The 122,400-nt window shown below is 50.8% G+C and overlaps 5 protein-coding genes across 19 annotated transcripts; 3 read left to right on the top strand and 2 right to left on the bottom strand.

Annotated features, from left to right (window-relative positions):
• Positions 1-10,073: 10,073 nt before the first annotated feature.
• On the top strand, positions 10,074-15,077 carry TMEM125 (transmembrane protein 125). Its single transcript, XM_020975476.2, has 2 exons — positions 10,074-10,168; positions 10,339-15,077. Exon 2 carries the CDS (start codon positions 10,541-10,543, stop codon positions 11,252-11,254), a length of 714 nt encoding a protein of 237 aa, XP_020831135.1. The 5' UTR covers positions 10,074-10,168; positions 10,339-10,540; the 3' UTR covers positions 11,255-15,077.
• Positions 15,078-27,636: 12,559 nt separating this feature from the next.
• On the bottom strand, positions 27,637-34,239 carry CUNH1orf210 (chromosome unknown C1orf210 homolog). Of its 3 annotated transcripts, none has more exons than XM_078156584.1 (3): positions 34,177-34,239; positions 28,425-28,593; positions 27,637-28,045 (listed from the first exon to the last, which is right to left on the bottom strand). In XM_078156584.1, the coding sequence occupies exons 2-3, from the start codon at positions 28,441-28,443 to the stop codon at positions 27,723-27,725; spliced, it is 342 nt and encodes a 113-aa protein (XP_078012710.1). In that variant the 5' UTR covers positions 28,444-28,593; positions 34,177-34,239; the 3' UTR covers positions 27,637-27,722. The 3 variants fall into 3 exon arrangements, with proteins under 3 accessions (XP_078012710.1, XP_020831116.1, XP_020831115.1); XM_020975457.2 differs by lacking the exon at positions 34,177-34,239 and adding an exon at positions 34,077-34,153; XM_020975456.2 differs by lacking the exon at positions 34,177-34,239 and adding an exon at positions 33,995-34,083.
• Positions 34,240-34,789: 550 nt separating this feature from the next.
• TIE1 (tyrosine kinase with immunoglobulin like and EGF like domains 1) lies at positions 34,790-65,577 on the top strand. The gene is made up of 23 exons (XM_020975462.2): positions 34,790-35,380; positions 35,585-35,902; positions 35,997-36,107; positions 42,065-42,220; positions 42,518-42,649; positions 42,972-43,112; positions 43,863-43,991; positions 44,252-44,397; positions 45,331-45,475; positions 53,197-53,355; positions 53,510-53,647; positions 53,794-54,084; positions 54,220-54,513; positions 54,617-54,807; positions 58,516-58,726; positions 59,002-59,112; positions 59,199-59,389; positions 62,275-62,388; positions 62,521-62,591; positions 63,374-63,414; positions 63,698-63,794; positions 64,375-64,474; positions 65,112-65,577. The coding sequence occupies exons 1-23, from the start codon at positions 35,329-35,331 to the stop codon at positions 65,181-65,183; spliced, it is 3,411 nt and encodes a 1,136-aa protein (XP_020831121.1). The 5' UTR covers positions 34,790-35,328; the 3' UTR covers positions 65,184-65,577.
• A 3,506-nt stretch (positions 65,578-69,083) lies between these two features.
• Positions 69,084-105,127, top strand: LOC110200195 (cell division cycle protein 20 homolog). Of its 12 annotated transcripts, none has more exons than XM_020975394.2 (17): positions 69,084-69,180; positions 71,982-72,168; positions 72,496-72,734; positions 77,184-77,590; positions 78,132-78,288; positions 78,471-78,600; positions 82,076-82,251; positions 82,411-82,553; positions 83,065-83,224; positions 83,418-83,511; positions 102,880-103,070; positions 103,174-103,319; positions 103,424-103,652; positions 103,735-103,931; positions 104,027-104,121; positions 104,300-104,528; positions 104,637-105,127. In XM_020975394.2, the coding sequence occupies exons 1-17, from the start codon at positions 69,099-69,101 to the stop codon at positions 105,057-105,059; spliced, it is 3,285 nt and encodes a 1,094-aa protein (XP_020831053.1). In that variant the 5' UTR covers positions 69,084-69,098; the 3' UTR covers positions 105,060-105,127. The 12 variants fall into 12 exon arrangements, with proteins under 12 accessions (XP_020831053.1, XP_020831054.1, XP_020831055.1 ...); XM_020975395.2 differs by having other exon boundaries at positions 72,557-72,738; XM_020975400.2 differs by lacking the exons at positions 69,084-69,180; positions 71,982-72,168; positions 72,496-72,734; ... (5 more) ...; positions 83,065-83,224; positions 83,418-83,511 and adding exons at positions 99,588-99,696; positions 100,221-100,505; positions 101,256-101,398.
• A 198-nt stretch (positions 105,128-105,325) lies between these two features.
• ELOVL1 (ELOVL fatty acid elongase 1) lies at positions 105,326-110,913 on the bottom strand. Of its 2 annotated transcripts, XM_020975409.2 has the most exons (9): positions 110,550-110,912; positions 108,402-108,486; positions 107,422-107,484; positions 107,153-107,343; positions 106,848-106,928; positions 106,687-106,743; positions 106,489-106,594; positions 106,249-106,385; positions 105,326-106,065 (listed from the first exon to the last, which is right to left on the bottom strand). In XM_020975409.2, the coding sequence occupies exons 3-9, from the start codon at positions 107,465-107,467 to the stop codon at positions 105,853-105,855; spliced, it is 831 nt and encodes a 276-aa protein (XP_020831068.1). In that variant the 5' UTR covers positions 107,468-107,484; positions 108,402-108,486; positions 110,550-110,912; the 3' UTR covers positions 105,326-105,852. The 2 variants fall into 2 exon arrangements, with proteins under 2 accessions (XP_020831068.1, XP_078012714.1); XM_078156588.1 differs by lacking the exon at positions 108,402-108,486 and having other exon boundaries at positions 110,550-110,913.
• Between the last annotated feature and the right edge of the window lie 11,487 nt (positions 110,914-122,400).

Raw genomic sequence — 122,400 nt, forward strand, 5'->3', positions numbered from 1 at the left:
ATGGAAGCAGTGTCCCCAAATTTTCTCTCTCATTCATTGAAATTGAAGAATGCCAGTCCCCACCCCCACCCACCCACCCATGAGGCTCCAGCCTGGATTCAGCCCCCACCTATGCTTTTCCATGGAGCTTTGAATAGGTTCTGAGCCCCAGCTCTCCCTTTCATCCCTCTTGGGTTCCCCTCAACTACCACCACCCCCCATGAGACCTTCCATCTAAGATGCCCAGCCTATGCTGGATCTGAGGTCTGGAGTCCTTTCAGCCCCAACTCACTCTATCCAACATCGCCTACCTTCATGCTCCAGTGGAGAGGTAGGACTGAGCTCTGAAGTCCTCTCTCATACTCCCTCTTCCTTAAATGAGGCTCTCCATCCTGGATTCCTTAACAGTGTTCTTGAATGGATCTGGGCCTGGGTGCCCTTCCTCTCAACTATCACAAGGCTCTCCACCCCAAATCATTTACATATATCCTTGACTGGAGCCGTCTCCCTCCCCACCGTGAGTCAGTCCACCCCAGATCCTCCACCTGGGATGCTTTCCTACAAGACTCAGCCCTAGTGCCACCTTTAAGAGGCCTTTCCTCTTAAGGTCCTTGGCACCTTGCCCCTGAAATTGCCTCCATCTGTATCTTGTATGTACCTAGTTGTTTGCATATTGCCTTCCCCCCTTAGACTGGAGCTCCCTGAGAGCAGGGACTTTTTTTTTCTTTTTTGTTTTGTTTGTTTTGCCTTTCTTTGTATCCCTGGTACTCAGCACAGTGCCTGCTGCACGGTGAATGCTTATTGATTGGTGATTACCACCCTAGGCACCAGTTCCTGACTGCGCCAGCCTCTCCTAACCTCCCACACTGCCCACCGTCACTGCAGCTTCGTCAGACCTAGCCAGTGGAGTAGGTGAAGCTTTTTATGGGCATTGTCTCCTTGAGCCTCAGTGACTGTTGAGTTAGGCACAGCTCCACATGAGGAAAGGCTTCCTAATCGTTAAAGATGCCATGGGAGGGAATGTGGAATGTAGTGACCTCCCTGTCACTGGAGGTCTTTAAGAAGAAGCTAGATGGCTGTTTGCTCCACAATCCATTTCCGACAGTCTCTGATTGTAGGCTCAGAGAGGTGGTGATTGTGACAAGTCACTCCTCTAGTGATGGATGGGATGGGGCCAAGACTGAAATCCAGGCATCCTGGTTCCTGCTGCCTCTATTCATGAGGCAGGGACATACCAGTCCAGGCAGAGCCAGAATCCTTAGAATCTTGGCTGTAAAAGGGCCCTCAAAGACATGCAAACACAAAACCCCTCTTTATCACCTAGTAGAAATTGCTCTGGATTTGGGGTCAGAGGGCTTGGGTTTGAATCCCAGCTCTGCCAGTGACTGCCCATGTGGTCTTGGGCAATGCACTTGGATCTATCTTGGATTCAATTGTGAAAGAGGGGCAAGGAGAGGGGGAGGTGGGCTCACTGGCCTCCCATGATCATCCAGCCTCTGCTGGAAAACCTCCAGTGAAGGGAAAACCATCATCTCCCTAGGCAGCCCATTCTTCTTAAGGATGGCTTTCACTGGCAGAAAAATGCATGTACTATCCAGTCAAAATATGCCTCTTTACAACTTTGCAAAATGATTCAGCATTTACCAGGTACCAACTATGTGTGCAGCTAGGTTCTGGGGTACAAAGACAAGAAACAAAAGAATCCCTTCCCTCAAGGAGCTTCCATTCTCCTGGGGGAAGGGGGATGCAACTTGTACACCAATAAGTACAGAACAAGGAAAAACCGGGGAGAGAGACAGCCACTGCTGGAGGCATGAGGCAGGCTTCTAAGAGGGAAAGAAGGGCAAGAAAGGTGTCGCTGTCCAGCAGGTAAGGTGCTAGGGTTGACACAATGTTAGTGAAGTGCACTTAAGAGAGTATCCTCGCCCCAAGCATTGAGAAAGACAGACTAAGGCTCTCCCCATGCTCCTGCAGCCACTTCTCACAGGAAAAGACCCTGCATCCCTGGCCAACCCTCTCTAGCACTGAATGTTTCTGTCATGCCCCAGTCCAGGGAGGGGTGGCAGATTCCGTTCTTTCAGTCACTCGCAGACAGTCTCTTTGCCCTTATCAACTATAACAGCGACAATAAAGATAGCATTTGTATAGAGCTTTTAAGGTTTGCAAAGCAGTTTGTCATTTGGTCCTCAAAGCAACCCTGAGAGGCAGATGCTGTTATTTTTTTCTAACAAGTAACTGAAGTCAACAAAGGTTAGCCTTGCCCAAGGTCACAAGGCTAGGAAGTACCTGAGATTGGATTCAAACTCACCTCTTCCTAACTTCAAGTCCAGATCTAGCCACTGTGGACTGGGCTGACTCCAGAATGCTCTCCACCCCACCCCCACACCCTAACCTAGCTTTCAGTCTCTTCCTCCGACTCCTGTGAGTTTCTCATATTTCCTTATTTCCTTGGTTTGGAGTTTTTAGGTCTTCTTCCTCACTCTGTACCTCTATCCGTCCCTTCCTTCACCTATGTCTGCCTATTGAACTCTACCCTATCAGCTCCCCTTGAATCCCTCAGCTCCTGACCCTCTTGCCAAGCCCCAGCCCTTAGTTACTCCCATTTTCCCCCTTCTCCACTTCCAGCCACATACCGCTGTGACCTTGATAATTGGGTAACTGAATCTCAGCTGGTCCTTCACTACTACCCAGAAGCCTTTTTTTCTCCCATGACTGACTTTTTAATTGTCCTCTGCACCATGGCTGCTCCAGACTTTCTCCTCTAGCCTCCCATCCCTGTCATCAGAGAACTTCACCTCCTCCTTCAACTGAGAAAATTAAGACCATTCATCACAAGGTCCTTTTCACTAAGCCCCTCCAACTGGGCTGCCCTAGATCCCATTCCCTTCTGTCTCCTCCTCTACCATTCTCTCTCATCTTCAAACTCTCTTCCTTTCCTGGCTTCTCCCCTGATGCCTATGAACCTCATGCCCAGATCTACCCTATTCTTCAAAAACAAAAACAATGTACACCTTCACTTGATCCTACTTTCTCTCTCAAGCTGTATCTTATATCTTGTCTCCTATATCTTATCATAAGACGAATAAATGAATGAATGGGGGAAAGCATTTATTAAGCACCATGTGCCAAGAGCTATAACATTCAAAGAGAGAAGGCCAGACAGTCTCTGCTCTTAGGGAGCCCACAGTCTACCAGGAGAAGACAATACATAGAAGAGAGTTTGGGTGCAGGGCAGATGGAAGGATTGAGGAGGGTCTTAGAACACAGTGATAGACAAGATGATAAAGCTTGATGGACCATCTAGTTTGGCTGGAGTGTGAAGGGGAGATAACATCTTCAAATAAGGTAAGTTATGTAAAGGGCTTTGCGAACTCTGAAGTGGCATATAAATGTTAGCTATTTCACATCAGTATAAAAGCCAGTATGTGGTGCAGAAGATAGTGCTGGACCTGGAGTCAGAAAGACCCGAGTTCAAATCCTACCTCAGACATTAGCTGTATGACTCTAGAAAAGTCTTCACCTTATGTCTGCCTCAGTTTCCTCCTCTGTAAAATAGGGATAATAATAACACCTACCTCCCAAGGTTGTTGCAGTGCTTTGCAAACCCTAAAGCACCATATAGTTGCTAGTTAGCTTAATTACTCTTATCTTCTTCAGTGTCATTTCAATTCATAAAACCATATTGATTTCTGAGGTTGAAACATGTTGACAGTGCCAAGGACTTTCATAAATAGAACTTTCTTTTCTGGCTCTCTGGTATCTGTGGCAGCTGAGAAGGTGAAGACTACAGAGGCAGGGGCAAAATCCAAGTCTCCACCAGGGTTGCTCCAGTGAGCAATGGCAGGTTTTCACATGAGCAGATACTTAAAAGTTAGAAGGGAACATGGAGGCCATATCATCCAACCTCCTTCATTTTTACCAAGAAGGAAACTGAGGTCAAAGAAGTTATGACTTGCCCAAGGTCATTCTGGTAGTCAGTGGCAAAGCAGGGGTTTGGGTTTTCTTCTCCCTTTCACAGCCAAACTCCTAGGAAGTTTGTCTAATATACCCTGGCCTCCATTTCCTTACCTCCTACTCATTTCTCACATTCGTCCAACTGGACTTCCAACTCTACCAGTGAACAGAAGTGCTCACTTCAGGGTCACCCAACAGTGATCTCAACGGCTCCAATCAATGACATTTCTCAGTCTTTGTTCAGTTTGACCTCACCAGCTTTTTATATTTTTTGTCTACCCTCCTCTCATCCATGTCTCCCGTGGCTTCCATGATACTGCTCTCTCCTGGTTCTCCTTCTACCTGTCAGGTCAGTCTGACTGGCTCTCTGCCTAGATGATCCCTCTTCTCTCTCTATACTCTCTCACTTGGTGATGTTTCCAGCACCCATAGGTCCAGTGATCTCTATGCCAATGACTCCCAGATCTGTGTATTCAACCCTCTCTCTCTTGAGCTCTAGGTTCACACTTTCTACTAGACATCTGCATTATGATTAGACTGGAAGCTCCTTGAGGGCAGGGAGTGTGGTTTTACCTTTCTTTGCATCCCTAGTATTTAGCATGGTGCCTGCCATATCATAGGTGCCTAAGAAGTGCTTATTGACTATTTCCCATGGGAATTTCAAACCCACAATGGCCAAATTGGAACTCATTATGTTCCCTGCCCTCAAGCCCCTTCATCTGCCCAATGTTCCCATTTCTGTCCAATCACCGTCATCCTTCTAATCACCCAGGCTCATAACCTCCTACTCATTTTTGGCTCCCCATTCTCCCTTTCACGTCACATTTCTGAATGGCTGCTATGTCTTCTCAACTCTCCCTCCACATTTCTCCAGCTGCCCCCTTCTCTTCACTCACATAGCCACAACCCTCAGTCCCTGCCATCTTCACAACTTGACTTCAACCCACCTCTCCAGCCTGATCCTTTTAAATCTTCTTCACACACTGGTCAGTTCAGCTTATTTGGCCTTGCTGATTCCTTGTACATAAGGCTTCATCTGCCTCCTCAAGTCAGCTTCTTGGAATGCCTGGCTTCCTTGAATCCCTGCCTTGTCTCAAGTGCTCCCATCTAAATCATCAGATAAGGACTTGTCTGTATACAAGTGACATCGCTGAGTTGAATGTAAACTTCATGAGGGTAAGCACTGTTTGGGGATTAATAAATGTTCAGTGGATGGAAGTGAATGGGACTGAAACCAGGCAGGAATAGGCTCATCAGGGATTGACAGAATTCAGAACCTCCTTTTCTATCAGGGTCTGTCAGGCCAGAGCAGGACCCAAACTATCCCATTGGACTGGGCTCCCCATGAGACCTAGATACCCCCCAACCATCAGCTTTAAACAACCTGAAGGAATGAGGCCCAGAAAAGAGTGGTGGCCCCACTGGGAGCAATAGGGGATCTGGGGCTCAGAGATCATGCTGGAACTCAAGGGGTCCAGATCCCAGGCACTAGGGTCTGGGAGGAATGACAGGGTAGACAGAAGGCCTGAAGTTTTGGAGGAAGAGGTTGAGGGCAAGTTAGAGCACCTGGGGTTATATTAGGAGGGCTCTGCTGGGTCAGAGATGGATTACCCTGGAGCAGTGGGGTTTGGGGGGCAGTTTGAGAGCCAAGAGTATACCAGGAGGTCTCTACAGGGTCAGTGAATGTGGGGATTGGGTAGAGGGTGTGTGATGGGGGCAGTTAGGGAGCTATATCCAGAGGGCTCAGTGATCCTAAGGGCCTCAGAAATTTGTAGGGGAACCAGAGGAACAGGTAAGACAGGCAGCATTCCTCCTCCTCCTTTTCCTCCTCCCCTTCTAGCCTGCACCTCCTCTTATTCCACCTTTTCCTCTTCCTCCTCCCAGGGCAGGTTGGCCCTGAATTGGAGGGATCCCATTTCCAGTAAGGCCCCAGCCCTGCCCCGCTGGGGAATGTCCCCGCCTAGGTCCTGCTGGGAGAGAAAGGGGAGGGCAGGCAGATCAGCTGCAGCCAATCAAGGGGAAGACTCAGGAACAGGAAGGGCCACCTGCTGCTCACCCTGCCTCCTCCCCCAGCTCACCTGAGGCTGCTGAAGACAGGTAATCCTCCGTCTAGATTTTCCTCTGGGTTTTGGCTTCCTTCCGGCCTCCCTGCCACCTCACCTTCTTTGCTACTGACCTTGGACCCTGTGGACCTGCACCTCTGCCTGCAGGTCAGTCCTCAGTCTGTGCCTCCTTGAGATGTCAAACCTGGTGGGTGGAAGGCAAGCAGGAGCCCAGCTTACGCTGCCCCACCCCCACCTCTACCCTGAACTCCAGGACAAGTCACTGACCCTCCTTGGGCCCGTCAAATAAAGATGACAAAAGCTGACCTGCCCTGGCCATCTGCCAGTGAGAGGAGATGAGGAGTGATGTGTGGAGGGGCTGTGGACAGAAAAGGACAAAGTCGGGCAGCTAAAGGTACACACCTCCCCACCCCACCCCTCTCCCACCCCCAGGACTTAAGGGCTCTATCCAGGGAGCTATGGCCAGGCGTCCTCCGAAAAACCCCAAGACAAAAACTGGCTCTTCTCTGGTGGGAGCCCTCCTGGGACTTGGGACTCAGAGCTTACCACTGATCCCTTCTGCTCTGGGACAGCTGTCAGTGTGGAGAAAGTTTCTTCTGACATTCAACCTCATCTGGCCTCTTTGCAACATCTCACCCCTTCCTGATTCTGTCCCCATCCCCCCTCCACTTGGGAGCCCTTCAGACCCCTAAAGACAGCTCTCATGTATCCCCTGAACCTTCTCCAGGCAAAATACTCCCAGTTCTTTCAACCTAGCCTCCTGTCATGTGCACCAAGCCCTTCCCTATCCTGGCTGTCAGTCAACCATCTCCATTCCTCTGACATGGTTACTCCAGTGGTAGGTGAAGGGAATACTATGGAGTTTATTTAGCTATTACAAAGGCTTCTGATGATATGTCTCGTGCTATTCTTGTGGAGGAGATGGAGAAATATGGACCAGATGATAATGCAATCAGATGGATATGGAACTAAGAATAGGTAATTGTTAATGGTTCCATGTTACCATGGCAAGAGGTCTCCAGTGGACTACCTTCATCAGAAGAATTGGGGAAGGAAAGATAATGAGCTCTGCTTTTGGACTTGTTGGGTTTGATACATCTATGGGACATTCAGTTCAAGATGTTTAAAATGGTATTAATGACAAGGAGCTGAAGCTCAGGAGAGCCTGGGCCTGGATGTGTAGATCTGGGAGTCACTGGCCTAGACATGATAATTGACCCCATGATAATGAAGTAAACGTGTAGAGAGAGAATCGAGGGCCCAGGACGGAGCTTTGGGGGACATCCACAGTGAAGGAGTGTGATGTAAATGAAGATCCAGCTAAGGAGACTTGGGAGGCGGTGGTCAGTCTGGTCAGAAGCCGAGAATCTAGAGAGGAGTGAGGAAAAAGTGTCAATGTGTCCAAGGCTGCAGAAAGCGTAAGAAGGTTGAAGATTAAGAAAAGGCCATTCAATTTACCAATTAAGAAAGATCACTGGTAACTTTGGAGAGAGAGGTTTGGGTTGAATGTCGAAGCTGGAAGCCAGGTTGGAAAGGGTTGAGAGAAGAGAAAGCAACAACAAATGTAGACAGCTTTTTCCTAGGACTTGGTGAAAGAAAGAAGAGAGATAGCTTGAGGGGATGGTAGGATCAAATAAAATTTGGGGGTTTCTTTTCCAGGTTAGGGGAGAGATGAGTGTATAGGTAGCAAAGAAATAGCCAGGAGACAGGGAGAGACTGAAGATGAGAGAGGAGGGCATGATGGGGGTGGTGGGGAAGTCTGCTGAAGAAGATGGGATAGAACAGGAGCACATGCTTATAGAGTGATCTATCTTGACAAAGAGAAGGGCTACTTTTTTAAAAAAATTTTCCCTCTCCTACTTGTTGAGAAGACAAGGAATATGATACCCATTATACATATGAAGTTATACAGAACATTTCCACATGTCATGTGGCAAAAAAAAAGTAATAAAAATAAAAATTTTAAATGTTTTAATCTGCATTCAGAGTTCATCAGTTCTCTCTCTGGAGGTTGATAGCATTTTTCATCATAAGTGCTTTGGCATTGCATTGATCAGAGTAGCTAAGTCTTTCAAAGCAGATTACAATATTGCTGTTACTGTGTAACAATGTTCTCTTGGTTCTGCTCGCTTCACTCTGCATTAGCTCACATAGATCTTCCCAGATTTTTCTGAAACCATTTCTTTCATCATTTCTTACAGTACAATAGTATTCCATCACAATCATACACCACAGCTTGGTTAGCCATTCCCAATTGATAGACATCCCCTCAGTTTCCAATTCTTTGCCATCACAGAAAGAGCTGCTATAAATATTTTTGTACATATGGGTCCTTTTCCTTCTCCTTTGATATCTTTGAGATACAGTCTCAGTATCAGTATTGATAGGTCAAAGGGTATGCATAGTTTTATAGCTGAGTAGAGCACTTCTTTAGAGACCTGAGTGAAGGAAGAGACAGTGAGCAGAATGTCAGAGAGGTGTAAGATGAGGAGGGGAAAGAAGAGGTAGCTTAAGGTGAATGGCCTCCATTTTCTCAGTAAAGCTATGAGGTAAGGTTCTCAGCTGAAAAATAGAAGGCTGGAAGAGAGAAGAGAAAGTTGGAAACAGCCATTGTGGAGAGAGGACTGGGAAAGAACACAGCAAGAATCAAAGGATTGCCTTGCTGCAGTAAGGACCTAGCTAACATTAGCCAACAGGCTTTTGGTGGACCCAGTTAGTGTAAGTAGGTGACTTCCTGATCTCTCATAGGAACTGATAGAGCAAGGGATGTGAGGATAGAGGACAGCATGGAGGTGAACTGGTCAGCTCCAAGATCAAGATTGGAAGAGAGGAAAGAGAAGGGACAGCCAGAGAGAAGCCCTAGCGACTAAGGGAGGCAGGGAGGAAGGTCATGGTGAGCAGAATAGCTGTGAGAGGAGTGAGGCACACAGAGAGATGGAATGATGGCAGGTTAGGATCGTGTAGAGAGTTTCCAGATTTTGTGAACACGTGTAGGTAACAGTAAGATCAAGGGTGTGATCATTCCCCAGTGTGGCTAGGGCAGAGGCGTGGAGGAGGAAGTCATGGTGGTTGAAGAGACTGAGGGATTGGGAGGTCAGGGCATTTGAGGGAATATCAGTGTATATGTTGAAGTCTCCTAGTGTGGTGGTAGAGGGCAGGGTGCTGAGGAAGACTGAGTCAGGAACCGACTTCCTCGTGAAAGAGGGGAGAACGACTTTGGAGCTGGTGGGCAATGGCTTCTGCTGTATAGACTGGATGACAAATTTGCTAGCATGAACCTCAGAGGAGGAGGGGGGCTGAGCCATGGGGGCAGAAGGAGGGTCTGGAAGTGGCAGTGGGGAACAAAGACAATTCTGACTTTCCCCACCTCAGGCGGGAGCCAGTGCTGGAGAGGAGAGCCAGGGAGCAAGACCTCTGTGAATGCCAGGAAGGGGAAAGATCGCTGGAGGAGCAGTTCTTAAATCTGCTCTGGGGGCCCCTGGAAATCCCCAGTCCTTTTCAAGGGGTCTATGAAATCAAAATCATTTGCATAATAATAGCAAGACGTTCATTTTTGATATAACCAAAATATCAAAGAGGTATAATCCGCATAAGTAAAAGCTCTCAGTAAGGAAGGGAGGGGGAGATACCAATTTTTAAGAGTGTAAAGAGACCCAAAAGTTTGCAGACCCCTGGGTTGGAGAAAGAAGGCAGCCATGAAGGTGTGTGTTCATACATCAGGGCTTCCAGAGGAGCCTTTGCCAGGGAGGGGCCTCTTACTGATTTGGGCACCTGGCTTCACCCACTGTCTTCCCCTGATTGATCAGGAGCTCTCATGCATTTTGTTTTCAGGTCCTGGGTGGGCATTAGGGGCCCAAACCTGAGTATGACACTTAGCAGGTGCCTGTAATTAGCCAGGATCATGACCCCTAGAGATGGGCCCCTTCCCTTTGGGAAAGGGAGTACCAGGAAGGGGGTGGGGTTCCAGCTGTCTGGGTGCTGAAGAGTTACGCTGCAGCCCCATGGAGCTGGTGGTGACAAGAAGCAGCTGAGGTCATGGGAGTGGCCTGAGGTTCAATGGGCCTTTATTCCAGGCCCTGCTGGGACGGTGCTGAGAGCCCAGCTCTGGAGCTGTCCAGATAGGAGCCCCACCAGCTTAACATGAAGGAGCCAGAACACTGGAATCTTAGAAGGTGAGGGAGAGGGGCTACTGGGAGGATGGAAGGGGAGGGAAGGCAGGGGCATTGCTGGGGAAGGGGATCTCTTAAAGGGCCTCGGGGAGGGGGATGGTACTGGAGAGGAGAGAGCAGAGATCTTCCCAGGGCACCTTTTAGGAGCTGCCTCTGTGTCTCTGTCTTCCTAGGTGACAATGGACTTGCTGTGGACTGTGCAGAGGGACTCGACCCACAGGGCCTAGGCCAGCTGTGGGGGGGGAGGGCAACCATGAAGCTAAGGCTTTGAGCCCCCCACCGTGATTCTCCCTAAGTCTCCCTGAGCTCTCCGGGCCCCCTACATTCCCTGGTCCTCTCTAGCTCCAGCTTGGCCCTCAAGCGCAGCTGCAACAGATGGCCCAGCTAGAAGCATCCCCTGGCCTGCAGCAGCATGGGGTGCCCATGTCTGTGAGCGGGGCAGGAGCCCTAGATGCACTGGAGGAACATGTGGAACTGTGGTGGTCTCAGGAGCCCCGGCGTGCAGCCCTCTGCTTCTCTGTGGCTGTGGGGCTAGTGGCTGGCTGTGGAGCTGGTGGGGTAGCCCTGCTCTACTCCACCAGCAGCCGCTCAGGTGAGTGGCGTCTGGCGATGGGCACTGTCCTCTGCCTGTTGGCCCTGCTGGTGCTGGTGAAGCAGCTGCTGGGCTCAGCTGTGCAGGATATGAACTGTATCCGGCAACCCCAGCACGTGGCCCTGTTGCGCAGTGGGGGTGGAGCAGACAGTCTCGTGGTCCTGGTCAGTGGCCTGGTGCTGCTGGTCAGTGGCCTAGTGCTAGTCGGCCTGGCTGCTTCCCCCACGTCTGGCCCTGGCCCCAGCCCCAGCCCAGCCAGGCCCCTGGCCACTATGCTAACTGCAGGCATCATCCTGGGTGTCGTGGGGGCCCTCCTCCTGTTGGGACTGCTGCTCTACCAAGTAGGCATGGGAGGCCGCTGCCTCCTGCCCACCACAGCTACGGGCTCAGGTCGAGGCCAGAGACGAGCAGGCAGCAGCATCTTCAGTATCTCTGGACGGCTGCGAACCACTCCCAGCATCGCCAACCTCCTTGGACTGGGCCACAGCAGCAGCTGAAATCCCTTTGACTTTCACTGGTGACCTCTAGGTCCAGCTACCAGCCTCTGCCCTCTGGCCTCCCGCCTCACAGGCAACCCGCCCCACCAAGAGTCACCTTCCAGCTCCACTCCCTTGTCTCTGCCTTCTTCCATCCTTCTCTGACCTCCAATACTGACCTCCAGGACCCTTCTCTGTTCTCCCACCTTCCATCATCACTAACAGGTCTGGCTTACATGTGGTGGTGGTCAACGTAGTCCTGGTTGGGCATGTGTGTTATCTGTAATCAGAAATCCCATATCTGTCCTAGTATTCCTTTCCCACACATGAAAATTCCATCCTTCTTGGGGATCACCAGACCTTCCACCTTCCAACAGCCTCCTAAAAGTAGCAAAGCAGAAAATCCTCCATCCAAAGTCAGAGACTCCTTCTGAACCCCTTTAAATGAGATAATATTTATAAAGCATGTAGCACAGTGCCTAGCATCTAATAAGCGCTGATTGCTTATTAACCCTCCCACCAGCTCAGAGACCCCCTTTAACCTCCCCATCCCAGCTCAGAGATTCCCTTCTGACCCTTAATCCAGACCAAGGACCCCCTGAGCCTCCCCATCCCAACTCAGAGATTCCCCTCTCTCTCCCCAGCTTAGAGGAGACCCTCCCACTCTGACCTTGTTAACCCCTCTCGTCTCAGATCAGGCTCCCAAATAAAGGTGCTGGACAACACCTTGCGATGCAGTCCACATTTATGAAGCCCTCCCGTGTACTGAGTTCTTAGATCAGACCCAGTTCTGGCCCTGGGGAGACCCAACAGCCGCAGCTCAGAGTGAGCTGGGTTGTTTCGGGGAGCTCACCAAGAGGTGCAAAGCTTGGTGGAGTCTGCAGCATCACAGGTGTGGAATGGAGGCATCCCCTTTTACAGATGAGGACACTGAGGCTGCCCAAAGCCAAAGAGCCTGCCCAAGACCACACAGGAAGCGAATGTCAGAGGTTGGACCTGATCTGATCCTGGAACCAGCCCTCCTTCCCCCACCATACTGCTAACATTAAATAGCAATAGATGGGGTTTTTTTTTAACTTTTAGCTGTATCCTCTGGAGCCAAACAACATATTAATAACATGCTTGAAGACAGCAATCATGCACCTCTCAGCTTTCTCATCTGCAGCCTGGTGGAGACTCCACCTTTGATACAAACCATTGACCTCAGGCAAGTCCTTCAACCTGCATGAGCCTCCTGGTACTTATCTCTCAGATATCTGTCCCACTCGTCCCACGGGGCTATGAAATTGTGAAGATCAAAGAAGGCAATGGGTAGGTATTCAGCGTAGTCTATAGATGTCAGGACTCTGTGCACAGTGGGCTAAGCATCCCCTGGACCTCCAGCAAAGCCTGGGCAGAGATGGTCCCGACTGGCTCCCCTAGGCACTCTGGGGCTTAGCAAAGCCCTTCCTAACCTAGCACCCAGAGCTAACTACAAAGGTCAGTCATGAGTCTAACCAAGACAGCACAGTTAGGTCTTTTCTCTGAAGTCTCTGGTATCTCCAGCTTCTCCAAGGCCTCCAGAATCTTAGGGATCTGATATATTGAGACCTGTGCAGTATGTAGTATCTCTGGCATTTCTGGGGTCTCTGAGATCCTGAGGCTTCTCATGCTATTTCTTCTTGCAGACAAGAGGGAGAGAAGCAAGCTAGACTACAGTTCAGGTAGATATATACGTTCAAGCATAAATGTAGCTAGACATGGAAACTGGAGGTCCTGAGTTCCAATCCAACCTCAGACACTTCTAGCTGTGTGACCCTAGGAAAGTTGCTCAGTTTCTTCATCTATAATATGAGAATAATAGTAATAGCACCTTCTGGGCAGGACTGTTGTAAGGATCAAACGAGATAAGACTTTGCAAACCCTAAAACATTGTTTAAATGTTAGATATTGTTATTATCAAATGACTTGACCCAGTGAGTTGTTCTTAAATGGGTTAATATCAACATGGATGGAGATGTCTAGAAGAGTGTCCCAGAAATCTGTGCTAGTTCACATTTTCATCAGTGACTTAGATAAAGGCATAAATGGCATGCCTATTATATTTTCAGATGCCACAAAGCTGGAAGGAATAGTTAACACCCTGAATGGGAGAGTCAGGATCTAAATATATATCAGTTGGCCATGACATCAAACTGAATCTACTAAGTTGAAATTTGATAGGACTATACATAAAGTCTTGCGCTTGTGTTTTAAAAAATAATTTGCACAATTATAGTATCAAGGAAACGTGACTAGACAATAGTTCCTGTGGGGGAGAAAAGATCTGGGGGAACGGATAAGTGTTTGATAAATATGAACCAACAGTTCTCAAAAGAATTACAAACTATTGACAACCACATAAGCAACCACTCCAACTCAGTAACAAGAGAAATGCGAGTAAAAACAACTCTAAGGCTTCATCTCATACCCAGAAAATTGGCAGATTGACCCAATATGGAAGCGGTCAATGTTGGAAGGGCTGTGGAAAGACAGGCACATTAATGCCCTGATGGTGGAGCTCTGGATTGGTCCAACCATTCTGGAAAGACATTTGGAGTCATGCAAAGAAAGTGACTAAAATGTCCAAAGGCGCTGCTGACCCAGAGATCACACTACTAGGCACATACCCCAAGGAGGTCAAAGATGAAAAGAAAGATTCTACAGACATCAAAATATTCATAGTATTTTTTTTGAAGTAGCAAAGAATTGTAAACAAATTAAGGTACATGAATGTAATGGAAATTTTGCTGGGCTGTAAGAAATTTTGAGCATAAAGAATTCCAAGAAGCATGGGAAAACTTATAGGGACTTCTCCCTCTCAATTATTTCTCTTGGGGATCTCATCAGTTTCCATGGTCTCAGTTATCATCTCTTTGTAGATGTCTCTCACATCTATTTGTGTAACCCTAACTTCCCTTCTGACCTCCAGTCTCACATCTTCAACTGTCTTTTAGATGTCTCATATGGGGGGTCTTGTAGACCTCTTAAACTTGACCTGTCCAAAACTGAGCTCATCATCTTTTCCCGCAAACCCTCTGCTCTTCCTAACTTTCCTCGTACTGTCCATAGTACCACCATCTTCCCAGTCACCCAGGCTCAAAATCTGGGTGTCATCCTTGACTCCTCACTCTTTTCCCCCATATCCAATCTCTAGCCTTGTCCTGTGACTTCTGTCTTCATAACACCTCTCCTCTATCACCGCTCTGCTGCAAGCCCTTGTCACCTCACCCCTAGGCTATTGTAATAGCTGCTGGTTGGTCTCCCTGCCTCAAGTATCTCCCCATGCCAATGCTTCCTCTACTCAGCTGTCAAAATGATCTTCCTGAAGCATACACTGCCCTCAACTGTGGTGGCTCCCTGTTACCTTCAAGATCAAATATAAAATCCCCTTTTTGACTTTCAAAGCCCTTCATAACCAATCTTCTTATGTCTTATATTCCTCCACATACCCTTTATTCCAGGTACACTGGCCTCCTCAATATGGCTTAACTGCAACACTCTCTCTACTCCCATGGTTTTTGCTCACTGTCTCTTATGTCTGGAATGCTCTCCCTCTTCATCTCTGCTTCCTGGCTTCCTTAAAGTCCCAGACAAAATCCTGTCTTCTACAAGAAGAGTTTCCCAATCTCCCTTAATGCTAGAACCTTTCCTCTGTTGATGACCACCAGTTTATCCTGTCTACATCTCCTTTGTACACAGTTGTTTGCATTTTGTCTCTTCCTTTAGACTGTGAGCTCCTAGAGGGCAGGGACATCTTTGTTGTTGTCTTATATCCCCGGTACTTAGCATATAACAGGTGTTTAATAAATGCTAGTTTAACTGACTGATGTAAAAGTTAAGTAACCAGAACCAGAAAACAATATATACAATGGCTACAACAATGAACATGAAAAGAACAACCACTACAAAAAATGGGAATGTTACTAGTTGGTCCTGGAGAAGAGATTAGAGAACCCACCACCCAACCATCTATGCAGAGGCAGAGGGTTATGGGTATGGAACACTGTCTCAGTTAATATGGTGGTCAGTTTTACTGAACTATTTTTAAAAATTTATTCTTTGTTACATGGAATTGTTCTCTGGGGAGAGGAGGAGGAAGGGCTATATTTGTAAATGAAGGTGGAAAAGAGATCAATAAAATTAAATAATTAACTCGGAAGGAAATAGGATAATAAATGTAGTCAGGTGGGGTGTTGGCTAAGTTGCTATTCAAGGTGGTGATTACCTGGATAAACACACCACCTCTCCTTGCTAGGGCTCATTTCGTTGTTAAGTCTCTCCAGAGGTCAGCACCAGTCGGGGACTTGGGGATCTGTGGCATCATTAATTGCAGTAATTAACTCTCTAGTTGGCTCTGCCCCCTTCTCAGCCTGAGCTAAGTAAAATCTGTCCCTTGTGGGTTAGCTTCCCTGTCTCAGTTTCCAACCATGTATTTATTGGTTGAGATCAAAATTCTTGTAAATGGCTAAACATTTTTATAGCAGTCTTGATGTGGTTTGGGGTTTCTGGGAACCCTAAAATGTCAGGGTATAGGGCAGTGTCGGCTTGGAATTAATTCACACACTCAAACCTTCCAGTCAAGAGACAAGGTTTATTATAATGCCTATGGGAGCTAGCGAGATTCTTAGGGAATCTGCAACTTAATGGAGATGAGACTGATGCTTCTATACAAAAGGGACTGTGAAAGGATCTGGATGGGATTAAAGAGCGGTAAGTAGTCTGGGGTGGGCCAGGTGCAACAGTGAAAGGACTATCAAGCAGGCTAATTAGGATTAAGGAGTTGTCAGCATATGCAAGTAGTCTAGGGCTTGGCAGAGAGCCTAATGGGTGAAAGGAATGTCCAATAAGCTAATTCGGTGATCTAAGAGGGCTGGGATCTGGGCTGCTGAAATGTATAGGAAAATCCAGCGACTGGGTTGCTTTAGAAGACATGGTCTTTTCCTTTTAGGGTCCAGGTCCCATCACTCCATCAATATACCCCATTAGGAGTATAAAGGAGCAGTTAAAGGAACAGTTCCACTTTCAGGTCACTGTGGTTATGGGGTGTGGACCCCCCCTTCCATCAGTTGGAGGGGAAATGGTGTTTTTCCAGGACAACATTCAGGGAAACAGGGTGGGCCGGTAATGGGGGCTGGACTGGTATAGTCACCCAGCTCTGGTCTGCTTCCCTCTCCTGTCCCCTGCCCCTGCTTACCCAAGGGCATCTCTCCCCACCTCCATGCAGGATCCCCCACTGCAAGAATAGGGGGTCAGTTCTGCCCTGGCTGCCCAATTGCTGGTTCCCCATGGATTCTCCCATCTGGGCCACAGGGCTTCCTGGTGGAAGCTTTCAAAGGTAAAATGATCTTAGAAACACGGGGAGCTCTGGGTAATGGCTGTCTCCATGGCAATGCTCCTGGGGAAGGGAGGGCAGCTTGAGAAGGTCTAGGGTCTGGTGGACTGGGTCCTTGATGCTCAATCAGCTGGAGGAGGAGACAGCTAAACAGAAACAGGTGCAATCAAGAGAGGCAGAGCTTTCAGGACTAAGCAGGTGACTGGCCCTCTGCCCCAGCCCAACCACATCAGGAGAACCCTGTTCAGTTCTGGGCGGCTCTCATTAGGAAGAGCACTGAGCAGCCTCAGCATCCTGAGGAGACTAACCAGAATGGTGACAGACTTTCAGTTCCAGTGCGAGGATTGGTCCAAGGAACTGAGGCCATGGAGATTCACGTTGTCTTCCGGTACCTGAAGGGCTTTGCTGAGGAGATCAGTCTCCCAGAGGCAAACCTTGTGCAGTTAGGAGAAGTTGTGGGAGGGCAGTTAAGTCTGATGTCAGGAAAAATGTGCTAACAACTGGAGTTATCCAAAAGTAGGAGGGGCATCCTTCTAATTGAAGGCAGTATAATAACAACAATAGCTTGCATTTATGTAGCAATTTAAGATTCACAAAGCACTTTACAAATATGATCTCATTTTATCCTCACAAAAACTCTAAGGAGTAAGGTGCTATTATTATCCCCATTTTATAGATGAGGAAACTGAGGCTGAGAAAGAGATGTAGTGACTTGTGCAAGGTCACACAGCTACTAAATGTCTGAGGCTGGATTTGAACTCAGGTTTTCCTGACTCCAAGGCAGCCTGGAGGTGGTTTAACTGCTATACCACTTAGCTATGTGACAAAGAATTAGATTTGAAGCCAGGAAATCCGATTTCAAATCCTGCCCCTGGCACTTAGCAGTCATGTGGTCACAGGCAATTCACTAGACCTTCCTCTGCCTCAGTTTCCTCATTGGTAAAGAAAGGATAACAATCCTTGCTTGCCAGCCTCAAAGTGTGGTATGTGTAGAGGCCCTCAATTATTATTAGCTGGAGGCCTTTGAGTGAAAGCTGGATACAATCCAAAGCAATAAGCATTTATTAATGTGACCCCTGCAGCAAAGCCCATTGGTACGGGATTCTCGTTATTGGTGTAGGTGAATGCCCTACCCTGTGGGAGGGGCAGGCAGGAGTTGTCCAGAGGCAAGAGCTTCAGGTCTCAGAGAGTCCCCCTTTGGGATTCTATAAACAAGAGTGTTCTCTTCTTAGCTTAGTTGACTCCCAGCTTCAAGGGAGAAGCCGAAAGAGACCACCCTGAGTTCAGGTTTCTGAAGGTAAAGACTCTGGGAAGACCACAGAGGAGCTCATAATCCTCCATCATGTCCCTATTCCCAGCTCATTCCACCAAGGCTTCAGGGAACTTTCCCTGGTTGAGATCTAGGCCCCTTTCCGTCTGCTGAGATCCCTTTCCGTCCGTCTGCTGAGCTGAATTATCTTAGTGAGCGCCTTCAGTCTGTATTATCTGGTATGTATTCCTTCTCTGATTTCCGTTTGCTATGATTTGGACAAAGGCGTTTTCTGGGCTAATTGTTGCATGCATTCATCATGGAACTGATATTTGGTTGGAAAGGGGTCAAGCCTGGGGTCCCCCTTCCCTGCCAAATGACAAATCAAAAGTCAGTTAGAAGCTGATCATGTAGCCTGGTCTAATAGTCCTTAAGGGAGCAGATAGATATGTTTCTAGCCTGGTATCCCCCTCTCTCTGAGGGGTAGCCTCCAACCCCAACATCCCGCTGCCCCTCCTAGCAAGAAGGAAAGTCTCTCTTGGAGAAGGGTCGGGGGAGAAGAGGCTAGTGATATCTATTCTGCCTCCCTTCAGCCCCCTCACACCTCTTGTGTGCCAAGCATTGTGCTGAAAGCCGGGGATACCAATGCAAGGCAGTCTCTCCTTCAAGGAGCATGCATTCCAAGGTGAGGAGAGGGGTGTTATAAAGATGGCCCCAGACTCAGTTCTGAAGACTGGTGTCTCAAAGTCTTTTTATTAAAGAGCATGAAGTGCTCCGTTTTGATTCTTGTGAGAAGCAGTGCACTTCCTCTGGAGGAGAGAAAATGCACACGGTAAAAGAAGCCAGGGCAAAAATGCCTAACTCCCCCGTTCTGGATCATTATTGGTCCTAATCCTTCTGGGTTACAATTTTCCTTATATGCCCCACCCCTAACATACATTATGTGCCTAGAATTGTGTTTTCACTCCCCATGGAGAAGTTAGCCTGTCTGTACTGATTTCTTATCTACTTATGTGGAAACTTAACTCATTTCTCACAAGGGGAAAACATCATGTCCATATATATGGGTAGTTTTTTGGGGGGAAGGGGTGCTGGGAAAGGCCTCTTAGAGGAGGTGAGATGTGAGCTGAGTCTTGACAGAAGCCGAGGATTCTTAGAGGCAGGTATGAGTAAAGAGAGCATTCTGTAGTATGAGTGTCTTGTTCCAGGAACAGCAAGGAGACTGGTGTTTCTGGACCCTGCAGTGCACAGACAGAAGTAAAGTATAATGAATCTGGAAAGCTAAGAAGAGTCCAGCTTGCAAAAGATTTTAAATGCCAGTGCTGTTTATATTTTTTCCTGGAGGTAATAGGGAGCCACTGAAAATGACTATTGTATAGGGAGATAACAGGGTCAAAACTGTTCATCAATCACTTTAGAGATGGACTAGAGTAGGGAGAAACTTAAGGCAGGGAGACCCCCCAGAGGCTATTGCAATGTCCAGGGGGCAAGGTGATAAGGTCCTGCACCAGGGGGTGTATTTGAGGGACATTACAAAGGTAGAAATGACCAGATTTGGCCATTGGGAAGAATTTGAAGAGAGAAGGTCATCAATTAGAGAGGGGATAGAAAGGTTAGGGAAAGGTTCCTGTAGGAGGAGTAGCATCTGAGTAAGCCTTAGAAGAAGCTAAGGTTCTAGGAAGGAGACAGGTGAACAGGAAATGCACTCCAGGCATGAGGCCAGTGAATTCAAAGACGTGGAGGTAAGAGATGGAATCAGCCAATTTAGCCGGAACAGTTTGTACAGGGAAGTCATGTGTGGAAAGGTGGGCTCAAGCCAGGCTGAGCCCAGTTCTTGGTATTCCAAGAATACCAAGCTTTCCAAGCTCAAGTGTTGGTTGTCTGAGGCCCTTTCAGGGTCCTCCCCTCCCCAAAACTGTGACTTGGGGAGCTTTTTAAGTTCCCTTGGCTTGTGGGACTCTGGGATTTGGGGGATCTGAAGGCCTTGGGGTCCCTGAGCTCCAGCTCAAGAACAAGTCGTCTCCTGGGCCCTCCCTTCCCCCCACAGAAGTCTCTATCCTCCAGGAAAGTCAGAAAGCCAGAGCTGCAGAAGGTGCCGCCCATCATCACGGGGTCAATGTCCACAACCTTCTCTTTTCCCCCCGCAGTTTCCGGGGCCTTTCTGCCAGCCTGCTCTGGCCTGGCCTGGCCCCGCCCCCAGGTACCTGTGCTCACCGCCCTCCAAGAGCACCAAGCCCTTCCAGGCCAAGGCCCAGGAGTGGACACTCTCCTGGCTTCCTGGAGAACCGGTAGAATTTTCTTCCCAAAAGCAATTTTACTAGAGAACTCCAGGAGTAAATGACATAATTATAGGAAGCAGTAGCTTACAAACCAAAGGTCTCTGATGCTGACGTGTGTGTCCGGCCAAGGGGCCAGCCCTGACAGAAGCTTCCCTGCCTCTCCCACGGGCCCCAGGGGTGAGAGGGCACGGGGCTTGGGAGTCAGGAAGACCTGAGCGCGAATTCTGCCCCACCTGCTTCCATCTCACTTGCCGATCTTTAAAATGGGGACAGTGACATCTGCAATGCTTACTCTGCCGGTGGTTGTGAGGGTAGAACACAATACTGACTAGGCTGTATTCTTTCAGTGCCAGGCATTTCTGAGCATGATTGCCCGGCTTCCTTCCAGGCCCCCTCCCAGAAGCTGCTCCCTTCCTTGCCTTCAGGCCTTCCCACCCTCCCCCCAAAGCTTCCATCCCCCCCTACACATGCACACCCCACCACAGAATCACACGACCTCAAGGGAGGAAGGGATTTTTAGAAGTCTTCCACTCCAGTCCCTGTCTCCTGGCTACAAACGCACCCAGGGCTCCCCTACCCTAAAAAGAGCCCTCCCATGATCCCTCCGTCCTTGATAGCCAGCATCCCACAGCTCTCCACCCTATGGCGGCTAAACACTTTGAGGAGGCTGCCTATGATAGGTACGTTCACTTCCTTTCCTGTTACTTCCTTCCTAACTTTTTTTTTTGGCAATGGGGGTTAAATGACTTGCCCAGGGTCTCACAGCTAGTAAGTGTTATGTGTCTGAGGCTGGATTTGAACTCAGGTCCTTCTGACTCCAGGGCCAGTGCTCTATCCACTGTGCCACCTACTGCCCCACCTTCCTAACTCTTTACAGATCCAAGGTATCAGTCATCTCTTCATTGCCCAATCTAACGGCTATTTTAAAACCCTCGTCCTTCTCGACCTCTCAGCAGCCTTTGACGTTGCTGATCCCCCTCTTCTCTTGGACACTTTCTTCTCTCTAAGTTTTTGTAACATTGTTCTCTCCTGACTCATCCGACCCATCCCTCTCAGTCTCAGTCTCCTTGGCTAGATCTTCATGCACAGGCTAATGATGGCAGTCCCTTAAGGCTCTGTCCTGGGCCCTCCCCTCCTTCTATCCCTCCTTGTGGATTTTATCAGCTCCCATGGATTCAATGATCATCTTTATGATTCTCAGACCTATTTACCCAGCCTTAACCTCTCTCCTAATCAACATTCTCAACTCTTCAACTGCCTACTGGACATCTGTCATTGAACGTCCCCCAGACGTCTTAAATTCATCATGATAAAAATTGATCTAGGATAACTAGATGATATGGTGGATAGAATTCTGGACCTGGAGTCAGGAAGTCTCATCTTCCTAAGTTCAAACCTGGCCCCAGACATTTTCTAGCTGCTTGACCCTGGGCAAGTCACTTAACCCTGTTTGCCTCAGTTTCCTCATCTGTAAAATGAGCTGGAGAAGGAAATAACAAACCAATCCAGTATCTCTGCCAAGAAAACCCTAAATGGGGTCACTAAGGGTCAGAAAGACTAAAACAACTGAACAACAACAAAAACTGAACTTATTACCCATCCCCAAGCCTAACAGTCTCCCTAACTTCCCTATTACTATTGAGGGTACTACCCAGTCATCTAAACTCAAAACTAAGTGACATCACTGACTCCTTACTCTCAGCCCTTTCCTCCCCATCCAATCTGTTGCCAAGGCCTTTTGATTTCTCCTCTACAGCATCTCTCGAATTTGCGTCCTCTCCTTTGATGCTGCCAACCTCCTGGTGCAGGCTGTCCCTTGTCACCTCATGCCTGGACCACCATGGAGCCGGTGGGGGGTCCTGCCTGCCTAGAGTCTCTCCTTACTCCAGTCCAGCCTCCATTCAGCTGTCAAAGTGATCTTCCCAAAATGCAGGCCTGACTACGTCATCCAGGACCTCCCAATGAGGCCAAGTGGCTCCCTATCACCTCTAGGATCATATACAGAATCCTCCGGCTTTTACAGCCCTTCATGACCTGGCCTCTTCCTACCTGTCCAGCATTCTTTTTTTTTTAATTAATTTATTTTAATTTATCAACCATCACTTCCATGAAATTTTGAGTTTTAAATTTTTCTCCCCCTCTCTCCCCACCTCCCTCCCCAAGACAGTGCACAATCTGATATAGGCTATATGTATACATTCCTATTAAACATATTTTCACATTAGTGATGTTGTAAGTAAGAATTAGAAACAATAGGAAAAACCACCAGAAAGAGGAAACAAAACACAACAGAAGGGAAAAAATAGCAAATAGTATGCTTCGATCTGCATTCAAACTCCATAGTTCTTTCTTGGATATGGATAGCATTTTCCATCACGAGACCTTTGGAGATGTCTTAGATCCTTGTATTGCTGAGAAGGGTTAAGTCTATCACTATTAGTCATTGCACAACATGGCTGTTACTGTGTACAACGTTCTCCTGGTTCTGCTCACTTCACTCAGCATCAGACCATACAAGTCTTTCTAGGTTTTTCAGCTTGCTCATCATTTCTTATAGCACAATAGTATTCCATTACATTCATATACCACAACTTGTTCAGCCATTCCCCAATTGATGGGCATCTCCTCACCTTCCAATTCTTTGCCACCACAAAAAGAGCTGCTGTAAATATTTTTGTGCATGTAGGTCCTTTCCCCGTTTTTATGTTCTCTTTAGGACACAGCCCTAGAAGTGCTATTGCTGGGTCAAAGGGTATGCACATTTTTATTGCCCTTTGGCTATAGCTCCAAATTGTTCTCCAAAATGGTTGGATCATTTCATAACTCCATCAACAATGCATTAGTGTTCCAGTTTTCCCACATCTTCTCCAGCATTTATCATTTTCCTGTTTTGTCATGTTGGCCAATCTGATAGGTGTGAGGTGGTACCTCAGAGTTGTTTTGATTTGCATTTCTCTAATCAATAGTTATTTACGGCATTTTGTTCATTTGACTAGAGATGGCTTTCATTTCTTCCTCTGAGAACTTCCCGTTCAGATCCTTTGACCATTTATCATTTGGGGAATGACTCGTATTCTGATACACTTCCCAGCATTCTTACACCATATTCCCCTTGACAGATGCTGCAGTCCAGTGACCTAGGTTTCTTTGTTGTTCCTGGCACAGAACGCTCCATCCTCACTTCTGGGAATTTTCACCAGCTTTCCTCCAGGCCTGGAATGCCCCGCCTTCTCGTCTCCACCTCCTCCTAGCTTTCCTGGTTTCCTTCATGTCCCAGATAAAATCCCACCTTCCAAGGACCCATTTCCTGCCACCTTAATGCTGGAGCCTTCCCTCTGGGATTATCCCCATTTACCCCACCTAAATCCTGTTTTTGCAGAGTTGTTTGCATGTCTCTCCCACTGGACTCTGAGCTCCTTGAGACAAGAGACATTTTTTCCCCTTTCTTTGTCTCCCTAGCACTTGGCCCAGCAGGTACATAGCACAGAGTCATCAGTTCTTTGACTTGACTCAGCCCCAGCTCAGCCTTGCCCAAGGTTGGTTGCTTGAAGCCGTCAGAGTTCCGAGCCAGCCCCTTTCACTCATGGCCAGCTCTTGCTGCTGGAAAGTTTGTCCTCACCCTGGCACCACCAACCTCCCACTGCTCATTTGGACTTTCTGGGGCCAAGCAGAACAGCTGGTCCCTCTTCCAGAGGACAGCCCTTTCAGATACTTGAAGACAGATCTCATGGCCTACTTAGGGATGTTCAGCCTGGAGAGAAAAAAGACTCAGGTGTGCTGAACCCAAGGATCAAAGTCAAAGGGCTGCACTTGAGGACCTAGAGGACCACATTTGATCTTGAGGCTGCAGGTTCCCCTCCCCTGCCTTAGGGCATGGTCAGGTGACAGTCCAGGCCATGGAAGCTTGGAGTGAGTCTGCCTTCCTTCAGGGTGCCTGAGAGAGAGGGAGGCCCTTTGGGGGAAGAAAGCCTTCCAATGAAACCTCCCCTGCGTAGGCATTTCATGGAGTGAGGACAGTAAATGGGCAGTAGAATCTGGCACTTCCTGAGGGCCGGGACTGACTTGCGGAATCCCAGACCTCCAAGCTGCAGAATGGTATGTCTGAGGCCACTGAGTCCAAGCCAAAGCTGAACAAGAATCCTCTCTCTCTCTATACCAACGACCATCCAGCCTCTGCTAACAGATCTCTAGAGATGGGGAGATCACCACCTCCCAGGCTGGGACCATTAGCCTCTCCTTAGAAAATGCCTCCCTGGGGCAACTAGGCAGCGCAGTGGATAGAGCACCGGCCCTGAAGCCAGGAGGACCTGAGTTCAAATCTGGCCTCAGACCAAACACTTCACACTTACTAGCTGTGTGACCTCGGGCAAGTCATTTAACCCCAATTGCCTAAAAAATAAATAAATAAATGAAAATTTAAAAAAAGAGAAAATGCCTCCCAACATGGAGCCGACATTTGCTTCTGCAGTGTCCCTCCAGCTTTCCCAGTCCTGTTTGTTGGAGATCAAACAGGAACAGTTTCATGATTGTCTTTGGATCCTTAGTGCCCCGGCATGTTTGCTAAAAGAGGACAATGAGAAATCTTAACCCAAGGGTGGTCAAGGTGGCTTCACGGGTGTCTTGGAGGCTTAGAGGAATTCCCTTCAGGACCAGAACAGGGCTCTGGAACAGTACAGTTTATCCAAAGGAAATAGGGAAGGGAAATCCTGGGCCTCGAGTCAGGAAGACTCAAGCTCAAATCCAGCTTTGGACACATCGCCTGCGTGGCTTTGAGCAAGTCACTTACCTTCTGCCTCACTCTCCTCAGCTGTAAAATGGCTATCCTAGCCATTTTATTATAGCCATAACACCACCTACCTCACAGGGTTGTCTGGTGATGAAATGAGATAATATTTTTTACAAAGCATTTAGCACAGTGCCCAGCACACAGTACTCTTCCCTTTCTCTTACTTCCCCTAGAAAGATATTTTCGATCAATCACAGCTTCAAAGGATGTAAGAGGTAAAACGGACCTCAGCCATCATCTAACCCAACCCCTAAAGGAACAAAAGGAACTTCTGTTACTTCACCAAAACCCTAACCCTAAGCAGCAAGCATGGACTGAGTACTCACCATGTGCCTAACACTGTGCTAGGGGCTGCCCCTGCTCCAGGAGGGGTGCAGGAGCCCTGGAGGCACAAGACATGCTCTGGTTTTCTCTCTCTCTCTCTCTCTCTCTCTCTCTCTCTCTCTCTCTCTCTCTCTCTCTCTCTCTCTCTCTTTTTTAGGCAATTAGGGTTAAGGGACTTGCCCAAGGTCACACAGCTAGTAAGTGTCAAGTGTTTGGTCTGAGGTCGGATTTGAACTCAGGTCCTCCTGACTCCAAGGCCAGTGCTCTATCCATTGCACCACCTAGCTGCCCCTTCTGGTTTTCTTTCTGTCACAAGCAAAGCAGCTGGCAAATTCTAGACTTGCCTTCATGACCATTTCATTCTTCAAAAAGTAGAAGACCAGGACCCTGCTATTCTGGTCCTAGTGCTGATTCCTTGTGGTGGATGCTGAAGGAGAAGGGATGAGGACCCTGGCAGGAAGGGAGCCCTGTGTCCCTGAGATTGAGATAGAAGTGTGAGGAGAAAGCCCAGCCATCTGATGCACACCCTGGGCTTAGGAAGGGTAAATTTAATGACAGAGGAAGGCTCCACAGACTCAGGTTCTACAGGGACAGTTTGCTGAGGGGAAGTTATCAAGCAGGACATTCTGAGAGGCCAGGCACAAATGATTCTGATAAGGAAGGTAGAGGAGCTCTCTGCAAAGCCCCATGACGATGCACAGGCTGCTCCTAAAAGCACAGGTGCAGAAGCTGGGAACCCACACAGGCACTCCAACAGCCCAAAGCCGATCCCCACGTTCCCCAGACCCGGCTCGATGCTTCTCAGATGACGTATGCCTGGAAGACTTCCTGGAGCTCACCTTCTGCCAGGGTAGCCTTCAAGAACACAGGCCACCTCCAGAAATCCTGCAGGGTGGCCCACTCCTGTAAGAGGCATGTCAGGCTGAGGCTTGCCATGAAGGAATGGGCAGCACCATGCCCTGCTCCCTCGAAATCTTGCAAGTGGGGCTCCTTCCACAGAAGCCTGAGCCAGCCCTGGAACCAATCCCACCTCCTCCATCCAGGAGACAGGATTCTGCCGGCACTCCTTAAGCCTGGAGGCCAGGACCTCCTGTGCCCATCCATAGCCCATTCGGGGCCAGGTCCTAGCACTCAGAGTCCAAGAACATGATGTCCAGAAACTCTCCTTATGGGTGGACAGTGAGATGCCAGCTGCCTCTGCCCTGGGGCAGCCATTAGACAGTGTATTGCTGCTTTTTTTTTTCCCCACTTCTGTGGTGGGATGGGATGATGCGAAGAAATGAAAGGGAAAATTTAGAACTTCCCAGTCCTACTTTTACTTCTGTTTTCTCTGCCAATGAGTTTGATTTGGGGCCTGAAAAGTACCAAACAAAGTAACTCAGTGCTTGGCCCTGAATCCTATCTTTGGGGGTTGAAAGCCACTGTCAGGTACCTTTGAAAGGTCTCCAAGAATGGGGAAGGCATTGGGGGACTAGTTCCTACTCTTTTAAACAGGAAGAAAGAGGTTGGAGTCTCCCAGCTCCAGGCCAGGGAGCTGCCCTTTGAGTACTGGGGCAATTCTAGGACATGTCATAAAAGAGATGATTCATGATAGCTTAGAAAGGGGCCAACAAAATCCAGCAGGGCTTCATCCAGAATAGGGAGGGGCAGATAAGCCACACTACCCTTTATCCGAGACTCCTGAATCTCAGAGTTCGAAAAGACCTCAGCGGCCACCCAAGCCATGCTAAAAAAGAATTCCTAATCCATAGCAATGGCCACAATGCAGGGTATCTACCTGGAGAGATCAGAGATGGACTCATGGCCAGTCTTAGCAGAGCCAGAGTTCAGCGAGGTCTTGACAAGGATTTCACCTCCAGAGACAGCATCAAGAAGGCCTAGATTCCAATCCTGCCTCGATACTTATAGCCACGTGACTCTACTTCAGTTTCCTCATCTATGATATGAAAGGGATGGGCTTGACTCCAAGGTCCCTTTCAGCTCTAAATCTATGATGTGATCCCTACGTTGTGAGACTTGTCATCCCAATGGACCTTAGACATCACTCTCTGGTGGTAGAGATCCCTCCCCATCCTTTTGGACGCTGGACCCAAAGAGCAGTGAAGCACAAGTTCCCCCATTCTCTGTGTCTCTGAAGAGAAGTGTTATCTTTCTGGCCAGGGCTAGGATAGGGGAAAAGGAGGACTGAAGGGGCGCTGGCAGACTTTAGGGAGGCCACTGCTAGCAGTGTTGTGATAAAGCTGGGCCCCACCCAAAGGGGGCACTACCCCCGCAATGTTCACCCTCCCTGTGTCTGCTGTGCCACCAACACTCCTGCCCACACTGTACTGTACCAGTGTCCAGGATGCCCACCGTGTCCACACATCCCTCAGTGCACCCCACCCCCTCAACCACAGACAGGGCAGAGCTGTCTACACAGTCTTCAGGTCTGGATTTATTGGGCATTCCTGAGAACAGTAAAGGGAAAGGAAGAACTGGTGGTGAGAGAGGGGCGTGGCTCAGAGGGAGAACTGGGCCTCACTGACCCCTGGCCTGGACCCCTCAGCCTCTGGCTGGATGTAGTTGTCCTCAATGAAGCCATCATCATCCTTCTCATCATCACGGGGCAGCCCAAAAGGAACGATTTTCCCTGACCCAGAGAGTGGGCGGTGCCCATAGCTGGCACGGTGCTGGCGGCAGACATGGCACTTGGCAGCCAATGCAATGAGGAGGGACAGCAGCACAGCCGCGAGAATCACACCTACCAGCGCCGGCCAGGCTGTGCTCCCGGCCCCTGCCCCTGCCTCTGGTTCAGCCGAGGTCATTGAGGTCTTTGGGCTTACTGCAGAGACAAAAACACAGGCTGAGAAGCATCCCCTAGAGGCATGGCCAGACCGAGGCCTTGGGGAATGCGGGGAACTGCCAAAAGGAAAAATGACTGAGGGCAGAGAGAAGAAAGGCTGAGGGAGAAGGACAGGACAGGACGAAGGCCCTGGGGAGGGATCTGCTTACTCTGCTGCCCCTCTCAGATCTCATGCACACAGCAGAATGTGTGTGGTAACCCCAGGAAGCAGAAACCATGCTTGGCAGGGGGTGCCCACAGCTCCCTGCCACCCCCGTCTCATGCCCACTGCAGAATAGGGGTGATGACCCCAGGAAGCAGAAACCAAGCCTGGCAGGGGGTGCCCACAGCTCCCTGCCATCCCCGTCACCTCACTCACTGGTGTTTGCTTCTGTCATGGTCCTGAGGCTGCCTCCTTCCTTCACTACCAACCTCAGGGACCAGTCTTGGATCCTAGGAGGCCACAGACCTCAGGCCACCCTTTGACCCAAAGCTATGAAAGAGTCACGGAATCAGGGAGGGAAACTGAATCTTGAGGCCTGAAGAATCTAGGAAGGGAGGGAAGGAAGAGGTCTGGATCAGGCCCTGCCTGGGAAAACAGGAGCCTCCACCTAAACTGTCTCTGTCCTTAACCCCCAGGTTTCCCACCTCATCCTCAGCTGCTCACTCTTCCTCAGTACTGCCCCCCCATACACACACAGACACACACACACTCACTCACACACACATACGCACACACAAGCATCTAACCAGTCAACAAGTCTAGCTGCTTCTATCTCCACAGCTTTTCTCTCACCTGCCCCTCCTCTCTACTCCAATAACAGACTCCCAGCCCCGATCCTACCCTCCTCATCCCAGTGATTCCAAACCCCCAGCTGTCATCATTCAAACACCACTCTCTGTCCTCCTCTGCCTAATCCCTTATTTCCCATCCTGACAATGCCCATCCCTTCCACTGTGCCCTGTGGAATTCCTGCTCCATAAGTAACAAATTGGCTTTCATCTTAAACTTTTCCCTTTCCCACTCCTTTCATCTTCTAGTTCTCATTGAGACGCATTTCCCTCTTGATAACACAGCCTCCCTGGATTTCCTTTCCAGCACAGCTTGTACTTTCACTCATCCCACCAATTCACAGATGAGGTGGAGAAGTCAGAATAATCTTCCTCCTTATTACCACTTCCACTTCCTCCCTCTCCCACCATCACTCAGTATCCTTGTTTGAGGTTTACTCAATCTGTACCTATCTATCACTCAGTCAAAATCCTAGTAGTGGTGGCCTGCCAACTTACAGGACACACCCCTTTCTTCTTCAAAGAGTTCAGTATCTGGCTCACAATCTTTCTTTCCTCCCTAATTCCTGCCTTCATACTAGGAGGTTCCAAATACATATTAATACTCTCTCAAACCCTTTATCTCCCAGTTCCTTAACTTACTGATTTCTCATGACCTTTTCCTCTACCCCACCTCAACCACACACAAAGATCCTAGCCTTGATCTCGCCATCACCTGTAGATGCACCACCGCCATCTCCATGAACTCTGAAATTCTCTTATCCAATCACGATCTGTTGTCATTTCACCTCTCTCACAATCTGTTGTCATTCTACCTCTATGTCTATCTTGCAACCCTAAACTTTGCTCTTTGTTGTCTGTATCCTCCAATCCAATCTGTTCCAGATCATCACCCCCACACTAGCTACTACATTCTCCTCTCTTCCCCATCTTGACCCTGCCGGAGAACCAGGTCAACCCTACACTCTCCTGCTTTCGAGAGTCTCTTGCCCTGCCACACTTCAGTCTCTAATTAGTTCCACCATCTACTGCTAACCACCCCTACTCCCATTCAGCTGAACCAAGCTGAAGAACATCACAAAATTATACTGACCACTATAAATTTATGTCACACCGCCTCAACTGAACCCTCACTATGACAAGGACTCCTTGTACCCCTCCCTAATCAACTCTCTGTCCTCCCCTCCACAGCAGCTCTTCCCAACCTTGTCATCCCTCTTCAAACCTCCCATGGCTCCTCTAGCCCCCATCCTCCTAACTCAGATCCTGGCTTCATTTCACTGAAAAAAAATGAGACCATTCAATAAGAACTTCCTCTTCTCCCTTCTTCATCTCACATCACCACAGAGGCAGGCAGGTGGCTCAGTGGATAGAGTGCTGGGCCTAGAGTTGGGAAGACCCTAGTTCGAATCCAGCCTCAGATACTTCCTAGCTGTGTATTCCTGGGCACCTAGTAGGTGCATAATAAATGCTTGTTTCCTTCTTCTCCTTCCTTTCCAGGTGCCTTCTACCACTATTCCCTGCTTCATCCATCTCACATCAAGAGGTAGCCCTTCTTGCCACTACAAAATCTTCTATACACACAAATGGTCCAATTCCTTCCCATCTTCTCTAACAGATTGCCTTCCCTATCATCCCTATTCTTTCTCTTATCTTCAATCTCTCCCTGTCTACTGGTTGTTTCCATACTGCAGCCAAAAATTCCTATGACTTCCCCATCCTCAAAACACTCTCATTTGATCCATCCATCCTTGCTAGTTATCATCCTATACATCTCCCTTTTGTGGCTACATTACTTGAGAAGACTGTCTATAATCAATGCCCCGCTTCCTTTCCTTCATTCTCTTCTTAATACTCTACAGTATGGTTCTGGACCTCATCACTCAATGTAACTGCTCCCTCCAAAGTTACCAATGATCTCTTACTAACCAAATTGAATGGCCCTTTCTCAATCCTCATCCTTCTTGACCTTTCTTGTAGCCTTTGGTACCAATGGTTGCCATCTTCTCCTTGATACCCTCTTCTCTCTTTTATGATACTGCTCTCTCCTGGTTTTCCCCCTACCTGGCTGACTCTTCCTTTTCTGTCTCTTTTGCTGGGTCTTCATCCAGGTCAAGCCCATTAACTTTGTGTCCCCCAAGCTTCTGCCCTGGAATAGATTCTGTCTCCTTCTAATAAACTCCATCATCTCTACGTAAATGATTCTTCGATTTTATTTGTCCAGCCCTAACCTCTCTCCTGACCTCCAGTCTCACATCTCCAACTGCCTATTGGACATTTCAAACTCCATTATCTCATAGACTTCTACCTCTCCCTCTTTGGATTTTTGGTGAGGCAATCAGGGTTAAGTGACTTGCCCATGGTCACACAGCTAGTAAATGTCAAGTGTCGGAGACCAGATTTGAACTTAGGTCCTCCTGACTCCAAGGCCGGAGCTCTATCCACTGTACCACCTAGCTGCCCCCTTCATAGACTTCTTAAACTCAGTATGTTCAAATGTGAATTTATTATCTTCCCCCTTAGTCAAACACTCCCCTCCTTCTAACTTCCCTATTACCATTAAGGGCACCACCATCTTCCCAGTTACTCAGGATCAAAACCTAGGTGTCATCCTTGACCCTTCCCTCTCTTCTCACCCCCTATATCTAAGCAGCTGGAAAGGCCTGTCAGTTTTACCTTTGTAACATCTTTCCTTCTCTCCTCTGACACTCCCTATTCTGGTGCAAGCCCTCATCACCTCCTGTTGCAGACACCTGCATCCACAACTGTGTTTAATTGCCAGTCAAGTATGAGAGAGATAAAGAGATATGTGGGCCAGGTGGGTAACAGGTCCAGAACCAGTTCCATTGACTCTAATGCTTGTACCTAGAACTGTAATGGCATACAACTATCATAAAGGTCTTCAGATGCCAAACTGGCAAATTTGTATTTTATCCTTGGGCTTGCATCCAGGAATGCCAGCTTCTCAGGGCATCCCTGCTGGGCTACCTGCAACATCTGGCCTGGAATCTCAAGGTAGCCATAGATCAAGCTCCCTGTCCTGGATAGGATTCCGATTCAGGTTCTCATTAGAGGTCCCTGTTTGGGTGCCACCTGTTGCCCACCTAGCCCGCGTATCTCTTTATCTCTCTCATACTCGACCGGCAATTAGACACAGTTGTGGATGCAGGTGTCCACAACAGCCTCCCTGCCTCAAGTCTCTCTGCTCCACTCCATCCTCCACTGAGCTGTCAAACTCTTCTCCTAAAGTGAAAGCCTGACCGTCTCACGCCCCGCCTCAGTCGATTCAATCTATCCCAGCAGCTCTCTATTACCTCCAGGATCAAATATCAAATCCTGTTTAGCTTTTAGAGCCTTCTGGAACCCAATTCCTTCCTCCCTTCTCACTCCTCATATCCACCCCCTCCTCATCATGTTCTCTTTGGTCCAGCGACACCGGTTTGCTTGCTGTCTTTCCTCCCCACAATGGGCATTTTCTTTGCTGTCCCCCATACCTGAAACTCTTCCTCCTCAGTGGTGCCTCCTGGCTTTCCTGGTGTCCCAGGCTTTCTCCAAGTCTCAGCTAAAACCCTAGCCTCTCCAAGAGCCTCTCCTATTCCCTTAATGCTGGTGCCTTCCCTCTGCAGATTCCTTCCAAGTTGTCCCGCACACAGCTTGTTAGCACATTTTCTCCTTCATTAGACTGAGTTTCTTGAGAGCAGGCACTGGGTTTAACTTTCCTTTGTGTCCTACTTAGCACAGTGCCTGACACATAGTAGGTACTTAATAAATGCTTGTTGACGATTACAATAACCCCACAGGGTTGTTTCAAGGATCCAGTGAGTTAACAGAGGCAAAGCACTTGACAAGCATCAAAGCACTATATTAAATGCTAGCTATTATTATAACTGCAATCACTCTCCCTGCTTCCACAACTCTCCCTCCAGTTCAGCTGACAGAATCATCTTCCTAAGGCACAGACAGGACTCTGCCACTCAGGAAACTTCAGTGGTTCCCCTACTGCCTCTGAGGGGGGGAAAAAAAGGTATTTAAAGCCCTTTACAGTCTGGCTGTAGCCTGCTTTCCCATGGTTATCACACATCACTTTACCTTACAACCATATTGGTTGTTTCCTTGGACTCAGTTTTCCACTTCCCATCTCTGCACCTTTATACCAGCTATCCCTCACGCCTGGTGTGCCCTCCCTCCTCACCTCTGCCTCTTAGGAAACCTTCCTTCAGCGCTTATCTCAGGTGCCACCTTCTACAGGAAGTCCTTCTTGATCACCACCCCTCTGTTAGCACTCCCTCCCTCCTCCCACCATCTGCTATTTCCCTATTTGTACCCCAGGTGGAATACAAGCTCATCAGGACAGGGACTACTTGTTCTTGTCATTGTAAACCCCACACCTAGTCCATGATAGAAGCCTAATAAAGGATTTTTTAGCATCAGAACAGAGGTGCCAGGGAAGAATTGAGGAGTAGATGAAGGGAGGGATGGCAGTCCTAGTCATCCCATCAAGAACACGGTCATCCTCACCCCACTAAGTTCTGAGTCTGAGAGCCTTTGGTGGGGGCTTAGCACACACATACACACACACACACACACACACACACACACACACACACACACCCCTCAAGAATCCCCCAAAACTCTTGGAGGAACCTGCAAGACAACCTCTGGGCCCTTCCCTGTCCCCCAACATGCTCTGCACACACACATAGAGATACGCTGAAGATACACAGAGGAACAACACAAAGGTGTGGGTCTGGAGGATGAAGGAAAAGACCCAGGAATCAGCAGGTGCCTGGAAAAGAGCTCAGGAGGAGGACATCTAGGGAGTGTCCATAGGAGCCTAAAAGCTGTCAGTGCTGAGGGAGCCCCACCCGCCAGCGCCAGACACTGGACCGGGTGACCCCCCAGTAACCACCCCCACACCCCCACCACCCACCTTAATGCACAGAATGCACCAACCACCACACACCTGCAGTAACCTACCCACAAGGGTACACACAGACGGCCCCCCAAGGCCCCACCCGGGTTATATACTCAGACACGCCCTAACCCAGTGATCCACCCCAGGGACACACACTGACAGCCCCTCCAGGCCACCATGGCAATAAACTCGTGTGCACACACACGCAAACACACACTCCTAACACCCAAGGACCCACTCACTCCCAGGTACACGCTCAGGCTCTTCACACAAGCCAGAGTCAAAGAGGACACAGATCTCCTTCCCTCCGCCACACAGCTGTACCTGCGGCTCCTGAACTAGGCTTCCGGGCCAACGGGCAGGGGCAAGGGAGTACCTGGCCCGGAGGGGCGGGGCCTACCTGGCCTAGGGGGCGGGGACGTACCTGGCTAATGGAGGGGCGGAGACACACGTGGGCGGGGCAAAGATTCCATCCATCCCCCCAAAGCTGAAACGGGTCAAATGGGAGGGGCCCTGAGGCAGTGGGCGGGGCCGTATTTGTTGGGAACGCCTGCAGACCCGGCTAGAAGGAGGCTGACGATTTCTATTCATTGGACCAATGCTTAGGGAGCACCTCCCGCTCGCGTTCGAGGCGTGTCTGTGTGTCAGTGTCCATGAGTGTGCAAGGGGAGGGGTCAGACTGTCAGTGCTGACGGAGCCCCACCCGCCAGTGACAGACACTGGACAGGGTGCCCCCCCAAATAACCACCCCCACGCCCCCACCGCCCACCGGAATACACACACAGTCTGAGCCAGTCTGCGGACGTGGGAGGGACCCCTGCGTAGGGCTGGCGGAGGGGGCGCATGATGGGGATGCCCTGAGGGCGTCCTCCTTAGGGGAAGTCAGCAGAGGAGGGGGACTCTCCTATGTTTGCCCGCCCCGTCCTGGTCCCGAACAATGGCCCTCCTCCTCCCCCTCTCCCTGCCCTAGCCCCTGCCCCTTTCCCTCCCCCTGAATAGTCGGAAGCCCAGCCTGTTTCCTCCTTTTCCTGCCTAGGGGCTGAGAGAGGGGGCAGGGTGGCCAGCCAAAGGAGGAGAGGAAGGGGGCACTATGGTACCCCCTGCCTTGGGGGAGGGTTCCCCCTCTAGTTGTCCTGACCAGCCTGGGAAATAAGCCCCTTTCCCTCATGCCGTGGGGGGCACCGAGGGACCCTGAGAAAGGAAGGGAAGTCCTGAGCTTCCTGACCCTTCCTCCCCAACTTCCCCTCCCCTTCCCCTTCACACACACACACCACCACTACCACCATCCCAGCCCCAGCTGCCTCATTTCCTTCTGGGGCGCTGTGAGGAAGACACATCAATCCAGACACCAGCATCAGTATGCATACATACTGACCCACAAACACTCATGGAGACACTCACTAACACAGACGCACACCACTCTATGCTCACACATACATTCTGACCAGTCTACACTGATGGGCAGAAAGTCACTCTGACCACAAGGGAGCCAGACAGAGGCCCAGACACTATTCCAGAAACAAATTGTGGGGCCACACACAGCCGGCAGGTCCAGACCTGACTTTATCCTCAGGCCATGGGCCAAGGAGGCCCTCTTCTTCTTCTCTTCCTTCTTACCTCCCAAGCAGGTAAGTCTTGCCCCCAGGGCCAAACTTCAAGGCTATTTTCTGTCCCCTCAGGCTCAGATAGGGCTGGGTTGTACCCCATCCTCACCAGAAGCTAAGGATGGGATGCGGATCAGTGGGGATCATGGGGTCCTGGGTCCATTGGAGTCATCCAGTGGTCAGCTGGGGCCCTGAGTCAGGGGGTCAGTCTTCCATCTTAAACCCTAGGGGCAATTATGGACCTCACACTGCTGGCAGACCTTCGCCTCACAGACCCCCAACGCTTTTTTCTGACCTGTGTGTCTGGAGAACCTGGGGCAGGGCGGGGCCTAGATGTCTGGGACCCTCCGCTGCTTTTGGAGAAGGATGACCGCATTGTTCGGACTTTCCCACCTCGCCAACCCTTACATTCCACCAGAAATGGATCTCGTCACATCACCCTTCGGGGCTTCTCCCAGCCCTCTGACCTTGTTGGTGTGTTTTCCTGCATTGGTGGAACCAGGGCCCGGCGCACACGTGTGATCTATGTTCACAATAGTCCTGGGGGTAAGCTGGGACTGGGAGTGTGGAGAGGGGCAAAATGGGGGGTTAGGGCCAATGCTGGCCCTACCTGCCCCCTGACCTCACCCTGGGCTCCCAGCCCACCTGCTCCCAGACAAGGTGACTCACACGGTGAATGTTGGAGACACAGTTCTGCTGTCGGCTCGAATCTGCACTGAAAAGCAGGAAGATGTGATCTGGAAGAGTAACGGTGAGTGTGAGCCCTCCCTGCCCCACCATGTGTATGTATACACAAACATCAAAACCCATGGCCACGCGCCAAACTCTCTGTGTTGCCTGGAACACCCCTCCCCCCCAGGCCTCTATTTCCCAGTTTGCAGAATGAGAAAACTAGACTAGGCAATGTCTAAGGGCCCTTCCACATCCTGGGATTCTACAAGAGGGGCCCCTGAGCTGGAAGGCCAAAGGCGTGGGGTCATTCGTTACTCCAGCCCAGGCCTACGCACTCCATCACCAGCACTAACAGTTTGCCACTTCCCTCCAATCTCCCTGTGTTCCAGCCTGAATGACCTCCCTCCCACTGGGAGCTGGTCAGACACTCTGTGTCCTAAATGTTTCAGTGGCTCCCTATTATCTAGAGGGACTCTGGATTCGGCCTGCCATTCAAGGCCCTCCACAGTTTGGTACCATTTGCCCTGTCCAGCTGTGTTCCCTTGGCTCCAGCCAAGCCAGAGAGAAGGTTCCAAGAGGGCAGGGGTCCCCATGCCTAGGCACTTGCTTGGGCGCATCTGGAGAACAGGCAAACAGTATTCCATCTGCTCCAGCAGACTTTTCTGACCCCTATCATTTGTCGGTTCCTGTGCTGGGCACTGAGGGGGGTAGGAAGGGGGGTGGAGTGACCATCCTCCAGAGAAGGGTGCGATGAAAGCTTAGCCAGGTGCTGAGGTGGACAGCTGCAGGATTTGTTAGGGTGGGCAAGGAGTTTTAGGAGCATTAAGCAGGCCTCTGTGGGGCTGGTTATCAGAAGACAGAGCCCCAGTTCCTATTAAATGAGCTCTCTGAAGACAGGGCCACCTTAGTAATTGATGTATCCTGTACCCGCCTCCCTGTCCCCCCTCAGTGCCCAGCACTGACCCTGCAAATGACAGGGGGCAGAGGGAATACTGTTTGCCTGTTCTCCAGAGGCACACCTCACACAACTACACACATGCCATACATATCATCACACATGCATACCTACACATACCACATGTGTGTGCATACAAATATACATGCGCATGCATCATAAATATACCATACAAATGCACACTCATACATACCACACACATCACTATACATATATGACGCATATGCCACACACATAAATACCCATAAGTGCACACATAACACAAGACGTGTAGCTGTGCAAGCACCATGCATATGCACATATCACACATATACGTATACCATCCATGCATGTACCACACATATTCATACATATACATACCCTCTACATGCACACACATACACATATACATACACATGTACTCTATACATACCCAGACAAATACACATACACACACCCTTAGGGCAGCTAGGTGATATGGTAGATAGAATGCTGGGCCTGGAGTCAGGAATACTCCTCTTCCTGAGTTCAATCTGACCTCAGACTCTTACTAGCTGTGTGACCTTGGGCAAGTCACTTAATCTTGTTTGCCTCAGTTTCCTCATCTGTAAAATGAGCTGGAGAAGGAAATGGCAAACCACTCCAGTATCTCTGCCAAGAAAACCCAAATGGGGTCACAAAAAGTTGGATATGACTGAAACAATTGAACAACATACCCTATAAATACACACACACACACACATCCCCTCATTCTGTTCTTACTTCTCTGTCTGAGCTGAAGCCCACATTTAGCCCTTTCAACCCCACCCTTTAACTCACCCTCACCCCAGAATCCCAGTTCCCCAGGCCTCACCCTCCTAATGTTCAGCCCTGAATGATCCCCCTGCCTCCACAGATCCTCTACTACTGCAGGGATATGTGTAGACACAGGCAGAGGTAGCAAACCTTGTGGTAGGTCTGGACTCTGTCACTGTGTGTCAGATCAGTCCTTTCCAGCTCCACGTCCTCTGCAAACTGGACGAGGGAGCCAAACTTCATTCGAGTCACTGATAAAATGTTAGCTAGCACAGCACGACGAGCACATCTCCAGAGAACTCCACTGGAGACCTCCTGCACCACGCTGACACAGACCCAATCATCACTACTCATTCACTCCGCCTAATGGTGCCATCTTCCAGGCTCCATCCCTCCAGCTTGTCCACAAGAAGACCATGGGAGGCTGCCAAAGGCCTTACTGAAATCCAGGTGTACCATGCCCAGCGCTGTCCCTGCCCTGCCCTGCCCTGATGGAAAGGAACAGGCCGGTGTGCTCTGTCTAGTTCTGGACGGCTCCATAGTAGCTCCTGGGGCACTCAGGGGTGGATGGCATGAAAACATGGTAGAAAGGGCCCGAGCACCTGGGAGACCCAAGCACATTTCTAGACAAATGAGGAGAAGGCCTTGAAGAGAGAGGAGCTGGAGATGCAGAAAAGCAAAAGGATGAGAGCAATAGGAAGGGAGGGGGTCGGGGCCCAAGAGGAGGCTAGAGATAACAGGGGGTGGCATGGTCAGATCCGTGTGGTAGAAGGGTCAGTGGAGGACAGATCAGAATAGGGAGAGACTGCAGGCAGGGAGCCCAACCAGAGGCTCAGAGCAATAGTCCAGAGGTGAGATGATAAGAAGTCATACCTGAGTTGTGACTTTGGTAGAGGAGAGAAGGGGGCACAGGCCAGGAATATTACAAATGCAGAAGTAACAGGGCCTGACAACTGTTTGGATATGGGAGAATGATGCCTAGGTTGGGGGCCCTGGGAGGATGAAGGTGCCCTCCACACTAAGAGGGAAATTGGGAAGAGCTTGAGGGGAAAGGTGACAAATTTACTTCTGGACGTGCCGAGTTTAAAATGTCTGCAGAATATCCTGGTCAAGATGTCCAACAGGCAGGTAGAGATGTAGGACTGGAGGTCAGGAGACAGGTTAGGGCTGGACAGTTAAATCTGGGCATCATCTGCATAGAGATTATAACTGAATCCATGAGAGCTGATGAGATCCCCAAATTAAATAGCATAGAGGGAGAACAAAAGTGTGAAGGGGAGAACACAGATGGGGGCTTGAGGAAGGAGGAGAAGCTTGGTTAACTGGATTGCCAAGTAGTGGTGAAGGCCTCACTGAAGTCGTGAATTACAGACCTCACAGAGGGAAGTCAGCTGTCTTATGACTTGGTCAAGCAAAACTCAGCGGCCCAGGAGTAGGGATGGATATTGTGGCAGCAGGAGGGGACCCTGGGCTTTTCTTATCACTCTCTCCTACATCTTCAACCTTTCCCTCCTCTGCTAATAATAATAACTAACATTTATATAGAATTTTACATATATTATCTCATTTTATCCTCACAACATCCTTGGAAGATAGGTGCTATTACTATCCCCATTTTACAGATGAGGAAACTGAAGTAGACAGTGGCAAAGTGACTTGCCTAGAGGCATACAGCTAGTAATGTATCAGGATGAGATTTGAACTCTGGTCTTTCTGCCTCGAGGTCCAATGCTCTGTCCCAGCGCACCACCTAGCTGCCCTACAAGCACTTGCCCTTTGCCCTTTGCTAGTCACCTCAGTGTACATAATCCTCAAGTCTCTGGCCCAGTCCTACTACAGTTGTCTTCTCTAGCCCCTCTTGTTTTTGTTGTTCAGTAGTTTTTCAGTTGTGACTGACTCTTCGTGACCCCCTCTGGGGTTTTCTTGGCCAAGATACCAAAGTGGTTTGCCATTTCCTTCTCCAGCTCATTTTACAGATGAGGAAACTGAGGCAAACAGGGTTAAGTGACTTGCCTAGGGTCACACAGCTAGGCAGTGTCTGAGGCCAGATTTGAACTCGAGAAGATGAGTCTTCCCAACTCCAGGACCTGGTGCTCTGTGCGCTATGACGCCACCTGGCTGCTCCATTTGTTAGCTCTGTGCAAATGTCTCCTGGGCACCCTACACGTGCTCCTTCCCCCAAACCTGCCCCTCCTCCCTTGTGCTGGAGTTATATGTGTCCACACTTCATCTCCTGTCTGAGACTGTGAACACCTCACAGGCTGGCACCATGTCTTATCATCTCAGGGTCCACCACCCACCATGAAATCGTCTCCCAGTCATGCTTTATAAAGCACTTTCCTCATGACAACCCTGTGCAGTTGGGAGTATTTGGGGCCCTCATTGGTCAGAGGAAGAGGATTAGGTGGAGGGGGGGGCAGGGAGGCAGGAGAGCCTAGTATGTTACTAAAAACAAAAAGTGTCAGAGCAGGTGACAGGAACACACAGGGTCGGGGATGGAAAAGGAAATGGGTAAGCCAAGCCAAAGGATGATTTCCTTTTTCCGGGAGTGGTGGCCATCTGGGAGTGGGCCCTATCTGGACTACGTCAGCTTCCCAGGGACCCGACAAAGCCACTGAAAGAGGCTGAGCGAGCTCACTGAAGAGCTGCGCAAATGCCCCCAAACAGCTGGGGAGGGGTCAGAGCAGGGGAAAGGGCAGCCAGCCTGTCAGATAGCCCGTCAGCATCTGCCTGCAACAGCCACCACCAGGGGAAGCAGGGCTCCAATGTATCCATATTCCTTGTATCCAGCTGTGCAGGGGACACACAGTTACTGTGTAGCCCTGGGAAGAGTCTCCCAGTATCTGCGGGCCCTGTTGTCTCAAGGATGCCCTGCCCTGGATGTAAAGCAACTAGCTGAGAGTCAGAGAGTAGGGAGGCCCCACTTCCATTCCATTGGCCAAGCCTTGGTAAGCTTCCAGTGTTAAGCCCTGGACAGGCCACGGGACAGTTTGGACAGGCCATGGCCATGGCCCTGGTGGCAGCAGTCAGGGCTCTGCTTGGGACGGGCTTCAAGCTGCCTCTGAGCCCATCCAGGAGGGGGAAGTCCTGAGGACCCCAGGGAGGGAAGCTAGGAGCCCTCCAGGGAGACAGCAAAGTTGGCAAGTCTGTCCCACCTACCTCCAGGGCATCCACTCCTGGCTTGCTTTTGCCTACAAGGGCTAAAACTCTTGCCCTTGGGGCTCCCTCCTACCCTTTTTCTGTGGCCACACCTCTTTCCTCACTGACCTGAATGAGGAGCCTGACCCAGTCCCCACCCACCAGTAACCCCAATTCCATAGGTCTGGGCTCTTGCCAGATGATCCTAGGGCCTACAAGTCAGATTGTCCCTGGGTGATTGCCCCCATGCTCTGGCATGCTGGGACCAGGTTACACAACCTCATCCCACTGCATCTGAGTCTTTCTCCAGTAGGAAGGCTGACCTTAGAGAGCCCAATGCCCATAGCTCCCACTTATCCTTCCTCATTCAGGCAGGGCCTTTGCCTCAGTCTGCCTGCCATTTTCTGCTGCTCTGTTCCACTGGGGTGGGGGAATGGAAGGCCTGTCCTCCACCACAACCCACACACTCCCTGAATATTATTCCTTTACAGAACATACCTAAGGAGCCGTGACATCCAGTCTTGTCCGCAGGTCTCCAAGAGGAAATTCACTCCCCCTCGAGGCAGCCAGAGCCTCAGTGGACCTCCCTCTAGCTTCGCCCCATTGCTCCTGCCTCTGCCCTCTGAGAGGACCAGGCAGAGCAAGGCTAATCCCTCCCCTAGAAGACTGACTTTCAAATGCTAGTCCCCAGCCACTTCAGAATAAATGCATCCATTTTCCTCAACCCAACCTCACTTGAGCAGAAGAGAAGACCTACTTGTCCAAATAGCTGAGAGCCCCCAGGATGGGAGTTTCCCCCCCCCAGGATTCTCCAGGCATGGCCAGCTCCTACAATGGGCAGGTCACATGACTCCTGGAGAGGGCTACAGTGTATCAATAGATAGTCCAGACAGGCTCTTTCCCCCCCTTTCCTCCTTTGTGGATGCTAGAGAGTCTCCCTAGTCTTTTCAGAAGCAAAATAATCAGAGCCTCTAATTAGCCCAGGCCTCCCCCAAACCCCCAAAAAGCCTTCCCCTGCTCTGAGCACTGAGATAGCCCAGGATCTCAGGCAGAAAAGGACCTTACTTACCTCACAGCCTGGGTGTGGGCCAGCCAGAGCAGAGAACAAGGATAATGGCTCTTGACCCCACCTCCATCACCACCTTCCTCTTCTTTCTCCCCCTCCCCAGGCTCCTACTTCTATACTCTGGACTGGCATGAGGCCCAGGATGGGAAATTCACGTTGGAGTTTCCAAACCTGAGGGCCTCTGATGGGGGCATCTACAGTGCCACCTATTTGCAGGGCAACCCCCTGGCCAGTGCCTTCTTCAGGGTCATTGTCCGAGGTTAGAGCTGGCATGAATGGGGCAGCTGGGAGGAGAGATGTGGGCTGGATGGTGGGATGAAAAACATGGGCTGGGCTATCCATGAAGGTGATGGGCACAGGCCTTGGTGAGGGAGGCAGGTGGGGGGAGGAGGTGAGAACCATGGGCTGGGCTATCCATGAAGCTGATGGGCACAGGCCTGGGTGAGGGAGGCAGGTGGGGGGAGGAGGTGAGAACCATGGGCTGGGCTATCCATAGAGCTGATGGGCACAGGCTGGGTGAGGGAGGCAGGTCATGCTGGTGATTTCTCTCCCCCAGGTTGCAGTGAAGGGCGATGGGGCCCAGGCTGTGCCAGGGACTGTCCCAGCTGCCTGCATGGTGGCATTTGCCATGACCAGAATGGCGAGTGTGTGTGCCCCCCTGGCTTCACAGGCACCCGCTGCGAGCAGGGTAAGGGATCTAAGGATCAAGATGGAGTAGAGTGACAGGATCCTGGAGGGCTGGTGGTGCAGTGTGTTCAGGGAGGGGGCTGCAATGGGACCAAGGCTCAGGGCTACCAGAGCTTGGGGTAAAGGGAGAAAGAAAGGATGGGCTAAGAATAGGGGCTATCATATGACCCAGGGACCCAGGGAAAGGAACAGGAGATCTGGGTCCCTGGAGATCCTGGGGAGGCTTCAGGACTCAGAGCCCCAGGAAATCCTGAGAGGATTCCTGGGGCACAGGGTCTGAGGATGGAGGCAAGCAGAACCACCCATACACTTGCCTATCCCAGCTTGCAGAGAGGGCCGATTTGGGCAGGGCTGTCAGCAGCAGTGTCCAGGTACCTCCGGCTGCCGGGGCCTCACCTTCTGCCTCCCAGACCCCTACGGCTGCTCCTGTGGGGCCGGCTGGGGTGGTGGCCAGTGCCAAGAAGGTAGGTGCCTCTGATTTCAGTGATGTTGCCTGACATTGGCCATTCAGTCTGCCCCCACAACTGCCCAAAGTCACCCCTCCCCAGACTAGAGGAATTTCTCTTTCCCCTTCCACTGTGCCCACTCTATCCTCACAGGCTACTACAAAGGGCAGGCCAGAGAAGGCAAAGACACAAAAACTCTATGTCCTCATGGAGTTTACATTCTCCTAGAGGGAGGGGGTATGCAAATAACAAGGTAAATACAATGTATTTGCAGAGAAAGGTCACCTTAGAGGGAAAGTCTCCTTGACTGGAGGAAATGCAGGAAATCCTCCAGTAGAGGTTGGCTGTGTGCCCCCTGCCCCTTCAGCCTATGCCCCCTCTGTCTGCCCCCTCAGCCTGTGCCCCTCTGCCCCCCGCCTGTGCTCCCTCTGTCCACCTCCCTGCCTGTACCCCCTCTGTCTGCCCCTCAGCCTGTGCCCCTCTGCCCCCTCAGCCTGTGTCCCCTCTGCCCCCCCGCCTGTGCTGCCTCTGTCCACCTCCCTGCCTGTACCCCCTCTGTCTGCCCCTTCAGCCTGTGCCCCTCTGCCCCCCCGCCTGTGCTGCCTCTGTCCACCTCCCTGCCTGTACCCCTTCTGTCTGCCCCTCAGCCTGTGCCCCTCTGCCCCCCCAGCCTGTGCCCTCTGTCTACTCCACAGCTGGTTCCCCCTCTTCCTCCGTACCCAGTATCCCTTCTGTATCCTTAGCTAATGTCCCTCTCTGTCCCCTTAGCCTGTGCCCCTGGCTGGTTCGGGGCCTCCTGTGTCCTGCAGTGTCAATGCCAGAATGGAGGCACCTGTGACCGCTTCAGTGGCTGTGTCTGCCCCTCAGGATGGCATGGGGAGCACTGTGAGAAATCAGGTCTGGGAGAGGGTTAGGTTGCAGGGAACAGGGAGGGCCAACCGGGGGAGGGTCCTGGGGGTGGCACATAGGCTACACAGCCTGGTCCTAGGCATGATGATGGGCTAAGGGGCCCGACCTGGTTCGGCCTCAGCCACGGTCTCAGGGCAGGCCTTCATGGCTTCCTGGCCCATTTGCCTGTCCATGTTTCCTTGAGTGGCTATATACAGGTGTGTGTATGCATGTGCACACACACACACGAGCATCTCCACCACCCCCAGACCGAATCCCAGAGATCGTGAATGTGGCCTCAGAGCTGGACTTCAACGTGGGAGCCATGCCTGTGGTCAGCTGTGCTGCCACAGGGAATCCACCCCCTGTGAGGGGCAACATGGAGCTGCGAAGACCCGATGGCACTGTCTTTATGGTCAGCATCCCTCTGGACTCCTCCAGCTATCCTCTGTGACCTTTCACCTCACTCACTGTCATTATGGTTGGTCTACCCTGACCCCATCCACTGATGTTTTGAACCCCTAGTGATAGTTAAGCCTGGGAAGGAAAGAGCCCTGATAGGGCTCTGGAGGCAGGGACATGGGTTCAAATCCACCTCTGATGTCTGCTGCCCATGTGACTGGGCAAGTCACTTCTATTTCCTGGGCCTCAGTGACCTCATCTGTAAAAGGAGAAAGTAGAAGCCAGTACCTTCCAGCTCTGTATTGATGCTTTGACCTCTTTGTTATCCTTCTGGTCAGCCCTCGGCTGGCCTCAGTGAGCACTTCACCCTCAGCCTATGCCCCCGTCCTAGCAAATGTCAGTGACACAAAGCTCCTCCCCTTCTCTCTCTCTCTCTCATACACACATATGTGCACACTTGCACACACATGTACATGCACATAAAACATACATCCACACATGTGCACATACATATACACACACCACAGGCTTCCTCCATTCTCTTCTTCCTAAAATGAGAGTTACCCTGGCTCACCTACACTTCTGTGATCTTACATAGCCCCCCACATGAAAGTATGTCCTCAAACATGTGTCCATATGTGGAGCAGTAATAACCAACACCTTTCCGGTGCTTTATATCCAGACTTTCATGAGAGTTTTGCCTCCCCCTGGTGAGGGAGGTGGTGCAGCATGCATCCCCATTTTCAGATGAGAGAAAGTACCTCAGAGGGTGTGAATGACTTACCCAAGGTCACCCACACACCTAGGAAGCGTCAGAGGTAGAACCCGGGTCTCCTAACCCTCCACTCTCCCTTGCTGCCTCCATATGGATGTGGGCTGATACACACCTGTGTCCATGTCGATCTCTGTATATACACTAACCAATCTCCCCATTGCCCATCCACAGCCGTCAAAGGCCATCATGGAAGTGGACAAGACCACTTCCGAGTTCCAGGTGCCACCTGTGTGCCTCTCAGACAGCGGCCTGTGGGAGTGTCGAGTGTCTACCTCTGGGGGCCAGGACAGCAGGCACTTCAAGGTCAACATCAAAGGTTAGGAGACCCGGGATTATCTGGGGGATGGAGAGGGAGAATGAGATCAAGAGGCCTGAGACAGCAGGATGGTGTCAGGAAGGGGCAGGGATGAGGTCAGGAAGCCCCTGGGAATGGGGTCTCGTGGGATAGGAGGACCAGAGGGCATGAAGAAGAAGGAGATGAGATCAAGGACCTAGGATCTGGCATCTGCCAGGACAAGCTCCTTCCCTGGCACTGTCACCCTCCTGCTCCTAGCCCTGGCCCCTTCCCTTGGTCCCCGTGGCTGTAGGGGGTAGCCCACCAATCGCAGAGCTGGCCCCTCTGGTGCCTGGCCTCTAGAAAACCTTCTTCTAGTCTGCTTCTCCCTCCCCCTGGCCCCAACCTTGACCTGAATAGTTTGTATATTCCCTGAGGTGTCCTCATTCTCCTGTCTTGCTCATTCAGCTGAGTCACATTCAGTGGTTGCTCCTCACACCTAGATCCCTTTCAGGGGATTCCCCTAGCTTTCAAAGCAGGGTCTAAGCCCAAGCCCCTGAGTACCTCCAACTGACTGAGCCTGGCCTTCTTCCCAGACTCCAAAGCCCTGGTCCTGACCCATAGGAAGGAGAGAAACAATCATTTATTAAATGCTTACTATGTGCCAAGTGCTTTATAAATATTATCTATTTGATCCTCACAACAACCCTAGAAGGTAAATGCTATTATTATCCCCATTTTACAGTTGAGTAAACTGAGGCAAACAGAGGTTAAAGTGCCTCATCTAGGGTCACACAGCTGGTAAATAAAAATGTGAACTTGAGTTTCCTGACTGCAGGCCCAGGGCTCTATCCACCATGCCACCTAGCTGCCTCTAGGTTGACTGACCTCACGATACCATCTAAAGTGGAACCCCTCCCCCATGCCATCTCTTGTCCTTATCCAGCTTAGGCCTGGCCCCTGGGTTTGGGACCCTCCTTCCACAGCGAATGAGCTTCCCTTCATCCCCAAGCCCTCTCTCATCATTCCATGAGATGACACTAGACTGTCCTTGAGACAAAGCAGGATGAGGCTCATTCCCCCCGCCCCAGGACAGTCCTTAACATAATTGAAGAGAGTTCTCATGTGCCCTGAAATGATCTCTTCTCTGTCTAAACAACCCCAGGCCCAAGGTCCACCAGGCTAGTTATTCTCCTCTGGCCAATCACCAGTTACCAACACCACTCTAAACTGTGGTACCCAGAACCGAACACAAAACTCCAGTGTGCCAGAGGGCAGAGGGCAGAGGTGCTGCTGCCCCCTGCTTCCTGCCTGCTCTGCCTCTCTCAAGGAAGCTCAACTTTGCATCAGCTTTTTTGGATACCACAACCCATGTTGACTCATATTGAGCTTGTGGTCAGCTAAAACCCCCAGATCTTTTTCAGAGCACCTGCATCATTATCACTCCTCCCCCAGCAAGCTCTTTTGAAGTTGATTGGGGGGGGGGCGGTAAGCAATGGGGTTAAGTGACTTGCCCAGGGTCACAGAGCTAATAAGTGTCAAGTGTCTAAGGCTGGATTTGAACTCAGGTCCTCCTGACTCCAGGGCTGGTGCTCTATCCACTGCACCATTTAGCTGCCCCGTCTCTCTCTCTCTCTCTCTCTCTCTCTCTCTCTCTCTCTCTCTCTCTCTCTCTCTCTCTCTCTCTCTCTCTCTCTCTCTCTCTCTCTCTCTCTCTCTGTTGATTTCTTGAACCCAACTATGAGACTTTGCATTATCTTACATTATCTCTCTTGGATGTCATCTGATTCAATTCAGCCCAATGCTCTAACCCATCAAGACCCTTTTAGCACCCAACTCCATCATCCGCTGTATGAACTATCACTCCCAGCTTGGGGTCATCTACAAATATGATGAGCCTGCCAAGTGATAAAAAATGCTCAGTGGCAAAGGGACCAGCACGGATCCCTGGGGCACTCTGCTGGAGACCTCTGGCTGAGCTGACATCAAACTATTAATAATCGCCCTTTAAATCCAGTCTTTCGGACCATTTTGAATCGAATTGTGTTATAATCTTGTCCTCATGGGATCTAGAGCTAGAACTTTGTAGTTGTTGTTTACTTGTTTCAGTGGCGTCCGACTCTTCCTGACCGCCTTTGGGGTTTTCTTGGCAAAGATCCTGGAGTGGTTTTCCATTTCCTTCTCCAGCTCATTTTATGGATGAGGAAACTGAGGCAAACAGGGTAAAGTGACTTGCCCAAGGTCACACAGCTAGTAAGTGTCTGAGGCTGGATTTGAACTCAGGTCTTCCTGACTCCAAGGCTGGTGCTCTATCCACTATGCCACCTAGCCATCCTCCTGTCTTTTGAATACCAAACCTCAGTGATGCCAGTAATTGCATTTTTGTATTCTTCTCGTGTTTTGGATTCTGGCCCTACTCTACTGAAAGTTCTGTCTTACATAGCGCTGGTGACCCAGATGGGCAGCTAGGTGGCTGAGTGGATGGAGGGCTGAGCTGGAGTCAGGAAGACTCATCCTGAGTTCAAATTCAGCCTCAGACACTTACTAGCTATGGGACCCTGGGCAAGTCACTTAACTCTGTTTGCCTCAGTTACCCCATCAGTAAAATGAGCTAGAGAAGGAAATAGCAAAGACTTCAGTATCTTTGCCAAGAAAACCCCAAAAGGAGTCACAGAGAATTGGACACGACTGAAAAAATAACTGAGCAAAGTGACCCGGAGAGCAGCAAGGCCAAACGCCTTCCTCAAGCTTCATCCTCTGCAGCCTCTGCTAGGATGCGTACCCCTTCCTCCTGGATTCTCTCTCTGTCTCTGTCTCTGTCTCTCTCTGTCTCTGTCTCTGTCTCTCTGTCTCTCTCTGTCTCTGTCTCTCTCTGTGTCTCTCTCTGTCTGTCTCTCTGTCTCTGTCTCTGTCTCTCTGTCTCTGTCTCTGTCTCTCTCTGTGTCTCTCTCTGTCTCTCTGTCTCTCTGTGTCTCTGTCTCTGTCTCTCTCTGTCTCTCTCTGTCTCTCTCTGTCTCTGTCTCTCTCTGTCTGTCTCTCTGTCTCTGTCTCTGTCTCTCTGTCTCTCTCTGTCTCTGTCTCTGTTTCTCTCTGTCTCTCTGTCTCTCTCTGTCTCTGTCTCTCTCTGTCTCTCTGTCTCTCTCTGTCTCTCTGTCTCTCTGTGTCTCTCTGTCTCTCTCTGTCTCTCTCTGTGTCTCTCTCTGTCTCTCTCTGTCTCTGTCTCTCTCTGTCTCTGTCTCTCTCTGTCTCTCTGTCTCTCTCTGTGTCTCTCTCTGTCTCTCTGTCTCTCTCTGTGTCTCTCTCTGTCTCTCTCTCTGTCTCTCTCTGTCTCTCTCTCTGTCTCTGTCTCTCTCTCTGTCTCTCTCTGTCTCTGTCTCTTTCTCTCTCTGTGTCTCTCTGTCTGTCTCTGTCTCTGTCTCTGTCTCTCTCTCTGTCTCTCTCTGTCTCTCTCTGTCTCTCTGTCTCTGTCTCTCTGTGTCTCTGTCTCTCTCTGTGTGTCTCTGTCTCTGTCTCTCTCTGTCTCTGTCTCTGTCTCTCTCTGTCTCTGTCTCTCTGTCTCTGTCTCTGTGTCTCTCTGTCTCTCTCTGTCTCTGTCTCTCTCTGTCTCTCTGTCTCTCTCTGTCTCTGTCTCTCTCTCTCCTATCTGCCTGACTTCTCTTTTTCTATCTCCTCTTCCTCTACCTGTTCTCCAGCACACCACCACCACAACCCCTGACCAAAACTTTCCCCTTGGCTTTTATCTCTCACTTAGCAATCTTCTCTGCCCTAGGGCTTCCATTATTATATCTCTGAAGAGGATTCCAAGGTCTGGATCTATTCCTGACCTCCTCCCTTTGAAGGATCACTCCCAAATCTCTCCCTGGATGTTCCCATATCAGGAAAAGGGAGCAAGCCTTTATTAAGCACCTATTATGTGCTTTCTAATTCTTAATTCCCTACCTCTAATCTTGCTCCTATCACCATGCTAAGAACTTTACAAATATCATTTAATTTGATCTCCTCAACATCTCTGGGAGATAGGTGTTATTATGATAGTTACATTTTAGTTGAAGAAATTGAGACAGAAAAGAGGTTAAGTGACTTGCCCAGGGTCACACAGCTATGATGCCACCTAGCTACCATACTTCAGATTCCTCCGGCCCCAAACAACTCCCCATCTGCTTCCTCCAAACTGTTCCTTCTCTCTGTCCAGGGCACCCAGACTCAAAAGCCAGAGTCGCCCCTGTCCCTTACATCTTCCCTCCATCTTATAATAGGCCAGCTCCTGTTGCTTCTCTGTCCACAGTATCTCTTATAACCTATCACATGTTCTTTTATTGTGGTTATTCGTGTGTGTGTGTGTGTGTGTGTGTGTGTGTGTGTGTGTGTGTGTGTATTTTGCTCCACCCACTACCTCTATTCGGAGTGCTGGGCTCTTTATCTGAACACCTGAGTTCAAATCGGGCCTCAGACACTTGCTAGCTGTGTGACCCTGGACAGGTCACTTACCTTCTGTCTACCTCAGTTTCCTCAACTGAAAAATAGGGATAATAACAGCACCCACCTCCCAGACTTGTTGTGAGGATCAAATGAGATAATATTGTAAAGTCCTTAGCGCAGTGTCTGGCATGCAGTAGGAGCTATATAAATGCTCGCTATGTATCATCATTATTAGCTGTGTGACCTCGGGCAAATCATTTAACCTCTGCTTGCCTCTGTTCCTTCATCTGTAAAATGGGGATAATAACAGCACCTGTCTAGCATGATTGTTGTGACAATCAAATGACATGATGTTTGTAAAGGGCTTCCTAAGCCTTAAAGTGCTATAAAAATGCTCATTATTTCACCAGGCTCAGGGTCACAGGTCAGGGGTCAGGGGCACATCCCCTCCCACCCAGACAGTTGCATTTGCCTCGTAACTGTTCTCCCGGTATCTGACCTCTCCAGGTTTTAGCTGAGGGCACTGAAGGCTTCTTTACCAAATGTGCAGAACGGGGGATGGTTAGACAGCAGTCATTCTGAAGAAGATCTGAGGGTCTTACTACCTTGCAGCTCTGTCTCTATGTGATGATAAGGGAGCCAGATAAACTAGTGTGATTTGGGGCTTCGTGGAGAGGGGCATCAGGAGGCAGGATCAGCCCGTCCTCTGCCCTGGGCTGTATGAAAGACAGCCTTCAGGTCTTTAAGCGCCTCCTTTGTGCCAGGCACTGTGCCTATAAGGACACATGAAAAGGTCCCTGCCCTCAGAAAGCTTCCATTCTCCCAGAGGGGCAGAATTTTTGTACAGATAAGCCAAAAGATCCTGAGATTTACCAAGACCTTACCCAGGTTAGAGTTCTTGGGTTGAGCTTTGAAGGAAACTAAGGATTCTGGGAGGGGGTGGCAAGGAGGGAGTATGTTCCAGACTCGGCTAACTTCCTGTTAAAGCCATAGAGATGGGAGATGAACTGTCATGGACAGGAAGTAGCTTGCAAGCCGGTTTGATGGGAACATAGGGTGGGGAAATTATGACATACCACTGGAAAACTAGATGGGAACCAGATGATAGAGGGCTCTGAATACCAAGGTGTGGCATTTGTATTTGTATTTGTATTTGTATTTTATTTAGAGGCAGCCAGGGCCAGGGTTACACAGCTAGTGTTTGAGGCCAGATTTGAACTCTAGTCCTCCTGAGTCCAGGACCACTGCTCTATCATCATCCCACCTGGCTGACCCTGTATTTTATTCTTGAAACAATAGGGAGCCACTGAAGATTTTTGATCAGACACGTGACATCGTCAGCCCTCAACCCTAGCCATAGAGAAGCATAGAGGAGGGTTCAGTTTGAGGGGAATATAATGAGTTTCATTTTGGACCTGATGAGTTCGAGATGCCAAGCAGACATGTAGGTAGAGATCACCCACAGGTACTCGATGTAGGATTAGAGATCTACAGAGAGACAGGGGCTACACAGTAGAGAACTAGGAGTCCTTTGTAAAGAGATGCTTGAGCCATGGGAAATGATGAGAAAGAGGATGTAGCGAGAGAAGGGGGCCTAGGCCAAGGCCCTGGGGAGACACGAGGAAGCAGAATGCTGAACCCATAAAGAGTCTGAATGGTCTGGCAAAGAGGAGGTAAGGGCAGTTAGAGAAGGCCAGCAGAACATGGGTGCCATGCAGAGGCAGTTCAGTGTGCAGAGGCTTGGAGCGGGACCGAGAAGGGACTGTTGAATTTGGCAGTGACCTTGGAGTGGGCAGTCTCCATCTGGTGGTAAGCTAGGAAGCCGGAAAGGCAATAGGAGGTGAGGAAATGGAGGCAGTGAGTTGGGAAGGCCCCATTCTAAGAGTTTTTCAGTGGAAGGGTAGAGAGATAGAGGACAATAGCATGAGAGGCTGTCAGGGTCCTATGAGGGGTTTTTAAGGGTGATAGAGAGCTGGGCTTATTTGTGGGCAGCAGGAAGGAGCCAGTGGGTATTGGGAGATTGTACAGCAAAGCGAGAGGGGATGATGGAGGAAGCAGTCCTCTGGAGGGGCTGGGATCAAGGGCACTGGGGGAATGGCTGGCTTTGGCCTCCTCTTCCTCAGAGATTGGAGCAGAAGAAGAGAAACTGGGGCCGGGGCTAGGAGACAATGAAGAAGGCTGTTGAGTTATAGAATGGGAGAGCAGAGGGAGCTCAGGGCAGAGGCCTGGACTGAAAGCCAGGGAGGAGAAGGGTAGCCCCCAGGCTACTACTCCTCTACTGAGGAGTGGGTACGGGGTAGTTGGATGGGAGATGCGAGGGAAAAGGAGGAAGCTTGGACTAGTGATTGAGAGTCCTTCTGACAACAATCAAAGGATTACCCTGCCCCAGCTGAAATTAGAAATCACACATTTGTAGTGAACCCAGAAGGCAGTCCACTTGGTTTCGTACCTCCCTCTCTCATCGGCTACAGAACTTTCATGGAGGGCTGACACTGGGTCAGGGTCCTGGAGCCCATGGCATGGGAAGATCCATTCAAGAATGTGGGAGTGGACATGGTGCAGTGACTGGCACGTGCCAAGTTTTGTTCTGCTTGGTCCCAGAGACAGAACTCAGAGTAATGGGTAGAGGTTACAGAGAGATAGATTTAACCCTGATATTAGGGGGAAACCTTCTTAACAATGAGCTGCCCCAAAGTGAAGGGGACTGCTTCACAATGTAGCGAGTTCCCAGTCACTGGAGGTCTTTGGCCAAGGGCTAGATGGTCATTTGGAAAGTTCATGCTTTGGGAAGACCAGATCAAGTGTTATTTAAGTCTGACTTCCAATTACAGAATCCTACGATCTGTGATTCCTTCAAGGTCATGCTGGGAGTGAGGAACAGAACCCAGCTGTCTGGCCTACATGCCAGGTTTCTTTCCACCACCTGGCACTGTGCCATTTGGGGGTCTCACAGCTCCTGCTGGTGTGATCTGATGAGTTTAACAGAGTTGGGGATCCAGAGCTGGAAGAGATTCTAATGGGCACCTGGCCCAGCCTCCTCATGGTATTGCTGAGGAGGCTGAGGCCCAGGGTGTGTGAGGAGCAACTTGCCAGTGCTGCCCAGAAGTAAAGTGTCCTAGCTAGGAACCTGAGCCCTCTGGCTCTGGGCCTGTGATCATGACCTTTTCCCACATCCCAGGGACCACTCCATGCATTCGCTAGGCAGTGGCAGCAGGAAGGCCCCTTTTCTAGCCCAGGGTTGGGTTTTCTCCTTTCCTGTTAGTCTGTAAGCCTGGGGTACACGCTGAAGAGCCCTCTGAGGACCTCAGGGGTGGATCTTCATACAACGTCCTCCCCTCTCTCAGTTCCTCCAGTGCCCATGGCCCCACCAAGGCTCCTGGCTCGCCTCAGTCGCCAACTTGTGGTCTCCCCACTAGTGCCGTTCTCGGGGGATGGGCCTATCTCATCGGTGCGCCTACGCTACCGGCCTCAGGACAGCTCTGCGGCCTGGTCCACAATTGTGGGTAAGTGAACAGAGGGAGAATGAGCAGGGTGAGGGAGAAGACAGGCTCTGGGGGGTGGCCAAAGGAAGGTCCACTGTGGTCCACACTACCCTCCATGGGCCCCCCGCATTTCCTGCCTGCTCTTCCTGACCACTGTGACCTCCCTTCTTGGCAGTGGACCCCAGTGAGAACGTGACCCTGATGAACCTCCGGCCTCAGACAGGATACAGCGTTCTGGTGCAGTTGAGCCGCCCAGGAGAAGGGGGTGAGGGTGCTTGGGGGCCACCCTCCATCATGGCCACTGACTGCCTTGGTAAGAGTCCTGCCTATCCCTGGGGGGAGGGGAGGAAATCCCTCCCAGGCAGACTCCTGACTGATAAAGGCTGTGTCCAGGCATAGTCTATGGCCCTTTCTTCCTCCCTTCACTACACTCTGCCTAACACCTACCTCTGGCTGCAGAGCCCACACTGCGACCTTGGCTGGAGGACTGGCACGTGGAGGCCCCAGACTGGCTTCGAGTGACCTGGTCCTTGCCCGCCGTGCCTGGTCCCCTGGTGGGAGATGGGTTCCTGTTACGCCTGTGGGACCCAGTACGGGGTCATGAGCTGCACAAGAATGTCACATCCCCCCAGGCACGCACCACAAAGCTGAATGGCCTCGTGCCGGGCACCTTCTACCAACTGGAAGTGCAGCTCTATCATTGCACACGCCTGGGCCCCGCTTCACCACCAAGACGCGTGCTCCTGCCCCCCCACTGGTACAGGGACACAGGGAGTAGGGGAAGGGAGGGGTCGCAATGGGAAGGCTGTTAAGGGACCTGGGAGGTAGTAGGGCTGTGGGAAGGCCTGGAGGACACCAGTCCTCTGCTGTCCTTTCCCCCGACCTCCCCAGGTCCCCCAGCTCCAAGGCTGCTCCGAGCCGAGGCTCTGTCAGACTCAGCGATCCGGCTGACCTGGCAACGTCCCGAGACCCCAGCTGGAGCCATTGCCAAGTACATTGTGGAGCTGCAGGCTGTTGGGGGGTCTGGGGAGCCACTGTGGGTAGACACGGAAGGAGCCGAGGAGAGCACTGTCATCCAGAGCCTCAACGCCAGCACGTGCTACCATTTCCGGGTTCGAGCCAGTGCTCAGGGCCCGGGAGATTGGAGCGAAGTAGTAGAGGAGACGACTCTGGGCAATGGTGAGGCAGGGGTCCCTTCTCTAGGGGAAGCCGTGGCTGGGCCCCCACAGCACTCCGTGCCCTGGCCAGCTCTGGTCATCCCCCTCCTTGTCTCCTTCCCCAGGACTGGAGAACGAGGGCCCGGCCCAGCACAGCCGAACAGCCAGCCCTGGCCTGGACCAGCAGCTGGTGCTGGCCATCGTGGGCTCCGTATCAGCCACGTGCCTCACCATTCTGGCTGCACTGCTGGCCCTAGTCTGCATCCGCAAAAGCTGCCTCCATCGAAGGCGGACCTTCACGTACCAGTCAGGCTCGGTCAGTGGCCTGGGCCCTGCACATGGGGCTCCCTACAGCAGGCCGGGGGTGGGTGCATGGATGTGTCTATGCATGTTGGAGTCCCTCCTTCCAGCTTGGCATGCTGCTGCCCCCCTCATCTCTGCCCATCACAATGGGTCTGTCTGTTCTTATGCCAATGGGCCTGTGCCCTCTAGCCATGGGGTCCTATGTGCATACATACCTTCACGTGGGGCTCTATTGGTCTGTCCATGGGTCTCAGGGGGAGGGCAAGGATGGGGACTCCCAGAGGTGGGGAGGTCAGGCTGGACCAGACCTGAGACAAGGACATGTCTTAGCCGAGAGGTCCATCTCAAGCCTGGTGAGCCCCACTGCCTCAGATTCTGAGGCTCCTTCCTCTTCACTTCGGCCTTCTGCCCAGTGCTGTGGGCCCTCCACCAAAGCCTGGGTGGTTAGGCCAGGCCAGGCCAGGCCAGGAGACATTTATTAAGCACCTACAATGCGCAAGGGCCCTGGGTGTAGAGTTAAGACCCAAAGGAGTCCTCATCCCCAAGGAGTTCACTGCCTTCCATCTCTCTTTTGTATGTTATCCTACCCCCATTAGAATGTAAGCTCACAGAGGGCAGGCACTGTCTATCTTTTTCATTTGCATCTGTACCCCCAGTGCTTAGCACAAGGCCTGGCACAGAGTAAGCCCTTCATAAATGCTTCATCTCTCTTCCTACCTTGGGGAGGTGGCAGAAGAACAGCACGAACACAGAAAGAGTTAGATGCAGTAATTAGAGGAAAAAGATGCCATTGGTAACTAAGGGGGTCAGGAAAGGACCGAGCAGCTGAGCTGGGCCTGGAAGGAAGCTCAGGATCAGGAGGGGGAGGAGAGGAAGGGGGAATGCATTCCCCAGTCTAGGGTCTGGACCACAGTCATGTGACTGGAGGCAGGAGATGGCTGGGATTGATCTGACAGCAGCTTGGGTGTGGGTATGGAGTGAATGAGAACATCCAGGAGGACACTTTGGTGCTGAGCCATGAGGTCAGGAGTCCTAAAGTAGTCAGAAGAGGTGGATCTGGGACATGCAGCTGGAGATGTCCAGGAAGCAGATGGTAATCTGGGGCTGGGGCTCATGGGAGAGACTGAGGCTGGAATTCTAGAGATCTAGACCTCATCTACCCAGGGATGATCATTCCAGCCATGGGAGCTGATGAGGTCACCCAGTGACAAAGTAGAGAGAGAAGAGAAGAGGGCCCAGGCCAGAACCTTGAGGGACTGCCATAGTTAGATGAAGAGCCAGCAGGGCCAATTTCTGGGTGCAGAGCTCTGAGCAGGACACTGGAAAAGGATCACATCTAGCTGTCTAGTAGTCAGATTAGAGGGTCAGGGGCAGCTAGGTAACTCCAGACGTAGAGTCCTGCTCTTGAAATTGGGAAGGGTTGGGTTCAAATCCTGCCTCAGACTACTAGCAATGTGACCCTAAGCAAGTCACTTTCCTGCTCCCTGTCTGTTTCCTCAACTGTAAATGGGGAGAGTAAGAATAGCATTCACATCCCAAATCCTTATGATCAGATATCTATAAAATGCTTTTCAAACCTTTGAGTTCTATGTTGTTATCGTTGTTGTTAGATTAGATATAGTCCCTGCCCTTGGGAAAGTCATCAATATGAGGGGCAGGAATAGAGGTAATTGGCCACCATCTGCCACTAATGTTGAGTTTACAGTTCACTTAAACCCCCCCGGGTAATTTTCAGCTTTGTGCCATCAGCGAGATTGATGAATGTGCCATGTAAGCCTTTATAAATCCATGGTAAAAATGTTAAATGGGACAGGATGCAACCTCCCCAGGTATCCCTTACATAATACAGAAAACGCTGCTGGCTAGGGACCAAGGCATATTACCTGCTGGGGAAGCCTGAGAGGGAGGAAGCCAAACCTCAGGCTGGGGCACGGAGATCAGGGAAGGTTTCCTGGAGGAGGTGACATTTGATCAGGGCCTTGAAGGATGGTAGGAATTCTGCTGGTCAAGCTCAGGGGTGGGTGGAGAAGTATTCTGAGCTGAGGGTGCAATGTGAGCAAAAGCACACTGATATGTGGGAAAGCACAAGACATTGTGTCAGCATGAGACATTGTGAGGAATCCAGCAAGGGGCAGAACAGGAAGTATAGGGAATAAGGCTAGGCTGTGGTAGGCCTCGAATGCCAGGTGCATGGGACCGGGTGTCTTTAAAGACAGCTTCAAGGGAAGTGCTGAAGGGTTTACCAGTGAGGAGCCCAGAGGCCAGCTGGGCTGGATGTGGAATGGGGGGAGTGGAGGAAATCATACAAGTGGAAGAGCAGGAAGGGGCCTGGTTATAAAGGCTGTAAACAAATAGAGAAGTTTGTGTTTGATGCTGGAGATGGGAGGGAGTCACTAGAATATATTAAGCCGGGGAGAGCCTGCAGTCTGCACCCCCAGGCTAATGCTTGGCTTCTGTTCTTTGCAAAATTCTAAAATGTATGATGAAAGGCATAGCCAATGAATATCTGTAAGTGAGGAGGCAGATAGGACACGGGCTGGATGACCACAAAGGACCATTCCAATTCCCTCTCTGGTCCCATGATTACCTGCAGAAAGGCAAGTGGGGATCATGAAGAAACACAACAACATTTCAGTGACTGGCCATTTTAGTCTAGCCATGTTTCCCTTCCTGGCAATAGCCTCAGGCAGATAGATGAAGGATATGGCATAGCTATGATCTTTTTTTTTTTTTGGCAAGGCCATCAGGGTTAGGTGACTTGCCCAGGGTCACACAGCTCAGTGTCACACAGTGTCAAGTGTCTGAGGCTGGATTTGAACTCAGGTCCTCCTGACTCCAGGGCCAGTGCTCTATCCACTGTACCACCTAGCTGCCCCCCATAGCTATGATCTTACCTGGGTTTTAGCAAGGCTTTTGACAAAGTATCTCATGTTATTTTGCGGCAAGATATGGGCAGTCAGGTGGATTCAAAGCCAGCCGATCAACTGAACTTAAAGAGTAAGCAGAAATAAAGCAATGTCAACTTAGAATGTCTCCAGGGTTTCCCTGACCCGGGGGGGGTCAGTGTTGCATCCTGTCCCGTTTAACATTTTTACCATGGATTTATAAAGGCTTACATGGCACATTCATTAATCTCGCTGATGGCACAAAGCTGAAAATTACCCGGGCAGGGAGGGTTAAATGAATTGTAAACTCAGTATGAGTGGCAGATGGCAGCCAGGAAAGCAAACAGAATGATAGGTCACGTTGAGAAGCATTCTGTTCAGGAAGAAGGAGGGAGTAGTTTTATCATGTCCTGCCCTGGTTAAATCTCAACTGGAGTCTTAGGGCATTGTGTTCAGTTCTGGCAACCACAGTCCTAGAGGAAGACCATTGTTGAGCTGGGGGATGTCTGGAGGAGGGTAGGCAGGGTGGTGAAGAGCCAGAGCCTATATCCTTGAGGATCAGTTGTAGGAACTGGGCCTGTCTACCCTGGAGGAAGAATATTTGGGGGGGACCATGAGAGATATCTTCAGGTCTTCGAAGGACTGTCACGTGGAAGGGGAATCAGCCTGGTTCTGCATGAGGAGCAATGGGTGAACTCTGCAGAGAGGCAGAGTCCTAATCCAGAGCTGTTCCAGCATGGAATGGGCTGCCTCAGGAGCTAAAGGGTTTACCCTCCTTGGAGGTACTATGTGTTATGTCTTCACCTGAAGTGACTGTCTATTCTGTCCCCCAAAAGGGGGAAGAGACCGTCCTACAATTCAGCTCTGGGACGTTGACCCTAACCCGCCGTCCGAAGCCACAGCCAGAGCCTTTGAGCTACCCTGTGCTGGAGTGGGAAGACATCACCTTTGAGGACCTCATTGGGGAGGGTAACTTTGGCCAAGTTCTTCGCGCCATGATCAAGAAGGATGGGCTCCAGATGAATGCTGCTGTCAAGATGCTCAAAGGTCCCAGCCCTGTCCTCGTCTCCAGTCCCCAATGCCCGCCCTATCCCTGAACTCGGCAAGCCCTGACCCCAGAGCTTCTACCCCAGTTCTAACCCTTGACCCCCGACCCCTGGCTGCCCAGCTATAATCCAACCCCTTAACCTCAGTTCTGACCCCCATCCCTCATTGCCCCTTAGTCAAACCCACCCCGAGCCCAACCCAAAGCCCGTGTTTAGTCCTGATCCCGGAACCCCAGTGGCCACCTTGACTCTGATACTGGCTCCCATGGGGTCCAGAGTTTGCCTCAGAGAATGACCACCGTGACTTTGCCGGAGAATTGGAGGTGCTGTGTAAGCTCGGACACCACCCAAATATTATCAACCTGCTGGGAGCCTGTGAGAACCGAGGTGAGGCCCTTTCCCACTCTGATCCCTAACCCCCAACCCCAGAATCACTCCCTGATCTGATGGTCCTCCAACCTCACCACCCCCAGGGTACCTGTACATCGCCATCGAGTACGCACCCTATGGGAACCTGCTGGACTTCCTTCGAAAGAGCCGCGTGCTGGAGACAGACCCTGCCTTCGCACACGAGCACGGCACTGCCTCCACTCTCACATCCCAGCAACTGCTGCGCTTTGCCAGTGACGTGTCCAAGGGCATGCAGTACCTGAGTGAGAAACAGGTACTGCCCATTGGGAGCTGGGGAAAGAGAGGGCGGGGGCCTCGGCTGATGAAAGAGGGAAGTGAAGGGACAGCAATCAAGTGGCAAGCACTTAGAAACATGCTGTGGGGCGGGGGCAGGGAGCAGCTTTCTCCCCACAAGGGGATGCCCACCCCGGGAGGAACCTCTTGCCCATGTCTTGTTCCGAGAGGCTCAGTGTCCCTTCTTCCTTTCCTCCTCCACTGGCCCCTCCTGCCCAGGGAAGGATCTCTTCTCCCTTTTCTTCCTGGCTCCCTCCAGGCGTATTTCTTTCCTCCATCTGGGAAGTCCAGGAGTAGCAGCTGCAGCAGACAGCCCAGCTTCTCTTTGCCTGCCTTTGGAAGAAGCACAAACATAGCAGTTTCCCATCTCAGGATTTCTCTGTCCTTGCCTTCCTAAGCTCAGCTTCCTGTTCCTGACTCTGTTCAGGACCCCACCACTGGTGAGCTCCCAAGCACAGCCTTTGAGCTCGCCTCTCTTGCCCAAGCACCATGAGCAGTCATGGGGTGAAAAATCCCCAAGCCTGTGGGCTGGCAAATGTTCCAAATGCCCTTAATCCAATTCAATCAGTCAACGAGCCCTTAATAAGCACCTGTTGTGTGCCAGGAACTGATAGAAAAAAAAAATTAAAAACTGCCCCTGCCCTCAAGGGACTCACATTCTAAGGGGACACATGTATAAATCAGAATATTCGAGCTAAGAACAGAATAGACTGAAGGGAACTTGGGAAGGGAACCAGGAGAGGCCTCCTGAATGGGGTGAGGTGGGAGCTGAGTCTTGAAGGAAGCCAGCAGAGCTAAGAGGTGGAGGTGAAGCATCGGAACCAGCCAGTACCGAGGTACAGAAGTCAGAGAGGGAGGATAGTGAGCAAGGAACGCCAAGTGGATCAGTATAGCTGGCAGCAGAGCAAGCAGGCTCTGTTCTGGGCACTCTGCTTTTCTCCCTCTGTACTCTTTCACTTGGAGATCTCAGCAGCTTATCTCTATGCAAAGGATTCCCAGTTCTCTATACCCAGCCCTAACCTCTCTCCTGAGCGTCGGTCCGGTGGAACCGCCTATTGGAAATCTCGAATTAGATGTCATAGGCATCACAAATTATGATGCATTAATCATCTGCAGTGCCTCAGGAGTGAGACAGGGACTGCCCAAGCCGTTTCCCAGGGCCTGGGAATGGACTCTCTCTCCTTTCAGAAAGGTCCTGGCTAGCCTGGCTGGCCTTATTACTCTCCACCCACAGTTAGTTGGAGACCTGAGGCAATGAGGCAAGGTGGTGTAACATAGAGAGCATTGAATTTAAAGGAAAAGGACCAGAGGTCAAATTTCCCCTGCACTATTGACAGTTTTTATGACCTTGGACCAGTTTCACTTTCCTGGGCCTCAGTTTCCTCATCTGTTAAGTGAAGGAATCAGACAAGATCACAGATTCACAAAATTGGGAGAGGCCTTGGGAACATCTAGTTTGATCTGTCCCCTAAAGAAATTCCTTCCCTCCCCCGACTCATGACCACCTCAGCAGGGGTCCATTCAGCCTCTGCTGAAAGGCCTCTGAGGCCTCTTGCAGTACTAGACCTCTGATCATCTGACCTCCCTGGACTGTGAATGGAGTCACTTCTGTATTCATCTTTGTCCTTCTTGAGGCAGTGCAGACCAACCCCATGTCTCCATGCCCCCCAGCCCGACTTCAGCAAGAGCCCCCTGTCTGCCCCCACTCACCTGAACCCAGAAGGTTCTGGCAAAGCAGAAGCTTTGGGGTCTGAAGGACCTGGGATAGATATCCATATCCAGACAGTCTGCATTTCCTAGGAAAGTCAAAACTGTCCCCTTCACAAAGAGGGTAGCAGTGTCTCTCGTCCGTAACCAATGCACCTCCTGTGCTGTGCCCTAAACCAACCCCTCATGACCCATCTTTCTCTGTGCCCACACCATGCCCTGAGCCATGGCATCCCTGTGACCTGCTACCTATATGCACACTATACCCTGCATTTCTGTGCCCCGCCTCATTTTATGCCCACACCAGGCCTTGTACAACCTCTTTTCATCCCTGGGGCCCCCATGCCTTGTACCCCACTCATCACACCCTTGGATCCACAATGCCCTCATGCTCTGTGCCTACTCCATGCCCTGTTCCTCCCCGTTCTCATCCCTAGACACACGGTGAACTCCCTGACCGGTGCCCCTCTGCTCTCACACCTGGGCCACAGTGTCCCCTGTGCCTCTGCCTGTAATATGCCCTGTACCCCCTCTCTTCCTACCTCTGCACTCACAGTGCTCCCTATGACTTGTGCAATCTACTTTGAACTTTGTACCCACACCATACCCTGTATTTCTCTGTTCTCACCCTAGTCTCACAGTGGCCTCCATGCCCAGTATCCACACCATGCCCTGTGCCCCTCTGCTCTCATCCCTGGGCCCACACTATGCCCTGTGCCCTCTGCTCTCATCCCTGGGCCCACACCATGCCCTGTGCCCCTCTGCTCTCATCCCTGGGCCCACACTATGCCCTGTGCCCTCTGCTCTCATCCCTGGGCCCACATATGCCCTGTGCCCCTCTGCTCTCATCCCTGGGCCCACACTATGCCCTGTGCCCTCTGCTCTCATCCCTGGGCCCACACTATGCCCTGTGCCCTCTGCTCTCATCCCTGGGCCCACACTATGCCCTGTGCCCTCTGCTCTCATCTCTGGGCCCACACTATGCCCTGTGCCCTCTGCTCTCATCCCTGGGCCCACACTATGCCCTGTGCCCCTCTGCTCTCATCCCTGGGCCCACACTATGCCTTGTGCCCCTCTGCTCTCATCCCTGGGCCCACACTATGCCCTGTGCCCTCTGCTCTTATCCCTGGACCCACAATGCCCCGATGTCCCCTGAAGTTCATCCACAGGGATCTGGCTGCCAGGAATGTGCTCGTGGGGGAGAATCTGGCCTCCAAGATTGCAGACTTTGGACTGTCCCGGGGGGAGGAGGTCTATGTGAAGAAGACAATGGTGAGTCTGGGGCCACTCATCCCAATCTTCAGGGGCCCCCCAAGTCCCCAGTTGCCCCAAATCCTATTATTCGCCCAGCATGCCTCACTTCCCCTCTCCTGACACTCTCACTTGGTGTCTCCTTGATCCCAGGGCCGGCTCCCTGTGCGCTGGATGGCCATTGAGTCCCTGAACTATAGTGTCTACACCACCAAAAGTGATGTGTGAGTGAGAAACGGGCATTGGGGAGAAGCAGACTTGTGATGTGGGGGCTGGGGAGAGAAGGGTGACAGGAGAGGGATGGAGCGGGGTGATGGGGTGGAGAGAGGAGAAAGGGTGCCAGGGTGGGTGTAAGGAGAGGAGACAGGGTGAGCAGGAGAGAGGAAGGGTGACAGGCTGGGGCAGACAGCAGAAGGGGTGATGGGGTGGGGCGAGGGACAGGAGAAGACCTGAAGGGTGAGTGTAGGGAGAGAAGGGGATAGAGTGAGCAGGAGGGAAAGAGAAGGGCACTGGTTAGGTCTGGGGGAGAGGGAGGGAGCAGGGGAACCTGGCAGGGCTTAGGGAGCCAGTGGAGGTCACTGGGGATAGATCTAGGCTGAGGGCTCAGCCCAGAGGCACCCTTGGGTCAAAGCCACGAGGACATTTGGGGGGGTTGAAGGAGTGGCAAGATACAGGGGAGCCAGTGGAGGGTCTGGTTAGGGACTCCACCTGCCTGGGGTTAGGGAACATTGCTGGCCCCCCTCAGCTACTGTGGATCCTTGCTCAGGACACTTGTCATCCCCCTTCCCCCCATCTCCCAGTGGATACCTCCTCCCCAGCCCAGAGGCCGGGAGGAGAGAAGGCCTTATTGTTACATCATCCAATGCATTGTTCTTTGGGGACACTGTGACATTGTTGTCCATCAGGCTGGGTCTGGCCCCAGTGATTCCCAGCTGGTGCCCTCGAAGGGAGGGGTGTGTGCGTGACCACCCTGACTCACCCAGGCTTAACTCTCTTCTCTCTGCAGTTGGTCCTTCGGGGTTTTGCTCTGGGAGATCGTAAGCCTTGGTAACTCCCTCGGCCCCTCTCTCTATTCATGTTCCCCACTTCCACCCCAACCGTCCCATCTCAGTCCCAAATTCTGAGGCATGAGATGGTTTACAACCACTGCCCTCCCCCTCCCCGTTCCAAGTCCCCACATTCCAGGCCCCAAAACCATGGAAACCTATCTCCAATCGCTCAGTCACATGGCCCTAGTTCATCTCACCCACCCCTACTGGAATCTCCCTGGAACAGTCCCTGCCCTGGTGGGGGGCAGGGGACGGCTCTAAGGCCAGGCCTTCTCTTGCAGGGGGCACACCGTACTGTGGAATGACGTGTGCTGAACTCTATGAGAAGCTGCCCCAGGGTTACCGGATGGAGCAACCTAGGAACTGTGACGATGAAGTGTATGTGAGGCCCAGCCCCTTTCTCGCCCACACCCTTGAGGGCCCCCAGGCCTTTGGACTGCAGTGCAGGCAGTGCCCGACTTCAGCAGAGAGTCAGGGGTGTGCCGCTTCCCAAGCCTGAAAATAGGCTGGGACTGGAGGGTCCTGGAACTTCTGTCTGCTCAGATTGAGTCAGCGTCACCCCGCCCCCACCCTGCCCCCCACCTCCCAGGCCTGAAAGGCAGAGACCTCCCACTTACTGTCCTGTCTCATGGCCGATGATGCCTCACACTCACACACACTATTCACACCAGGCCTTGAGGTTAGTGATTCTTCATCCCCAGAGCTCAGGATCCTGGACCTCTCACCTTCCAGGGCCCAAGGACCTATAACCTCCCATCTCCTGGGCCTGAAAGTCAATGACACCCCACCCCCCCCAGGACCTGAGGGTCAGTGTTCCCCCAAACTCCAGATCTGAGAGTCAAACCTCCAATCTGCAGATTGGTGATGCCTCACACTCACCCACACACATCCATACCCCAGTCCTGAGGTCCATGTCCCCACATTCCCAGGTCTGAAGGTTGGTGACCTCCCCCCATAGGTATGAGCTGATGCGCCAGTGCTGGAGGGATCGTCCGTATGAAAGGCCGCCCTTTGCGCAGATCTCCCTACAGCTCGGCCGCATGTTAGAAGCCAGGAAGGTGAGAACATCTGGCTGGCCCCAGGAGGGGAGGCCAGCTCCTGGAACCTGGCCATTTAGCTCAGTTCTGAAGCCCATCAGTATCCTCTGGGATCCTAACTTTGACACCCCGTGTGTCCGTCCTTCTGCAAACTTAATGAGCCTGTCGTCTATACTTTAGCTGAGTCATTGATAAAAGTGTTGACACAAGGTCAAGCACAGATCCCTGGGTCCCTCGCCTAGAGACTTCTCCCTGGGTTGTCACTGAGCCCATCACAGACTCACACCTCGTTACTCACCTAGTCCTAACTCCATCTGACTGTCCTCTCATCCAGTCCACACATCACCATCTTCTCCCCACAGACTTTGTGAGAAACAGTTGAATGTCTTACTTGACCCTGGCCAGGCATGTTAATAATAAGTATTCTTCATAACTCTGAATTGTCTGCAGCTCTCTCCTCCTAGCCTCTGTCCCTATCCCCAGAAGATGGGCCTTCCTTTGCAAAGTCGTAGAATCTGGGGCTGGAAGGGACCCCAAGACATTTAGAGAATGTAGCTTGTTACCTGTGCCTTACTAGGGGGAGGGAGGAAGATTATTCCTAGAGGATGGTCCTAGAGCTACCCTCTGATGCCAACACCCTCCTCTCCCTCTCTCTCAGGCCTACGTGAACATGGCACTGTTTGAAAACTTCACCTATGCAGGTATTGATGCCACTGCAGAGGAGGCCTGAAGGTCTGTGGTGGCTCTGTCCTGCCTGCTGACCCTTCAGCCCCCTGGTGGACAGATGCACACAAGTCGACCTCGTCTAGCATGAGACCACAAAGCTCCTGTGACCTCGGACCAAACCAGCCTCAGTGAATCATATTTTTAGTTTGGTGAATAGAAGGGGTACAGATGGCAGTGCCAGGACCCCTGTGCCAGCTCTGGACAGCTCCTGCTGCCTTTCCTCCAGTGCACCTACTCCTCCTCCATTGGATTATTACTTGCCCCTCCCCAATAAGCAAACCTCTCTCTCTGCATTTACTCCTCCCCCTCATGCAGATACCTTCCCCACGTAGCCCTGCCCCCTCCTATGCCCTCACTGGGGGCAAATAGGGCCAATAAAACATTGGTTATGCCCCAGAGTCTTGCTATGGTGGAATTCTCTCTGGCCTTACCCTTAGATTGGGGGTGGGGGAGGGCAGTGAGAAAGGTTAGATGAGTCAGATATGATCCCAGGGTGGCTACTAGGACTCCTGGAGCCTGAACTTGGGCCCTGCCTCACACCATCACCCTCCTGGGGAATGATTCTCCGCTACATCAGGTCAAGAAAATTTATTTAGCAGCTAGATGGAGGATGGGTCAGAGAGGAGAGGAGAATATGGGTACCACTGGGAGATGGTCAAATTGGTCCAGGCAGACATAATGAGGGCCTGAACAAGAGTGGCAGCTGTGGAGGGGGATGGATGGAGATCTGACAACTGATTGGATGGGTGGGACAGGCAGTGAGGCAGTCAAGAGTCAAAGGTGACTCCAAAATAACAAATCTGAGTAACTGGAGGGATGGGGAAGAAGGTATAGAAGGAGATTTGGAGAAGGGCTGGGTTGGGGAGGGAAAGCACGAGTGTCCTCTTAGACATGTTGGGATTGGGAAGCCAACTGGACTTCCAGGTAGAGATGTCCAGGCAGCCATTAAAGGGACAGCAAGCCATTAAAGGAACTCAGGCTGGGAGTCACCTGCCCATGGAAAGGAGTTGACTAAGTGAGGGAGTGTTTTAGGTGAAGACCCAGGAGAGAGCACTGAGTGAGACCCACAGTAAGAAGGAGGGACAGAGGGCACTTGTGACACAGATCCAGACAGTGGGAGAGTGCCTTCCATTCAGAGGTCAAGATACATTTTCCAGGCCAATTCAACCCAAGCAACGTTAAGCAGATGTCTCCTCTGTGCCGGCACTGTCCTGCCTGGTGGGCTCACAAAGACAAGAGAAACAATTGTGCCTGCCCTAAAGGAGCTGCACATACCACATTATGTGTGTGTGTGTGTGTGTATGAATGCGTATATATGTATATATTTATGTGTGTATGTGTATGTATATGTGTAAATATATATATTATATATACACTCATACAGAAAATATTTTAATTTTTATTTATATATTATATTTTGTTTTATTTATTTTTATTACACACACACACACACACACACACACACATACATATATGCCCATTAAGGGGGAAAGCAGAGAGCACTGACAGCTAAAAGAACCCAGGAAGGTTTCTGCTAGGAGAGGGCATGGGAGACAAGTGCTGAAGGATGCTGGGAATTCGGAGAGGTAGAAAGCACAATCAATCAATAAACATTAAGAGCCTACTATGTGCCAGGCATAGGAAAGACTGCCTATGGAAATGCAGGGAAATGGAAGATGGGGTACTAGGTTTGAGGATGAGCACGCTGGCTGATTGGGCTGAAACAGGAAAGTGTGATGGGAAGAAGAGGAAACAGTGTGACTAAGCCTAGGAAGCTGGGTTGGTACCAAAGCCAGAAGGTGTGTATTGGATCCTAGGGAAAGAGGGAGCCACTGACGTGTAAAGCAGGAGAGCTGGTCAGACCTATGCTTTAGGAAAATCACTTTGGCAGCTACGGGAAAGAGAGGGGAAGGAGGAGATACAGAGGCTGCAAGACCCCCCTCCCCAAGGTTATTACGATAATACAAGCAAGTGATGATAAGGGCCTGCACCAGAGTGGCAGCCATGTGAGAAAAGGACAGATGCAGGAGATGTTGTAGAGATAGAAACAACAAGGTTTGCAAGTGATTTTACAAAAATGATCTCATTTGTATCTCACAGTAACCCTGTGAGGTAGACTTCATCACTACACCCATTTCACTTGGGTCAATACTTATGAGGAAACTGAAGTTCAAAGTAATGACCCAGAGTCGCAGAGCTCCTAAACGCCAGAGATGGGATTCCAAAGCCTTACTGCAAAAGACTAAGAGAGATCCAAACAACAATAGCCCAGACAAGTCAAGACTCTGCTTGAAGACCCTCGTGACAGAGAACTCAATACCTCCTCTCATAAGAGCAGAGACTCTCAGAAGAGACCTTAGACTATGTTTTCAGTTCAGTCCTTTTTCAGTTGTGTCTGACTCTTCATGACACCATTTGGGATTTTCTTGGCAAAGATACCAGAGTGATTTGCCGTTTCCTTCTCCAGCTCATTTCACAGATGAGGAAACTGAGGCAAACAGGGTTAATTGACTTGCCCAAGGTCACACAGCTAGTAAGTGTCAGAGGCTGGATTTGAACTCAGATCTTCCTGACTCCAGGCCTAGCAGTCTATCCCCTGTGCCACCTAGTTTCCCCTCGGAGTTTGGTAGTCTTGTCATTATTGCCTCAAGCATCCTTTCTAGAATAAACCTGACAAATGGGCATTACTTAAAAACTCCCAAGGAAGAGGAGTCTGTTTCCTCCTGAGGCAATCCCTTCTACCTTCAGAGATCTCTGATCCCGAGGAAGCTTTTCCTGGAATCAAGGCAAAATCAGTCTCTTTGCAGCTTCACCACCACCAGTGCCACCTCCTCCACCACCACTTCCACCAGCACCACCACCACCGCCACCAGTGCCACCTCCTCCACCAGCACCGCCACCACCACCACCAGCACTACCACCACCAGCGCCACCACCAGTGCCACCACCACCAGCAGCAGCAGCAGCAGCAGCAGCACCACCACCACCACCACCACCAGCACCACCACCACCACCACTACTACCACCATTGTCCCTGGTTCCTCTCAAGACAGCTACCTGGGTGGAAAGGGTGCTCAGTTCCCAGAAGGTTTACCATCAGGGTACAGGGAGTGATAAAAGGGTTAGAGGTACAGGGAGGAGCCACAGAGTTCTCACAGGTGACCAGGAGAGGCTAAGTAGGTAGCCAACATCTCTAACTGGGCTAGCAGCATTAGGGAGCTCTGGGAGCAGGATTCTGGGACCCCCTCAACAAGGTGGCACAGTAGATAAAGTGCTGGGCTTGGAGTCATGAAGATCTGAGTTCAAATCTGGCCTGAGATAATTACTAGTTGTGTGACCTTAGGCAAGTCACCTAACTTCTGTCTACCTGAGGTTCCTCAGCTATAAAATGCCAATAACAACACCTCCCTCCATGGGTTATTGTGAGGCTCAAATGACATAATAGTTGTAAAATCCCTTAGCATAGTGCCTGGAACATAGGTACTACACAAATACTATTATTATTTTTTACCCCCGAAGAGACTGGGGCAAGGGAGATGCTAACCTGGACCTCCTTGGCCCACAGCCTATGGGTAGGGGGTGGCCTCTATTGTACTGCTATAGGGTTGGGGATGAAGGGGGGACAAAGAACCAGGCTATCCCAGTGCCCACCTCCTTCCTCTCCAAGTCTACCCCACCTTCCCTCACAGGTCCCCAGACTTCCTCCTCCCAGACCCCAAGCCTGGGGCCCCAGTGTGGTCAGGGATCAGTTCCTCTCCGGCCCCTGGGCTGCCCAGAGCTGGGGCTGGGGCTGGGAAAGGGAAAGGGACAGGACGTAGGGCCATATCTGACAGGAACCTGTGGGCCTGGGGTAGAGAAAGAGCTGGGGCCCAGCTTCCTGAGGGGAGGACCAGGGTCGCATAGCCCACATGCCCAAAGGATGCCAGCCTGGGTGTTCATCCTAGTCATCTGCTGCCTCTTCCTCTTGCCCAGCGGGGCTACCACCCATGTCAGCAATGAAGGTAAGGGGGCAGAGCAGAGGCCCTGTGTGTTCCCCCCACAAAACCCTCCCCCAAAGCCCTGGCATCATAAGGTAAGGGAGAAAAAGAAAGGAAGGAGGTGAGGGGGACAGAGGAGAGGTAGAAGGACACAAGGGGAAAGGGACAAGGGACAGGGGGAGGAGGGAGAAAGAGTGAGGGACAGAGAATAAGGTGAGGAGAGAATGAGAGGGAAAAGGAGGAGATACAGGGAAGAAGGGCAGAGTGAAGGGGAGATAAAGCCTGGAAAGAGGAGGAGAGAGAGAGCAGGAGAGGCCTGGAACATTGACTTTCCTGGGGGTGGTGACACTGTTGAGGGGGAGGTTAGGAATATTCAGCCAGGAACTGAGCGGCAATAAAGTACCTACTGTGCTTACCACTGTGGGAGACGCAAAGACTGCAGCCATATAATACACAATTTCCCCCGTCACTTCATCTGAAGGGGGCTAACATAGGGTATGTTGGAAAGTTGTGACTGACCAGGGCATCTACAGAGGCATCCTACAGGGGGTGACCTTTGAGTCGGTCTGGAGTTCAGCAGGAGAAAGGGAAGGGAGAAGAGCATCCCAGGCCTCAGAAACCTGATGGCACAGAGAGAGAAGAGGGCAGGACATTCAGGATAGGATGAGAGGAGACCTTAATTCTCTAAGTGCGGGGACCTCCCTCTACCAATGCAATCTGGCACCTTCTCTAAATCATACAGAGGCTGAGACATCTGCCTAGAGCCCTGAGAGGGTGAGAGTGACCCAGCCAGTAGGCATCAGATGGGAGACTCGAACCCAGGTGTTTCCAGTCCTGCTGTTAGCTCTCTATCTGTTAGGCCAAGCTGCCTCTCAAATACCCAGGGCACAGGAGTAGGGGAGCTGGGTTTAGGGACTCAAGATTTAGAATAGAAAGGGAGTATCCAGTCCTTCAAAGACCCAGACTCAGGGTCATCCAGCAAATAGCAGAGCTGTGCTCTTTCCATGCTGCCTCTCAGATTCCTCTCTCAAACCTCAGTTTCCTTAACTGTAAAATGGGACAATAATGCTTGTACTCCCTACCTTTCAGGGTGAACCTTAAGGGCCAATGAGTAAGCTATGAGAGGCAACAATGGGGCCTGGTTGGTGGCTGGAGAGCTGGCCTTGAGGCCAACAAGGCCTGAGTTTGTCTCTGACCCCTACTGACAGTATGACCTTGGACAAGTCACCTAACATCTCAGTTAGACTCTCTAAGGCTAGAAGTGGCAGAGAAAGTGCCACGCTGCATCAGTAGCGGGAATCTCTTCGTCTGGGAGTTCCCTAGACAAGGAAATCACTGCTATAATCCTATTATTATTAATGAGTTAAGGGACCAAGTTTCACAGGAATGTTTATTCAGGGGCAGGAGTGACAAGAGACAAAGCTAGGATGATGAACTGATTCCAAATATGAAGGCCTTGAATGCCAGGCAGAGGAATCTGAATCTGAGGTGGGAGGTAATAGGGAGCTGGCTTTATCCCAGCAGTTCCTTTGATGAGTTAACCTTGTTTCTTCTCCTTGGTGGTTCGAATCCTGGGACCATCCAGAAGCTGCAAGCACTTCCTGGCCCTCTAGAGGCAGCTAGATGGCTCAATGGATAGAGTACTGGGCCTGGAGTCAGGAAGACCTGAGTTCAAATGTAACCTCAGATACTTACTAGCTGTGTGACTCTGGGCAAGTCACTTACCCTGTTTGCCTTAATCCACTGGAGAAGGCAGTGTCAAACCATTCAAGCCCTAGCAACTGTATTTGATGTGCTGTGATCCACGGGTCACAAAGCGGCCCACCTGACTGAACAACAACAGTACATTGAGGGTTTCTGGTTTTGTTTGTTAACAAAGGAGTGACTTGATGCTATCTAGGGATGAGATCTGGGAAGCAAACACTGCCTCCTCCAGAAAGCTGGCTGGCACGCTCTCCCTTGGCCCTTTTCATTCTGGGCCGTGATTTAGTTGTGCTCATAGCCCAGGAACATTGGACAGAGTTCAATACAGGATCAAGTGTCTAGCTTGCTATCCTTTCCTCAGGGCCAAGGGCCCAGGGCCAGCTCTGCTCCAGACTGAATTCCATGCTCTGCACACTGGACAAACATTTATTAAGCACCTAGCATATGCAGGCGCTGTGCTAAGTTATGGGATACAAAGAAAGAGAAAGGACCGTCCTGGCTCTCAGGGAGTTCACAATCTACTGGGAGAGAATATGAAAACAAACTGTACAAACAAGCTAGAGACAGGATAAATTGTCATTGGAAAGAGCTGCTACCCTTACCAGAAGCAGCTCCCAGCTCTCCCTGACTGCCGAGGTTCTTTTGCCCCAGCTCTGGCTGCCTCTGCCGATCCAAGGGGGTCCCAATTCCTCCTTTCAAAAAGGAGTTTTTACCCAGAAGTCAGTGGCAGCCTCTGTATCTGACTCAGTGCCAGAGTTATCTGCATTGTTGCAAGAGCCCAGGAAGCTCCAGGGGCCCACTGTACACCCCAAGACTACACAAAAGCCTCCCGAAGGGCCATCTGTCACCTGTAGAGAACTCCCTGTGGGGCCTGCTCAGCTCCTTGGGCCACCATCCTCCCCCCACCCTAGCCCTCCCCGGGTCTCTCCCGGGCAGCCTAAGAGCTGGACCACCAGGCACGTGCCGGACAGGCTAGCCGCCTCTGTCCTCCTGTAGGTCCAGCTCGGGATCCAGCTGTGAGCCCTATGCCTCTGGCCAGGCCAGACTGTGGGAGAGCGAACAGGCCCTGGCCCGGCCCGGCAATCCCTAATGCGCTGGCCTTGCTTTTCGCTCCTCCCCAGATGCCTCACTCCTGGCGGAAGAGCCCGAGCCACTGCGCTGCTTCTCCAAGCAGTATGAGGACCTTACGTGCTTCTGGGATGAGGTAGAGGAGGAGGAGGAGGAGAAGGAGGAAGACTGCGTTGAAGAAAAAGAAGAGAGTGGGGAGGAAGATCCAGGGCCCTACAAACTTTTCTTCGCCTACCCCGGGTGCGTGCATTCCACACAGCAATTAGTCCCAGGCAACACCCACTGGAAGGAAATGGGGTGTGGGATGGGAGACTAGGGGAGAAAGAAGTGGCAGAACCAGAGGAGGGGAGGGAGCAGGACAACGGCACATCTCCTCCCTCAGGACCTCCACCGACCTTGCCCCCACTATACTAATCTGGGAAGCCTAGAGGGGCCCCAGCGCTATCGTCTTTGGAGTGGAGGAAGGGTGGGTAGGAAAGAGAGAGGAGAAAAAGGCTACGGGGGGGGGGGTGTGAGACAACCAGAGGAGGGGAGGGCGCAGGATGGCAGCACTCTCTCCTCTGGCAGTTCCCACGCCAGGAGAGCACAGGGGCCTCCGGGGTCCCTTAGATCCGTGCCCGGCCCGCAGGGAGGAGCCCCAAAGGTGCCCACTGAGCTGCCAGAGGCTGCCCGAAGGAGGGCTCCGCCACGTTTGTCAAGTCCAGCCTGCAGACGGCGGCGTGCGCCTCTTTGCCAAGCTGACGTTGTGGGTGTGGGACCCTGCCAAAGACCGAAACCGGACCCAACGAGTGCTCAGCTTGGAAAACGTGGGTGAGGCCCTGTCTCTGTTGAGTGCTGGTGTCTCCTCACAGCCCTGTCCCCCCCCACACAGTCCTGTCCTCTCTCCTCATAGCTCTCTCCCTCCTCACTCAGAATCATAGAACTTAAAAGCTAGAAGGGACCTCAAAGGCACCAGTCCAAACAGCACCCAAAAAAGAACCCCCACTCCAACATACCCAGGCGGTGGACATCCAGCCTCCAAGAAAGGTGAAGGTGTCATCTCCTGGGATGGCCACTTTCCATTTGGGGACTGTTCTAATTGTGAGGAAGTTTTTAGTTTTTTCTGATATTGAGTCTAAACTTATCCCTTTACAACTCCTTGCCCCCTACCCCCACCCCTGGTTATTCAAGCAGAACAAGTCTCCAATATGTGCAGTCCTTCAGATACTTGAAGGCCTTCTCTTCCCCAAACATCGGGGGTCCTTCAAGCATTTGTCAACATTCTTCTTAAAATATGTCACCCAGAACTTAACACAACCTTCCAGGTGTGGTCTGAGCAAGGCAGAGTACAGAGAAACTGTTAGTTGCCTCTCCCAGGGATGCAGCCCAGAAGCTTTTCTGGCTTCCATACTTCAGTGAAAGGTGTTCAGGGGCTCTCAGTGCCCCAGAATGTTCAGGCCTCAGCTGGACAAAGTGTGTGTGGCCATCTAACCCCACCCTTCTGCCTTTGGACTCATCTTACACTCAGGAAGCTGATTTTCTGCACCCTACTATTGCAAGACTGCATTTATGCGACTGAATTTCATCTTAGTAGCTGTGACCGAAAATAATAATATTGCTAGCATTGTATAGTGCTTTAAGGTTTGCTAAGTGCTTTTAAAATATTATCAAAAATATTATCTCATTTTATCCTTACAATGACCCAAGGAGAGGTAGGTGTTATTATTTTAAAGATGAAGAAACTGGGGCAGAAAAAAATGAAGTGGCTTACCAAGGGCACTTGAGATGAAGATGGAAGAAGAGGGGGCCTGACAGCTAGTAAGTGTCTGAGGCAGGATTTGAACTCAGGGCTTCCTGACTCCAGGTGTAGCTCTCTATCTACTGCTTCACCTAACTGCCCCTTCTAGCCTGTTCAGGTCTCTTGGGCTCTTGACTTAGTAATAGTAATAATTAACAATAATCTGACATTTAGATAACAATTTTAGATTTACAAAACAGTTTATACAATCAGCCCATGGAATGCCACAAAAACCCTATAAAGGAGGTAATGCTGAAGCTCGGAGAAGAGGAATTAAGCAACCTACTTATCAGAGTCATGCCTGTAGTACATGGTGGAGAGGGGATTTGAACCCAGTTCTTCCTAATTCCAGGTCCAGTGTGCTATCCACTGAGCCACCTGGCTTGCCCATATAGCCTGTCCAGGTTGTTTAGGTTCCTGAACATCTTCATCATCTTCATCATCATCATCATCTTCTTCCTCATCATCACTGACATTTAGATAGAACTTTCAGGTCTGCAAAATACTTTATACACATCATATCCCTTGGGACCTGCTGGATCAGGAATCAGAAAGACCTATGTTCAAATCCTGCCTCAGACACTTAATAGCTGTATCACCCTGGGCAAGTCATTTAACCTCAGCTGTCTCAGTTTCCTCATCTGTCAAAAGGGAATAATAATGGCACCAGTCTGGCAGGGTATTTGTGAGAGTCAAATGAAATAATATTTGTAAATTGCTTTGCAAACTTTAAAGCACTAGTTATTAGTATTGCTAGATATGTAGCTACAGTTATGTGCTAGTTATCACCATCAAGCGTCAGCATTATTATCATTATTACCCTGTCAGGAAGGTATTACTGAGGCGGAGAGGGATTCAGCAATTTGCTCAGCATCACACCTCTAGCAAGCGATGGAGGCTGGATTTGGACCCACGTCTTCCTGATTGCAAGTCTAAAGCTCTTTCAGCTACACATTGTTGCTCTCTATGCTACACAACAACACGTTAGCTCACCCTCACAGATTCCCATCCATAGTAAAATTGATGAACCTGCCATCTATGCCTTTAGAAGCTATTACTAAAAAGGTAAAGCAGCCCAGTGTCAAACATGTATCTTTGGGACACTCCACTGAAGACCTCTTGCCAAGGTGACATTGAACTACCAGTAACAGTTCTTGGAGTCTGGTCATCCAACTAGTTCCCAGTCCAGCTAATTTTACTATCCTCTATTTCCACATCTCCTCGATTTTCCAAAGAATAGCATGAGATACTTTATGAAATGCTCAGCTGAAATCTGGATAAATTACATATATGCCATTCCCTGGATCTGTTAGTCAAGTAACCCAGTCAAGAGAGAAAATAAGGTGAGTCTGGCAGGACCTGTTCTTTAGGAAACAAGGCTGGGTTATTTGTAATTACTCTTCCTTTTCTAGTGGTCACCTCATTAATAATTTATTATAGAAATTCTGCCAGGAATTGAAGTCAGATGCAGTGACCTCAACTTTGTAAAAATCCATCCTCTTTCCTTTTTCTTCTTCAAAATATATTTTTATTTATTTCATTAAATATTTCCCAATTACATTTAAGAAAAAACTTTTGGTATTCATTTTTTAAATTCTTGAGTTTGAAAATATCACCCTCCCTCCTCCACCCTTTGAAAGGAAAGCAACATGATGTCGATTCTTATATACATGAAGTCATGCAAAACACATTTCCATATTTAGCCATGTTGCAAAGGAAAACATACAAAACAATCTTTTTCCTTTTTCAAAAATCTGCTCTTCTCCAGCCACGCAGAATTTCTCCCATTCAGCATCTTCAAGTATCACTACCAGAGATTGGATAATCCCATCCAAAGCAATTCGATGCTGGGCATCAGAGATGCAAAGGCAGAACCCAAAGTTCCTGCCCTCAAGAGGCTTACTTTCTGCTAGGGTAGCATCTGGTCCAGGTGACTTGAACCAGCACCGTGTGCTCCCTCACTAATCTTCTCTTCCATCTCAGCTCCCTCTTGGCTACTTCAGTTCAGTCCTTTCCAGGGCAAAGAGAACAGCCTTCTATTGGTTGTCATTGTCATCAACTCTTCTATCCCTTCTCTGATTGTTTTCTCTTTCCCAACAGAGTAAAAATCAAATGAAACCAAATTAAAACAAAACCCTGATGCTTCAAATTATTCTCTTGTCTTTAGCTTTCCTTGCCAATTTCCGTTTATTTCGAGCTTTCACTCTTCTGACATGGTTCTTATAGGGCCAGCTCTGTCTGTTTTTATTGATCCTGTTACTTTCCTTTGCCTCCATCTTCTGTATGTATCATTTCAAAATTGAAGTTGGTTGATAAGTTCCCCACACATTCACATTGGTCTCTTCAGACACCTTCTACTTTTCTTCCTCGTTAGAGCTATCTCCTTTTGGGTCTTCAGAATTGCATTCTTTAGAGTTTCCAACTGTTCCTGGGCTGACTTCTTCAGCAGGATTGCAATCCATGGGACCCTGCCTATCCTTTCCCTGAACCCTTGCAAATCTGCTCTCCCCGAATCGATGGTTATGCCCAGATGTTCTCTCCTTCTCTATCACAAACTCTAAGAGACAGTGGTGACTTTTCTCCACATTTCCCCTTATTCCCCTTGTCAGTGCCTTCACCTTTAGAAAGATGAAATTATCATCAATCCGTCAAGAAGTTATTAGCTTCTCTAGCTGTGTGACCCTGGGAAAGTCACTTAACCCCAAATGCCTCCAAGAAATTATGAGCTTCTACATTTTTGGAAGAGAGAGATCTCCAGCATACATTGAAACCTCCCATTATATCATCATCATATCGATATCATGCATGGTAGGACCTCTTTTCCAAACCCCTTATCTCTTTCCTGTTTTTATGCAGGCAGTCTGTAGTCTGGAAAATTTCCCTTCAATTTCTGCCTCCACTCATCTTCCCTCATGCTTTCTTCCTCTGGTTCCTGGATTTCCTTCCATGAGCTTTTTTCCCTCTCTATTCAATCCCTTCCTGCCTCTTTCCCCACGTCTTTGGAGTAAAGTATATCCTTCCTGAGCCATATTCCTATCATGGATTTCATCCCACCAAGTTTCATGATTATTAGTCATCCCATCTGTTACCTTCCCTTTGTGCCTATTTATGTATAGACAAATAAGGCCATATGTTTTTCTACCAGCCTCCTTCTTGGATGTTTTCTCTTGTGAATATTTGGGTGTCTACACTGCTTTTCTCCTTCCTACACTGTAGCTACTCACTATAGTATCTGGCTTGTTGGAAACACTGGGGCAACTTTCTCCCTTCCCTTTCCTTTTCAGTTAAAGCTCTTTAGATTTATGAGGCTCTGGGCCACTTCTCAGTCCTGTCCTCACTCTTCAGCCTTGTACTTACAATCCTGTCCATCTTCAATCTCTTGAAGGGATCGTTTATGGTGGTTTGGGGAGTACTCAAGGTGGTGGGGGGCATTTGGAGTGGCTGGGGAAGCACTGAGGTGGTCGCTCCTCTCCCCTAGGCCTGCCTGCCCCACCAAAGAACATCACTGCAATGACTTCCGGTCAGACTGGGGAGCTGCAAGTCACGTGGGAGGTGCAGCCCTCAGAAATTAGTGACTTCATGCAGCATGAACTCCAATATGGCCCTTTGGACCCCAGCAATTCTGCTCAGCCCACAGTCACAGCGCTGCTTCAAGCACCTATGTGCTGCCCATTCATGAGGTGGCCACACACCCAGCCACACCAGGCCACTGCAACCCCTAAGCCTGACCTGACTCCAGCTCAGCTTCCAGGGACCCAGTCTATACAGCAGTACCCTACCATCGAGGGACCCTCCAGAAAAGGATACATGAGCCAGGGACCTGCCATCAGGGGACATACAGTGCCACAGCGGAATGGCCCAGGGCAGCTTGGGGCCACCAGAGAAGTACCCAGATTTCTCTGGCCTCGTCTTCTCTCATCCTAGGCCCAGAACATTTCCTTTGGTTATGGACAAAAATGACAATGCAGCTCCCTAGTACCCCATCTTGAAGGCTATCCTTCCCCTCCTCTTCCCCAAGATGACATGTTCAGAGTTTGGAGATTGAGGTCTCACGTGGCCCAGGAATTATCTCCTTTCTCAGGGACCACTTCGGGGCCAAGTTCATTATTGATGAGTCATGGATTCATCACTAATTCAGCCCCTCTGAACCACCAACTTATCAGAAGTATAAAGGAACCCAGTATAAGGGCTCTCCCCGAGTGAGGGATGATATCCCCCAGGAAGTTGGTCTTGGGATAAGAACCACCCACTACCTTTCTATAAGATAGTGAGCTCCCCATTATTATAGTATACAAGCAAAGGTTATGATAGGGATATGGTGGGCAGGGCAGACTACATGGAGTGGGGGAAGGGAAGTAGATTAGAGGAACCCTAAAGTCCCATACATCTCTGAGTCTCTGATTCAGTGTTTTCCCCCCCTCTTCAGTCCCAAGAGCTAATCGGTGGAAGCTGTATCATCTCAGGGTTTCAGCCTGGGATCTCATATTGGCTCCAGCTCCGGAGCAAGCCTGATGGAATCTCCCTCAAGGGTTTCTGGGGACCATGGTCATCTCCTGTAACAGTAACCCTGCCACAGGATGCAAGTGAGTCACCTGGGGGAAGGGAGGTTGATTGTGTAGAGGGACAGGGATGGGGAGAAAAGCAGAATTCTCCACCCACACACACACATACACACACACTATGCAGGAGAAGTTACTAGGGGATGGGGGGGGTGAGGAAGGAGGTTTGGGTGGGGCCCAGCACAGTCTCCCTCTCCCTGGCCCAGGGGAAATTGGGCTGCAGTGCTTTACTCAGGACCTGGAGCACATCACATGCCAGTGGCAAGGACCAGCCCATCCCACCGCCTCACATGGCTACTTCTACCACTGGAGACCCAGCAGCTGCCCTAAGAACAGGTGAGCAGGCAGGCATGAGCCAGCAGGGCTGGCAGTCTGGGTAAGGACTGGGGTAAGAAGAGGCCTGGGTCTAGGGTCACAGAGCTGCTCCAGTGAAAGATAATGAAGAGTCAACTCTCTCTCCTTTACCATCCCTGTGTAAGCCATCATCAAGCTGACCTGGCCACCATTCCTCTGCAAGGTCAATCAATCACCAAGCACTGATTAAGCATTTATGCTGTGCCAGGCACTGGGCTAAGCGCTGGGGATACAAAGAACATGCTCCCTGCCCTCAAGGAGCTCACAGTCTAGCCCGGAGACAAATAAGGAAACATACAGACACAATAGAAAGTAGATACACAGTAACCTCAGAGGAAAAGGCACTGGGAGGGGTGAGGGGGTTGGAGCAGGGCCAGGAAAAGTCTGGTGTAGAGAAGGCTGGGCTTGGGCTGGGTCTTGAAGGAAGAGAAGGATTCTAAGAAACAGAAGAGGGAAAAGTGCATTCTAGGCGTGAGGAGCAGCCAGTGCAAAGGCACAGAGCCCCATCTGAGGAACCCCAAAGCAGGATTATCGAGTGCATGAAGGAGAGTTATATGTTAAAAGGGTGGAAAGGTAGGAGAGCTGTAGTCAGACCCACACTTCAGAAAATCACTTTGGCAGTGAAGGACAGATGAGTGAGGATGGGTCTTAAGCCAGGGAGAACAAATAGGAGGCCGTGGCAATAGTCCATATGAAAGGGGATGAGAGCCTGACTAGGCTGATGGCTATGTGAGCAGAGAGAAGGGGAAAGTGAGATGTAGGGCTGGAAACAAAATCTGGCCACTGCTTGGATGTGTGGGATGAGAGAAAGGAAAAAGATAAAATAATAATAATAATAATGGCTCAAATGTATATGGTCCATTAAGATTTGTGGAGAGCTTTATAATGTTATCTGATCATAACAACAGTGGGGGGGGAGGTGTTATTATCCCCATTTCACAGATGAGAAAACTGAGGCAGATAGAGGTTGTGACTTGCTAAGGTCACACAGGAGAGGCAGGATTTGAATTCAGGTCATCTTGACTCCAAGTCTAGTGCTGTATCATGATTCGTGAACCTGGATAACATGGAAAACAGTGGTGCCTTTAACAGTAATAGGGAAGTATAGAAGAGGAAGAGTTTGGGGGACAAGGAATAAATTCCGTTTTGCACATATCAAGTTTGGGATATCTTTGAGGCCTCTTATTTGAAATATCCAATAGGCAGGGGGTGATATGAGACTAAAGCACAGCCTGGGGCTGGAGCTACAGCCAGTCTGGCTGGAGATGGTAATGTCTCCTCTGAGAATTAAACTAGGGAATGAAAAGTAGTTCATGAAACACTCACTCTGTGCAAAGTGCTGTAGGTACAAATAGAAAAGTGAGACAGCCCCTGTTCTTCCTGTGCTAATGGGTGAAGACAATATATATAGGAGGGCTCAGCTTCTAGTCAGCTGAGGAAAATGAGTCCTTAGGGGACAGTGGTCAGGCAAATGGTAACGCATCTTCTTTATGGTATCTTCTATCAGTAAACCCTCATTTGTTTCTGGTGCCAAGGACTTCTGGGGTAAGAACTTGTCATTTTCAGAGCTTTAGTTGCTGTGGCTTCTGGGAAGGCAGGGGCCACAACCCCCATGAGGCAGTTGTCAGGTCCCATCTCACTGTGGGGACATGGCTAGAAGCAGGACCTGGGATGGGGAGGGGTGCTGCTAGTCCCTGGTCTCGTGGCCTCAGACTCCTTGCAGAGTCTGAGGAAAGTGGTGGTCAAGGTGGTGGCCGTGGCTTAACCCACCTGGCATGTGCCAACCCCTGTCTCAACCCTCAGAACGCCTTGCTGCATTGTTCTTCAGTTAGAGTTGGTGGTAGTAGGGATGGAGGACCCCTTCTCCCACTAAGGTCGATATCATGGATAATGGCTAAGGAACTGAGCTGGAAGCAGAGACACTGCTAGTCCTGGGCCTTTGGATTTATTAAGAAAGATGATAGAGAAAGAAGCCCTCAAAGTTCCTTGCAAGAATCAGGCACTTGGGCCTGAGCAGGTCTGTTTGACTTCATGCCAAGGGAACTGATTAGTTTTCTCTGTCCTTGGGTCAAGTTAGGTCAAGTCAAGTGACACTTATTAAGTGTGCCAGGCTCTGTGCTTAGCACTGGAGGTCCAAAGAAAGGCAAAAAGCAGTCCCTGCCCTCATGGAGCTCACAGTCTACTGGGGGAGACAACAGGAAAATGACTACATGCCAACAAGATAGGCAGGCAGATAGAAAGAATACCAAGAGACAGCAGAGTCATGAAAATCTGCAGGGGGGAGGAGAGGGTGATTGATAGTGTCCAAAGTGTCAAAGAAGGATGAGATTTGGCAATCTGGAGATCACTGGTGTGGAGCCTGAATTTGCCCCCATTCCCAAAGGAGAGAAAGGGGGGCTGTAGGGCCCCCTAAGCCTGTCTTTGACGTTTAAGACTGGTATAATAACCCAGGTGGTGCAAGGGCAGTGCATCCTACCATCCAGCCCCTACCCTCAGACAGCTCACCTTCTGATGGAGGAGACGACATGCAAACAGCTATGCACATACAAAAAGAGACGCAGGGCAGATGGCAGGTCATCTGAGAGGGGAAGGCCCTAACACCTGGAGACACCAGGAAAGGCCTCCCAAGGATGAGATTTGACCTGAGTCTTAAAGGAAGCCAGGAAGTGGTGATGAGGGGGAGACCAGGGGTGGGGAATCTGTGGCCTCAAAGCATGTGGCCCTTTGACTAAATCCAAACTTCGAAGTTAAAGGGCCACACTTGAGGACCTAGAGGGCCTCATGTGACCTCGAGGCTGCAGTTTCCCCACCTTTTGGGTGGGGAACAAAGCCAGAACAAAGCATGGAGATGGGGGCTAGAGTGCTGTTCAAGGAACAGCAAGGAAGCCAGAGTCACTGGACTCCTGAGTACATGGAAGAGAATAAAGTGTAAGACGACTGGAAAGGTAAGAAGGACCAGGCTACAGAGGCCTTTAAGAGACAAACAGAGGGTATATTTGATGCTGGAGGTGGTAAGGAACCACTCAGTGTTAGAAAGTAAACGGAGTGATGCAGTCAGACTTGTGCTTCAGGAAAATCACTTTGACAGAGCAGGGAGGCCAGTTGGGAGACTATTGCAGTCATCTAGGTGTGAGATGATGAGGGCTTGTATCAGGGTGATGATTGTGTGAGTGGAGAGGAGATATAGATCAAAGTATATACACACACACATACAAAGTATATATATGTATGTGTGTGTATATGTATATGTATGTGTGTACATATATATATATATGCATATGGTGTTGTGAAAGTCATAACAACCTGAGGATAGATTGGATATATGAGCTGAATGCCAGGGAGAGGGGGAGGGTTAGGTGATAGGATATATCTGATAAGAATGGCCCTGGAGCCCAGGAGCCTTGAAAGCCTATCCTGGCTCCTGGGTCATGGTGGGGGGGTGGGGGTTTTTTCTCAGGGGCCCAGACTGGGAGAAATGTGAGAAGATGGACTCCAGGGCAGAGGAAACCCCAATCTCCCACTGCCACTTCGAGTCTCGAAATGACAGTGCCATTCACATACTGGTGGAAATAACCACTGAACTAGGCACCATCCAGCAATACCTTGCCACTCCCTTCTGGATGCATCAAATCGGTGAGAGATTCTATCCTGCCACCAGTGGCCCCTCTCCCAGACCCAGACTCTGCCACCACCTCCTCCTGCCTCCCAAACCTTTGCACCCCAACTCCCTCCTTCTTCTGGTCCCCAGCTGCTCTGAGGGATGCTCTCCATCTGCTTCTCCTGCCTCTCCAGTTCTCATTGAAGCTCCAGAGCTGCAGTGGACAGTCGGGTTCAACGGGCAGCTCAAGCTGACTTGGAGGCCCCCTTTGCCCTGGCTACCAGGGCAGACCCATTACCAGCTCCGATACTCTGGGCAGAAGCTGGGCCACTGGAAGGTAAGAGGGCCTCAAACTCTAGCCCCTTCCCTCCTGGCGCTGGTCTCACTGCCTCATCACCAGGTGTGCCAGGGCAAGCTGGGAGTTCGGGCACTGTGTGTGAACCTCAGGTTGTGCGTGTATCAGCGTGTGTGTTTAGGCTCTCAGCGGGTGTCCCGGTGTGGCAATAGGAAGGTCAAGATGTATCAGTATGGGTGATTGGGCGTTACGTGTGGGAGCGTTAGGGTGTATTCACGGGAGGGAGGTGAGTGCAAGCGCATCTGAACCGCTGGGCACGCGCGTGTCAAGGTGTGCGTGGGAGTGTGTGTGGCAGTAAGGCTGTGTCAGGGAGGGCAGGCGTGTAGAAGCGCTTATAGGGCAGAGAACGTGGAAGCGTGTGTGAGAAGTAAGACATAGGTCAGGACAAAGGTGTGTCAAACTCCCCCCCTCGTCCACGGGCGAGCCTACACGCTGACCAATCAGACACCTAAGAAGGCCTCTGTCCCCGCCCCATCCGCATTGGTCTGTGCAGGTGCTGGAACCTCCGAGGGGCGCGCTGGGAGAAACACTGGAGCTCCGGCCCGGGGCGCAGTACCGATTGCAGCTGCGCGCGCGGCCTGACGGCCCCACCTATCACGGACCTTGGAGTGCCTGGTCTGCGCCTGCGCTCGTGGAGGTTGCTCCAGAGAGCGGTGAGAGGCAGGGACGGGTAGGGCTGGGGCTGTGCAATACGCTCCTTGGGGCGCGGTAGGGCGGGTGCGGCTGCGTACTGTGGAGAGGGGACGGGTCGGGGGCTGGAGCCCGGGACTACGGTTGCACAGCGAGGGAGAGGGCGGAGCTCTGGGCCCAGCAGTTCTGACCTCCGCGACCTGGACCCCCTGCCAGGCTGGGTCTCCGTGGTGACGAGCGTGGTGCTGACGTTGGGCTTCGGCGGCCTCGTGGGCCTCGTGTTGCGGCGCCTCTTCCCGGCGCGATTCAGGTACGGGCCCTGCCTTCTGGCGCGTGCGCGTGCTTGACCACTCTGTTTTCCTCCCTTTCTCCGGCCTGGCCCGGATACAGATGGATACAAATGGATACAAAGTGGCAGCGGGAGGAGCCCTCCTATGGAGGCAGACCTTAGCTCACTGGAGTCTGAGGCCGACCGAGCCCCTGAAGATTGAAGGGGGCCAGGGGTGGGAGAGCATTCCAGGAACGTGAGGCAGACAGTGCAAAGGCAGCGATTGAAAGGAAGGCAATGCTATAGTCCACCGAGTAGAAAGGCAGGGAAAGACCAGATGGTGAAGGGCTTTGAAGGCCCCAGAGACGAGTTTATTATCCTGCAGGCAATAGGGAGCCACCGAGGTTTGTGGAGTAGGGACTGTCAGGGTCAGATAAACCTGGATAATTTGGAGTCTGTGAACTTAGTGTGTTTGGGTTTTTTTAATAGCTTGATAACTATTTTCACATGATGGGCTTCCTTTGTAACTATGTGTTTCCTTTTATGCTCTTGAGAACAATGTTGCGGGAGGGTCCGTGACACCCCCATTTAGTAACCCTCTTAAAGGTTCCAGAGCAGAACCTGTTCTGGATGGTTAGTTTTGCTCTTTGGAGTCATTGCTTCCCTTTCTAGCTGACTACAAACCATTTTAATGACCCAAGTCTACCTCCCCAGCCCTAAGCTCTCTCCTGACTCCAGTCTTCATCACCTGCTGCCTTGGTAGCCTTATGAGATCCAACTACCGGGCTTCCTTGTCGTATCTCTCACACACAGCCTTCTAATCCCTTACTGTTCCTGGACAGCTCCAACTGGAAGTCCCATAGTCATCTCAAAGTCAACACATCCTGGACACAACTCATTATCTTTCGCCCTCCAACCTTCTTCTCTTCCCGATTTCCTTATTACCGTGCAGGGCACCACCATCCTCTCGTCATTCAAGCACTCAGTCTTGGTTGGACATCTTCGACCTCTCATTCTCTCTTACCCCTCCCCTCACACCTAATGTGTTGCCAAGGGCTTTCCCCCTTTCTGATGCTGCTACCTTCCTCATCATCTCAGGCCTGGACTGTTGCCTGCTTGTTGGTCTCCCTGCCTCTCTCCCCACTCCATTCCTTCCTCTCATCAGCCTCCAAAGTGATCCTCCCAAAGGCCAGGTCTGACCATGTCATCCCCCCACCCCCACCCCAGTCAATCCCAAGGGCTCAGAGAACCAAACACCAACCCTTCTGTTGAGCATTTGAAGACTTCTCCAATCCAGCCACTTTGGTTTACTGTTTCCCACATTCAGCCCTCCAGTTCCTAACTGTACCTTTGCCCAGGTTGGCCTCCATACCTACCGCGCTTTCCCTCCTCACCTTTACTTCTTTTGTCTCTCAAGATTCAGCTCAAATCTTACCTTCAGGAGGCCTTTCCCAGCCTCCTAGCTGCTGCTTGAGCCCTCCTCTAGTATCTACTTTGTGTGTCCTGTGTACAGAGTTGGAGAGTCAGATGATAAACATTTATTAGGCACCTGCTGTGTGCCTGGCATTGTGCTAAATGCTAGGGAAACAGGTACTAAAAAGAAAGTGTCCCTGCCTTCAGGGGGCTTACAGTCTAATGGGGAGCTGGGGGTGGGGAGAGGGTACCCTCTGGGCCATGATGGAGTAGAGAGCTAGGTGAGAAATGAGGAGAAGTCTGTCCTGGATTGCTCCTTAACTGGAAGAGTAGGCCTGTGAGGTCATTGTACTGAATAGGAAACTACCAAGTAAAGAAACTCCATCCACCTTCTGCAGGTCTCACTTTCTCTGCAGCTCACAATCCTAGAGTTGTCTGGGGGGCTGAGCTGTCCACTGACTTGCCTGAGGTCATAGCCAATGGATATCCAGAGACCCAAATTGGCCTTCTTTGCTCTGTGGCCAGCTCTCCAGCCACTGGGCCACGAAGGCTTCCCTCCTCCATTAGAGCAGGATCCCTTTGAGAGCACAGACACCTTCTGCTTTTCCTTTGGATTCCCAGGGTAAGCACTATGCTTGGTATATAGTAGGTGCTTAATCAATGCTTGCTAATTTTCCCTGGAATCAATCGAACTCCCTAGGCTGTGGCTTGCAGACAGTAGTCCCCTGGGTCTCCTCCATGTCTCTGGGTCACTGCCAGGCCAGGTGCTCCAAAGTCCTATCTGCCAGTTGTCTCAGGACCTGAGCAGTGATTTTCTCCCTCTCCAGCCTAGGTCCTGGAAGGAATCTAGGGCAGTCATAGTTGCCAGATTGTTCTATCCTCTGTGCAAAAGTCATTCAGTGCCACAAATGTATCAATTCCCTGCTGTTAGGCCCCATGCAGACAAAAGCCAACCTGTACCTTCAGCCCCCAGGGGCTGCCATTGTATACCCAAGTAAGGAAATACTGAGCAAAGATCTAGGGAGGCCACTTTGCTGACACTGGGGTGTTGTGTAGGAGGAAGAGGGAGCAGTCTCATTTCACCAGATAGGGACAGTGGACAGGGAATAATGTGAAATAAAGACAGAAAGGTAGACAGGAGCCAGCTTGGTGGTGAAGCTCTCTTTCTCTCCAAGGTGGCCCCCTCTTTGAGGCCTTCATCTCCCAGTGGTCACCACTCAGCCTTACTTCTTGCCTGGGCTATTGTAGTAACCTCCTCATTGGACCCCCTGGATTCCAAGATCTCTCTCTCCAGCGCTTTCTTCATCAAAATTACCTTGCTAAATTAGCTCAGCTCTGACTGTGACAGTTCTGTCTGAGAAGCTTTGGGGACTTGGCACTGCCTTGAGGATTCACTTTTCAGTCTGGCTGCAGATGATCCTTCCAGCCATGTCCCATTACTCCCCCTCAGCCTATCTGGCCTGCTGGCTCTGCCGTGATCACTACCCTTAGCTTCTCCCGCTTTTGGCCTGCACCTCTGCTCTCTCCTGTTCCTGGAATGATCTTTCTTCTCCCCTTCACCTCTTAGAATCCCTGGGTTCTGGCAAGAACCCTTTCCCCTCTGGCCCTCCACATCCTTAAAGTATCCCATACATGTTATATCTCTTCACTCCATTCCCTGCCCCCAGACTCTAAGCCCCTGGAGGGCAGGAACTGCAAATGCCTGGCCCCAGGGGATGCTTCATAAACCAGGTTGTACTGTATTGTTTGGGACAGACTTTCTCTGCAAACACCTGTGTCCTTGGAACTCACCTTTATTTTCTTTGAACACGTAGATATTTGCTCTCTTTTGTCCAGCCCAACCCCCTCCTCCCCTCTGTGAACTCTCAGATGAAGGGCCAGCCTTTGGTTAGAGCCAGGCCAAGTAGCTCCCTCCTCACATCTGCCACCTCTCGGAGAATGAGCCATCATTCAGGCAGCGTACAAGTTTATCACTTGCCTTGCTTTTAGCAGAGAGAAATCACAGGCCCTATTAAGCTTTCAGCAAGCAATTATTAAATGCCTGCTGTGTGCTCAGCAGTGTGCAAAGCAGAAAATACCATATAGGCACAAGGTCATTTTGGAGGAAGACACTGTTGCGGTCTGAGAGGTTGAAACCCCTCAAAGACTGGAGTACAAGATGGGTTGTCTGGAATGAATTCACAGACTCAAACATTCTTTAAGTAAAGGTGGCAAAGATTTATTGTTATGCTTTTCAGTGGGCAAGGATTCTTAAAGAACCTGCGAGAGACAGATGGAGCTAGGGTTTATATGGAAAAGGGCATGGGAATGCCAGGGATAGGTGCAGGTGTCTTTGGGAGCTATGGATGGGAAAGTACAGGGAGTATACCAGACAGGGAGGAAGATGACAGAGGTATGGATCTTGGGAGTCTGGCAGGAGGAAGAGCCCTTGGACCAGCCAAGGACAAAATTCCTTGGGCTGGGCAAGGCACCCCTCTCTCTCTGTCTTGATGAGAGAATGCTCTGCAACAAGGGAAAGCTTTCTCACAAGACAGGAACTTACTAAGGAATTGGGAGGCTTCCAGAGACATGATCTGAGGGCTGGGGCCTGAGCAGCCCAGCACTCTCTCACCCAGCTTTGTGTAGCCTCCCCAGGGAGAGATATAAGCGTCTTGCTGGGGCCCGTGCATGAGTGATTGCTAGGCACAGTGTCCTTGGGCTGGGGAGTGATTGTCAGAGACAGTCTGAGACTAGGGAGAAATTGGGGTCCAAGTACAAGCACAGGCACCCAAACACGAGCACCCAAGCACCCCATCAAAACAAACAAAACCCTGCACTGGTAGCTGGAAGCTCAGATCTGGAAAGGATAAAGTGCTTGAGCTGAGCTTTGAAGGAAAGTAGAGATTCTAAGAGATGGAGATGAGGAGGGAGGGCATACCGGGCATGGGGCACAGCCTGGGCAAAGGCCTAGAGACAGCAAATGGAGTGTCATGTGTGAGGAAGGTCAGGGTAGGTAGCCTAGAGTGTGTGGAGGGGAATAATGGGAAGGGTAGGTTGTGAAAGGTTTTCAAAGCCAAACAGATGTAGGAGTTCTGCTCTTTATCCTAGAGGCAAAAGAGGCCACTAGAGTTTTAGTAAGGAGTGAAGGGGGTAAGAGCTGAGCTTTGGCATGTCAAGTTAGCAGCTGGGTGGTGGTAGGGCTAGAGGGGTGAAATGTGAGGCAGGCAGGCCGAGAGGAAGAGCTTGCCCTAGGTGAGGTGAAGAGGGTAGCGGCTAGGCCCTTGGAGCAGAGGGCTTGGATCCAGAAGATGCGCCATGGCTGTCTGAGGGAGGGAGCGTGGGGTGAGGAATCGTTGAGGATGACCCCAAGGGTGCGAGCCTGGAGGACTGAAAGGATGGTGGTGCCCTGGACAGAAGAGGGCAGGGTTTGGGGAAAAGTTGAGGACATGCGGAGTTTGAAGTGTCTGCAGGAAACCCAGCTGGCCAAGGCCAGTAGCCACTCCCCTATCCTGCCTCAGTGCTATCAGGCCAGTCTGTTTCCTCCTTCTGGCCCTCCGTGCATGCCCCCCACAGCCACGGCACTCTCTTCCTCCTGCTGGGGGCTTCCTTCACCCATGCTTCTTCCTTGAGCGTCCTGGTTTTCCTCACCTGAGCGGATTTTAAGACGCGGTGCCTCTCTAAGTCCTTCCAGGGTTTATCCCAAGTCATAGGGGACCCTTCTAGGAGATTGGCCTCATTAATATTAAGCCTCTAGTTTTTCCTGCTTATTTCCACATTGATGTGTTTGTATATAGATTTCTACGACATCTCTGGCCATGGCTTTTATTGATTATAGTCTCTTTTCTTGGACACCTGTGAACCACAGCCAGGTCCCAATTAGTGTGAGTAATTAATCCCATGATTTGAATTCTCACTATTTGAAATTATCATTATATGGAAAATAGTTTTTATTGTTTAGTTGTTTCTTCATTCATATCTGGCTCTTTGTGACCCCATTTGGGCTTTTCTTGGCAAAGATACTGGAGTGGTTTGCTATTTCCTTCTTCAACTCATTTTTAGATGACAAAACTGAGGCAAACAGGGTGAAGTAACCTGCTCAGAGTCCCACAAATAGTAAGTAGGTGAGGTCACATTTGAACTCAGATCTTTCTGACATTGGGCCTGGCACTCTATCCACTGCACCACATGGCTGCCCCCAAAATATGGTAGCCCAATGGAAAACACAATGAAAAATTTTTAAAAATAAATTTATTAATATAATAGCAAAGAATAAGGAAAAGTCTATTTCTGATTCAGGTTTATTACAAAGTAAAAGAGTGGTTATGATGAGGAATGCATGACCCTCGCCTTTCTTAAAATACAGTCAAATTTCCTCACACCTAACATACTTAAACCATCTGAAGCTGGCACAAGGGTACCCAGAGCAACAATACAGGGACAGGAGGTGCTTGGATGTCCCACACTGAGCCTTCATATCTTATATGCCTTCCATATTTTCAATCAAGCCTTTATTTATCTTTCTAAGTCTTTCAAACCCCATTACTCAGACTACCCAACTTTCCTTTACATTTCAACCAATTGAATTTGGGAAGAAGGGCAAGGGTCATGAATTCCTCATAAGTTATAGAAAGCAACACTTAAAAAAATTTAAATTACTGAATCTACTATATAATAGGTACAGATAAGCTTATGTGTAACTACAGATAAGCCTAAGCTGATATGTTGAAAATGTTTTTATTGTCATTTAAAATATTTTAGCAGCATGAACCGAATTGTCTTCTTTTTTAAATCTTCATAGAGATGCTGGTAGGTGCACAGAATTTTATCCACTTCTCATGAATTTGCATGCTCACATTCTCACACAATAAGCCAAGTGTAGCTGGATAACCAGGAGCATTTTCTAAAATCAATAATGCTTTTACTGTCCTAGGGTTAAATAAACTTGAAAACCAGTCTTTGGAAATAACTTGAGTCACTCATGCTTGAAGCAATCAATGGTTGTCACTTCTCCCAATGGCAGGGTTTCAATATTGATAAACAAATACTGGTTTTGATTTAAAATCCTCTTCTGAATTATCTCCCAACAAAAGTGCTAGGTGATCCTTCGACACTTTTAAATCCAGGTAAAGCTTTTTTTTTTTCTTAGAAATGGATGTTCTGGAAGGCATCCTTTCCTAGAATAAGCCTGTTTCATCCACCTGAAAATTTTGTTGATCAGTGTATCCATTTTCTTCTTCAAAACATCAGGATATTTCACTGCCACATCCTCATCTGCCTCTTTGTTAATTTTAATATTATGTAATTGAATTCAATTTTTAAACAATATTTTATTTTCCCCAGTTGCATGTAAAGACAATTTTTAACATTTTAAGAAATTTTTGAGTTCCAAATTTTCTCTCTCTCTCCCCCCTGAGAATGTAAGCAATTCAATATAAGTTATACACTTGAACTCAATTTTTAAAGCAATCAGCCAAGCACAGTAAAAGTTCCTTCAGTATCCACTTCATTTCCATTTTCTTTCCCTGCCTTAAATACACTTGAAGCTGTTGTCTGCTGAATGGGGGGGCTGCTGTACTGAAAGGAATGCATCGATGCTTGCAGTCCTCAATCCTACTGCTAAAAGATACTCCACGCTGATCATTGTGATACTTCTCTGTTTTTTAGTGGTTTGTGGACCACAAAGGGCTGGTGCAATCTTGCCTTTTTCTTTGATTTCACCTGCATGTTTTATAAGATTACATCACTGCGGATCCTAGGACCACGTTCATTTCATTCAATTACCTCATTATTGTTTTGATGTTACAGCAGGCTGCTGCTTTTTTGTGCTGGCACTGTTTCCATCTCACACAGCCTTCCTTTTGTCTGTTTTAGTAAGGGCTTTTTAAAAGACATTAATTCAACCATATTGGTAATATTGTACATAGCAACACAGCCCACCCACATGCAGTGATCCATAGCAGTATGTTAAAGGCCTTGAAAAGCTGAAACATGTTACTTAATTGAATTTTGGCTTGCATTAGATGTGACCTGGTACTGTTTTATAACTTGCACTAAATACTGGCCGTGGCATCATGGATTCAGCCATGGAAGGGATTTTAAAGGTCATCCAATCCAACCCCATTATCTTAAAAATAGAGTACCTAAGGGTTGGAAGGGAGAAGTGACTGGCCCAAGGTCACCCAGATATCACGTGATGGAGCTGGGACTAGATTTGAGAGCATGGCCCTCTTACTTTGGGGCCTCACATCCCTGCAGCCCCTGGGTAGCTCTCCCCCTTTTCACTTTATTCATTAGGCTCACAAATCTCTGGGACCCAGGTCTTCCCTTGTTGGGTACTTTCCACCCCCAGACAGGAGGCCTAAGTGAGGACCAGTGAATCCAAAGCTCTCTGGAAGCCCTTCTTCTCAAGCTGCTGTCTCCCTTTCTCTTCTGAGTCTTCAGCCTTGAATCTGCAGCAGGGGGTGGCCCATGCCCCCCTCTCCATTCTGGTGCTTTCACCAGGCTCAGTGGGCAGTAGCCAGAAGGCGTTCTCAGAGTGAAACAGGAACAGTGGATGAAGGGATGCTGTGGGGGTAGCATTGACCTAGATTCTAGAAGGGCTTCTGATCAGGCTTTTAGAATATTCTTGTGAAGAAAAAAAAAGTATATTCTTGTACAGAAGATGGAGAAATGTGAACTAGATGATAAAAGGGAGAAGGGCTTAATGATAGACAACAAAGGGATTCACCAGTGAAAGGGATTCAGAACAGGTGGCACGGCCACCCTCAGAAAGTGGTGGAAGTTAGTAGAATAAATGTACTGGAGATCTGTGTCTGGCTCTGTGCTGGTCTAACTTTTTTTTTTTTTAAACCCATGACTTAGATAAGATTATCATCAGTCAGTCAACAAATATTTCTCATGTGCAAACTCTGGGCCAGGCACTGCCAATGGCTGGGGGCAGAGAATGGTACGGACAAGATGCCTGCCAGCGAGAAGCTCATCTTCTAAGGAAGGCAATAATGTTTAAGGAACCAGGTACAGAGTAAAGTGACAGCCGCTCAGTGCAGGAGGGAAGTAACCCTGGACCGAGGAGGATCCAGAACCAGAGCCAGTGACTGGATCTACTGAGATGAGAGTCAGTAGGGCTAAAGAGAATGTCTGCTTTGGTACCAAAAATCAGCTTCCCAAGTACAAGGGAAGGAAGGGTCAGAGTCAGACTGGGGTTTGTCTGACAAAGCTCTGGCGGCACTGAGGTGTCACTGAGGCACCAGGTCTGAGTGCCAGACCCTCTGACCTTTCCTAGGTGTGTGGCTTCACCTGGGGCAAGTCACTTAACCTCAGTTTGCCTCAGTTGTCTTCTGTAAAATAGCACTTACCTAGAACCTATATAAAGTACTTTGTCATGCAAATGTTCTGCCCGTCCCAAGGACCAAGACCACTACTACTGCTAGTTTAGCCTACTGCAAGGTCAATCTGGGTCAGCAGTCTCAAGTCCACAAGCATTTATTAAGCACCTACTGTATGCCAGGCACCGTGCTAAGGGCTGGGAATATAAAAGCAAAACCAGTCCTAGGTTTTAATGTGGGAGACCACAGACAGGTATGAAGCAACAAGATTTCAACAGGATAAATTGGGGATGATCTCAGAGGGTGGTAATGTGACAAGCCAGTTAAGCGAATGAATGGGATTGTGGCCCATATCAAAGAGCCCCAGCTTCCAGAGGGCAGGAGCTGAGGATTCCACTTTGTCCTTTGTACTGGTCAGACCCGGTCTGCTCAGATCTGGTGGCCACAGGTTAAGAAAGATGATAAAGCTACAGGGTGTCTCCAGGAAGGGCTGAGCAAAGGGCCTGGAGTCCCAGGCATTTAAGAATCCATCAGAGAAACCGGGTGGGGGGGGGGATTGCTTGGGGTAGAAGAGACTCCAGGAATGAAGGCCCCCTGCCTTCAGCTATTCAAACAGCTGTTGTGGGAGGGAGAATTCAACTTGTTTGGCCCCAGAGGCTAGAATCAGGAGCAGTGGGGACAGTGCCCAAGAGGCCAGTGTAGGCCTGGGAGTCAGGAAAATCAGCAATCTGGTTCCTGTTTTTGAGAGGGACGAGGTAAGCTGCCTCTTTGCTTCCTTTGGGCACTTTCCCTCTCTCCATGGATACTAACAGAGCTGGTCCTACTTGGGGGACAGCTTCATTATTTAGTGGCCAGAAGCAGATAAGACAAGGATCTAAGACACAGTGTGATTCCCTGGGGGAGTGGCACCTTGCCACTCCCATGGGTGCTGGGCTGTCTTCTGGGAAAGCTCAGGATATCTTGGGCTAGATCAGAAAGGCTTGGACAAGGGACATACTTGAAGTCCCAAAGAGTTTGGTCGCTCGGCTTGAACCCAAGTAGAATAGGGACAGGAGGCCAAAGTAGGCCCTTTCTTTCTGGGGGCAGACTTGAGGGGGCAATTCCATGTTGGGAAGGACTAAGAGGCTGCTTAGCCATGGCTCTGTGAGACAGGGCTACACCCCAGTTCTGCCATTATCCCAGACAACTCATGGGCAGCAGGTCCTAGCCAGCCCTGCCCTGTCTTGGCCGACTTCAAGCTGTAGAATGGCTTGAAAGAGGACAGTGGGCTCTAGGCCAACTGACAGGGGAGGGACAGGACACACTCAAGGGGTAACTTTTGAAGCTTGAAATGAGGTACGCCAGAACCCAATACGTACAGGCTATGGCAGCATCCTGGTGAGAGCCTGTTTGCCCAGGCCGGTGTCAGAATACTGTTGTAAGAGTATAGCTCCTTGGGGCAGCTAGGTGGTGCAGTGGATAGAGTACCAGCCCTGAAGTCAGGAGGACCTGAGTTCAAATGTGACCTCAGACCAAACACTTGACACTAGCTGTGTGACCCTGGGCAGGTCACTTAACCCCAATTGCCTTAAAAAAAAATACAGCTCCTAGAGCACAGCGGCCCCAGGGTGCTCACTGCTGCCCCCCTCCACGCTGTCCCTTTCACTTACCCCCAGAAGAGTCCCCACACTGCCATAAATGACTATGTCACCCCTCCCTCCCTGTGCAGGGCCCTGCGGCAGACCCTATGGCCTCCACTTCCTGACCTGCATCGGGTCCTTGGAGGCTTCCTCACTGAGCCCCCAGCCTCCATGAGCCAGGTGAGTGATGCCCCTGTCTCCTAGGATTCTTGATCATATCTACTTCCTCCCTCACAGTCCCTGACCCCATCTCTTCTAGCCCAAGGTCTTAGCCTCAGGAGGAGGTGAAGAAGAGGAACCAAGCCTCTTGGAGGTCCTTTCTGAATCTGTGGATGGCCAGTCCCAGCTGGACTACCCGGTGTTGCTGCAGGCTGGCTGCCTGGGGTCCTGGTCCACACCCTTAGCCCCAGCCTCTTCAGATTCTGAGCCTGACCCCATCACCCACATCGACAACTACTCCTACCTGCCTCACCTGTCCCAGCCTCTCCCACCCTCAAATCACTGCCACCAGCCCTTGGACACAGTGCCTTTCCCTAGAGCCCCCAGGCACGAGTGCCTGCCAATGACCCCCTTTACCCCCTTGCTTTCCCAAGTGAGCTCCAACTCAGCTTACTGACTCTCTCGACCTCCTGGGGACCTGTCTCACAAGAGTGGGGCCCTTGCCCTGATGGGGCACATCACCATCTCCTGAGCAAAACTTCTGTCCTCACCCTCTCAGGAAGACCTTCCAAACTAAATCCCATCCTTCCCCAGTGCCCAGCCTTAACACCACTTCCTGACTGTGGAAGCCTAAGCAAGGCGGGCTGCAGATTCCCTGGGCCTGGGCTTTGCCTCAGCAGCCGTCGGTCCCCAGAGTGGCAGGCCCTAGGACTTGAGCCTTTATTACAAAGCACTCGGGGTCTTCCCCAACCCTGGGGACAGAGTCTTTCCCAAAGCCTCTGCCAACCTCATTATACAGAGCAGGAAACAGCAATCCATCCTCTGCCCCTTGCACATGCGGCCCATCCCCCATCTGGCTGGAGCCCCTGGGGTCAATGACTGAACAGGCTTCATAGTCTTTCTCACACTGCCACTCAATAAAGGTTTCCTTGAATGACCACTTTAGCTTCATACACTGGGGACAGGGCGAGGGACATAGGACTAAGGAGTGGTCAGACCCTTGCCCATTGCCATAAAACGAGCCTGTCAGATCCCCTCAGCCTGGCCCGGGCTCCCTGCTGCCTCACAGCAGCAGAGACAAGCACACAGCAGTTGGCAAATGAGCATGGTTGAGCAAAGGCTGGGATGGGAAATGAGAGGCCCCGAAAAGCAGGTGAGATTTTTCTCTAGAGAGAGGCACTGCCTTTCTCCATTCACCCTAGGTGTTGGGAAGACCTCTAGGCCCTCTTTGTAGGGCCAGCCACCAGCCTGGGAATGAAGAAGAAGCCAAGCCCCTTTGCCTTTGCAAGGTCCCAGCACTGGACTAGACAGGGAGACAGCTTCTGAGTCAGGAAGGATGAGCTGTGACAGCTGGGGAAGGTGGCACATATATGGGGCCCTGAAGGACACCAGGCCTGAGGACTGACACGGGAACACTCTACAGCTTGTTTATTTCTCAAGTATGCCTCATAAGAGCCCCATAGGGAGAAAGCCACTGCCAGTATCTCACTCCTACAGCCCCATTTCACAGAGGAGCAAATTGAGCCTCAGAGATGGCCAGAGTGTCGAAGGGAAGATTCAGACCCAGGCCTCTGGACTCCAAGGGGTCAACACCAAATTGCATAGTATTGGAATTCAGGGAAGGGGGAGGAGAGACGACGAGCAGACCTGCCAGATGAACTTTGGGCACAGAGTTGCCACTCAGCATGTGCTCATGGACTAATATATGGGGGGGTAGCCAGATGGTGGAAAGCCTTAAATGCCAGGTGGAGGAATAGGGAGAAGTGGAAAGAGAAAAATCCTTGCATTTCTGAGCACCGCAGTCAGAGAAAGCCCCCAAAAGAACCCTGTGTCTGCAACATCTCTATTGACAGTCTGCCCACAGTACATCCAGTAGGCCGCCGTTCACCCTCTGGTGGAAGAGCTCCAAGGCAGGAAGCCCACCTCCTCCCAGGGCAGCCTGTGCGCCTTGGTGATGGCTGTTAGCAAGCTTCCTGAGTGGGCCTCTTTGCAGCCTCCTACTCCTCTTTTTGATTCTGCTAGATGAGGCCAAGCAATCCTAATCCCTCTTCCACATTAACTCTTTCTGTACCTGAAGCTGGCGAGGTTCCTCTTACCCTCTTGTTTATCTCCTGCCAGATTGAAGGGTGCCAGAGCCCTACTCGGTTGGCTCTGACAAGAGCTGGCCATTCCCTGCATTCACTGTGGGCTAGGGGCTCTGGCCAGCCTCCCACCTGGAGGCCTTTCAGAGCTGGGCCAGGTGCTGAAGGTGGCCCTTGTGCTGCTTGGTCAATGTGCTCACAAGCATCTATCTGTGCTTGCTTTCCACCCCATCTCCCAGGCCTTTTCCCACTGTTCTCAGTGCTCCTCCAGCCCTGCACTTTACATCTTCAGCTTCCCCTGCAGCCTCCTTGTACCAGCATCCTCCTGGTCACCCAGGCACCTCAGACTCCTCCTCTTTCCTCATCCTTCACCTCCAGTTGGTTGCCAAGTCTTGGCCATTCTTCCTTTGACATGCTCTCCACAAGGCTGGGTGACGTTGATTTCCTCCACAAGAAGGGCCTTTCCCTTTACGGGCTCCATCCCCCTCCCCCTTTCAAAATGCCCCCAAATGCCCGCCTCTGTAGGCAGGCCTTGGCTGATTGCCTCATTCCTGGTGCCCTCGGACTTCACGCAGGCCAGTCTCCTGCTAGTTGAGGTCCAAAAGGAGCATGAAATAAAACACTCATCATCCAGCCAGCAGCTAACAAAAGAACCTTCCTTAGCCATAACAGGAGAAAGCATTGATTCAGGAGCTCAGCTGCCCATGCAGGCTCCTGGGGCTGGTCTGCCCTCGGAAGCCTCAAAGTGACCATGAGCCAATCACCCTCTAGAAAGGTTTCAAGATCTTTTAAGGGAGAACCAACCCGATTTGCATGGGGTGGGGTGAGCCAGTTGTTTACATTACTCCTAGAATGTAAGCCCCTCGAGGTGAGGGACTCTTGTGTTTGTAATCCCCACTCCTTAGCCTGGCACACCCTTAATAAATGCTTGTCGATTGGTTTATGACTGTGTTATGATCGATTTATGATGACACTTTCTCCCAAGATCTAGGATGGCCACCTCAGTCCCCCAAGCCTCAGGATCAGACCTGGACCAGTCTGGTAAATAGGGCCTCATTAGTTTCCTTGCCTCCCGGTTCTTCCCTCCAAACAATGCTGTGGATGCTGACAGATTAATCTTGAGCCCAGGTTGGATCATGTCATGCCCTAACTCAGAAACCTTATGGTGTCATCTTCTCAGCCTCTATCACCCACAAAATCAAGTCTAGACTCCCACTGCCTGGCATGATCCCTCCCCCAGCTTTTCTATTGCTTCCTCATACACACCCCAAAACTGCCCAATCGGGGAGTCTTGTCTTCCGAGAATTCCCTGTTCATTGTTAGCCAGAGTCCCAGAATTTCCACGGCCCTCTTTGCAGCATCACCAAGAAGTCTGTCATCCCGGCCTCCCCTGGAGCCAGCGATGACCGGTAACTCACTACCTCACCAGGCCACTTTTGGACAGCTCTCATAGGTTTTCTTTACTTTGATTCTAAAAGAGTAGCTGTGTGGCATGAGGCCCAAGAGCTGGCCTCAGACTGACCTAGGTTCAAGTCTGGTCTCTGATGATGACTGGAGGAGCCTGGGCAAATTACTGCATCCTTCCTGGGGTGTTATTGCAGGAAAGCCTCATCCGTGGTTCATTTACCTGCCTCTCCTGCCAGCTCCACAGTCTCACTAATTGATTCCCTCTGCCCTCCTGTTCTGGAGCCAGGATCAAATTAACTCTGCCATTGGGTCACCCTCCCAGTAACTTTCTGGACCAAAGACCCCAGCCCCCACCACTCGAGTGGGTTGTCTTCTTCATTAGAACGAGAGCTTGTTGGGGGCAAGGACTCATTGGTATCCCCAGTGCTTAGCTGAGTGCATGGTACTTCTGAGCTCTTCATAAATGCTTTTCATTCTTTTATCCATTAATTAATTAATTATTTCATCCTTTCCCTCAGCCTCTCAATGCCCCAGGCAATTGTGTAGGACTGTAAGTTTCAGAGTAGCTGACTACCTGCCCTGGGAGTTTCCTGCAATGAAATCCCTAGACCAGTCCCAAAAATCTGTCTTCCACTCTGCCACATTTCCTTCCCTCTTCCAGTGAATTAAAGCCCCCTCCTCCCCACCCCACCCACTTCCAAGGGACCTTTGTCTAGTCAAAAGTTTCAAGCCAGAGAAGTCTTCTTCCTGGGGGATTTGCTGCTCAGAAAACTTCCCTAACTCCCCATGGCCTAGGGCAGCATCTCGAGTGTTCTATGGCACAGAGAAGGGGTCGGGGCTCCCTAGAATTAAGACGGGGAAGGGACCTTGGAGGAGCCTAGGTCTAGAACGGGAAGGGCCTCCAAAGGCCTGTAGTCCAACTCCCTCATTTTATAGATGAGGAAAATGAGACCCTCGGAGGCTAAGGGTTCACACAGGTAATATAAATATCAGAGCCAGGATCTAGGTTCCAGTCCAGTTCCAGAGGGCTGGTGAATGCACACTCGCTTTCTGCCTCCTTCCTCTCTTAGAGATGATGTAGTCCAACCCCTTCTGTTGCATTCCCACAAGGAAGGGACAAGCACAGAGAGTGATAGAATGATGGAAATGCGCGAGTGGGCTGTGGGTGTGTTATGCGAGATAGCCTTTTGATACTCCAGTCTGCTTGTCTTCACCGAGGCATCTGGGCCCGACACGTCTGTCGCCAAGCTCAGCTGGACCTGGACCTGGACCAGCTCAAACCCTAAGCCCGAGGGCAAGGGAAGGGAGAGAAACTCTAAACGGTTGAAGGATTGGGATGGTGGGGCCATGCTGCAGCGAAATTGAGTCGGGCTGAATGTAGTCGGTGAAAAGGCTGGACGCCGAGAGCTTTAGCCAAATGGAACAAGCTGTCTAGAGAGGAGGTGAGCTCCCCATCTCTGGATGTATTCAAGCCGAGGCAGGATTTCCCTGGCAGCAGGGATGCTCTATCAGCAGGATTCAGGCCATTGCACCCCACTGCCAACGGGGACTGGAGAAGATTTAAAGAGCTTGTCCCAGAGTGCAGCGGCTGACCGGCCAGGCTCTGCCCCACACCGCCTCGGGTTTCTCGGTTGGCCCCGCCCTCTGGCCACGCACAGTCTCAGCTCCGCCACGCCCCCTCGGGTACCCTGGTCCCTCATTAGGCACCCACACCCTCGGTCCCATGCTCCGCCTCTGCCTCAGATGCGGCTCCTCATTGGCCCCATCCCCGACGTGGCCCCGCCCTGTCCCCGCCTTAGCTTCAGCCTTGGTCTCTCATTGGTCCTGTCTCATGAGACCCCGCCCTCACCTCAGCCCTAGTCCCTGGTCTGGCCTCGCCCGGGTCGGCGTCCCCGCTTCTTCGGCTCTTTTCACCATGCTCCCTTTGCTTGGCTGGGGTTGGCCTCTCGCGAGGAAGGCGTGTCTCGGAAGAAGTCCCGCCCTGAATCCTGGAGCCAATGGCGGATGGCGGTTGCGGCCGTTGGATTTGAAGCGGCCAATGGGAGTGCGGCGGGAGCCTTCAAATGGCCGCGGCCGGAAACGCCCAGCCTGCGCGGGCAGTGGAGGAGGCAGCAGGGGCGGAGGACTAGGTGAGACCCGGCGGAGGTTCGAGGGGGCCGGGAACCGGGGAGCGGAGTGGGGCGCCGAACGTGGATTAAGTGCCGTCCCGGACGGAGGCGCGCCGAGAGCCAGGGTTGGAGCGAGGTCAGGGCTTGCTGTGCAGAGGCTCGGAGATGATCGTGGGGAGGATGGTGGAGGCTGTGGGAGCCGCGGACGTCTCAGAGTGAGAGCAGAGGAAGGCCTGGGCGGGGCTGCCCGCAGGTGTCGCCCCGGGGTCCGAGGAGGCCGCCCCAAGGCGAGCGGGGTGCGGCCGGCCCAGGGGATGAGGGGCTTCCCGGGGGCCGAGTGTTGAGTTCCTTGTTTGGGCTCCGGTACCGAGCGGGCAGGCTCCGCTTGGAAATGGGGGCCGCGACCCCGAGCGGGGCCCATGGCAGGCCTGGGGGCGTAGGGGGAGGGGAGAGTAGAGCCCAGCGCCGGGCGGGAGAGGAGGGGAGGCAAGGAAGCAAGCGCGAATCGAGGTGTCTCCTGCCCCTCAAAAGGGGTGGGGGAGGGGGCCTGGCAGAGCCGCGGGGGGGGCCCCAGGGTCGTGGGGTCGCACTCACTCAGAGGGAAGAGGGCTCCTAGTCTGTAAACGCAACGTTATCCGTGTCTTCTTTATTTTGCTCAAGGTTTCCCGGTTGCGCTTTGATCTGGTTCAGGCCAAGCTCGGGAGTGTTGTAGGCAGCGTGCTGGACATCTGGGGCACCGTGAGAGGGAGAGGCAGACGGGCCGGCTTGGACGCGGACAAAGGGGGAGCCTCAGTAGGGCAGGCAGCGGACTGTGTTGGATGTGCTAGGACATCAGGATGTTCAGAATAAACAAGGGAGAGACCTCAAGAGAAGACAACCACTGAACTGAGCTTGGGGGGGAAAAAACGAGGGCTGCGGAGAGGCAAGAGGGCAGAAATTCCAGGGGTGAGGCACAGCCTGGGCAAAAGCACGGAGGTGAGGGATGGCGAGAAGGCTAGTTTGGCTGGGACAGAGAGTGTTGGAGAGCGTCCTTTCCTAAGGCCGGAAAGGTGGGTTGGAACCCTGTTGGGCAGGACTTTAAATGGCAGCCTTGAGAAGTTTGCATTTGGCCCTGGCTCGTCAATAAGTAGAGGAAGTGAGACATGGTCGCCTTTTTCAATTTAGGAAAATCTTGTTAGTGGCTGTGTGGAGGTGGGAGGCAGGGAAGCCCACTGGGAAAAGATTTTGTGGTTCTGGGGAGTAGAGAGAAGGGAAAAGGTGCAAGAGATACCCTCGATGTGTTGGGGAAGGAGACTGAGGAGGTGAGGCCAGAGCCCTTAGCAGGAAGAGAGAAGTTTGGAAGAGGAGAGTTTTCTTTTGGGAGCAAAATGAGATGTTCTGGACAAGTTAAGTTTGAAATGCTACGGGACAATCCCTTTCCAAATGTCCAGTGATACCTGGGTCTAAAAGTCTGGGGGTTGATGGGGTCACCAAGAAAGGAGTAAAAGGTGAGAACATCTTTCTCTCCCCCCACCCCAGTGCTGCCTTGCTTGCCAGTCGCAAATCCAGGGCTTAGCACGTAGTAGGCACTTGTTAAATGTTTGTTGGCTGATTGAGGCAGTGGGAGGCCAGAAGCCCAGCTGGTTAGTGAGAGCTGAGGAGTGGTCCCATCCCCTTCCCTGCACTGACATCAGGCCTCCTGTGGGTGTCTCACAGATGCCAAAGTGACCATGTCCCTCTGCTCGAGAAGCTTCTGGGATTCCCCATTCCTTACCTCTACAGTAAAACACAGCCTCCTCTATTCACCATTTATTCATGGCCCTTCACCACCTGGCTTCAGCTGGTTTTTTCCCTGCCTGGTACATTTTCACCTGTTTGTTATTGCTTGTACATGGCGTTCCATCTCCTATGTCTGAGGCTTTGCACTGGCAGCTCTCCCTACCCCCACCCCCACTCGGCTTTGAGAGAAGCTTGGCCTCCAGCACCATCTTCTCCACTGACCTTTTTTTGAGGAGCCTCGATGCCCATGCCCTAACTGCCAGGCTGCCCTGCCTGCATTCTTCACCAGCTTTGTTTCTTGAGCACTGTTACTGTTCCAGATTTGTCTTTATATCCCTGGCCCAGCTTGCTTCTGCCCTTGACCCAGAATTCCCTTGGGGTTCATTGGCCCAGTCCTCTTCCTACCCTTGATTGGGGGTTCCTTCAGGAAGAATTTGGTCAGTCATTTTTCAGTGACCTTATTTGGGGTTTTCTTGGCAGTGATCCTAGGGTAGTTGGCCATTTCCTTCTCCAGCTCATTTTACAGAGGAGGAACTGAGGCAAAGAGGATTAAGTGACTTGCCCAGGGTCACACAGCTAGGTGTGCCTGAGGCTAGATTTCAACTCTGGAAGCTGAGTCTTTGGACTCTAGGCCTGATGCTAATCTCTCCCCTTCATCTTGTTCCTGCCTGAAGCTCTGAGTGGGGTTAAGCTTCATTTTACACTTTACAAATCTGTTACAAATCTGACCCCAGGAGGCAGCTCCAGGTGTTGTTCTGGAGTCTGGAAGCCCTGTGTTCCAGTGCCGCCAGCTTTGGGACCCTGGGCAATTCACTAAATTTTCCCCATAGGCCTTTTCTTATCTCTAAAAGAGGGTGCAAAACAGCCCCTGCCTCCCAGGGTTGGGAGATTGTCAGTGCTTGTAAACCTTAATGTGCTCTCTAAATGCTAGCTATTATTATATTCTCTAAGGGAGGGAGTCTTAATTTTTGTGTGGCACGGACTCCTGTGGCATGCTGTGTGGTGAAACCTGCAGAGGCCTTCTCAGAATGTTTTTTAAATACATACCATGGATAGCATTGCAAAGGAAACCAGTTTTATTGAAATACAGTTATTGCTGTACTTTGGCTCCCGGATGAAGAAGCCCTAAGCTTTCCAAGTCCTCCCCTTTCTGTAGATAAATCATCCAGCCCATTTTAAGAAGGTATTTCTTCCCTTTTATCCACACATGTACCTTCTCCTTGCTTTGCTGTCCCCTCCTATGGTCTTAGGTAATTTCTGGCCTGCCTCTCCCGCTTTCTATCCTTGTGCTGTTTATTTTTTTAACCCAATTCTAGAACTTTACATTTATCCCTTTAAAAGTTAATCTTATTAGATTCTAGCCTTTTAAGATGTCTGCAGTGCATTACCATCCCATCATCCTCGAGTCCCCTCTCTACACCGGATTCAGTCTGCCCCTTTCTGTCCCCTGCTTGTCACAGACCCTCACATTGTAGCCTCTAGCAGCCCAGGTCCTTCTAACAGAGGGCCCTGCATATCCTCAGGAGCTCTGAGGGATGGCTGCTGGCCTCTCTGTTTCCAGGTCCAGTACTATGGCTCAGTTTGTATTTGAGAATGACCTGCACTCCCTGCTCCAGCTGGACACATCTATTGTCAACGCACCTCCTGCTCGATGGCAGCGCAAAGCTAAGGAAACCCCCGGGCCCCCCCCTTCCCCAATGCGCACAGCGAACCGATCACACAGCTCCGGGAGGACACCAGGCCGGACTCCTGGTGAGTGAGGACAGCAGGGGGCCGGGGCCTGGGCCTGGGAGGGGAACCTGGCCGGGGGTCATGGGGAGGGGACAGCCCTTCCAGCCTCTGTCTGTCTTCTCAGGCAAATCTGGTTCTAAGACACAAAGCACTCCTAGTAAGGCGGGCGGGGATCGCTACATCCCCCATCGAAGCGCATCCCAGATGGAGGTGGCTAGCTTCCTGCTGAGCAAGGAGAATCAGCCAGCCAACCACACGCCCACCAGGAAGGTGTGTGGGTGGGTGTGTCTATCTGTGTGTATGGGCATGGGGTCGCCTGCTTGTGTGAAAAGCCAGTCTGGCACCTTCCTGACCTTGAGTTCTGCCCTCCTCAGGAGCAGCAGAAAGCCTGGTCCTTGAATCTAAATGGTTTCGATGTGGAAGAAGCCAAGATCCTCCGGCTCAGTGGGAAGCCTCAGAATGCCCCAGAGGGCTATCAGAACAGCCTTCGGGTGCTGTACAGTCAAAAGGCCACGCCAGGCTCCAGCAGGAAGAAGACCTGCCGCTATATCCCCTCCCTTCCTGACCGAATCCTAGATGCCCCTGAGATTCGGAATGATTACTGTGAGTGGCCTTGGGAAGCTTTGGGGGCGGGGGGCAGGAGAGCTCAGTAACCCTGGATACAGCTGCCGCCTGCTCTCTTCAGACCTGAACCTCATGGACTGGAGCTGTGGCAATGTGCTGGCTGTGGCTCTGGACACATCTGTGTACCTGTGGAGCGCGGGCTCAGGGGAGATCCTGCAGCTGCTGCAGACAGAGCGGCCAGGGGACTACGTGTCCTCTGTGGCCTGGATCAAGGAGGGAAACTACCTGGCCGTGGGCACCAGCAGTGCAGAGGTTCAGGTGAGAGCCAGAGGTTCCCTGAGGGGAGCCCTGATGGGAGGCAGGGACTCCAAGGGGAGCCCTGACTCCCAAACCTTCCTTCCCTCCCTCTCCAGCTATGGGATGTCCAGCAGCAGAAACGGCTTCGAAACATGAGCAGCCACACAGCGCGTGTAGGCGCCCTGGCCTGGAACAGCTACATCCTCTCCAGGTCTGAGCTGGGCCCTCGTCCCTGAGAATGCCTGCCTGCCCCCACTGGCTCGCTCCCTCTATCAAAACCACAGTCCTGGTGGGAAGGAGGGGGAGGGTTGTTTGGATGGATGGAGACCCTTTCCCTCAAGGGAGTAAAGGGTCTCAGAGCCCCACCTTTTGCTGTCTCCTCCTCCCAGCGGGTCTCGGTCTGGCCACGTCCATCACCATGATGTCCGAGTGGCTGAACACCATGTAGCTACGCTGAGTGGACACAGCCAGGAAGTGTGCGGCCTACGCTGGGCCCCTGATGGCCGATACCTGGCCAGTGGAGGCAATGACAACTTGGTGAATGTGTGGCCCAGTGCCCCTAGTGACGGGGGCTGGGGTCCCCTGCAGACCTTCACTCAGCACGTGGGTGCAGTCAAGGTGAGAGGCCAGGGCAGCCAGAAGTGAGATGGCTCAACTGTAAGCGGGGGAGAGGGGGGAGCTGGCACTCTTCTAAACCTCGTTTTTCCCCTTCACCTTCTTCGCTAGGCTGTGGCCTGGTGTCCGTGGCAGTCCAACGTGCTGGCCACTGGAGGTGGCACCAGCGACCGGCACATCCGGATCTGGAACGTGTGCTCAGGAGCATGTCTCAGTGCCGTGGATGCCCAGTCCCAGGTGTGCGCCATTCTCTGGTCCCCACACTATAAAGAACTCATCTCTGGCCATGGCTTTGCCCAGAACCAGCTGGTCATCTGGAAGTACCCGAGCATGGCCAAGGTGGCCGAGCTCAAAGGTCACACAGCCCGGGTCCTGAGCTTGACCATGAGCCCTGACGGCTGCACCGTGGCCTCAGCTGCCGCTGATGAAACCCTGCGCCTCTGGCGCTGTTTCGAGCTGGACCCTGCGCGGCGGCGGGAGCGGGAGAAGGCGAGCGCAGCCAAGAGCAGCCTCATCCACCAGGGCATCCGCTGAGGCCTGCCCCAGCTCCACCCCCTGCCCACTGGGTTTTATTTTTCTAATAAAGACATCTGTCCCCCTGCCTCACTCTGTCATGTCTCAGATCACAGGTACTGCCTCGAGAAGGCTCAGGAAGACTACGTGCAGCAGTCTGCAGGCTCCTTGGACATGGGGCCTTGGCTTAGTCTTGAGACACAATCGGTGAATAAAGCCCGGCCCAATCATGTCCGCTCCCTGTCCCCAACACACGCTCAGCAGGACACAGTACACCTTCAAGTCACTGATGTTTCCTGTCACTTTAATTAAGACACGTGTGAGTGAGCAGCCCCTGTGGGCCAAGTTCTCCCCGCCCCAGCCCTTCTGGCAGATGTGGGGCGAGAACAGTCCCCGATGACCAGGGGAAGATTATTGCTGACCTCTTCAGTGTGAGAAAAGTTAAAAGGCCGCAGGCCTGTGGTCGGGGCCAGCCCTGAGTATTCCCTTTCCCTAGACTAGACAGGCTGGCCCAGGGTGGGGGGAAAGGGGGCACGTCCAGCTCAAGCTGCACCCCCACCCCCAGGGCTGTGCAAGGGGAGCCCCTGTGGTTAGGGGTAAGGTCGGGGAGGGGGGTGGTTGTGGTCCCTGTGTGCCAGCTCATAGGAAGAGAGGAGAGTCCAGGTCTGTCCCCCTGCTCTAGCCAGGTCCCATGACCCACCAGCAGAGACCAAGACATGATCCACAGACCCCCTGCCCAAATGGTATGGCTGCCCTCAGTGCAGCCCTGAGGCACTTAGGTGGTGGGTGAGGGCCAGGGTGAGGCCAGCTTGGCTCAGTTCGCCTTGACTTTGGGCACTCCATTCTGCTGGACAGCCCTGGGCAGCCGTTTGCCCTTTGTATAGGATTGATACCAGAAGTTGGAGAAGAGCACAAAGAAGACGGTGCCATATATCCAGATGAGGTGGATGATCACAGGGTACTGGTAGTCACAGCTGGGCAGGAAATAATACTGAGAGATGTGCAATGAGACCAGCACAAACTGGATCTGGGGGGGAGAGAGGCCTAGGCTCAGGGCAGAGGGCAAGGGCCAGGCGTGGGCTCAGGACTGGGATGCTGAAGAAGGACACAAGGAGGGATGGAGGGGAAGGAATGGGAGGGGCTGGTGGAAAAGTGGGGAAGGAAGGGAAATGCAGGAGACCCTGAAGAGGGAGGGAGCAGGTTCTCTCACCAGCTGGATAGCTGTCATGTGCTTCTTCCACCACAGATAGGGCTGGGCTGCTGGGCCCAAAGCAGACAGCCCATAATAAAGGTACATGACCACATGGACAGAGGAGTTCACCATGGCATGGAAGGAACCCATTCCTCCTGGGAAGCAGGAAGCAGGGTAGAAAGATAGGGTCAATGCAATGCTGGCACTAAGGGAGCTAGCAGCCTCTCAAAGCCCACCACTATCCTATCCACTCCTCACCTGGGGCCACCCTAACGCCCCACCACCAGCTCCAGGGCAGCACAGAGTGATGGAAGACATGCAAGAAAGTCACCTGACCATCCTTCTTTCGAAGAATAAAGATTACCTGTAGGGGAAGGGGTAGTGGTCAGGGCTGAGGCCTGGCTTCCCCCAACCCTGCCCCTGGCCATCCCAAGCCCCAAACACATTAGCACTCACCGTATCCATCAGTTCGATGAACTTTGAGAACAGAAAGAGCCAAGCCACACGAACCATCTGCAAGGTGGAAGGAAGGAGGCCCCCAGTAAGGCCCCCTGGCCAGTTCTAGCTCCCTACCTCAAGGCACCCTGGCACCCATCCCTACCCAGGGTTCAACTCACCCGAAGGGCCTCAGGGTTCTGGGAAAAGTCCACAGGGTCGCAACGCCATGTGTAGGTGCTCAGCCAGCCAGACATCAGGAACTGGGGCAGGTGGGGGTGGGGAGGAGAAGCTGGTCAGAGGGGCCGTTTCCCTCCTCTGACAACCCAAGGCCCTCAGAGGGCCCTGCTCTGCAGCTCCCCCCCCTTCTTGCCTGCCTTTCACTAAGCTGGATACCCCCTTTTTCAGTCTGCTGTGGGCATTCGACAATTAGGAGGGGGAGCAGGGCCAACTGCAGCCCCTCCTGAACAACGACCCCTCACCTCACCTCATAGACTATGTAGAGGGACAAAGCCACCAGGGAGAAGTTGTATGTGACCATGAAGCCTCGAAGCTGGAGTGGTTTCCGATTGGCCATCAGCCGGGGCCCCAAGGACAGCACAAAGTAGACATAGGCCACAAGGATGGAGGTCATGAGCAGCGGGGTGTCCATCAAGGGGTAGCCCTGGAGCCGGGGATCTGTGGGGACACAAGCGCAGGGTCAGGATCTGGGGAGGCTTGGGGAGTGGGGAGAGGTCGGAGGGGCTCCAGTCTCACCTGCTTTCTTCATCACTTCATGGTACAAGTTGATTAAGGACTCCATCCTGGCTGGCTGGGCTTCTGGGAAGGGAAGTGCAGAGGGGTGAGGGTCAGGCAGGGTCCATAGATATGCCACTGCCCTATGGGGTGAAGAGTGGTGAACAAGATGCCCAGGGATACTTGGGTTCTCTGGCTAACCAAGGTCAAAAGGAGAGGAGATGGTAAGATCAGAGACAGAGAGGCAAGGGAGCGTGGAGAGGGAAGGAGGGCCGGTACAAACTCGAGGAACACTGGAGAAGGGCGATGGAGCCTGGCCAGAGAAGGGAGAGTGGAGGACCAAAGCACAGCAGACAAGGCAGGGAGGCCCGGCAGAGAAGCAAGGGCACGCCTGGGGCCCAGGGCACTCTTCTGTTCACCTGCCTGGCTTGGGGTGTTGCTCCGGCCCCCTTCCTCCCCCTGCCAGAATCTCTGTCCTTGGTCCCAAGCTCTCTTCCTTGATTGCCTCTCCCTCGCTCCTTCTTCTCTGGCCTCCCCGCTTCCCCCGGGCCCCAGCCTTCTTTCTCCCGACCTCCTCCGCTGTCCCAGGTGCTCTCGCCCCTCTCTTCCCCGGGGCTGGGCGGGCGGACAGCCTGGCCCACTAGCCTCTCTTCTCTTCTCTCCTCTCTTCTCCCTCCCGTCCCCTCTCCAGCCCGCTCACCCACCTCCTGCCTCTCCCGGCCCGTTCTGAGGTGCTCGTGGGCCCAGCAGCTGCACCTGTCTGACTAGATCAGGCAGCAGCCCCGCCCTCCACCCTCGCAGGGCGGGTCCAAGGAGGATCCGGGCCACAGGTCAGTCGCCTGTGGGAGTGGTATGAGGTGGCGAGGTGGTGGGGAAGAGCAGGTGGGCGTGGCCCGGGCCTGCCAGGATTGGGAAAGGACTCACTGCCCCGGTCCTGGTAGCAGTCCCCGTCCCCGGACCCCTCCCCATCCACATTCCCAACTGGCCAGACAGGCTCTCACCTCGAGGGGGCTTGGCAGGCCGGAAGGGGTGGGAGCTCAGACGGACTAGTTGAGCCCCCAGGCCTGGACTGAGTCCTGGAGTGACCTGACAAACAGCAGGGGGAACGGGTTAAAGTGGGGAGCAGTAACCCCCTCAGTGTGCCCCCTGGATAGGCCCCCTCTGGAGGCCTGCCCAGCCCCAGCCCTGAGTGGGTGGCAGGAGTCCCTGGCATGTAAGGGGGAGGGCAGCAGCCACCCCCAAATCACCCCTTCCTGGAGGGAGGGGTCCCAACAAGCAGGCAGGAATGTCAGAGGAGGGGCAGCCACCCTGGGCCCTCTGGAATTCCCTGACTGGCCACTAGCCAGGGCCAGATACACAAAACAAAGACAAATTGATCCAAGAGTGGACTGCAGGCACATGCAGGGAACCCATAAAAGATGCAGAAAAATAGATAGGGATGTCACTCTCTCTCTTTCTCACACACATACACACACACACACACACACACACACACACACATAGAGACATGCATGCACTGGCTCCCTATAGCCTTAGAGGCCAATCCTCACTTTGACATTTAAAAAGGCCCTTCACAATCTGGCTTCATCCTCTTTCCCTATATTTATTATATGCTTCTCTCCTTCATGTCCTTTAGCTCAAGCAGACTGGCCTTGGCTTCCTCATACATGACACTACATCATCTCCCATCTCCGTGCCATTGTAACAGGCAGTTTATGCCTGGAACACCTCTCACTTCCACTGCATCTTTGATTTTTAGCTGCCTTTAATGCTCAGCCCAGTCATGGGATGGATCCCAGATCTCCATCCAGCTGGAAGCGCCATCTACCCAGTTCATCCTCCCAGCTGCTGGTGTCTCTCCCCTCACAGCAACACCCCCCCCATTAGTCTGTCTATATTCTGTATTTGTCAGTATTTATGTTGCTTCCCTGGAGAGAATGTAAGGTCACGGAGGATGGGAACTTTCATTTTTGCTTTTGTAGACCTCTGGCCAGCACAGTGCCTGGTACAGAACACAGGACGTGCTTAAGGAACCTACACATGCATTCATGAATGAATAAATGAATGAATGAAGCTCAGAGGAAGGGACTGTGAAGTCTTTGCACTGGCCTGCACACCTCAACACTGTTGCCCAGCATATGGAAAAGGAGAGCCAGGGCAGGCCCCAAACCCCACTGCCAGGGGCCTCATCTCCCAGACTGCCTGCCTCACCCCTAACCCCCACAAGGGGAGGAGGGGATACTCTCCAAGCCGGACAGTCAGGTGGGCTCTGCTCCCTTCTCAGCTCTCTGGAGCAGGTGCTCAACAAAAACTTGTGGGCAGAGTCAACTGACAGCCGGGGCTAGGGTGCCTAGGCTGGGCTCCTTGGGCAGTTTGCCAAGCCTGACCTCCACCCACCCACATACTCCAACCTCTACTCAACTACATCCACCTACTTCACACCCCTACAGGACCCTGCCTCTCTGCCTCCTCCGTCATCCCCCGGTATGATGAGGGAGACAGGGGGGCTGGCCCCATCGAGGCCGTGCTGGGAGTCCCAGAGGCCTAGAATGCCGGACAAGGGCTTGCCTCGGCGGTGGGGACAGGCGCCACCTGAAGGGGAAGTTTGTGTCCCCAGAGGCCTCGGGGGCGGGTCCTGGTCCGCTCGCACATGCCCGCGGCGCGATCCCCGTCCCGGGCTCCGCGCGGGCTCACTCTGAGTGCTCTGGCACTGCCAGTCACGGTCAGGGTCACACTCACACTCACACGTGCTCCTCCCCACCTGAGTTCGGAGAAGGCCCAGGGCCGCTCCCAGTGGGGAGCCAGGCTGCCCGACCCCACCCCCTACGGCACCGCGAGACTCGGGCCCCCTCCCCCTTCTCCCCCTCTCTCTCCCCTTCCGGCCCGGGCCAGCCCGGGCTGGCCGGAGAAAGGGAACACGGGACGGGAAGGATGGGGAAAGCGGGGAAAGAGGGCCCAGCTGGGGCCCCCGGAGGGAGACAGGACAGCTGAGACGGAGGGAGGAGGGATAAGGAACGGGGGCCCAAGCCCGGTCCGGAGGGAGAGGGGCAGATATGCGGAACCCCGCCCTCCCGCCCCGCGCCGGCCCCCGCGCCAAGCCGCGCCCGGAGCCCGAGCCCCGCCTGCCCCGCCCGGGCCCAGGAACTCACCGGGCCGAGCGAGCGCGCGCAGAACTCCGCGGGGCGGGCGGTGGGACGGCCGGACGGGCAAGGGCCGGGGGCGGGGGGAGGGCGGAGGCGGACCAGCTAGTGGAGGGCCGGGCGCGCCCAGGACCAAGGACCAGGGCGAGGGCGAGGGCAGTCCGTCGGTCGGTCGGGTCAGGGCGTCCGTCGGTCCGTCCTAAGGCCAGCCTGGCCGCCACTTCCTCCTCCTCCGCCTCCTCCTGCTCCCGGAGCTGCCGCCGACTTTCTGTCACCCCAGGGGGAGGGCGCCGAGGCCGGGCCCGAGGGGCGGGGGCGCCGCTGATTGGGCCGGCCCGGGCCTGGAGGCCTGGCAGGGCTGGGAGGACTGGGAGGGCTAGGAGGGCGGGCCTCGGCTCAGCTCAGCTCAGCTCAGCTCAGCTTGGCCAGCCCGGCCCAGCCCAGCCCGGCTCCGCCCGGCCCACCCCGACCGCGGGGGAGGGGCCTAAGAGGGAAGGGGCTACGATCTTCGCCCGCCCGGAAGCTTTCGCCCAGCAACCCCCTAAGTGGCCCTGCCCCGACGGTTCGGTCCAGCCTACTGCGCTTCCCCCGCCCCCCACTGACAAGCTCCTAGGGCCGGCCCACCCGACTGGGACCTTCTACGGTCCCGTTTCTTCATCTGTATGACTAGGGCCTTGGACTCCATGGCCTTCAAGGGCCCCTTCCAGTTCTAAGGCCATGAAGCCAGCCAGCTGTGATCTTAAACATCTCCAAGGGCAAAGTCAATCCCATATAAACTTCACTCGAAGCTATTCGTATCAGACTCGGATGGCGCCCAACGTTCTGACACTGTCATGGCGGGGGAGCTGGGAGTCTCTCGGTGAACATTCGAGAGGACGAACAGCTAACCCCAATTCTGAGCTGGCCTCAAGCATGGAAAGATCTGCCGTATTGAGGAGGGATCTCCCTTGTTTCTCTGGGCCCCCGGGGACAGAACCTGGAGTTGTGGGAGAAGTTTCAAAGAGGCTTGTTATTAAGAACTTCCCATCAATCTAGAGCAGTCCCAGGGGGCTGCCTCAGGAGGTGGAGAGCTCCCCGTCTTTGGAGCTTTTCAAGCAGAAGACTGAGAACCGCTTGTACGTTGGAGAAGGGATTTCTTTTGTGTTTGGATTAAACTAGATGCCTCTGAGTTCCCTTCCAGCTCTCCAATCCAAGGATTCTCAACATCCTGGTCAACTTTTTCGGAAGATGCCAGCATTTGAACCCGTAGTGCTGTGTGGTCTGAGCAGAGCAGAGTGTTGTGAGGCCACTGGCACCCTGGCTAGAGACATGAGGCTTTAGACTAACCCAGAGGAAGGACCAGCCTTCTCTGGTCTCCCTGCTGACTCACACGAAGCCTGCAGTCAACCAAAACCCTTAGGTTTTCTTCTTTGTTTTGGTCCAGACTTGTAATTTCATTGGTGTAGACCAGCAATTTCCACTCCCTGTGTGGAAACTTCCTCTGCCAAAGCACATAGGCAACCACTCTGCAAATTAAAGTCTTAGAGAAGTTATGTCGCCAGTAACATATAAAACGCAAGACTTGAATCCAAGTCTTCCTAAAACAAGGACCAGCTTTCTAGCCACTCTCCTGTTGCCTCTCTTGCCGATCTTTTTTTCACATGAATTATTCTCTTGTCACAGCCACATCTTCTTGATTCAATATTTATAGAACTGGTAGGTTTTGTTTTAACCAATTACAAAAGTAATAATAATAGCTACAGTTTTATATGGCACTTCAAGGTTTGAATAGCACTTTAGGTATTATTTCATTTGATCTTCACAACCATCTTGTGAGACAGTTGTTATTATGCTCATTCTGCAGATGAGAAAACTGAGGCTTAAACAGGTGAAGGGACTTGCCCAGAGTCATATAGTTCATAAGTGTCTGATTCAGGTTTTGAAATCGTGTCTTCCTGACTCAAAATTCAGTGTTTCTGAAATATTACCTATTAAAATGGATTTTACCAAATGAATAGGAGAACAAAGGGAATTCAAAAGCCTAGTGTTTTAAACACCCAAAACACAAACTCCTGGGAAAGGACTCTTTATTTGACAAGAACCACTAGAAAGCCATTTGGCAGAAAGTAGGCTTATACCAACATATTCATTACAACATACACCACGATTAGTTTCAAATGAATTTTGGTCCAGACCTGGAATTTCACTGAATTCTTAATGAGGAAACTCCCTATGCCATGGTAAATAGGCACTTACTCTTCAACTTGTAATCTAAAGAGTTGCCTGGGACACTGAGAGATTAAGTGCCTACCCAAGGTCATGCAGCTAATATGGGTCAGAAGTGGCACTTGAACACAAGCCTTCCTAACTCTAAGGGCAGCTTTCTATTAGCTCTATCTCACCTCTACCAAATATCAAGGGTCACATCATTTAAAAAAACAAACAAAAACCCAACAACAACCTTGAGGAGAATAGAAAGTCATTCTGGTTAGGAGGAGAAGGGTGGAATTCATATTGGCACAAACAAAATCCATGCAGCCAGGATAATTTTAAAATGTGAATGGGGTGGTGGCAAGAATTAGAAATTGAGGTGATGCCCATCCATTGGGGAATGGCTGAACAAGTTGTGGTACATGAATGTAATGGAATACTATTGTGCTATAAGAAATGATGAGCAGGCGGACTTCAGAAAAACCTGGGAAGACTTGTATGGACTGATGCGGAGTGAAGTGAGCAGAACCAGGAGAATGTTGTACATAGTAACAGCCACGTTGTATGATAACTAACTTTGATAAATGTAGGTCTTCTCAGCAATGCAAGGATCTAAGACATCTCCAAAAATCTCATGATGGAAAATGCGATCCACATCCAGAAGAAGAACTATGGTGTTTGAGTGCAGATCGAAGCATACTATTTGCTCTTTTTTTCCCTTCTGTTTTGTTTTATTTCCTCTTTCTTGTGATTCCTCCTATTCTTCCTTACAACATGACTACTGTGAAAATATGTTTAATAGGAATGTATATGTAGAACCTATATGAGATTGCATGCCATCTTGGGAAGGGAGGGGGAGAAAATTTAAAACTCAAAAGCATATGGAAGTAATGTTGAAAACTAAAAATAAATTAATAAAAATATTTTTAAAAAGAACTTAAAATGTGCATTTGGGAGGAATTTTTTTAAAAAAACATCTTTGATAAAAGTTTATAGAAAATTGACACAATTCAATAAGACTAGGACACAAGACAATGGATGAGGGGTTAAATGATATGAACAGTTTTCAGAAGAAGAAATTCCAACTATCAACAACCATATGAAAAAATACTCTAAATCACAAGTAAAGTAAATGCAAATTAAAACAACTTTGAGGATTAACCTTATAGCTGTCAAATTGGCAAAGATAGTAAGGAGCAGAAATAGTCAGTGCTGGTGGGGTTTGAGGAAGACAGGCATGCTAACATTAGAGTGCTGGACCTGAAGGCAGGAACACCTGCGTTCACATCCTGCCTCAGACACTAACTAGCTATTCAACCCTAGGCAAGTCAAATAACCTCTGCTTCAGTTCCCACCTTTGTAAAATTTGGATAATAACAGCACCTACTCACAAGGTTGTTGTGGGGACCAAATGATAACATTATTTGTAAAGCACTTTGCAGACCTTCACATAATATATAAATAGTATGAACACATTTGGTGAAATTGTGAATTGGTCCAACCATTCTAGATAACAATTTACAATTGTGTGAGAAAAATTACCAAACCTATTTATATTCTTTGATATCGCAATCCCACTATTGAAGTCAATCATAGAAATAAAGGTGCCATATGTGTCAAAACACTATTTGAAATAACAAAAAACTGGAACAAATTGTGTGTTCAATGACTGGGGAGCAGCTGGATGATTGTGAAATATGAGTGTAATGGAATATTATTTCAGTCTAAGTAATGCTGAGTATGAAGAATTCTGAGAAACATGAGAAGAGTTATATGAACTGATACAGAAGAAAGAAATAAGAATCAGAAGAACACATGCAGTGACTACAATTATGTCAAATGAAAGTACTACCAGAAGGTGGCTAAAGGCTAAAGCTGAGGTCAAATGTGATGGCCAATGTTGGTTCATTCCTTTCTGTTAAGAATGGTCAAGTGAAACAGGAGAATGATAAATGTTGGAGAAGATGTGGGAAAATTGGAACACATGCATCGTTGATGGAGTTGTGAACTGATCCAACCATTGTGAGAGCAATTTGGAACTATGCTCAAAGGGCTATAAAAATGTGTATGCCCTTTGACCCAGCAATAGCACTTCTAGGGCTGTATCCCAAAGAGATCATAAAAATGGGAAAAGGACTCATTTGTACAAAAATACTTATAGCAGCTATTTCTGTGGTGGCAAAGAATTAGAAATTGAGGAGATGCCCATCAATTGGGGAATGGCTGAACAAGTTGTGGTACATGAATGTAATGGAATACTATTGTGCTATAAGAAATGATGAGCAAGCAGACTTCAGAAAAACGTGGAAAGATTTGTATTGTCTGATGCTGAGTGAAGTGAGCAAAACTAGGAGAACGTTGTATATAGTAACAGCCACTATGTGCGATGAATAACTTTGATAGACTTAACCCTTTTCAGCAATGCAAGGATCTAAAATATCTCCAAAAGTCTCATGATGGAAAATGCTATCCACATTCAGAGAAAGAACTATGGAGTGTGAATGCAGATCAAAGCATACTATTTGCTCTATTTCTTCTATTTTGTTTTGTTTTCTCTTTCTTGTGGTTCCTCCTATTGGTTCTAATTCTTCTTTACAACACGACTAATGTGAAAATATGTTTAATAGGAATGTATATGTAGAGCTTATATCAGATTGTGTGCCGTCTTGGGGATGGAGGAGGGGAGAGAGAGGGAGAAAATTTAAAACAAAAGTTTATGGAAGTAAATGTTGAAAACTAAAAATAAATTAATTTTTTAAAAAAGGAAATGGTCAGATGAAAAATGCAAAGTTGAGGGCAGAGATTGTCTTTTGCCTCTTTTTGTATCCCCAGTACTTAGCACAATGCCTGGCATATAGTAGGTGCTTAATAAATGTTCATTGACACATAGCATCAGTTGTTTTTAACTGTTTTTGTTTTTTAAATGGGGGGGAGAGGGTGAATTATGAGTTTATTCTTTTCCAGATAGTAACTGATGTGTCAGAACAAAACCAGTGAATACAATTTAATGGAATGGGGAGATCCGCTAGAGCTAAATTAGCATTTTCCCCGTTTTAATTGCAGATTGTAATTCATTGGTCATTTTCCCAATGTGCTCCTTCCACAAATCAGACCAGGTCCTTTGAGATAACTTTTGCTTGTTGAATGTTTAGCTATTAATATCTGTTATATCTTGTTCAATATTGTCCAACTCTTTGATCATGCGTAGCTCGTAAATGTTGAGGAGGAGAGGGGAATTGATCAGTTTTTCTTTTCAGCAGACCTTAGAAGGATTTCCTTAATTTAGTGAGATCCTTATGGACTAAAGGTCCATCAGCTTTGCCTGCTGGCCCAGAAATCCCCAGTAATTAACCCAAGCTATGTAATCCCTATGGGGAGTTCTACACCTGTTCTGGGCTTGCCTGACCCTGTTGTCTTCCTTGGCATCTTGAGCCCACCTTACTTCTTCTTTTTTTTTTTTGGCATTTGTTTGTGTTTGTGTTTGTTTTTTTTCCACCTGACTTTTGTTGGTCTATTGGATTACCCTTGCAGTGGCTGAGTGGCTGGGAAAATTTCAAGTGCCTTTTGGTACCAGGACCCAGATCAAATCTGGTCCTCAAAGGGATCCCTATGGTACAAGGACCCCTGGAGAAATTCTAGCATGCTCTGTGTGGAAGGGGACACCTAGAGATTTTCTAAGCAGCCTTCAGGATTCCAGCCCAGCTAAAGGACTCACCTGGCAGCTATGCCACACCTAGACATGAACTTGACTGGATCGATGCTACATAGAAAGTGAGCTAAGCCGAGAGCCTTCTTCCCCAGACACCAAGGTGGTACAGGGGAGTGTAGGCCCCGGTGGTATTGGGGGATAAAAGTTTGTATTTTGTTCTTGCTCTATGAAACAAAATGTTGCTGGTCTCACCCTGAGTCCCCCGAGTCTCTTGTGCGGACCTCCATCTCTTGGGTTAGTCTATTCTAGACTTCTAAGTTTCAGAGTGCTGGATCTTCAGGGCTTTCTCAGGAACAGAGTACTAGGGCTGGGCTGTCCTGGTCTGAGCACTGCCATCCCTCCTCTGGCCACTGCTACTCCCTGGAGTTTCCAAGGTTGTCAGGCTTTCTGACCCCTCTGGGCCTTTCTCAGGGATCCTTCCACTCTTGCTACATCCAGGCAGAGATCTTCTCTGGCCCATAGTGGAAACTGGGAAGCTGGCCTTATTTGCTTCATTTGCTTCACTGACTTGGTTCAATTCCTTCCTTCCTCTTGCCTGTGGGCTTCTGGCTGATTTTTTGTGCAGTTCTGGGGTGAGTGGGTGAGAAACTTGAGTTTCTCATTGTATTTCTTGATCCTTATTCAGACTGGTGTGGATTTCAAGTTTCTGCAGGAGTACGTACATGGGAGAACGATGGTCTTCCTTGGTAGCTGCAACTTTTTGGCCACCTTTAGCTGGTGGCCTAACTCAGTAGTACTGCTCCCTCTTCAGCTGGAGCGTTATAGTGCTCTCTTTAGCTGGAATGGATACTGTGCTCTTTCAGCCTGGGCAACAACCTCAGCCTAGGATTGAAAGAAGCTTCTTTTCTTTGACTCTCTCAGAGCCCCAGCTTGGAAGTGTAATGCCTACAGGCATGAGGGAGAGAGGTCTCATTTCTCCGATGTGAGGATTCTTCCCATTTCAAAGTCTCTTCCTCCCATAAGGAATCCATGAAAGGAAAAAAAAAAGTTATCTTCTCCTTTTTGCCACTTGTACTAAGTTCGAGTCCACTCTCCTCAGGGACCTTGTTTATGTAAGAAGAGAATGTGTCTTCAGTTCAGGGAGCTATTTCTGTAAAAACTGTCTTTGTTACCCTGGCTCAGTAAATATCCATTCTAAAAGTTATTGAAGGGGCAGCTAGGTGGCAGTGAATAGAGCACTGGCCTTGGAGTCAGGAGGACCTGAGTTCAAATAATCCAGCCTCAGACACTTAACACTCACTAGCTGTGTGACCCTAGGCAAGTCACCCAACCCCAATTGCCTCACCCCAAAAACATAAATAAATAAATAAATAAATAAAAGTTATTGAAGTGTGGCTGATAAATCAATGCAGAGCATACCAATAGGGGCTTATACTAGGAACTTCTACCTCCCTCCATGATTATTTTTAGGGTGCCAGGATATTATTTAGGATTATTTCTAAAATACTGAGTTTAGTGGTCAGCTGCCTTCTGGGGAATAGTCCATGAAATTGAGCAGCAGTTCTAGATGTAGCCCAGAGTGGGGTGCCAAAATTTGAAGGAACTGGGAGTGTTTAGCCTGGAGAAGAGGAGACCCAAGGGGGACATAATAGCCATCTCAAGTATTTGAAGGGCTGTCCTGTGGAAAAGGGATTAGACTTGAATGCTTCAGAAGGACCAGGATCAATAGGGGTGAGGGGGAGTGAGGAAAGGTTGCAAAGAGGCAGATTTGGACTTCATTTCAGGAAAATTTTCCTGGCAATGAGAGCTGCCCCCAAATGGAATGGGCTGCCTGGGGCGGTGATGAGACCTCCAAGGATGGAGGTCTGATGTGGTACAGTGATCCTTGTCTAGGCATGCTTTGAATGACACGGTCGCTTCCATACTCTGAGACCCTCTGAGTTGGCTGGATTTGGTGATGTGTACTATTATGGGGGTGTGAAAGGTTAGAGGGAGTGGGTGCAGTGGGTGCAGGGAGTCAAAGGTGACCCAAGATGCCTTAGAGGGTTTGACTAGGTTCATATGTGACGACAGGCCCACTGACAGATGGAGGGAATTCAGGATCGGAAACCAGTTTTTCAGGTAAGATGATGACATCAGTTTCAAATATTTTGCCTTGAAGGTGACAACCTAGCTTCCAAGTGATGTCAACATACAGTTGAAGATGTACAGAAGGACAGAAACTCAGGATTCTGAAGGACTTGCATGGAGGTAGTCATTGAAGTCCCGAACCTTCGACAATCCCCAGAGAAAGGGGAGCAAGGACAAGCATGGGGTGGGAAGGGATCAGGGAGCAATTACTATCTCCTTTAGCATCTCCGAAGATCTGTAGAGGGGAAACACTGAGCACACAAGTTCCCCAAAGCTTCAAAAGGCAACGTCAATAAGAAACCCCCAAAGCTGAGGATGGTGGTGTTGTGGAGAGCCCTTGGAAGAAGGGGAGATCACTAGCCAACCAATCACTAAGTGGGTCCTGTTTAAGGCCCCTCCCCCCCCTTCCGTGATATCCAAACCAAGCTTTCTGTTTTTGCTGTTCATCCTTTGTTCTGGAAGAGGACCAATGACATCAGGGAGGGTGATCTTTTCATAACTGGGCAGCTTAGGAACTGAGATTAAAGCAAGACAGTCCCTCCCTTCAAGAACCCAGCGTACACTAACCTGCCCTAAAGTCCAGGGGTCCGGTGCTGGAGAGAGGAAAAACAAGCTGTAAAATGCAAGAGGTAGGGTGATTTGTGAAAGCATAAAATCATCAATTTTCATAAAATTTATGAAGAGGTTTTTTTTCTTTTGTAAGAGTGAAAAAGTGAATTATGGTCTGTGGCTAGCTGGGTTCAAGTCCTTAAGGTCTATAAAAAGACCATAGACCTCTGAAGGTTGAGGTGTTTGGCTGAAGTATTCTCATTCTTTGAATGATGTCTCCCTGTTGATGTTGGGGTAAGGAAGATGTGAGGAGCCCACAACATTCCCTAGACCAGATGTCTGCACACACACACACACACACACACACACACACACACACACACACTACTCTTTGGCCTGGAGTGTTGATGGGCAAGGTGAGACTTGAAATGTCTAAGGTGAAATGATTAAAAACAGAAACAAATCACCTCTCTTGTATTTTACACCCCCGGTTTTTCTCTCTCGTGATACTGAAGCTATTCCTATCTTAAGCAGTATGCAGACTTTAGGGACACCCTATATAAATAGATACAAAAGATGTACAGAATAAATACAAGGTAATTTGGTAGAAGGAGGCACCAGCTGCTGAAGGTGGGGGTGGGGTTGAGAATCAGTAAAGGCCTCCAGTTGTTATTCAGCTGTGTCTGACTTTGCGACTCTGTCTGGGGTTTTCTTGGCAAAGATACTGGAATGGTTTGCCATTTCCTTCTTCAGATCATTTTACAGATGAGGAAACTGAGGCAAAACAGGGTTAAGTGACCTGCCCAGGGTCACACAGCTGGGAAGTGTCTGAGGCTGGATTTGAACTCGGGAAGATGAGTCTTCCCGATTCCAGGCCCCAAGCTCTATCCACTGTGCTGCCTAGATGCCTGGGAAGGCCTCCTATAGGGGATTTCAAGAGATGGAAGTGAAATGGGAGGGGATTCGAGGAATGGGGAAAGCCTGGTCAAAGGCATTATAGATGGAAAGTGGAATATCTTGTACAGGGAACAGCAAGTGGGTCTGTTTGGTTAAAAAGCATACAGTGTGTGAAGACAAGTAATATGGAGGATGAATCATGGGAGGCTAGGTTGGGACTAGGTTGTAAAGGACTTTAAAATCTGAGCAGAGAGGCTGGTATTTGATTCTAGAAGTACTAAAGGAGCCCCTGGAGTTGACTCAGTGACATGGGCAGTGCCAGTGACATGGGCAGAGCTGGATTTGGGAAAACGATTCTGACAGCTGAGTAAAGTGGGGGAAGGCCTGAGGCAGGGGAACCGACCGGGAAGCTCTGGTGGCCGGCCAGGCAGAGTGACATAAGGGGCAGAGGGAGCCAGGACTGGAAGAAATGGTGTTGCCTAGGGCTGAGCCCAGGCCAACTGCAATGTTTTGGCCACTCTTCTGATGTCAATTCCAAGAAGGCTAGGAGTCCCCAGGAGCCATCGCCCCCAGGCAGGAGTCCAGATAGGCCGAGCAGCAGGAGAGCGCTGCCACCCATACTCTCCAAGAGGTAGAGAGTGGGGCCAATGCCTGACTGGTGTGGGTGATGAGTTCCTGCCTCCTGAGGCCCCGCCAACCCCCATTCCTGGAGTGGAGAGTGGCCCCTCCTCCCCCACCTCCGCCTTCCTTAGCTTTCACTCCTCTCTCATCCAAACAGTTCCCTAAATTCCACCTGTTTTAGGAAGCCTCCTTGAGTAATAGGAAGGAACTGAAGGTTTTCCCCACAGTCCCACCCCATCTGACTCACTCTTCAGTCACTACTGGCTAAGTCACTCCAGCCTTCGAACGCTTCCTGTCAGTCTGTGTACGTGAGTCTTTCCCAAGGAAAAGACCAGGGTATGTGGGTTTGGGGTGGGGTGGGGGAGAGGGCAGAGAGGAGAAGAGACAGAGACATAGACATAGTCAGAGAGAGAGAGAGAGAGAGAGAGAGAGAGAGAGAGTCAGACACAGAGAGAAGGGAAGGTACAACAGACCTGGAAGGGAAGAATCCTCAAAGCCCACAGGCCTCTCCAAGCTGGCCAGAGCCTATTTGAGCCTGAGCCAGAGTCCCCTGGACAATGCCCCGCTGAACAGGTGGTCATCCAACCTCTGACTGGTAGAACATTTTATCCTCCCTCCGTCACGCTAGCCCAGACGTCTCCAGGGTTCACGAGGATACCCAGGGGCTCCAGTAGTCAAAACATGTGGGGGGCTGGAGTCCTAGGGCAGATCGATTTCCTACTCTTGTCTTGCTGCAATACATGGCCCCTTGGGACATTTGTAGCTCAGGCTTCAGCACAGCGAAGAGGTGGGGAGGAGGAGTCAGGCTTTCTGCCATTTCCTAGCTCCCCAGAGAAACGTGTAGGGAAGGGAAAGCATGGGGAAAGGGAAGGGAAGGGAATGGAAGCACGCAGAAAGACAAACCTACAGAGAGAAGTGCCCCTCAGGACTCTTGGAGCACTAGCTTTGGCCCAGCAGCAAGGTGGGGAAGGGGCTGGACTTGGTGGTCTATTTGGTCCCTCCCAGTTTTAGAGCTGTGAGCCAGTGATTCTCTGCTTTGTAGAAAGGGATGCAGAGTGAAGAGGGAAAACACTATACCACGACTCCAACGACGTAAGTGGAAAGACCAGTAAGTGAAACTGAAGGTTGTATAATTATAATGGAGAAGCCCAGCCAGCAGAAGAGCTGAGAGAATGTGTCCCTTCACTGCAGATGCAGGGGACTATGAGTGTGGAATGTCGCCTGTGCCGGCAGACACAGTCAACTGCTCCACGGGTTTTTCTGAACTGCTTTCTTTTTCTCTTTCAAAATCTTTGTCCAAAGGAGGGCTCTCCGAGTGGGGGAGGAGGAGGGATCTGTTCATAAGTGAATGGGTGCAAATAGGGGAATTCCTTCCCTATGCCTCCCTGGACCATTTTCCACGTGCATGTCAACTAGGGGCACTCTTTTCTACAAGCACACTCAGAGTCCCAGGCGGGCAAAGAATACTCAGAAATTAAAAGTATAATTGTAGTAAGGCACATGTGTAGGGGGACACAGGTAGACAGTTAAATGATACAGTGGATATAGAGTGCTGGCCTTGGAGTTCAGAAGAACTGAGTTCAAATCCAGCCTTAGATATTTAATAATTGTGTGACCCTACACAAGTCACTGAATCTCTGTTTGCCTCAGTTTCCTCAACTGTCAAGTGGGAATAATAATAACATCTACATCCCAGGGTTGTTGTGAGGATCAAATGAGATAACATTTGCAAAGCATTTAGCACAGTGCCTGGCACATAGGCGCCACAAATGCCAGCTATGATGATGATGATGCCAAGGTAGCCCGACATTTCAGAACCTCAAG

Source organism: Phascolarctos cinereus, unplaced genomic scaffold, assembly GCF_003287225.1.
Source record: "Phascolarctos cinereus isolate Bilbo 61053 unplaced genomic scaffold, phaCin_HiC Scaffold_5;HRSCAF=322, whole genome shotgun sequence".
Lineage (NCBI taxonomy): Eukaryota > Metazoa > Chordata > Mammalia > Diprotodontia > Phascolarctidae > Phascolarctos > Phascolarctos cinereus.

What these genes read in the sequence shown, in the direction of transcription:
- ELOVL1 (XM_078156588.1), bottom strand. Translation starts at nt 107,467, where the DNA reads ATGGAGTCCTTAATCAACTTGTACCATGAAGTGATGAAGAAAGCAG. An exon ending in GGGCGTTAGGGTGGCCCCAG is followed by an intron (nt 106,386 to 106,488) that starts GTGAGGAGTGGA and finishes CCTGCTTCCCAG; the next exon opens with GAGGAATGGGTTCCTTCCAT. An exon ending in ACATGACAGCTATCCAGCTG is followed by an intron (nt 106,066 to 106,248) that starts GTGAGAGAACCT and finishes TCTCCCCCCCAG; the next exon opens with ATCCAGTTTGTGCTGGTCTC.
- LOC110200195 (XM_020975394.2), top strand. Translation starts at nt 69,099, where the DNA reads ATGCCAGCCTGGGTGTTCATCCTAGTCATCTGCTGCCTCTTCCTCTTG. An exon ending in CACCCATGTCAGCAATGAAG is followed by an intron (nt 69,181 to 71,981) that starts GTAAGGGGGCAG and finishes GCTCCTCCCCAG; the next exon opens with ATGCCTCACTCCTGGCGGAA. An exon ending in CTTTTCTTCGCCTACCCCGG is followed by an intron (nt 72,169 to 72,495) that starts GTGCGTGCATTC and finishes CTCCTCTGGCAG; the next exon opens with TTCCCACGCCAGGAGAGCAC.
- TIE1 (XM_020975462.2), top strand. Translation starts at nt 35,329, where the DNA reads ATGGGCCAAGGAGGCCCTCTTCTTCTTCTCTTCCTTCTTACCTCCCAA. An exon ending in CATGGCCACTGACTGCCTTG is followed by an intron (nt 53,648 to 53,793) that starts GTAAGAGTCCTG and finishes CTCTGGCTGCAG; the next exon opens with AGCCCACACTGCGACCTTGG. An exon ending in GCATGTTAGAAGCCAGGAAG is followed by an intron (nt 64,475 to 65,111) that starts GTGAGAACATCT and finishes CCTCTCTCTCAG; the next exon opens with GCCTACGTGAACATGGCACT.
- TMEM125 (XM_020975476.2), top strand. Translation starts at nt 10,541, where the DNA reads ATGGCCCAGCTAGAAGCATCCCCTGGCCTGCAGCAGCATGGGGTGCCC.